This window comes from Neoarius graeffei, chromosome 10 (assembly GCF_027579695.1).
Source record: "Neoarius graeffei isolate fNeoGra1 chromosome 10, fNeoGra1.pri, whole genome shotgun sequence".
Taxonomy (NCBI): Eukaryota; Metazoa; Chordata; class Actinopteri; order Siluriformes; family Ariidae; genus Neoarius; species Neoarius graeffei.
The window spans coordinates 24,090,398-24,199,280 of record NC_083578.1 but is presented as its reverse complement, the minus strand read 5'-3'; the positions used below and the strand labels follow the sequence as shown (position 1 = coordinate 24,199,280).

Below are 108,883 nucleotides of genomic sequence, written 5' to 3'. Positions count from 1 at the left end.
CTGCAATGCCAAAATACATCAATCATCTTTAATTCATTAAAGCCTGTTATATTTTGGATGATGTAACCGACGCCCCCTGCCGGCCGGGCTAGAAACATCCCCGGTGTGAAATATATAACGCAAAGGACTTGTGCGTCCTACTGATCCGCGTTCGCAGATTCGTTTGGTATTTTTCATAAATAAACGGAAATATGTATGGACGACGAAACTGTTCTAAAAATATATATATATATATTTATTTTATTGCGACACGCATGAAACAGTCTCAACACCAAAAAAATTAAACGTCGAAACACAAATATGTAGCGCCATTCACAAATCGGGTAGAGTTGAAAACAAGAAGGAAGTAGTCGGAATTTTATTCAGGTTGTGCGCGGATGACTTGTCATCTTTTCGTTATCTCTGTATAATAAAAAGCGAACGTTATATGATTAGAGAGAAAGAAAGTTTTCTTGCTATTTCGCGAAAGACCGTCGTGTTGTAATGGCGAATGTGCTAACACGCACTATGACTATGGCACCCAGTGTCGCCCCTTTTGTTCGCCATAGTCAGTTCCTGCATTATTCTCTTTACAGTTAAATTACACACGTTGCTTTATACACTTATTATTGTTTTTTTAAAATAAGTCATTTCCAATACACTTGACCAGATTGAGAGATATACAGGAGGGGAAGCGAGCTGAATGTGCGTTTCTTTGTGATTATCCTGGGCCGGAAGTGGCGACTGAGTGGAGCTTGTGTTGTGCTTGTGACAAGCGCCTGGAGTAGTGAGTGTTGTTCCATTCATACCTGCATCTGCTGGGAGAATTATTAGGTTAAAGAGCATATATTTCATGTAAACGTTATGCATGTGCAGTTTAACCTTTATGTACGTGGGATGCACGGGTATCATGTGCAAATAGTCTATTTTGCCGCGAAGGAAAGCAGTTAGCCTGAGTGTTAGCCACTCTGTACAGTAATGCAGTTTGATTAACGGAGCAAAAACCATGTTTCGAGCTGTAGTCTGTTTCCAGAGCACTACTGTGACCAGGTTAGGTAAAGTAGTAAAGCATTTCAGACGCGTGTTAATTCACAACGCAGAGGACGGAAACGTTTGTTTCCTTCAAAGATGCTTTGCAGACACTTGTGCTTCCAGTAGTTTGTGTTAGAGTAGTCACTATACTTACAGGTTATTAGCAGTACTGTTCAATTTCAGCACCGAGTGTACACAAGCCGCAGGGTTCTCAAAACTTGGCTTGCTGTTTGTTGACATGCTGCTCCAATTAGATCAGTACAAACACTGAATCAGAACCAGAACCGAGTTTATTCCCAGGTACGTTCTCACACACTGTAAAAAAAAGAATAGTTGAGAATACTTGAAATTTCAAGGCAACCGTCTGCATTAAGAATTTTATGTTTTGAGCAATTCCAGCGTTATGGACGTGACACTTGAACTCAAAATGGCAACAAATGACCCAGTGCATGTTTTATTGTCTCCCAGTATTTAAACAGATGTTGCATATTTTGAGGCTGTACCATACTGGAGAAGTGATAGAACAAGAACAATTCCCATAGTACATCTAGGGCATGCCAGAAAATGCCAATAAAAGATGCGTTATGGATGTGACAGAAAAAGTATCACTTTTCTTGGGTGACTGTACATTTTTATCAAACTCTGTGAAATTGTAAACCTAATGTCGAAATGGAGAGATCCATTTGATAGAGGGGTCCAAGGTGAATATTAAAAAATCTTTGTTTAAAATATTTTGTATTTCATGCAGAGTTTCGGAAGGAAAAGTCAGCGTTATGGATAGGGATGTCCCGATCAGGTTTTTTTGCCCTCCGATCCGATACCGATCATTTGATTTTGAGTATCTGCCGATACCGAGTCCCGATCCGATACTTCTTATAATCCATAAAAAATAAAGACGAGGAAAGAAACGGATCCAGGATGTTCCTCATTTTTTATTTAACACCTTATTTTAACATCCAACAACTCCGTTAGCAAACAGAGCACTTACGTGAGGCAGTTTGAACAATAAATAACAAATTTAAAAAAATAACCTTAAAATACCTGGCAGGAACGTAAACAAATAAAAAAATAAAAGTGCCACAGTGCCGGTAATTTGCTTTTAAGAACGCATCTCACAGTGGCGTACAGTAATTTCAATTAAGGAAATGAACGTTTTTCTTGATGAAAACAAGCATTTCTACCCTTTCAGGTTTGAGCCCGTTTCTTTTGTCATCCAACGAAAAAAAAAATGTCATGCTTTGCTTTCCGCTTCGAACTGCTTCCGTGTTCAACTTTGCCGGCAACAGGCAGCCAATAACCAATAGCGTCTCCGCTACAAAGTGATGTCATGCCACACGCGTTGATGTTGCTGTGTTGAGACAAGAGGTCTGGTCTCACTCTGTGCCAACGCATAGCTATTGATGTGTTAAAAATGAGAATATATTATAGAGATATATATCCGATCCCTGATCGGGAGGCAATGCCCGATTCCGATCGAGTCTGAAACCATGTGATCGGGCCCGATTTCCGATCACGTGATCGGATCAGGACATCCCTAGTTATGGATGCGACGAAATTCCGTTATGGATGTGACGCGTCTGAAATAGACATGGCATATGTTTAGAAAATCAGCAATTTAACCACCATAACCCTTTGAAAAACTCTCTAAATATCAGCTAAAACTATCAAAGTTCTTAAATAATATTTAGGATGGCTATTGTTTTGCTGTTTTGTGGATTTTAGCATACATTTCTGTGGCTTGTGGCAATAATATAGAATTGTACATGATCAAAGTTGATTTTAGCTTGGGTTTTACATTATAAGAAAGAAAGACTGACAGTGACATATTAGGTTGGTTACAAATTGGTTCAACTTATTCACATCTGTAAAATACAGGCCTAGGTGATATCTCTGGGAGTGGTTTTGATGTATTACATGTTGCTTTATTTTTGCATGGTGAGGTTGACATTTACATGGAATTGCCCTTTTGCCAACGATGTGCCCATGATAATCCAAACTATGATACCACTGTTATCTTTATTAAGAATTCTTAATTAAGTCAATTTTCAATTCCTCATTCTGCCAACATAGGTTTCTCTTTTTGCTGAACAGTGGCATTCACAGTAGTACAAAAAGGCAATTGAGGTTATCACAATTTTTGGGGGGCTTTTTTCACCTTTATTTGGATAGGGCAGCGTAGAGACAGGAAATGAGCGGGAGAGAGAGACGGATCGGGAAATGACCTCGGGTCGGAATCGAACCCGGATTTATGGTATGGCGCCTTATCCACCTGAGCCACGACGCCTCCGAGGTTAATCACAATTTATACAATTTATAAACTATACATGCCTTTTTTCATTGTTCTACACAATAACAAAACTTCAATATTGAAATAAAGTTTTTAAAAAAGTGTGAAGTTTATTGTACATTATTGAAGTTTTGTAATTGCGTAGAACAATGAAAAAAGGCATGTATAGTTTAATGATAAATTGTGATAACCTCAGAGGCGTTGTGGCTCAGGTGGATAAGGCGCCATACCATAAATCCGGGGACCCGGGTTCGATTCCGACCTGAGGTCATTTCCTGATCCCTCCCCGTCTCTCTCTCCCGCTCATTTCCTGTCTCTATGCTGTCCTATCCAAATAAAGGTGAAAAAAGCCCCCCAAAAAATTGTGATAACCTCAATTGCCTTTTTGTACTACTGTGAATGCCACTGTTCAGCAAAAAGAGAAATCTATGTTGGCAGAATGAGGAATTGAAAATTGACTTAATTAAGAATTCTTAATAAAGATAACAGTGTTATCATAGTTTGGATTATCATGGGCACATCGTTGGCAAAACATAAAATTCTTAATGCAGACGGTTGCCTTGAAATTTCAAGTATTCTCAACTATTCTTTTTTTTACAGTGCACACAAGGAATCTGCTTCAGTGATTGAAAAATTCAGCAAAGACAAAATATAGAAGAATCTGAAATATACTACAAATGTGGACAGGTTTAAGGAGTATGTGCAGGACTTGGTGAAGTCCAAGCTGTCACAAGAGACATGAGATCTGAATGTGTGAGAGGAAGAGAACATGTGTAATGGGTTTACAATCAGGGTACAAAGTTTGTCTCACAGGGGTCCAAAATTCAAATTAAAAACAAAACTATCAAATCTGCACTTTCGGAAATTAATACACATATGAACATAGGCATGTGTAATAGTTTGTATTATAACCAGAGGTGTCAAAAGTATTACCATTTATTACTCAAGTAGAAGTATAGATACTATGGTTTAGAAATACTTTTCATGAAGTAAAAGTATCAACTGAAGCTTTTTACTCAAGTAAAAGTAAAAAGTAGTGCTGTCAAGCGATTAAAATATTTAATCGCGATTAATGTCGCGACTGTCATAGTTAACTCGCGATTAATCGCAATTTAATCGCACATTTTTGTCACATGAAAAACCATTGTAATTCTCTTATCAGCATAAAAACGTGAATGGGCTTGCTTTGTATTGCAAAGCATAACACGTCTTGACACAGCCACTGCAAAGTGAAACCTAAGCCGAACACCGGGGCTGGCAAAAGAACCATGAGTGAAGTGATCTACTGCTTGAGTTAGTCTACAACTCTAATCAGAGAGACAGGTTACACAGTGACGGTAGGCTTGACATGCTTGATTATAATATAAAGTACACTATTATATTAACTTTAAGTTGTTCGTTGATAAATATTGCATTGAATCTGATCTTTACTGTTTCAGCTCACTTAACACATTTTGTACTTTTACACTTTCTGCCTGTTGATGCGTCGTGCTGTCCAATCAGAGGCGGCCAAATTTGCATATTACAGGAAGGATTTCTGGGATAGCACTGAGTTTACAGTTCAGAGGGATCTGGCTTCTTTAGACGCTGTCTTCTTAAAACTGAATAAATATTTAAAAAGAGCCAAATTAGCCAGTCTTTTGAACGGCTCTTTTCAAAGAACGGATCACAAAGATGCGGATCCCATCAAAGAGCCATAAATCCCATCTCTACTAGCGCGCCCTGCCCGCGCTGGTTCTTTGGGGAGGAGGGCAGAGGACTCTGGCTGTGCGGGGCGTGGCATTACAGTCTAGCTGCTATCGGTTTTCTAAGCAAAGTCTATGTTCCAAGTTCCTGGCAGTTTCAAAAGCTTCTGAAAAACCTACATCATGTCACAGAGCGTTAATCTCACGATAAAAAAATTATCGCCATTAAAATTGAGTCAAGTTAACGCGTTAATAACGCGACATTTTTGACAGCACTAGTAAAAAGTATACTGATTTCTAAACTACTTTAAAGGAACAGTCCACCATACTTCCATAATGAAATATGTTCTTCTCTGAATTGAGACGAGCTGATCCGTACCTCTCCGAGCTTTGCGCGACCTCCCAGTCAGTCAGACGCGCTGTCACTCCTGTTAGCAATGTAACTAGGCTCAGTATGGCCAATGGTATTTTTTGGGGCTGTAGTTAGATGCGACCAAACTCTTCCACGTTTTTCCTGTTTACATAGGTTTATATGACCAGTGATATGAAACAAGTTCAGTTACACAAATTGAAACGTGGTGATTTTCTATGCTATGGAAAGTCCGCACTATAATGACAGGCGTACTAACACCTTCTGCGCGCTTCGGCAGCGCATTGATACCTTCACTCGGAGTTGTACCATTTTTTTTTAGACAGGGCAGACGGACCAGGGCATTCGCCTGCCTGGCCGTGCCCGACGAGGAGCGCTCTCGGCCGGCTTGGGAGGCAGACGGCAGCCCCTCCTGGAAGTGTGGTTTTACCATGGGCCTCATGCGGAAAAATGACAAAGTCCCAATTTTACCATGGGGCTCGAGTTGTACCATTTTTTTAGACAGGGCGGACGGACCAGGGCATTCGCCTGCCTGGCCGTGCCCGAAGAGGAGTGAAGGTATCAATGCGCTGTCGAAGCGCGCAGAAGGTGTTAGTACGCCTGTCATTATAGTGCGGACTTTCCATAGCATAGAAAATCGCCACGTTTCAATTTGTGTAACTGAACTTTGTTTCATGTCACTGGTCATATAAACCTATGTAAACAGGAAAAACGCGGAAGAGTTTGGTCGCATCTAACTACAGCCCCAAAAAATACCATTGGCCATACTGAGCCTAGCTACATTGCTAACAGGAGTGACAGCGCGTCTGACTGACTGGGAGGTCGCGCAAAGCTCTGAGAGGTACGGAGCAGCTCGTCTCAATTCAGAGAAGAACATATTTCATTATGGAAGTACGGTGGACTGTTCCTTTAAAGTACAAAAGTAAAAGTAATGAAAGAGGAAAAAATGCTATTAAGGACAAAGGCGCAGCCTAGAAGTCCACATACAGTACATTCTCCTGACCCATTAAAATGTGTTTCATGGAGCACAAGTAATAATGACTTGTTGTCTGTAAGTGTTGTAATGGTGTAAAACTTCATACCTCAGAAGTAAGTTATCAATAAATTTTTATTGAAAATGTATATGAGTGATTCCACGCTTATGGGTACTGAAATGGGGACATGAACTTATTCACCTAAAACCATTTCTTTTTTTACCATCAGGTCACAAAACATGTAATCTTTAATGAATGATGTGTTAAAAGATAACTTTAATTTTCTGAGATGTAATAAAAACATATTTATATGCCAAAGTCAAGCCTATGAGTTCCAAAATGATGTCTGTTACATTACTTCTGTTACGATTGTCCGTCTCGCGTCTGTTACAAATTAATTACAATCTAGCTATATACCATGTTAATCTTATTGAAAGAATGTGTATGTTTATTCTACTACACATGTTTATTAATTATATTTGCTAAAACATCACCTTCCTATGTTTCAAAAAGTAATTCTACATTGTTAAAATTGAGAATATATATGTCCACAACACTTCTGTTACGTTCTGACTTTGGCATATAAATATGTTTTTATTACATCTCAGAAAATTAAAGTTGTCTTTTAACATATCATTCATTAAAGATTACATGTTTTGTGACCTGATGGTAAAAAAAAAAGAAATGGTTTTAGGTGAATTTTTAAAAATAAGTTCATGTCCCCATTTCAGTACCCATAAGCGTGGAATCACTCATATATTAAAAAAAAAACATTGTAATGTCCAAAATATTGTATAACGCAATATTTTTGTAGTATGCTGGCAAACATTTTGTGTCCAAAGTTGCATTGCATTCACTGTCTAAACGGCAGTAATAATACAGTATTTGAATGCTATGAATGAATGAATACTACACTAACACTACTGTAAAATTGCATTTTTTTTCTTTTTCATATGGGACGTGCAGTAGAGGCAGCAGGTTCCAGTTAAAATGCAAGAAAAACACTTTCTCATCCCTACTAGTTACTGGCTCACCGAGAGAAGTCAACAGAATGTTTGTGTTCCTGCAATGCAAGGCTGAACACAGGCGAGGAGAGAAAGGGCGGCCACTGGAATGCCGACACACTACAAGCTAATATAACGTTTACTAAGCTAAGACCTGTCACTTTACTCACTAACACCCACCAAGATACCATAACTGCGTTTGTAAACTTAACCTGACTCAGAAAAGAGAATGCCGCATATGGTTCGTGGGGGGGGGGATTCCACTCCTGACAAACGAACGAGAGCCCGCAATTTATTAACGGTGTCGAAGTCAGAGCTCTGATTGCTGTGTGCTTGGAGCGCCCTGAGCAGTGTTGCCAGATACTGCTGACGTTTTCCAGCCCAAAATATGTTCAAAACCCGCCAAAATGCACTTTAAACCCCACAACTGGGCGGGAAACCACCCAATCTGGCAACACTGGCCCTGAGTGGCAGTTTATTAGGTGGACAAAGTAATATAAGTAATATAAAGTAATATAAAGATTGGCGCAATGAAATGCAAGTAACGAGACTATTATAAACGTAACGAAGTAAAAGTAAATGCTTGAAAATGTAACGAGTAGAGATAAAAAGTAGGTTGAAAAATTATTACTCCAGTAAAGTAGAAAGTACCAAAATTTCTACTTAAGTAAAGTAACGAAGTATTTGTAATTCGTTACTTGACACCTCTGATTATAACAAGATTAAGTGTAGCTTTAAGCAGGGCTGGGAGAAACAAATGAAGTGATTCTCGGAGAGGACTTTTTTTTTTTGACAGTTCAGAATCCACTACTTCCATAGTGCTTTTAAATATAAGGCTTTGTGTTAGTTGTCTCTAATATTTATGTCCCAATATCTTGACCACATTTTAGGATGAAAATAATCATTTTAGATATGTTATTTTATATTGAAAAATTAGCTGTCTCGGAGAGGACATTTTTTTGACACAGTTACATACTAATTTGATCAAAATAGTCTGAAGACTTACTGGCATTCAACATTAACACTTAACTATGTTTCCAATGATATGGAACCAAATATGTGTTTTATGGTATAAAGAATGATTTAAGTGCATCCCTTTTGGAGCTACCTGTGGTCAAAAAAGCACTTTTTCTAAATGACACGAGTAATTTTGCTAAATATGACACATATTGCCATACAGTCACCAAAAATAACGTTATCCCCATTTTTTTTTTGCATGGTAAATAGAGCTATCACAGGGCTACAATAAACAACCAAGTTTATTTAGTCAAGCCTTTTGATATTGAAGATAAGTGTTAAATGTGATTTTTAGCTTGCGTACCCTGATTGTAAAACAGCCCTTAAATAAATAACCAAGCTGTATAGCGTGAGCCGGAATGCCCAATAAAGGTTCATAGAATCATCCTTTATGGCCAGAATGTTAGAGATTAGAATGTGAGGTTAGTGTCAGTGGTGGCTCTGACCTGATTGGTGATACCAGTTGCAGTGAGGAAAAGGCTGGGCCTTCTGGCGTGAGGTTTTGGTTTGAGGTTTGGGTCCCACAAAAACTGCACATGAAAAGCTTTCCGGATATACGAACCCGATAAGAGGCCCTTTTGAACTCCGTTCTATCTTTGTCCTGTGTGTGCATTTATGTCTGAATGGTTTTGACTGTTCTACATGTCTGTCGGAGTAACCGTAAGTCGAATTTTGTTTGGTTTTCTTCTCGGAGTTGATCTCCCCGCTTGCTTTAGGTAATAACCTTTCTGTAAAAATGTATTGTTTATAGAAAAGGTAACTTTTTGTAATTGATTATTATTATTTCCGTAGTACCTTGATAGATAACTCAGTATTTGAGTTTAAACCAGAGACCAAAGGAGCTTTTTTGAAATGGATTTAGTTTCCAGGAGAAGTTTGGTCTGACAGTGATGCATCCATCACTGATCATTCTTGGTTGTTTTGGTAAAAGAAGCAGCTTTGAGACCAAAAGGTTACCGGTTCGATTTCCTGAACCAGCAGGAATGGCTGAAGTGCCCTTGAGCAAGGCGCCTAACCCCAACTGCTCCCCAAGCTGCTCTGGGTATGTTGTATGTCGCTCTGGATAAGAGCGTCTGCTAAATGCCATTAATGTAATATAATGTAATGTATCTTGTTAAATTGCTCGGGAAGCCATGGCCTAATGGTTAGAGAAGCAGCTTTGGGCCAAAAGGTTACTTGGTTCAATTCCCTGGACCAGCAGGAATGGCTGAAGTGCCCTTGAGCAAGGCGCCTAACCCCAACTGCTCCCCGAGCTGCTCTGGGTATGTTGTATGTCGCTCTGGATAAGAGCGTCTGCTAAATAGAATAGAATGCCTTTATTGTCACTGCACAAATGTACAACGAAATTTATTTCATCACAGGAGAGCAAAGCCGCTGCATACGTACGCGCCGCCACTCTTGGGCACTTCAGCCCAAGGCCATCCTATGTTAACCTAACTGCATGTCTTTGAACTGTGGGGGAAACCGGAGCACCCGGAGGAAACCCACGCAGACACGGGGAGAACATGCAAACTCCACACAGAAAGGCCTGAACCCAGAACCTACTTGCTGTGAGGCGACAGTGCTAACCACTACACCACCATGCCACCCATAAATGCCATTAATGTAATGTATCTTGTTAAATTGCTCGGGAAGCCATGGCCTAACGGTTAGAGAAGCAGCTTTGGGCCAAAAGGTTACTTGGTTCAGTTCCCTGGACCAGCAGGAATGGCTGAAGTGCCCTTGAGCAAGGCGCCTAACCCCAACTGCTCCCCAAGCTGCTCTGGGTATGTTGTATGTCGCTCTGGATAAGAGCGTCTGCTAAATGCCATTAATGTAATATAATGTAATGTATCTTGTTAAATTGCTCGGGAAGCCATGGCCTAATGGTTAGAGAAGCAGCTTTGGGCCAAAAGGTTACTTGGTTCAATTCCCTGGACCAGCAGGAATGGCTGAAGTGCCCTTGAGCAAGGCGCCTAACCCCAACTGCTCCCCAAGCTGCTCTGGGTATGTTGTATGTCGCTCTGGATAAGAGCATCTCTAAATGCCTGTAATGTAATCTAAAAAAATATTTTTGCCCTCCCCCCCACCTTAAAATGTCACTTTTACCCTTCTAGTTGGTCCCTTGAATTGCTTCCTATGGACATCAGCACACTTGGACATATTTCAGTAATACTGGCTGGCTTTGAGTGGTATATCTATATAATAAGAGGCAAAGTTTTTGTTTGTTTGTTTGTTTGTCTTGAGCTAACATTGCCATTTCTCAACGGATTTTCACCAAATTTGGCAAGTAGGTCCAGGGATGACCCAGAATTTTGCAGATATAAACAAAATTCATGTACGGGCCCCAGGGAGGTCCCTGGGGAGCACAACATCCACCTACCCCCTCCCTCAGTGCCTTTCACATTACATTTATCAACACAAACTCTCGACAGATCTTCACTAAACTTGGCACGTCGGTACAGGAGATGGCCACAATTTGGCAGAACCCAGAAATTCCATATTTGGTCCCCAGGGCGTCCCCAGTGAGCCCCTGGGTGGTGGATGTTTGGATTTTTGTTTGTCTTGGGTTTACATCACCATTTCTCTATGAATCTTCACCAAATTTGACATGGAGGTCTGGGGGCAACCCAGAATTTTGCAAAACCCGAGCAACGCCCGGGTAACCTTGCTAAGTCAGATATATTCCATTCAGCTAGCATGATACTGAACGAGTCAAAGACGAGTTAAATATCATGCTCGCTGAATGGATTATATCTCATATACCATGGGAAAAAAGCCAGCCATTATTATTATTCATACACCTTCTTTTCAGGTGTTCAACGCGTCTTTCTCCTTCAAAATTCTCTCAAAATATTCCGTGTTTAATGAAGCAAACCTGGTGGCCATTTTTGTTTACAAATTGTCACAGTCGCTCACTCGCTAGTGCGGAAGTTTTACGTCTCCGACGTGTGCCGTCATGTTGTCTTGCCAACCATACAATATCATAAACCATATTCAACACTCATTCTCCATTGGGTAGAGTGATGTAATACACGTAGGATAAGCGATATGCTAACAATATTGCATGCTATCAAACCAAATGAATGAAACCCGCTAGAAGGGAACATGTTTTTATTCCATCGAAAAAAAGTGTCCTGTATGTCTAATAATTAAAGATATAGCAGCAGTTGATCAAGCTATTGGTATCAGTCCTTTTCTTCTTTTGACTGCTCCCGTTGGGGGTCCCCACAGCAGATCATTTTCGATCCTTCCCAACTTATGAGCCGCATGTTTGATTTGGCATAGGTTTTTACACCAGGTGCCCTTCCTAACGCAACCTTCCCCAATCTGTCGGGGCTTGGTACCGGCACAAAGTATGCTTTTGCAACCTTGGTGGCTGGGTATTTTTACCTTATCTGCTTTGAACTGTGGGAGGAAACCCACACAGACACGGGGAGAGCATGCAAACTCCACACAGAAAGGCCCCCGTCGGCCATGAGGTTCGAACCCGGAACCTTCTTGCTGTGAGGCAACAGTGCTAACTGTGTTTATTTGGTCATCATTCTTGTAAAAAGAATGCTCCAATACCACATTCTAAAGACAATATTATGTGGACCTGACAATGACACCCAAATGTCCTTGGTGAAAATCCTATTCCAAAGGCATGGCATTATAATGAAGTTGCCCTGGGAGGGTATAAAAGATTTTGTCCACTCTTCCAGGAAGGCTTTCCAGTAGATTTTCGAATGTGGTTGTGGGATTTGTGCTTTTTCAATCAATCGAGCATTAGTGAGGTCAGGCACTGATATCGGGGCAAAGAGGCCTGGGGTGTCGCCTACGTTTCAGTTTATGCCAGAGGTGTTCGGTGGTCAAGGTCAGGGCCCTGTGCAGGTCACTTATCCATCCATCCATCCATCCATCCATCCATCCATCCATCCATCCATCCATCCATCCATCCATTATCCGTAACCGCTTATCCTGTGTAGGGTCACGGCAAGCTGGAGCCTATCCCGGCTGACTACGGGTGAGAGGCGGGGTACACCCTGGACAAGTTGCCAAGTCATCACAGGACTGACACATAGAGACAAACAACCATTCACACCTACAGTCAATTTAGAGCCACCAGTTAGCCTAACCTGCATGTCTTTGAACTGTCGGGGAAACCGGAGCACCCGGAGGAAACCCACGCAGATACGGGGAGAACATGCAAACTCCACACAGAAAGGCCTGAACCCAGAACCTTCTTGCTGTGAGGCGACAGTGCTAACCACTACACCACTGTGCCACCGCAGGTCACTTAAGTGATTCCAAATTAACGTTGGCTGAACATGTCTTGTTTGGGGCTCCTTAGTTTCAGCGAAGGGGCATCATAATATTACATCGTACAAAAACATTCCTGACGATCATATGACTCCAACTTTATGGCAAAAGTTTAGGGTTGTTTTATAATCAGGGTACAAAGTTTGTGTCACAGGGGTCCAAAATTCAAATTGATTCAAACTGGTTCTTGTATCAGTTTTTAAGTGAAGGACAAGTTAAAGAACAGATTTCAGGTAATTTTTTGACGTGTGTATGGTAGTTTTGTGTAATCTGCTATAAGATGGGAGAAACAAATGAAGTGATTCTCGGAGAGGACTTTTTTTTTTTTTTGACAATTCAGAATCCACTACTTCCATAGTGTTTTAAATATAAGGCTGTAAGCTTTGTGTTAGTTGTCTCTAATATTTATGTCCCAATATCTTGACCACATTTTAGGATGAAAATAATCATTTTAGATATGTTATTTTATATTGAAAAATTAGCTGTCTCGGAGAGGACATTTTTTTTTTTTTTTATCAAAATAGTCTGAAAACTTACTGGCGTTCAACATTAAAACTTAAAGGAACAGTCCACCGTATTTCCATAATGAAATATGCTCTTATCTGAATTGAGACGAGCTGCTCCGTACCTATCCGAGCTTTGCGCGACCTCCCAGTCAGTCAGACGCAGTCAGACGCGCTGTCACTCCTGTTAGCAATGTAGCTAGGCTCAGCATGGCCAACGGTATTTTTTGGGGCTGTAGTTAGATGCGACCAAACTCTTCCGCGTTTTTCCTGTTTACATAGGTTTATATGACCAGTGACATGAAACAAGTTCAGTTACACAAATTGAAACGTGGCGATTTTCTATGCTATGGAAAGTCCGCACTATAATGACAGGCGTACTAACACCTTCTGCGCGCTTCGGCAGCGCATTGATATCTGAGCTCCGTATCAATGCGCTGCCGAAGCGCGCAGAAGGTGTTAGTACGCCTGTCATTATAGTGCGGACTTTCCATAGCATAGAAAATCGCCACGTTTCAATTTGTGTAACTGAACTTGTTTCATGTCACTGGTCATATAAACCTATGTAAACAGGAAAAACGCGGAAGAGTTTGGTCGCATCTAACTACAGCCCCAAAAAATACCGTTGACCATACTGAGCCTAGCTACATTGCTAACAGGAGTGACAGCGCGTCTGACTGACTGGGAGGTCGCGCAAAGCTCGGATAGGTACGGAGCAGCTCGTTTCAATTCAGATAAGAGCATATTTCATTATGGAAATACGGTGGACTGTTCCTTTAACTATGTTTCCAATGATATGGAACCAAATATGTGTTTTATGGTATAAAGAATGATTTAAGTGCATCCCTTTTGGAGCTACCTGTAGTCAAAAAAGCACTTTTTCTAAATGACACGAGTAATTTTGCTAAATATGACATATTGCCATACAGTCACCAAAAATAACGTTATCACCATTTTTTTTTTTGCATGGTAAATAGAGCTATCACAGGGCTACAATAAACAACCGAGTTTATTTAGTCAAGCCTTTTGATATTGAAGATAATAAGTGTTAAATGTGATTTTTAGCTTGCGTACCCTGATTGTAAAACAACCCTTTAGGGAATGGCTACATATAGGGGTTGTGGATATGCGTCTATATACTTTTGGCCCTGTTGTGTGTGTGTGTGTGTGTGTGTGTGTGTATGGAGTGAGCCTGGTGTGCGTTTTCTTGTTAAAGAACAGATGGCACAAAATGACAGAAATCTGAGTGTATTTCACAATTAATTAGGGCAATAAAAGCAAAGTAGACTGCAAACTATGCTTTGTGAAAATATCATGAGGAGCTACTTCCTGTAATAAAAAACTAACCTGATTAAATATCCTATCTTTTAAATTAGGGATTGAGGGTGCACATCTGAGCACACCAAGCAATATCAGCGAGCCAAAGATATTTCTCAAGCGTATGTGCCAAGGAAGTGTTTTGTGTAAGAGCGCTTCACTGTTGCAAGCACTGAGACACGTACGTACATCGCTTGCAAGTCAGGGTGCCTTGTGCATGTTTTTAATGACCTCCCTCACTGATGCAGCTTTGAGCACTCTGGTTGGCCTCCCTTGTTTTCCCCCTCTATTAAACACGGTTTAAATGACATACTCAGCATGTGGAGTTCATTGCTAGCAGTATATGGCAGTAAAGAGTGTAAATATAGCTAACGTTTCACGACATTTCTGATAAATACTCGTTTCAGTATCGGCATGATCATCGACGAGTACCAAAAACATTCAGTGTTCATTATTAACATTTTTTTTTACTTTAATGAGAAGAAAACCAGGAGATGATCATCGCCTTCTTCCTTTTCTCTTTCATCTGTGTAGCAGTCTGTTTTTAGTCATTGACGAAGCTTTAATTCTAATGAGAATCAGACTGCTGAGAACACCCTCTTCTTTCGATTTGCCTTTTTTCAGATGTAAGCTGAAATACCGTGCACCAACAGCATGGGGCTGGACTTTGATGTGAAAACGTTCTGCCACAACTTGCGTGCCACCAAGCCACCGTACGAATGCCCGGTCGAGACGTGCCGCAAGGTCTACAAGAGCTACAGCGGGATCGAGTACCACCTGTACCACTATGACCATGACAACCCGCCTTCTGCTCAAGGAACGCCGCAGAAGAAGCGCAAGGGTCGCCCAGCTCGTTCCTCACTCCCCGCCTCAGGAGATGGCTCTGAACTCGGGAACGCCCACACCGCGCCTGGGCAAGGCGGCATGCCGGGTAGCCCAGCAGATAACTCTGACCACTCACATTCTCCTGGGAGAGACACGATGACCTATGCCCAGGCTCAGCGCATGGTGGAGCTGGAGATCCATGGCAAAGTGCACCGCCTCAGCATCTTCGAGGACCTCGATGTGGTGTCTGAGGAGGACAGCGAGGCTGATGATGGAGTAGGCGGGTCCACGACCTGCAATGGTGAGAACGGGGTCAGTGAAGGCGGGACCAATGGAAAGGACAGACCTGACACCCCTGCGGCAGCCAATGGGGGTAAAGGAGCGGGGTCAACACCCAAAGCGGGCAAGCACAAGAGCAAAGAAAAGAAGAAGGATGGCATGCATCATCATGGAAATCCACCAGGGCCAGCTGTCAAGCTACCCGAGGCTGTGTTTCGAGAGCTGGATCAAGACAGGCCTGATGCACCACCAAGACCAACATCTTATTACAGGTAAACTTGTCTGTTCTTTTTCCCCAATGTCACGAAGCTGATGCTGTTCCAGAGAGCCAGTTAATAAATATTGTCTGACAAAGCTGATGCTTATCATTTTTAATAAACGTGCTTATACTGATAAAAGAGCTGAACAGGTCAAATTGTCCAGATATAAGAAAGAGGTAATGAAAATCATGACGCAAAGCAGTAGGCCTGTGATTCTGTAGACTTCCGAATAGAATTCTGGCCGATTCTCGTCGCCACTTGACTGTACTTCACATCAGGTTCCTGAGTGATACAAAATAAAAGCATCTTCCCTGTTGTTTGGAGGTCGCCATTTTGAATCCCGATGATTCAAAAGTTGCCCTTGCTCTGTGGGTGGGAGGGATGGTTATATGCTGCGTTCATGTGCTATGGGAAGATGATATTTTCCAGTTGGGAAGTGGTATTTACCAGTGGTTGTGTTCACATGCTTTTGTTGTTGTTGACAAATTAAAGATGGTGGACCAGATTCAGAATCAGGCCTGTTATTTGGCTAAAACAATTATAGATTGCCTTGTTCATCAGCTGCAGCAGGAATATGAGTTGTCAAAAGGTCAATAATGCTGAATATTTCCTGATCATGACAAGTAGAGATTTTCTTAACACATTGAATGCCACACAGTTTTTGGAAATTTGGCTGTAGCCACAATGAGAGTAGCCAGTATCTAGATCATTGTTGGCGTTCTTTGGACAGCCACAGAATATTTTGTATTAGGCTATAATATACATATTATAATAATCTAATATACATAACATGACTCGTTTAAAAGGTGAGAGTCAGCTTTCCGTAGGTGAAAACCACTTCTTTCTTGGTTCATAAGCTAGTCTTGTACCGCTCGCCGCCATGTTGAAAAGGTTAAAGTTCATCTCATCTCGGCAACTCGTGTATCAAAATTTTCTACGAGTTGCCCAGTGGAAAATACCACAAGAGGGGGCGTTCATGTGTGCTTTCCATGTCGGCGTTTGGTATTTACCATAATTCCCATAGCACATGAACGCACCATTTCATCTCTGGTTGTACTTTTTATTTACTGCCAATCATAGCGTCATCAGCCAGTCGCGGGTGTCTGTGAGCTCACGTTTGCAGAAGAAGGCAAATAGCACTTTCCTTCAAGTGTGCTACACTGGAGGTGCATGTCCTGTGATGCAGCAGTTTGAAAAGTTGGCCGGTTTCAGCACTAGCCCTCACCGTCCCCGTTTGCTCATTGTTGTATGATGAAGAGTAGGCTAGTGGGTGGGAATAGTCAGGTGACCAAATTAGGGGAAAAATGCAAATAAAGAAATGGTGAACTCGTTACTAATTATAGGAAAGCCATGGCCTAATGTTTAGAGAAGCAGCTTTGGGACCAAAAGGTTGCTGGTTTGATTCCCTGGACCAGCAGGAATGGCTGAAGTGCTGTTGTGCAAAGCACCTGACCCCTCTGGGTATCAGGGGCTTAGCCAGGATTGGGAAGGTTGGGAGTGTTTTTCTGAAAGTAGGAAGTGTAACTTGGCCATGACCTGGGGAGGCGGCGATTTTTGAAAATTAAGTGTCAGATCACGGAATCCAGGGACACATGTCGGCCCGGGGGCATTTTGGGTTATTGACAGATTCAGAAAGTACAGTTTCTAAGCTTTCCAATGATGCCTTCCATGTGGAGATCTGACAATATTTGAAGAATGTGTGGCCTTTTGAAAGTGCATACCTCTTAAAACAGGAAAGGGAGAAAATCGCCCTCAAAGTTTTCCATCTCAGCTACTCTGGGTGCAGGGCGGGCACATAATGCTGCTCATTTGCATGACATTAAGGAAAGCCCTACCCCCTACGAGCTAGCACGATGCTACTTTCATGTAAACAAAGATCACCACGTCAATTTTCCTTCCATGCAAAGTATGCCCAACACAATTATGAAGTACAAAAATAAATCCTAAAGTATACTTTAACGTTTTGTGGTTGAAAAATTACTCACACCGTAAGAAAGAAAGATAGCACGATGATGACACAACTAACACAATGCTAGTTTCATGGAACCAAACCACAGCACTCTCTGTTACATGCAAAAATAACCACACAGCCTTAGATTAATAAACTTACCCCATCAGAAAGAGAAACGGCGCCTTGCACACATCAATGCCTCCAATGGAATAATGTAGTCCTAGAACACTTCCTTTTGGTTGTTTTTTTTTTTTTGCTAGAAACGGTCATCTCCGATGTAACTACCGTGCGTCTGTTTGCTTCGAGGTGTTTCAGCTCCTCTGCGCTCTGTTTAGCTTGCTCCATGTTCATTCCATAGTGAAATTACATGCCTGTATGCAGCTTAAAGTGCCATTCCACCATTGGATGTATTCTTTGGCATAAAATACAATATATTTTATGACAACATGACTAGACAGAGAAATCTTTTAGCTTCAAAATGATATATCAAACATAATTTTTTGACAACGACAAGTATATTAATTTTGCGACCAAAGTCACCTACCCTTTTAATTTCCGCGCGGTAGTGAAACGTGATGTCATCGGCAGGTTCCCCTTCTTGTGTACGACGTGGCACAGATTATCAGCAATGGTGGATAGAACGCGATTTCCACTTGTCGATTGCTGTGCCGATATTCACCATCGACCGTCTCCTTTGGGCATCACTTGCTATTTTCCTTCGCTTCTTTTCCGAAGCTGACAATCGCGTTCTATCCGCCATTGCTGATAATCTGTGCCACGTGGTACACAAGAAGGGGAACCTGCTGATGACATCACGTTTCACTACCGCGCGGAAATTAAAAGGGTAGGTGACTTTGGTCGCAAAATTAATATACTTGTCGTTGTCAAAAAATTATGTTTGACATATCATTTTGAAGCTAAAAGATTTCTCTGTCTAGTCATGTTGTCATAAAATATATTGTATTTTATGCCAAAAAAATACATCCAATGGTGGAATGGCACTTTAAGTAGCCACGAGCTCAGCTCGTATCATACAGCTGATTGGCGAAAAAAAAAAAGACTTAAATCATCATGTGAATAGCCCATATGGTAATTTACCCACACCCCCCAGCAGGCTACAGTCCTGACAAAAACGAGACAATTTGCAACAAAAAATGTATGCTTTTCCAACAAAACAATCTATTATCTGAAATACTGATTGCATTCTTCAAGATCTCAACTTGCACATTATGGAAAAAAACGAAAATCACAAATTTCGGAAAAAAATGCTTCTTTTGCGATTATCTCGGATTCGTTTCGGCCGACATGCGTCCCTGGATTCCGTGAGGTGACACAGGTGACTTCTGGAGCTGCAATTGAGGCTTAAAAAGAAATGAAAGAAAGCGTTAATTTTAAGTGTGAATTATATTTTATTAGGCATTTAGGCCACACCAATTTAATTAGTTGGTGCTCGGATTTTTTCAGGAAAAATATGAAGCGAGCGGGTGAAATAAAAATAAAATTAAAAAAATGCTCTGATGGTAAAATTAGCGGTGGAAACAGACCAAACAATACAGGCAAACCAGTAAACAGAATTTCAACACACCTGTCAAAGATTTTACGCTTCTGTTCGCTGAATAGCCTAATGCCGCTTTTCCACTACAAACGCGGCTGAGTCGGGCTGAGCCGTGCTGTGCTGAGTTGAGCTGAGTGGGGCTGTTGGAGTTGCATTTCGACTACAACCGCGCTGAACCGTGCTGGCTGGAAGTGGGTGGGCACGTTGGGTGGAGTTAGCGAAAGTGGGTGGACGTCACGTGATGTCGTTAAGCAGCGCAAACAGTGACATCAGTGAGCTTTTAAGCGGTAGTCTCACGACCCGAATAGTAAACAATAAACCTGGAGGACATGGAGTCGTTAGTGTTGCTGGTCTTGGTGCTGTGGCTTGTTGTCACCGACAACGCCAACAGATACTGGCAAGAGCGTATAGATGAGGCGAGGTGCATAAGGCTTCAGAAATTCTCGTAATTCTTCTTCTTCCGGGTTTACGGTGTTTACAGATCCCAGCGTGCTCGCGGGGCGTGTGGGCATGTGAGGACACTCCTCCTCACCAATCAGTGCACAGGGGAGTGTCTGCTCACGCCCCCAGCCTCACTCGGCTCGCTTCGGCTCGCTTCAGCCCCACTCCAAAACGGTGCGAGTTTTAGGGGCTAGGCAGGGCTGAAGCGAGCCGAGTCGTGCTGTTCTTTGGTAGTCGAAACGCGAGCCGTGTCGGGCTGAAGTGAGCTGAAGCGAGCTGAAGTGAGCTGAAAAAGGGTAGTGGAAAAGGGCCATAACAATCAGAAACACAGGCTTTGCAGGACTCCCCTCCACAGGCATGTTTCTTCCACAAGTCTTTATCGAACGTTGAAGGGGCGATTTGATTGGTTTTTGACGTCACGTGACCTTTTCTGCTGGCGGGAGTTTGATTTCGATTTTTTTTTTCATTTTGCATTTTCTTCAAGCGGCGATTCCGAGAACCAACTAATTGAATTGGTGTGGCCTTAACACAAATTTTATTTACTAGCTTAATAAAATGTTCTAACAAAGTTTAAATTTAGTTTCGTCTTCGTAAACCAGAATTATCAATTACAAATTCCTGCAATAAAAGCAGAAACCTTTTAAATTATAATTTCTAATGCACTTAAGACAAAAAACAAAATACAAATTGTTGCACTCGAGTCCTGTTGACCACAAATGAGATTCAGCCGACTCTGAAGATTAATGTTATGAAACATATATGTGACCCCTCACCGAATCCAGGGACGCATGTCGGCCGAAACGAATCCGAGATAATTGCAAAAGAAGCATTTTTTTTCGAAATTTGTGATTTTCGTTTTTTCCATAATGTGCAAGTTGAGATCTTGAAGAATGCAATCAGTATTTCAGATAATAGATTGTTTTGTTGGAAAAGCATACATTTTTTGTTGCAAATTGTCTCGTTTTTGTCAGGACTGTAGCCTGCTGGGGTGTTACCATATGGGCCATTCACATGATGATTTAAGTCTTTTTTTTTTTCGCGAATCAGCTGTATGATACGAGCTGAGCTCGTGGCTACTTAAGCTGCATACAGGCATGTAATTTCACTATGGAATGAGCAAGCTAAACCGATCGCAGAGGAGCTGAAACACCGCGAAGCAAACAGACACACGGTATTTACATCGGAGATAACCATTTCTAGCAAAAAAAACGCAACCAAAAGGAAGTGCTCTAGGACTACATTCCATCGGAGGCATTGATGTGTGCAAGGCGCCGTTTCTCTTTCTGATGGGGTAAGTTTATTAATCTAAGGCTGTGTGGTTATTTTTGCATGTAACGGAGAGTGTTGTGATTTGGTTCCATGAAACTAGTGTTGTGTTAGTTGTGTCATCATCGTGCTATCTTTCTTTCTTACGGTGTGAGTAATTTTTCAACCACAAAACGTTAAAGTATACTTTAGGATTTATTTTTGTACTTCATAATTGTTTTGGGCATACTTTGCATGGAAGGAAAATTGACGTGGTGATCTTTGTTTACATGAAAGTAGTATCGTGCTAGCTCGTAGGGGGTAGGGCTTTCCTTAATGTCATGCAAATGAGCACCATTATGTGCCCGCCCTGCACCCAGAGTAGCTGAGAAGGAAAACTTTGAGGGCGATTTTCTCCCTTTCCTGTTTTAAGAGGTATACACTTTCAAAAGGCCACACATTCTTCAAATATCGTCAGATCTCCACATGGAAGGCATCATTGGAAAGCTTAGAAACTGTACTTTCTGAATCCGTCAATAACTCAAAATGCCCCCGGGCAGACATGTGTCCCTGGATAACGTTATCTGACACATATACAACTGAAAATAATAGATACCTTTAACAAGTTTTGATTTTACGAAATATACATAATGTAAATGTTCCATCACAAAATGTTAGGAATCATTTTGTTTCTGTTAAGTGCAATAAACAGGCGTTAAAAATAAGTGAAATTAAGTGACCAATGAAAGGAAATTTTCCTGTAGTTACTTGAAATGGAAATACTGTAAACAATCCCAAAAAAATTCAATAATAATGGTAGTTTATGAAAGTACTATTTAAGGTAATGTAAATCTTGTCGACAGAGAAACCAATCGAAACCGAAAGAGTGAAAGCGATCAACATGCTGTTACCATGGGAACAGTCTTGCATGAATGCGGAAGTGGGCTCTCGGCGCGCCGAGTCCGGTGTGACTGAGGAAGAGGACAAGTTTTATGTTTCATCTAATTTTGGTCATTGAAAAACGATAATATTGTTTGGCAGGGGGCCCATAGGAAAGTTTCTGTCAATATGTTTATCATGCTTGTATGATTAAAAAAAAAAAAACTCGTGAAGATATTTATCTAAATACATGACCTACTTATTCTAAACCTGCCGAGCTTCGCTGGCGAAGCTGTCAAAACTCGTAGTATTTTGCTTCCGTTCAAGCCTCGTTTCGAAGTCTGACCAATAAGATCGCTACGTTTTTGGCGGTAAATTTGAGTTTCTTGATTTAACTCCCATATATGGAAAGCACACGCACCGGGCACGCCCTGGGAAACCGCTGACCGTCAGCAAAAATGTCCACAGAAATGCACAAAATTACTTCACAAAACAACAAAATGTTGGTTCGCATGGGTTAGCGCAGTATAAAATTTATAGGCCGTGTTTTTTTGAGAATTGGTCGTGTAAAACACGACTGCACGTCTTGCTAGCTAAGCCTATGCTCGGTATGTTGTATATCGCTCTGGACAAGAGCGTCCGCTAAATGCCTGTAATGTACTTCAACTTTAACAGAAAGTATGCTATCTTGTGGGAGGGATTACTGTATATTACATTAACGGCATTTAGCAGACTCTCTCATCCAGAGCGCATGGATTAAAGTTTTCCGTCGTGTGACGGATTTCCGTCAGCTGAACTCTCCCAAGGCCAAATGTGAGGTCGGTGCTGATCCGAGGAGAATTAAAATGCCGGGTGGTTGGGTAGAGATTGGGTTATAACACTGATGTGTTGCAACACCATCAACTATCAGCAGGGTTTATTTCACTTTTTTGTTTCTGAGCCATGCTTTGTGTCGTTCATTTCCTATGTTTGATCATGTTTAAACGTTCGCTGTCTATGGTGCGGCATTAAAAAAACATGCGCTGTCAAAATTGGCAAAATACATTCCCATGTGCTTGGCGTGCTTGTGTCTGACCATTTCTGTTTTGTATTAAATTAAATCTTGCCAAAATGACTTAGTTCAAACTTGGACATATAGAAATAGAGCATGTTAAAAAAAAAAAAGAAAAAATAAACTCCGGAAAGCCCGCTCCTCTGCTTCAGCCAGACTTGAAGACCCGACGGTGCAATGCTTGCAGACTGTCAGAAGTAATTAGACCTAAATTTATAGCTAACAAATCAGCAGACGCCCCAACAATTATTATTTTCGTTAGGCCAGTGTGTAAGGTATGTTAGAACCGTGCCTTATAGCCTACGTTATATCACAATTTAAAGGACATTTGAGGAGTTGGAGGCTGCGAGCGCAATGATGTTCCGACATGTGCTAAACTTTATTCCCTGAAAATCATACACCAGCGTTCAATGCCCCAAACAGTCAAAATGTCTAGAAGACTACGGTTAAATAATAATCATAGCCTACTAAGTTAAATTATGTCAAAACATCTGTTTCTGGCCTATGAAATGATGGAGGAAAATGAGAACGAACGCGAAGCAGATAGCAGCCAACTTCACGCGATCTTTTAGGTAACTTAACACTCGTGTTGGCCACAATATTTCTCTTAATAAAATCTTGAATTGTTTTTGAAGTCGTATTCAACACAAAGTAAGGTCAAACCCCAATTTTAATTTAAGCGAAGATCCAAACTTTCTTCTATATTGACGTCGAGCATAGAGGAGCATGTCATTCTGCTTTCGGTTTCGGCAGCATGGATGCGCTTTACATGAAAGAAGGCACTGATGTGTCTGCCATCGATAAAGGTGTAAAAAACAAGTGGAGGTGGGCTTGGCTGTACAAAATAGGTGAAAACGGAAAGCCATTTAGTTCATGGTGCAAAAAACTAAACATTCCAGGCGCTTGCATTTGTGTGGTTTGCCACAAAAAAATAATATACGGAAGCAATGGACAGAAAGCGCTGTCGCGCCATCAACTGGAAGCCAGCCACAAGGCCAATGTAAGGGGTCTTCAGCACACCTCTTCTTTACCAAGTCTCACCTCAACGGAGATCAGTCCATCTATGGCTGATCGTGTCTGTGCTTTTATAGCGCAGCATGACCTGCCGTTGACCATATCGCAGCCATTGGTCGATTTGATGCGATCGGTCTCGGAAGACAGGAGCGCCCTCTCTAGGTTGTCACTGTCAAATGCTCATGCCTCATATTGTGCACGCATGGCATTAGCTGCACAATTCAAAAAAGAATTGTCTATGAAGCTGCAAACAAAAATGAATATCTCAAAAACGAACAATGGTGAAGAATCACTCAACAATAAATTGAATATATTAATCCATTAATTAATTAAGTTATCAGTTCTAAGTTAACCATTCTCAGAATTTCATCGAAATCCACCCATAACACACCCCCCCGTAAATTTTCAGTCAAATAAATTTTTTTTGCTTTAATCCATGAGAGCGACGTACAACATACTTGGAGCAGTCAGGGGTTAGGTGCCATGCTCAAGGGCACTTCAGCCATTCCTGCTGATCCAGGAAATCAAACCGGCAACCTTTTGGTCCCAAAGCCACTTCTCTAACCATTACGCCATGGCTTCCCCTGTGGCGGGGATGACCACGGTCGGTGGTAGTGAATAACACAAGAGGAGACCGAATAACACGCAGAGGCTGTAATCTGCATTGGGCAGCTTGGTGGAACAACACCCAATTCCTCACAGCTCCAAGGTTGTTGGCTCAGGTTACTGCTTATGTGGAGGTTTTCATGTTCTCGCTATGTCAGTGTTCGTTTTCTCTGGGTTCCTGCCACCTCCCAAAAATGCCAGTAGGTGGATTGGCTCCATTAAATTGCCCCGAGGTTTGAATGAATGTCAGTATCTGTGTGCATCCAATTCAGTGTCTCATGCCCAGTGCTCCTGGGATAGGTTCCGGTTCCACTGGGATGAATGGTTGTAATCTACATTCAGCATTTTCGTTGAGGTTGAAATTCGATTGTGAAAGAGACAAGGCATGTTTTTTATGTTTGCGAGTTGGCAGCGTCAGCATCAGGACAGAGAAGGGAGTGCCATTATAGATCTGGTCTGATGTGGTGTGGATGACGCATCAGTCAGGTTCCTTAGTGGTAATTCCCACAGACCGAGCCACTTCCCATAGCTCCCACATTTCATAATCTACAGATTAAAGTGCATATCACGGCTAAATAATGTGATGATAATGTTCCATAATGTGAAACGCAACACATTCACCTCAGGACTGTGCACCTTACACACAGCACATACACCTCAAGTCTGTGCACCTCACCTTACCTTGCAATTAGGGATGTTAACCGATGACCGTTTGACCGGTGGTTGACCGAATCAACGTTAACCGGTTAAATTTTTTTTTGGTTGTCGGTGAAAAAAAAAAAATCAATCGTTTTGAAGCTGCCGATTTTGGAGCGGAGAACCTGGAATTCTGTGTTTGTAAACGCTTGGGGCACGCCATGCGGTGTAAGGACGACAGCTGACAAATCAGAAACACCCATTCAGTCATGTCCCGCCCCAGTTGAACACAGCTGCCACCAGTGTTGCCAGATTGGGCGGTTTCCCGCTCATTTGAGCAGTTTTAAGTGGATTTTGGCGGGTTTTGAACATATTTTGGGCTGGAAAACGTCAGCAATATCTGGCAACATTGACTGCCACTCGGCGAGAGAAAAGTGTAGACACAGGCTTTTTAGCTTACAAATTACTATTCTGTTTTTTTTTTTAATTATTATTAGAAGGCACATGGAGTTTAGTCCTGCCTTGGCCAGTGCATTCTGAAAGTATGTTTCGGTCTGTAGCCAACAATGCCATGTTATTGCAGATCATATCTCTCCACACAAACTAAAGGCGCAGATGCCGACTTTTTCACGGCTTTTTCATGGACTGTAACGGCATTTGCTTATGTAGTAATTTTAATACAGAATTTACTCTGATGAAATTATTCAGACACTCCAACGCCCCCCCCCCCCCCCCCCCCCAAAAAAAATCGGATCTGCACGAGCCGTGAAAAAGGCGCGCCGTTTGCATCCCTGTTTAAACTCATAGGTTAACCGACTTTAACCGGCTAATGAGGCTCAGTGGTCGATCAAGATTTTTTTTAGTTTTTGCCATCCCTACTTGCAATATTTCATAATGTGTAATATTTTATCTTATAATGTGACTCTCTCTTGCAATAATTTATAACGTGACTGTCTCTGTGAAATACTTTATATGTGCAATACCTCACTCCATAATGTGTAACACAACACATACACCTCAGACTGTGCACCTTACCCCCCTTACACCTCCCTTTTTTTTCTCCCACCCCTTCCTCTCTCTCTCTCTCTCTCTCTCTCTCTCCACGCTGTTTGCACTGTTATTGGAGATGCTTTAATCTTATTGTACATGTGTATAGTGACAATAAAGGCATTCTATTCTATTCTAAATTCAGGAGCAAGATCAATGTAATTCTCCTGTTTTATATTAAACTTTGGTCAAATATCGGTCACATTTTGTGCAATTTTTTTACCTTGCGCAATACCAGAAAAATTCAGTTGAAATCAAGTCATTTGAGGCGAATTGGTTCGCCTCTGAAAAAACTTGGCATTTGGATTTCCCGGCAAACACTGATTTTCGTGACGTCGCGTGCGGGACGCCTCCCTCTGAATCCTACGTCAGCGCTGGTTTGTTTATGAGAAAACGACCTGGTGGTTTTCTGCAAATTTCTTCAACGTTATTGCGTAATTATTAAAATGGTTAACAGATGTATCGTAGGAGGGTGTAGCAACACCGATCTTGATGGGATTAGTACTCATCGTTTTCCAAAAGACCGGACAATGAGAGAGAAATGGGAGCGCTTGGTCTACACAGGCTGTGCACTGAAACCGTGCAAAGCTTGCGCAGCCTGCTGGCGCTTCTGCAGATAATGTCATGAATTTTGTGGCGAGCCGGACCAAAAGGCTGAACTAAATTCTGCATAATATTAATTGTATTTCTTTATATAAAGCAGTAAATAACATTGCTTTTACAAGCTGGTAAGAGTATGGAAAAAACTAGGTTGCCTTACAAAAAATGTCATTTATTCAATCAAATTTCCCAAAACAATGGTTAACAAAATATGAACGTTTGTACCTTTTTTTTTTTCAGTCACATTCACCCCAAAACACAAAAAAGACATCACAATATTGTCTTTCTACTCCAAGTATCAAGCAAGATACATCATATTATCATAATGATGCCCACATTTGTAGTCTAATCACCTCATTTGGTGTTTTTCAGTTTTTCGGATCTGCTCTCCACAAACTAAGCACACGGCTTTATCTCTGACTTCAGTAAATAAATACTTAGCAGTCCATGTTTTGTTGAAAGCCCTGCATTCGGCATCTACCTTTCTTCTTTTTGCGGACATTTTGGGGGCTAAAGTCTTCTTGTGACCTGCTCGCAACAACGTCGATTCGGTGTAGGTATCAGATCTACAGATCGGCTCGGGCTCCGGCGCCTGCTGGTGACGTCACACTATGTGATTGGCTGGACCGTTTGAAGGATGACGTACAAGTTTGTGGTTGGTCTGCATAAATTACGGAAGTAGTTATCGCGGGATTAGGTTTCGTGGGATTTCATGTCATGTTCATGTCGCGCACATTGCGTTTTTGTTGAACACAACTTCAAAATAAAAGCAATGCACATTCAGTCCATGCATGAGGTAAAATTAGAAAAATACGTTTATTTTGTAATTTCTAATTAACCTTACGCAGGCCGGTCAGAATGAACCAAAGGGCCAGATGCGGCCCGCGGGCCGTAAAATGCCCAGGTCTGGTCTAGCCTAATATGTTTAGGATCAGTGGTTTAAACTTTGATTCATTTAAGCTTTTGCCAGAATCCACTTCAGAACTTCTGATATAAGCACTTCTATACACCGATCAACTGTAACATTAAAACCACTGACTGCTGAAGTGAATAACACTTTGATTATCTCATTGCAATGGCGCCTGTCAAGGGGTGGCATATATTAGGCAGTAAGGGAACAGTCAGTTCTCAAAGTGTTGGAAGCAGGAAAAATGGGCAAACGCAAGGATCTGAGTGACTTTAACAAGGGTCAAATTGCGATGGTTAGACCAGCGTTTCTCAACCACTGGGCCGAAGCACCATCTAGTGGGGCGTGAATTCCCCCCACCACCAAAATTGAAGTTAATTTTTTACTCGTAGTACGGGACAGTGGCTGGGTTGCATCCGACGTCGCATCCTCCTCATTAAGCTACGGTCACGCCACAGCTCACGATGCTTTGCGATGGATTATCGATGAAAATGAGGCATTTTCGTGGCGATATACACGTGAGCTAAAAGTTGTGGTCACACAGCTGGTGAACACTTGACTGTTGCACCTTTGATTCCGGCGCAGATCACAGCTCGTTGTGCGCGCGCTTGGGACCCAGTCGTTATAGGAAACACCTGATACTGATTGGAGCGCAGATCAGCACGCACAGATACGGAAGCTGTTTTCACAGAGGCTTTGCAAAGCATTATCATCATGACTGTCACGTTTGTTCCTAGCCATGTTTATAACGCCGTTTAAATAGTCTGCTTTCTGTTTTGCTTTTGTAAAAAAAAAAAAACACTTGGAAGATGGTTCTGGACACTTGGGCTACGTTCACACTGCAGGCTGAAGTGACTCAAATCCAATCTTTTCGCCCATATGTGACCTGTATCCGATCTTTTATTGACAATATGAACGACACAGATCCGATTTTTTCAAATCCGACCCAGGCCGTTTGGATATGTGGTCCTAATTCCGATTCCTATCCGCTCTTTTCATATGCGACTTCAGTCTGAACCGCCAGGTCGCATTCATCCGACTTACACGTCATCAACAAGCCACAAACGTCACTATTCTGCGCTGAAGTAGGCGGCGGGTCTCTCAAAAAAAGTTACAACAACATGGCGCATAATCACGGGCGCAGATAGAGGGGGGGAGGGGTGGGATTCGTCCCACCCAGATTTAAATTCACCTCGTTCGGTCCCCCCCACTTATAGGGAGGAAAAAATGTCTATGCTGTCTTTCTTTGCATGAGGCAAACCTCACGGAAAAATCAAAAGACTAATTACCATTCGGTTTATTGAGGTGCACAGCAGTGTATACATAGTTGCAACAACTCACATAAAACAAAGACTGATATTCGGTTGGTTGAGCTGCGCAGACTGCACAGGTTGCGAGCTCGAGCTTGGTTGCTATGGTAACCCACAACAAGTTTGACAGGCATATCGGGGTTGGGGTTGGTTTGCTGGCAGCTTTGTCCCCCCCAGTTTTTTGTCCCCCCCCCCCCCCCCCCCAGTTCAAAAAACGTATCCGCGCCCCTGCGCATGACATCAATGCGAGGGACGCTTCGGGCTGTGAAGGTTCTGAATCTTCTCAATGGAAGGACGCAGAGGTTAGGGAGCTGATTTCCATTTGGGGGGATACAGCTATTCAAGCTAGATTGGATGGGTCATACCGCAACCGGGCGGTTTTACTTCCGTAAACACTGGCCATGCTCACTGCGTGTGACGTCGTCGTATCCTGCAATGCGCATGCGGAACACTTTTAGGTCGCTTTTCGTTCATACTGAGGATCACATACAAGTCGCATATATTTGTTAATGTGAACGACCTCACAAAAAAATCGGATTTCACAAAAAAATCGGAATTGAGCATTAAGCCTTGCAGTGTGAACGTAGCGTTACAGTAATGCATTTATGGCTGAGGACTGCAGTCAACTTGCTAACTTTAGGATTGCAGTTGTCATGAACAGTTTATAACTTCAGGAAAACAGATTTCACGTGAAAACTATAATGAATTTCCTGATTACACAGTTATACTTTATGACTCTATAGGACACTGTTATAGAAGCGAGTTAATTATAATCTGCTATCACCCAAATGAGGACGGGTTCCCTTTTGAGTCTGGTTCCTCTCGAGGTTTCTTCCTCATGCCGTCTGAGGGAGTTTTTCCTCACCACCGTCACCACAGGCTTGCTCATTGGGGATAAATTAGGGATACAATTAGTTCATGTTTAAAGTCTTTTAATTCTTTGTAAAGCTACTTTGCGACAATGTCTGTTGTTAAAAGCGCTATAAAAATAAACTTGACTTAAATACTGGACGCCTCCCAAGGGAGGTTTTCTGGGCATGCCTCACCAGGAGGAGACCCCGGGGCAGACCCAGGACACGCTGGAGAGATTACATCTCTCGGCTGGCCTGGGAACGCCTCGGTATTCCCCCGGAAGAGCTGGTGGAGGTGGCCGGGGAGAGGGAAGTTTGGGCCGCTCTGCTTAGGCTGCTACCCCTGCGACCCGGATCCGGATAAGCGGTAGAAGATGGATGGATGGATTGACTTAAATATCTCGCCTGCTAATAAACACTCTTCCTGCACTTAGATCCGTCTACCGCCGTCTATCTTATAGTGTCCTGGTCCCCAGATCTTTAACCCAGCCACATATAAAAAGTTGTACACCTCCATGCTCTTCCAGGTTTTCATCTGTGTGCCCGTGTAGAACAATGTCCGTAGCACCAGGTAGTTTGAGATGTCTGGGAACTCAACGGATGGATAATTTTCCAACTCACTGGAAAAATCCTTCTTTGTTAGCGTGTAAGGATCTAATCCCATTGAGTGGTTTCTATATCCACTTCTTTTGAGTGGACTTCTTGGTTTTAATAACTTGCTTGTTTGCTGAACACAAACATGACAATAAATTCTTGTGTTAATTGACCAGACTTCACTTTTGGATCATTAATCCCTTCTGACTGAGAATGCCCTGCATGCATGGTTTGGCTTCTGGCACATCCATACAGTTTTAAATACAATACCTACAATTAAAAACAGTTTGTTTTTATGGCATTTATTTAATTCCTGGGCTTCCATCTGGAACAGGGAGTGATGTCGCATCCCATTAATACACTTGACAATAGATTATTAGATTCTAATAGAATAGATGAGCCAAAATAATTGGGAATCATTTTAATGGGTCCTGACTCGTTATAAGTATGAATAGGTGGGCCTCGAAGCAGAAAAGGTTGAGAACTCTTGGGTTAGACAACTGGGTTTGAGGAGCTCCAGAACAGCAGGTATTGTGGGGTGATCCTGGTATATAGTGGATAGTACCTACCAAAAGTGGTCCGAGGAAGGACAACTAGTGAACTGGTGATAGGGTCATGGGCACCCAAGGCTTACTGATGTGCATGGGGAGCGAAGGCTAGCATGTTTGGTCCGATCCCACAGAAGAGCTACTGAAGCACAAATTGCGGAAAAAAATAAATTATAGGTAGGTGTCAACACAAAGTGCATTGCAGCCTGTTGCGTGTGGGACTGCGTAGCTTCACACTGCCCATGCTGACCCCTGTCCACCACCAAAAGCGCCTACAATGGGCATGCGAGTATTAGAACTGGACCATGGTGCAATGGAAGAAGGTTGCTTGGTCTGATGAATCGTGTTGGATGGCCAGGTGCTTGCGTGTCGCTTTCTTGGGGAAAAGATGGCACCAGGATACACTATGGGAAGAAGGCAAGCTGGCGGAGGCAGTGTGAGGCACTGGGCAATGTTCTGCTGGGAAACCTTGGGTCGTGGCGTTCATGTGGAAGTTACTTTGACACGTACTGTACCGAACAAACAAGTGAGAACCTTGTAGCTTATAGGACTTAAAGCATATACGCAGAGCCATGGCCTCACTTTCGTGTATAAATGCCTTGAGACCTCAAGAATGGCACAGGAATAGTTTTAAGCGTTAACAATCTAATACAGTAATTTTTACGATTAAAGTGATTTATATAAGTAGCGGTCTGAGTGAACGACCTTGACGTCCGTAACGTCACAGCAGGAAATCTATCGGTCTCATCGCCATTTCCACTATACTAAAACACAGAGCTGACTGCAACTCCGACCCTCCATTTTGAGCTAATTTATCGCCACGCCACGTAGATGTGTTGCTGGTGGGTGCAGCAATAGACCCCTTCGCATGTTTGTAAACAAACCGACCGTTGCCAGGATGCGCGCGCAACCTGGACCCAGAAACAATGGCGCTGCCCATAGACCGGCATTATGAGCTGTCAGATTATGCAAAACAATTGTCGTTATAAGATCGAGAATGCTACATAAATAAGTTAATTCTAACAAGTGGACATCGCCTACCGGATCCGCATTTAATTAAAGAGTGGACGGACGATGTTAGTAAGTTCCCTGGTATACAATGGCCAGATATATACTCATACCTTATTGACAAGACTTCAGTGTACACCCACGAAAAACTTTGTGCCTACAAGTCTTTAGACGCATATGATTGTTATGTGCGGGCATGTACAACTTGATTAACAATGGGACATTCATACACGGAGTGCAGAATTATTAGGTAAGTTGTATTTTTGAGGATTAGTTTTATTATTGAACAACAACTATGTTCTCAATCAAACAAAAAGACTCATAAATATCAAAGCTGAATATGTATGGAAGTTAGAGTGGGGTGTTTTTAGTTTTGGCCATTTTAGGAGAATATGTATGTGTTCAGGTAACTTTCACTGTGCAGAATTATTAGGCAACTTAATAAAAACCAAATATGTAGCCATTTCACTTATTTATTTTCACCAGGTACACTGATATGACAACTCCAGATTTGCAAATAAACATATCTGACATTCAAACACAAAACAAAAACAAAATCAGTGACCAATATAGCCACCCTTCTTCATGAGGACACTCAAAAGCCTTCCATCCATAGATTCAGTCAATTTCTTTATCTGTTCACGACCAACATTGTGTGCAGCAGCAACCACGGCCTCCCAGACGCTGTTCAGAGAGGTGTACTGTTTTCCCTCTTTGTAGACCTCACGTTTTATAATGGACCACAGGTTCTCTATGGGGTTTAGGTCAGGTGAACAAGGGGGCCATGTCATTATTTTTTTTCACCTTTCAGACCTTTACTGGCTAGCCACGCAGTGGAGTATTTGGATGCATGAGATGGAGCGTTATCCTGCATGAAAATCATGTTCTTCTTGAAAGATGCTGACTTTTTCCTATACCACTGCTTGAAGAAGGTTTCTTCCAGGAACTGGCAGTAGGTCTGGGAGTTGAGTTTGAGTCCATCCTCAACTCGAAAAGGTCCAACAAGCTCGTCTTTGATGATACCAGCCCATAGCAGTACTCCACCTCCACCTTGCTGGCGTCCGAGTCGGAGTGGAGCTCTGTGCCCATTACTGATCCAGCCACAGGCCCATCCATCTGGCCCATCAAGAGTCACTCTCATCTCATCAGACCACAGCACCTTAGAAAAATCAGTCTTAAGATATTTCTTGGCCCAGTCTTGACGTTTTATCTTGTGTGCCTTACTCAGTGGTGGTCGTTTTTCAGCCTTCCTTACCTTGGCCATGTCCCTCAGTATTGCACACCTTGTACTCTTTGACACTCCAGGAATGTTGCAACTCTGGAATATGGCAGAACTGGATGCTAATGGCTGCTTGTTAGCTTCACGCTTGATTTTCCGCAGATCATGTGCAGTTATTTTGCGCCTTTTTTTCCCCCACACGCTTCTTTCGACCCTGTTGACTATTTGCAATGAAACGCTTGATTGTTCGGTGATCACGTTTCAACATCTTCAATTTCAAGAGTGCTGCATCCGTCTGCAAGACATCTCACAATTTTATACTTTTCAAAGTCTGTCAGATCTCTATTCTGACCCATTTTGCCAGAGGAAAAGAGGTTGCCTAATAATTATGCACACCTGATATAGGGTGTTGATGTCATTAGACCACACCCCCTCTCATTACACAGATGCACAGCACCTGATATACTTAATTGGTAGTAGGCTTTCAAGCCTAAACAGCTTGGAGTGGGACAACATGCATTAAAAGGATGTTGTGGTCAAAATACTCACTTGCCTAATAATTCTGCACTCAGTGTATTCATTTTGTTTTAATCAAATGATGCCAGTGATGTGATGGCAATGTGGCTTTAGCTACAACAGCAAATCCCAACACTAAACAGCAATTTGCAGGAGGGAATGGCATGAAAGGAATGATAGTGTAAAGAGTGCAGCTAAGAGAAATCAGAGCTGCGTAAAAAGCGAGAGGCAGAGAGCAGAAATGAAACTGAACGGGGCGGGAGCTAGGTTAGAGCACTCAACGCAAGTTGGCATTTAGAGTGAGGGCACACAATTTTACCTTTCCATCCTTGCTTTAAAATTGTGATTTTCGGCATACACAAATAATGACAGCACAAAATCTGGACTGCTTGAGTCAAGCGAGACCTCTCCTACAAACAAAATTGCATGCAAAGCTAAGTTAACATGCTAACAATATTCATTACATTGTGTAACTATGACCCAGCTAATCAGACAAACGTTACCAAAGTATTTTGCTACATCAATAAACGAAGACTAGAAAGAATAAAAAAGAAAGATTTAATAAATAGCCTGATCTTACCTTTTGATGGTGCTTTCATCCCAGTCTACACGTTTGATGGCTTGTAGCCATAGACGTCGGCGATTTTTTATTTTTTTTTGGAATGGGTGAGATCCTGCTGGAATTCTGAACATTTTAACCCCATCACTGCTACGATTCTAACACCCGAAAACACAACAACTAGGCATTTCTGCGTCTTTTTTGGGTCCAGGCTGCGCGCGCAATTTCCGCTTACGTATGAATGACGTTTACTGCGAAGGGGTCTATACGACAGAAGGTGGATTTATGTTGCAGTCATGACCCAAGAATGTTCAAACTGCAAAGATTTGGACGCGTTTTGCGAGAAGTTCACGGGCACATTGGGCGCCTATGAAGTGGTCTCTCCTCTGCTCTGCACATTTTACTGAGGACTCGTACGAGACCTCTGATCTGTTGAGCGTTGGCTATAAGCCCGTATTGAAAGAGGGTGCAGTACCAACAATTAAAGAAAAGGAAAACAAGAAAAGGAAAGTATTTATTTTATTTTTTTAAAGTGAGTTCAGTTGCACCAGTTCTCCCGGAGTGAGCCGAGGGTTGTTGCTAAAACCGGTGACATTCCTTCCCGGGTTTTAGTAATTGCCTGAGCCGAGCAGTAATGGCGGAATACACAGGATGGAGAGAATGAATGGACCAGCTGTCTTATTTCTGCACTGGATATTGCTGCCATCTCACCCTTACGTGGAAGAAGCGAATGAACGGAGAACTGAACGAACAACTGAAAGTCAGATTGTTTCAAAATAATCGTCCACAAGATTGGCCTTCAGGAAACGAGAACACAAACGAGTAAGCGCTGACTCTCATTTGGATAAAAAAAAAACAAACAAACGTTGTTTACCTGCATTTAGATTAATACATGTAACTTGTATTGTGTGTTTAAGTTACCGGTATAAGATTATTTAATTTGCTTCAGAATGTGATCGTCTCAGTTCGTCTGATTATTTAATTAGCCTTTTACGTTTTATCAGTGAAAACGCATGCATGTACATGTATGTTGCATAAGTTATAGCACCCATCCTGTTTTAATCAGAGTCAACCCACAATCAATAAAGTCAAATCAGTCTGAGTTGAGCAAGTCGGTAACGGGATTTCTTACTTTCACCATAAATTTTTATTTATATGACTTTGGTCTATAGCTGTCAAAGGCCTCGGCCTTAAAACCGGTTACTGCAGTGACGTCACGCACTCTGGGCTGGCTGGCTCAGCGGAGCAGCTCGATCGCCAACTTTGCGGTTGATTTTAACTCTCAAAAATATATTTTTTTAAAATTCCCATTTATGCAGCATACAAGAGTCAAGGATGGAGATACTATCCACTCAGAAATGTATTTAAAAATAAAGGTTCTGCGTATCTGCTTTAAGGATCTGCTGCTAATATCTTGGTGCCAGATCCCACAGCATACCTTCAGAAGTGTTGTGGAGTTCATGCCTAGATGTGTCAGGAAATGTTTTGGTGGCACAAGGGTGACCTACACAGTTTTAATGTTATTGCTGATCAGTGTATATATTCTGATATAATGTACACCTGCCAGCCCATCAGAAACATTTTTTTTTTCCACCTTTTGCGCCAATAGTATAATCGTCCTAAATGTCTTGTCGTACCAGGAGATTTAGTTGGTTTTAGCAATACAGCAGCTATTTTATTTAGTTACAATTCCATAGAGCCATCATATTAATGATTGTACTTTAAAAAAAGCTTTGAACCCCTCCTCCTCTTCTCTTTTTTTTTTTTATTATTAGGTTGTGACGTAAATGATCAACTCAAGCTTTAGTGGCTTTTCTCCTTCTCACAGGTACATAGATAAATCAGTGGAGGAGTTAGACGAGGAGGTGGAGTACGACATCGATGAAGAAGACTACATCTGGCTGGACATTATGAATGACAAACGGCGTAGTGACGGAGTGACACCGATCCCTCAGGAGGTGTTTGAATACCTGATGGATCGGTTAGAAAAGGAGTCCTACTTTGAGAGCCACAACAAGGTTTGACAGCCTTTTTGTATTTTTGTCCTGCCATATGTACACACAGGCAGATAAGTAATGGGACTGAAGTTACCAATATATTTAACGTGAGCCAAGGAAATTTAAGTTCAGAAAACACATTTTCAATTAAAAAAAATGTCGTGTGATTCGACATTTAGACCTGAACAGAACACGAGGGGTAAGTTTATAGCGCCGGCTGTTACAGTGGTGCTTGAAAGTTTGTGAACCCTTTAGAATTTTCTATATTTCTGTAAAAATATGACCTAAAACAACATCAGATTTTCACACAAGTCCTAAAAGTAGATAAAGTGAACCCAGTTAAACAAATGAGACAAAAATATTATACTTGGTCATTTATTTATTGAGGAAAATTATCCAATATTACATATCTGTGAGTGGCAAAAGTATGTGAACCTTTGCTTTCAGTATCTGGTGTGACCCCCTTGTGCAGCAATAACTGCAACTAAACGTTTCCGGTAACTGTTGATCAGTCCTGCACACCGGCTTGGAGGAATTTTAGCCCATTCCTCCGTACAGAACAGCTTCAACTCTGGGATGTTGGTGGGTTTCCTCACATGAACTGCTCGCTTCAGGTCCTTCCACAACATTTGGATTGGATTAAGGTCAGGACTTTGACTTGGCCATTCCAAAACATTAACTTTATTCTTCTTTAATCATTCTTTGGTAGAACGACTTGTGTGCTTAGGGTCGTTGTCTTGCTGCATGACCCACCTTCTCTTGAGATTCAGTTCATGGACAGATGTCCTGACATTTTCCTTTAGAATTTGCTGGTATAATTCAGAATTCATTGCTCCATCAATGATGGCAAGCCGTCCTGGCCCAGATGCAGCAAAACAGGCCCAAACCATGATACTACCACCGCCATGTTTCACAGATGGGATAAGGTTCTTATGCTGGAATGCAGTGTTTTCCTTTCTCCAAACTTAACGCTTCTCATTTAAACCAGAAAGTTCTATTTTGGTCTCATCCATCCACAAAACATTTTTCCAATAGCCTTCTGGCTTGTCCATATGATCTTTAGCAAACTGCAGACAAGTAGCAAGTTTTTTGGAGAGCAGTGGCTTTTTCCTTGCAACCCTGCCATGCACACCATTGTTGTTCAGTGTTCTCCTGATGGTGGACTCATGAACATTAACATTAGCCAATGTGATAGAGGCCTTCAGTTGCTTAGAAGTTACCCTGGGGTCCTTTGTGACCTCGCCGACTATTACACGCCTTGCTCTTGGAGTGATCTTTGTTGGTCGACCACTCCTGGGAAGGGTAACAATGGTCTTGAATTTCCTCCATTTGTACACAATCTGTCTGACTGTGGATTGGTGGAGTCCAAACTCTTTAGAGATGGTTTTGTCACCTTTTCCAGCCTGATGAGCATCAACAACGCTTTTTCTGAGGTCCTCAGAAATCTCCTTTGTTCGTGCCATGATACACTTCCACAAACATGTGTTGTGAAGCTCAGACCTTGATAGATCCCTGTTCTTTAAATAAAACAGGGTGCCCACTCACACCTGATTGTCATCCCATTGATTGAAAACACCTGACTCTAATTTCACCTTCAAATTAACTGCTAATCCTAGAGGTTCACATACTTTTGCCACTCACAGATATGTAATAGTGGATCATTTTCCTCAATAAATAAATGACCAAGTATCATATTTTTGTCTCATTTGTTTAACTGGGTTCTCTTTATCTACTTTTAGGACTTGTGTGAAAATCTGATGATGTTTTGGGTCATATTTATGCAGAAATATAGAAAATTCTAAAGGGTTCACAATCTTTCAAGCACCACTGTACATACAGTCCGTTCCGAGCGCAATGGAATGGCAAGGCCAGTCCTTCTCGATTGTTTAAACAATAAATAGTTCTGCTCTCAGTTTGAGTCCTGGGTTTCACCCGTGAGGACTGCTTTTTTGTTGTTGTTAAAAAGGATAAACCAACTTGAACACCGGAGAGCTGCTTATGGGAGAAAAGCAAGCTGAGAAAAGCAGGAAAAGCAGGCAGTCATTGCACAAGCATTGGGCATAGCCAAGATAACAATTTGGAATATCCTGTAAAAGAAAGAAACCACTAGTTTACTAAAAACCAGACATCGAAGGAAAACCGCATCAGTTGATGAGAGACATGTTGTGAGACCTGCAAGCACAAACCCAAAAACAAAAGTCACCAACATCACCAACAACCTCCACAGGGCAGAGGTGAAGGTATCACAGTTTGTTCAAAGAAGACTTCGAGAGCAGAAACCTAGAGGCCAAACCACAAGATGCACACCATTCATCAGCAATAAGAATCAGAAGGCCAGATTGGACTTTTTGTCAAGAAATACAGAGGTGAACCACGAAAGGTTCTGGAACCAAGATTAACCTCTACCAAAAGGGGTGTTCACACGGCAACTTTTACTCTGGTGTAGCACCGGGGCTGCCCCGGTAGAGCGTTCACACGGTACAAAGTTATACTGGTGTAGCCCTAGCCTGGCAAGCCAGACTAAATGTGAATATTTAGTCTGGTCTCGGTCGTAGACATTTCCGAAGGGTGTGGGTAGGAACAACCTGCTGTCTTTCAAACTGTCTCTGTGCGTATAGGCCAACGCTCTGACCAATCAGCGCAACAGTGACTGTGACGTAGTCAGAGCGACAGAAAGCAGTGGGGGCGGCCTTGAAATAAATAATTTTTCAAAATGCGTATTAATTAACAGGTTCTAGATATTAAGAAGTTTGGAGATAATGACCACAAGTTTGGAGTCTGTACCACATACTTAACATACACTTTTTTTTTTCAAGTGTTTTTCAAGGGTTTGCTTAAACTGTTTTTGAGAGTTTTTATTTAGTGGTGTTTGGTGAAATAATTTCCCTTAAATTTAAAATAACGGGAAAATAAGAAACAATCAAAAAGTAATGTTTCAAAGCTGTTTATTAATTCTTCGTACTGCACAAACTAGCCCCATCCTTTTGGCTACGAGCGGAGCCAGCTGGTAGATCAGACTTTTGCCATAGCCGGTCGGCAAAACAGCGAAAACGTCCTTCTTGAAAAGGAATGAGCGGAGAGCCTCTTCCTGCTCATGTTTCAACGAAAACTCCAAGTCTAATTCTTCTAAAACTGATTCCAAAGAGGAGTCAAACGAGCGCTGTTCACTAGCCGTAGCCATCTTTCCTGTTGTGCTTTCTCCAGCGTCGCGCAGCTTTGTCGTCACTCCTGCAAAAGCCCGCCCAAAGAATCCAAACAAAAACCTTGCGTTGTGATTGGCGGGCACGATTTGATGCCCGGGGTGTGTTGTTGATATGGTGCAAGGCTAGATCCACTCGTAGGCAAAAATATTTTTGGCTGCTAGGCGGGTGGGTCTAGTTTACTAGGCTAGTGTAGCCCCTGAAAGCTGCTTAAACCGGTGCAAATCTAACCCTGCTCGGGAGGTGGTTTAAGAAATTTACTCCGGAGTAAATGCTAGTTTGTGGAGCAGCACCGATATAAAGTGGGACGTCTGAACGCTACGGGGTAGACTCGCTACGCGTGAGGAGAGTTGATTACATACGGGCATTGCATAATTTGCATCCTGGTATTTTGCGCTTCCAAAATGGCGAATATCAACAACAGAACTGCGTGTCTTCCAGTGTTGCCAGATTGGGCAGTTTTAAGTGCATTTTGGCGGATTTGAACATATTTTGGGCTGGAAAACGTCAGCAGTATCTGGCAACACTGGTGTCTTCATCCACGTTGTTTTCCCGGCGCTTGGTGATGCCATGACAACCGGGAAAAGGAAGTACATTTTCACGCATGCGCATATTTAATTTCCGCATTATTACTATCGTATAGCACGGTCGCAAAAACTGCCGTGTGAACGCAAGTGGGGCTGCACCGGTGCTAACACGCTTCTCTCTAGTAAGCAGGTTTGTGACGTGTGAACGCTCCACAAAATTTACACCGGTGTAAGATATATCGCAACAAAATACATCAGTGCAGCATCGATGCAAATATGTGCCGTGTGAACACCCCTAAAGAGATGGAAAGGCCAAAGTTTTGAGAGAGATCTAAAACATGGGAGCTCATCAGTCAAGCATGGTGGAAGGAGTGTCATGGCTTGGACTTGCATGGCTACTTCTGGAATGGGCTCACTAATCTTTATTGATTCTGTAACTCAGGATGGAAGTCTATAGAAACGTTTTATCTGCCAGTTTACAGAGAAATGCATCCAGTCTAATTGGGAGGAACCTCTTCATGCAGCAAGCCAATGGGGGTGGAATGGAACGGAATGGAATGTTTTTTCAACTGGCCAAGTCCGTCACCTGACCCTAACCCAACTGAGCATATGTTTCACCTCCTGAAGAGGAGACTGAAAGGAGAAACTCCCCAAAACAAGCAAGAAACTGAAAGAAGCTGTGGTATATGCATCCCAAAAGAAGAATGCAATAGTTGGGTGATCACCAGCTTGGTGCAGTTATTGCAAGCAAGGGATATGCAACCAAATATGAATCAAATATACCATGCACTGAGAGGCTTCGGCTGATATTATGGATTCCCTGAGGTGACCAGTATAGTACTATTTTATGAGGGACGCACCCTTGAAATAAAATAGTACTATGCCAGTCACTGAAGAGAATCCATAATTACTGGTGTCTCTCAGTGCATGATATATTTGATTTATATCCTTCATTAAAAAAAAATTTCAAACTAAAAGCGTCAAGATTGAATCTTGGCATAAACTCACTGGGGGTAGCCATGTTTGTTGTTTACGTCAGATTGACCTTCAACCTGCGCGTACGGTATGCAACGTACAATGCTATCGCCTGCCTCGCCAGGCATGATCGCGATACGCAGATCTACATGCACAGAAATGTTCGCGGAGCCACAGCTGTGCATCGAGTCGGCTATATAGCTTGAAATTGTGACATCAGTTCATGGTATATCCAGGATATACCATGACTGACTCACACCCTATCCTGGGCTTTATTTATTTATTAATTTTTTAAATTTGACATCACGAGATACATTGCTTCATCAATGGTGGAACTATTTTATGTCACATGACGTATCCTTGGCCAATCCCTGCACGGGAATTTTTTGATGAGGGATATACTTAAGTTCTTCCACGAAATTGAGTCATACGTGAGCGGCTATAAGGCATGTACGATGAGATTGAGTGGAATAACTGTTTTATTCTATCCACGTTAACTGGATTTTGAGAAACTGAGCATTTTCCTGTTTTATTTTTTGCAAATTTGATAAAAGCTTTATACAAAACAAACCGTCGAAATGACTAGCAGTTTGTGAAAAATGCTATAAAAATAATTCTTGAAAAATTAACAAAAAGATACGTTCTGGGGGGAGGGGGGGTCGTCTTCTTTAGGGTTTTTTGGCAGTTGGCGAACCAACTTATAGATGCATTACCGCCACCGACTGGGCTGGAGTGTGGAACAGGAGCTATTGGGGGGGGGGGACTATATTCTTTTAGCTGTTTGTTTCTTTTAAATACTTGATGATCATTTTTGGGGTTTTGTTTTCGAGTAGAGTTTTTATTTCGTCCTCGGTTGGTTCAGCAACATGTTCTGCCATTTTGTTTTTCTCTCCTCATGGTATATGAGCTGATAGCCTAGTAGTAGAGTAGCCAATGGGAGCGCACCATTACTCCTATCCAGTGAATGTGGATAGAATAATAAGTGATATTTACTTGAAGGCTGTCTGTTCCTATAAATTTGCTCACCTAAAAATTGGGTGCCGTGTTCCAAGTTGTTTAACACCTCTAGATGTAAATATCAAGAAATGAAAAATGAGATTCTGCGATGACCGGAATGACAGATCATTCTTTAATAAGTAGAGCTGTTACTGTTGGCAATTTCACATGGTATAAGAGGGATAATCATGCACTATTATTGGAAAATGATCAAATTTGGGGTTGTAATGGGATCACACCGCCATATTTACTTATAACAACGTGCCCCGTTGTGTTTTATTCCTTACATACGTAGTGTAAGTGAAATTTCTTAGTCTTTAAGCCTCGCTCGCTCTCTCTCTCTCTCTCTCTCTCTCTCTCTCTGGATCAGGGCGAGCCGAATGCATTGATTGATGAGGATGCCGTGTGCTGCATTTGCAATGATGGCGAGTGCCAGAACAGCAACGTTATCCTGTTCTGCGACATGTGTAACCTGGCCGTGCACCAGGAGTGCTACGGAGTGCCTTATATCCCAGAAGGTCAGTGGCTTTGCCGTCGCTGCCTGCAGTCGCCCTCCCGTGCCGTCGACTGTGCTCTGTGCCCGAACAAGGGCGGAGCCTTCAAGCAGACCGATGATGCTCGCTGGGCGCACGTTGTGTGTGCATTGTGGATACCCGAGGTGAGTGCGTGGTTTGTGTGCATCCCTCAGGCTCATGTGTTTAGCCAAATGGAATAGCGATGCACTTTTGATCATGAAAATACCTTCAAATACTGGGCGGAGATATTTTTGCCGTATCGCCCGCCACTAGTTTGTAACGCTGTCAAAATACATGCAGCAGTGCACAGCTTGTTGGTGTGCAAAATGATCGAGTGTGAGGAAGCTGGCAGCGAAGATGTATGATGAATCCAGTGCATTATACACACATGCGCATACTTCCTGTCTTGCATGAAGATGCTGTGCAGTGATGCGTGTTTTTAATCATTTGTGTGTGAACTCTCCAGAGCTTTGATTCTAGGATGATGATGATGATGATGACCATATCTCTGGCTTATTTCATTTATTCTAATCCAGTTTGCTTACATGTATGGCCTGTTTTTGTTGAGATATTTTGCATGCCAATCCAGCACAACAAAAAGCTAGGTGTTTTACAATATACAGTATTTTTTGCAGTTCCAGTAGGCATAATATCTTGTTGTAGTGACACTTTTTTAGCAAATTTGAGCCTTTTTTTTTTTTTTAACCCTTTTCCCATCCGTCCATTCTTGCTTTTCTGTAGGTGTGCTTTGCCAACACGGTCTTCCTGGAGCCGATCGACAGCATCGAGCACATCCCGGCGGCACGTTGGAAGCTGACGTGCTACATATGTAAGCAGCGTGGAGCTGGCGCATGTATCCAGTGTCACAAGGCCAACTGTTATACAGCGTTCCATGTGACGTGTGCGCAGCAAGCCGGACTCTACATGAAGATGGAGCCTGTGCGCGAGACTGGTGCCAACGGCACCTCGTTCAGCGTGCGCAAGACGGCTTACTGTGACGTTCACACACCACCTGGCACAGCCCGTCCTCTGGGGGGTGGAACCGGGAGTGGCTCTTCTCTCAGCGAAGCAGAGGATGAAGATGAGGAGGATGGCGGTGGAGTCGGAGAAGAGCGAGCCAAAAGGGCAAAGGCCAAATCAAGGCGGAAGCTAAAAAGGGCAAGGAAGATCCTAGCAGAGAAGAGGGCGGCTGCACCCGTGGTGTCTGTGCCATGCATACCACCACACAGGTGTGATTTCAGTAAAAAATAAAATACACATGCAATCTTGTGCTTCTAAAACTGCATTCCAGTTTGCTTTTTCTTAAAGATTTAGTATCATTATCAGTCATGCTACCTATGCATTTATATCAGTGTTGTAGTCGAGTCACTAAACCTCGAGTCCGAGAACAAGACTCCATCCGCACCATTTGACGGTGGCTGTTGCTGCCTTTATGTGAAAGCGTCTCTGCTACCGTGTTGGACTACCGTCGCTGCTCAACTGCCCCGTTTTAGTTCCTAGGCTACAGATAAAAAGCTTGCTCATCGCTCAGCAAGCCCCGCCCACTATCAACAGGGCAAATAACATGAGAGAGGGTTAACACTAGCTAGTTCATCGCTCAGCAAGCAAACCCCGCTATCGACAGAGCAATGAACATAGCGTGGCACTTCCTTCTCTGGGTGGAGTCTCGCCAAATGACGATTGAAGTTCGAGGTCGTCCCCGTCGTCTCCTCGATAGTTCTTCTACATACGGAACACACAGCAGTGCCTTTTTTCCCCAGTGCACGAGACGTCTGTACAAGCAAAGCGGACAATCTTAGGGGCTTCTCTCCAGGCATTTTAGCGCCATTAACGTTAGTTTGTTCCTGAACAGGTGAATGTGCATCCTCTTGCACGAAATTAGTATAAAAATGAATGTACATATAAATATGCCAAATTATTATGGCATGTTACAAAAAATAAAGGACAAATCCGAGTCCTCGTCTCTAATTTACGAGTCCAGCACTACGTTCAGACTGCAACCTGAAACGACCCATATCCGATTTGTTGTGAAATCCGATTTTTTTGTTAGGCCGTTCACATTACCAATTATATGAGACTTGTATGCGATCTCCAATATGAACGGAAAACGACCCAAAAGTGTCCCGTATGCGCAAATTGACACGTAATAAGCACATCTACGTAATACATAAACAAAAAAAAGCGCACTCTTCATGTTTAATGATTTCTTTTTGTTTGTTTGTTTAATTATCTGGTTAAAGTGTGAGGTCTCGTGTGTGTTTTTGTTTCTGAACTGAAATGAAAACGTGTAGCCTGGTAACGAGGGTTGACTCCTAAATGTCTCTCTAATTTCTATATAAGTGCACTACATGTTACTAGGAAGTAATGGATTTTTAAACTCTATATAGTGCACTCGAGCTTCAGTAGGCAGTCATTTGGGATACGGCCGCTGTATTACCAAACTCTTAATTCAGGCTTAATAATTTGCACATATTTATTTCGTCAGATTAATAAACTTTTTCTACATTTTTATAAATATTTATTTAGATTGTTTATAGCCAGCTGAATTCTGCAACTTCTCTCAGCGCTGGTTCAAGGTGCAGAAACACCAGTGCAGTTTGCTATGGAGATGAGGCGAGACCTGGCGATGTGGTTTTTGTGGCGGCGGCGGAACTCACACAGTAATCTGATTAATGTGGGCAGCAGACTAATGAGACCGAAGGTGTCAAATTACTGGAAATTTCCAGAACAATCTTATAATCTTGTAATACAGGATGGTTTAACATCCAGGTCCCTACCAAATCCACCATTAGCTTGATCAATTCTATAAAAGTCTATTTGAATTCTGAAAACTGTACAAATGTTGTTGTTTTCCAGCAAAGAGGCGGGATTAGCCAATGCAGAATAGTGACGTTTGTCTCTTGTTGATGACGTGTAGGTCGCATGAATGCGACCTGTCCGGTCAGACTGCAATCGCATGTGAAAATAACGGATATGCATCGGAATTAGGACCACATATCCAAGCGGCCTGGGTCGCATGTGAAAAAAAAAAAAAATTGGATCTGTGTCGTTCAGATTGTCAATAACAAATCGGATACAGGTCGCATCTCATCTCATTATCTCTAGCCGCTTTATCCTTCTACAGGGTCGCAGGCAAGCTGGAGCCTATCCCAGCTGACTACGGGCGAAAGGCGGGGTACACCCTGGACAAGTCGCCAGGTCATCACAGGGCTGACACATAGACACAGACAACCATTCACACTCACATTCACACCTACGCTCAATTTAGAGTCACCAGTTAACCTAACCTGCATGTCTTTGGACTGTGGGGGAAACCGGAGCACCCGGAGGAAACCCACGCGGACACGGGGAGAACATGCAAACTCCACACAGAAAGGCCCTCGCCGGCCCCGGGGCTCGAACCCAGGACCTTCTTGCTGTGAGGCGACAGCGCTAACCACTACACCACCGTGCCGCCCCTACAGGTCGCATATGGGCAAAAAAATCGGATATGGGTCGTTTCAGGGTGCAGTCTGAACGTAGTCAAAGTCATCAGTGCTCAAGTTCAAGTCCTTAAAATTAGGGCAGGAGTCGGACTCGAGTACTACAAGCCTGGTTTATATCATATAAATCACAGGAGGGAATATGTTTTGCTTTTTGACACAAAAAAGTACTTCATAATCAAATTTTCATGTTTAAGAATCATTTTCATTTTTTCTTACTGATGGTTGCCTCAGTTCTAAATGTCTTATGACATTTCAAAACCTGGCAGGGAAACTGTTACCTTTAACTTGTCTTCATACAGGATTTTTTTTTTTTTTGGTAAATTTAAACCCACACACAGAGTTAAACCAAATCTCAAATATCTTCCGATTCATTAGGAACACTGCATATAGTATAATATAAAATGTCACAAAAAAGACACTCTAGTGAGTGTCTGTTGGAAATTATTAACCTCTTCCATGTAGGAAGCGTTTTTTGTCTTCATAACTTACCGATTACAGTTTTTCCAGAGTCCCCCTTTTTTTGGTTCATCTGCACTTTTCTTTTTCTTCTCCTCATCTCCCATTCTCTCCCTCTTTCCATCTCTGTAGGCTGAGCAAGATCACGGCCAACCTGACAGTACCCAGGAAGAGTCAGTTCATGCAGAGGCTGCATGCCTATTGGACCCTAAAGAGACAGAGTCGCAACGGCGTCCCTCTGCTGCGTCGCCTTCAGACACACCTCCAGTCCCAACGCAATGTCGAGCCTGTTTCTTCTATAACCACGGTCTGTGTGCACACTTGTACAAGCATTAAACCCTTTGTACTCTGATCATAGTCAATAGAGAAACACAAGTGCTTGTCACATTTTTGCATGTCTTTTCATCCCAATGACCTGCTGTATTTCCAAACTACATGTTCATTCCCTTGTTATTTTCAGATCAGACTACCGCAATTGCTCCATTTCCCTCTACTGGTTTCCTGTAGCTGCCTGAATCTTGTTTACTTTCAGTAATGTCTTTTGAACTGTTCTTTTTCTGTGGCAGAATGTACCGGTACAGCATACATTTTTAATTCATTCATCTCATCTCATTATCTCTAGCCGCTTTATCCTGTTCTACGGGCGAAAGGTGGGGTACACCCTGGACAAGTCGCCAGGTCATCACAGGGCTGACGCATAGACACAGACAACCATTCACACTCTCATTCACACCTACGGTCAATTTAGAGTCACCAGTTAACCTAACCTGCATGCCTTTGGACTGTGGGGGAAACCGGAGCACCCGGAGGAAACCCACGCGGACACGGGGAGAACATGCAAACTCCGCACAGAAAGGCCCTCGCCGGCCCCGGGGCTCGAACCCGGACCTTCTTGCTGTGAGGCGACAGTGCTAACCACTACACCACCGTGCCGCCACATTTTTAATTTAAAAAAAAAAGCACTAGAATTTGGTGCACAAGTTTTAATTTTCTTTGGGTTTTCTGAAATCAACACAGGGTCAGCAATATACATACAGCACACCTAATATTTGGGTAAAATGTCTCTTCGCAAGGTTCACCTTGATCAAACATTTTTGTTTACCATGAACAAGCTTCTGGCAGAATTCTGGTTGGATATTTCACGACTTTTCATGGTAGAATTGGTAGAGTTGAGTTAAATTTGTTTTTTTTTTCTTGGTATGGACTCGACTTATAAGCACGGTCCATATATTTTCAATAGGGTTGAAGTTAGGACTTGTTTTAAGCTTAATGTTAGCCTGCTTTATCCTCCACAACCAGCTCTGATGCGTGTTTGGGTTCATTGTCCTGTTGTAAGTCCCAAGGCGTGTTCAAGTTTCTGATGGTTTATGCTGAAGAATTCTGAGGTAGTCCTCCTTCATTATTCCATCCACTTTGTGCAATGAACCAGTTCCACTGGCAGCAAAACAGCCCCAGAGCATGATGATCCTACCACCACCATCAGCTGGTACAGTGTCCCTCTGTACATGGTGGTCATTGTGGCCAAACAACTCAATCTTTGTCTCATCTGACCATACAGCTTTCCTCCAGCAGGCTTTATCTTTGTCCGTGTGGTCAGCTTCAAACTTTAGTTAAGCTTAAAGGTGTCAATTTTGGAGCAGGGGGTTATTTCATGGATAGCAGCCTCTGAGTCCATGGTGATCTGAACTGTAGACAGTGATCCATCAGCTTCCAGTTCATGGCAGGGCTGTGCAATGGTGGTTCCCAGGTTGTTTGTGACCATCCAAACAAATTTCCTTTCAGCTGAGGGTGACAGTTTGGGTTTTCTTGAAGCAAAGTGGCTTGGCAAAGTGACTACACTTCACAATAACTTGCATACAATTGTTTGAACTGATCTTGGAATTTGCAGTTGTTTAGAAATGGCTCCAAGAGACATTCCGGAGTTGTGTACATCTGCGATCCTCTTTCTCAGATCTGCACTGAGCTCCTTGGACTTGCCCATTTTACTGTGTGTTGGTCAAGCCAATGAGTGCTGTAAACAAACCCTTTTTCTGAAGACACAGAGAAGCTACCAGCTGTAGTCAGTCATGATCACTAACAGGAAGTTAAGAGACCTCAGCCTTGGCAAGATAAGAGACATTTTGGAAGTTTCAGCACCTCTGAATTAATAATCTAAGTGAGCGGATGTAAATTTTTGACCCTGTGTTGATTTCAGAAAACCCAAAGAAAATTAAAACTTGTGCACCAAATTCTAGTCTTTTTTTTTAATTAAAGATGTATGCTGTACAATCATTCTGCCACAGAAAAAGAACAGTTCAAAGAAATTACTGAAAGCCCAAATATTGCCATGACATTCATATCCAAGATGACATTCATGTCACTGTATGTAAACTTCTGACCACAGCTGTATGTTGTGTTGAAACCCATGTGCGGTGCAGAAAGATGGTGAGGAGAAGCATACAGCGCTGAAAGAACAGCTGAAAGCATGGCAGAGACTCAGGCATGACCTGGAGAGAGCCAGACTTCTGGTAGAGCTCATCCGCAAGAGAGAGAAACTCAAAAGGGAGGCGGTGAGACAGTTTCTGAAACTCTGCAGCTGGCTTTTATGATTCTGCATTTTTGAATGTTTAAAAAAAAACACAGTTTTGTACTTTTGTAGCTTAAGGTTCAGCAGTTAGCCTTAGAGATGCAGCTGACGCCATTCTTGGCGTTGTTGAGGAGTACACTGGAACAGCTGCAAGAGCGAGACACCAGCAATTTCTTCACTGAGCCTGTGCCACTGAATGAGGTACACACATACATAAATGTTACTCGTGAGCTCCACTTGATCATTCACTTGATTAATCTAAAAAAAAAAAAAAAATCTTTATTTCCCTGAGGGAACCCTCCCAAAGGGATCAATCAAGTTTTATCTAATCTAATCATTTTCACTGTTACTTCTTTAAGAATAGATGTAAAGAGTTTTATTAATAACCTCCATAAGGCCACATGTCCTGCCAGTAAGGAGTGTATATGTTGCAGTCAAAAAATTTCAACCTAGGTGATTTTTTTTTTTTAAACCTGGATTAAAATTTTTAATCTAGTTCATAAGTTCCAACCTAGATAAAAAAAAAATTTGGATCATCTAAGATTCTTAAAAGGGATTTTCCATCACTTCTTTTGTCTCTCTTTCTTCCATCCACTTCCTCTCTGTCTACACTTACCAAGTATTTCCTTTTGTCTGTCTGTCTATATATATATATATATATATATATATATATATATATATATATATATATAAAATGTAAATCTCATTATCTGTAGCCGCTTTATCCTGTTCTACAGGGTCGCAGGCAAGCTGGAGCCTATCCCAGCTGACTACGGGCAAAAGGCGGGGTACACCCTGGACAAGTCGCCAGGTCATCACAGGGCCGACACAGACAACCATTCACACCTACGGTCAATTTAGAGTCACCAGTTAACCTAACCTGCATGCCTTTGGACTGTGGGGGAAACCGGAGCACCCGGAGGAAACCCACACAGACACGGGGAGAACATGCAAACTCCGCACAGAAAGGCCCTTGCCGGCCATGGGGCTCGAACCCGGACCTTCTTGCTGTGAGGCGACAGCGCTAACCACTACACCACTGTGCTGCCATATATATATATATATATATATATATATATATATATATATAAAAAAGAAAAGTGTGTGTATATGTGTGTGTGTGTGTATATATATATATATATATATATATATATATATATATATATATATATATATATATAAAAATACACACACACACATACACTTTTATACATATATGTATGTGTGTATGTTCTGATTCTTAACCACTAGACCAGCGACAATTGCGGTTGAAGGAGTGATGCACGTTTTGAATGTATTAAGCCAGTATCTCACTGGGTTGCGACAAATTGCGAACGTCATTCACGAGAGAGTTTGAAAAGTGTCTTGAAACATTCACGGGGCTTCTCAATTTCCTCACATGAGTCGCAAAGTGTCGCTCCTTCGTCGCTGAAATTTTGAACATATTCAAAAAATTAGTGCGACAAAGTTTCTCTCAAAATAGCCGCAAATGCGTTACTGGTGTCACAAAGCCGTCACAAACCCTTCTCAAGTCAGTTTCCGTGAGACAGGAAGTGCAAGTTTAGCCAGTATCTCACTGGGCTGCGACTATTTGGAGACGCAACAGTTGTGATAAAATATGCAAATATCAATTCAGTGTGATTCCAAGTGAAAATTGTCGCATATTTTATCGCAATTGTTGTGTCTCCAACTAGTCGCAGGCCAATGAGATACTAGCTTTAATGAGACCAGTCTTATTACGTCATCAAGTAGTTTAAAATACAAAGTCTTCCCAAATCCTAACCCTAGATAAAGTAAGTCTCTCTAATGCAAGTAGCAAATTATGAACTTGAGGAAGACCTGGCCCAATGGTTAGAGAAGCAGCTTTGGAACCAAAAGGTTGCCAGTTCAATTCCCTGGACCGGCAGGAGTGCTTGAAGTGCCCTTGAGCAAGGCACCGAACCCCCAGCTGATCCCCAGGCTGCTCTGGGTATGTTGTACGTCACTCTGGATAAGAGCATCTGCTAAATGCCTGTAATGTAATGAACTGGGTTAAAAATTTTACTGACTTTGTTTGGAAGTAGAGTATAAATAATTTTATTTCAATAATCAAACGCTGGTGCCTCAAATATTCCAATAACCATATTTACCATATATTTAAAAAGTCTTTCAATTGATAGAAAGAATGTGGTCTTATGGGGGGGGTGATCTAGTCTTCCTGCAGCTTACTAAATTCAAGGCCTTAATGCACACACGAGTGATCATTGACCAGGAATTTTTTAGAACAAGGATTCTCTCTCAACAAGTCCATTTAAAAATATGCTAGCATTTTACTCTCAGGATATAATTTAATAGCTTCTAAAAGCAAAAAGTTGTACCCAGTTGCAGGGCTCGACGTGAATGATAGTCCGACTGTCCGGGACAACCAAATGTTTGGTCCAGACAAGTCAAATCCGTATCTGCCTGTCCGACGGGATAAGAGGAACATTTGTTGAAAATAACCTTTTGGTAGTAATTATTCAAGAGATACATCAATAAACTTCCAACAAAACTAGTTCATTCCCCTCAGCCATGTTATTGTTTACGAAATTCCGGGGAAACCGAGTACAGCAGGTGCGTGTGTAAAAAAAAAAAAAAATAATAATAATTAATTAAAATAAAATAAAACCATGTCGTAATATCTAATTATAGATTATTAGACTTTGAATTCATTAAGAGAGGAGAAATGGCGATCAAATACCTCAATAAAATAAATATCTGTGACAAATCTTCATTTCGTTCACACATTCATTTTATTTTATTTTTTTATTAGCTGACACGACCATAGGCTATTGCCATCACACAGCGTTCGTCCATCCATCCACAATTCACAAAAATTGCTACTTCTCCCTGAGACTTCAATGGATTTTGATTCTGATTGTTTTGTTTGGAAGACCTAATCAATCCGCACGAAAGTTACTCCCTGGTTTTGTGATTTTTCATTAACAGGTTGCTAATCAGGCCGGTTAATGAACTTTGAGGAAAATTGCTACTCCTCCCTGAGTTTTGAATGGATTTTGATTCGGATTTTGTTTGGAAGAGCTAATTGTTTTCAAGAAGAACAACTTGGCTAATTATAAGAGAGTCTGATTTCTCGTGGTTCAGCCGTGTGCGCTACTGCGTCGCTGACGCTCTGGTCTTTTGTATGATTAACCATCACAAATGTCGTAAAATATTTCACGGGAATTTTACGACAGCACCGAGCTCACTTGCGGTTTGTTTCATTCACAACCTGATTGTCACCCTGATCACGTCCAACTTGTTTTCTTTCGGTTTCATTTCTTTAAATTAATTTATACTTCAGGTTTTACTGGATTAATCAAGATGTAATTTGATTTCCTCAAGAAGATTTGAATTTGGCTGAGTCTAACTCTTAAAACTGCAGATCAGGTAATGGGTTAGAACAACAGCAGCACATGCACCATAATGGGGCACTGGATAGGTTTTGTTTATCGTTACAGTTAAAGTTTTATTGAAAAATTATTAATCATTAAAGTATAATGATCATAAGTCTACCTGGTTTTTGACAAACTTTTTTTAATCACTTTCCTTTCATTGAACCAGTAAATACATGGTGGTAATAAGGTCATGGTCAGGACAAGTGGATTCAGAAGTTAACGTCGAGCCCTGAGATACCATGATGGAGCAAAACTGATCATGTTTTTTGTTATTTAAGTTATTTGTAATATTCCACCTTTTATTTGTGCATACTGTGTTTGATACGTAAATTCGCATGTACAGTATGCATGTGTGTGTATCTCAGGTCCCCGACTACCTGGATCACATTGAGCGGCCCATGGATTTCCAGACCATGTGGACGAGTCTGGAGTCTCATCTCTATCTTAGCTTTGATACATTTGAGGCCGACTTCCTGCTCATCGTCAACAACTGCCTCAAATACAATGCCAAGGACACCGTGTTCTACCGAGCAGCGCTGAGGCTGCGGGAAGCAGGCAATGGCATCCTGCGACAGGCTCGGAGACAGGCCGAGCGAATCGGTTACGACTTTGACACGGGCATGCACCTGCCCCGAGAGCCTAGCCCTGAATCCCCACGTGAGAAAGAGAGGGAGAGGGAACGAGAAAGGCAGCAAGAGAAGGAAAGAGAGAGAGAACAGGATCGAGAAAGTGAGAGGTCCCCTTCTGTTAATGAAGATGGTAAGTTGGCCTTGTTGTGATATGTGGAAACGTACTTTTTTTTTTTTAAAAAAAAGATCCTGACTGATTATCTAGCATTTCTTCTATCGCTCTGTGTTGTAGACCTGCGCCGATTGCCACTGGAAGAGCAGTTACGGGTCTTGCAGGCACGTTTTGATGATGTCAGTTCAGGGAAGCACAGCATCGGTCGCTCACGTCGTGCCAAAGCTCTGAAGAAGGAGATGACGGTCATTAAGCGCAAGCTAGCACATCAGCGGGATGGTGGGTCAAGTGGGGGCAACCGAGAATCAGGAGCATCTGGAGAGCGTGGCTCTAACCTTGCACACCATGCTTCAGGAGCTACGTGTCATGACGAAGGAGGGGAGAGCAGTAGCCAGGAGATCGGCGGAAAAGGTGGTAACAAATGCTCGCACAGGATAGCCGTGCGCAGCTTTATAGGCATTTGACCAGTATCTTTCTCGACTATGTAATTTTTGACATGCATTTGTTAAATCTGTGAACAAAAATGATTCACAAATTTTGGGAAATGCATTTAAAAGTTATATTCTCTGTCTCCCTTGTTTGTTTGTTTGTTTGTTTGTTTGTTTGTTTGTTTGTTTGTTTGTTTTACTCTATCGGACTAGATATCACCGCTACTGCCTCGACACTGGCGTCTGAAGTGGGCCGCCGAACCTCGATCCTCTTTTCCAAAAAGAACCCAAAGGCCACAGGACCGCCAAAGCGTCCGGGCCGCCCCCCTAAAAGACGTGACGCGTTACACAACTCTGGAGCAATGAGCTCCAGTCCCATAGGACCTCCACAGCTCCCTCTGATGACCACGTCACGGCAGCGCAAGAGACCGCGAAGCCCTCGCTCCAGTTCCAGCTCAGAGAGTGAAAGTGACAATGACCACGTGGGCCTCGGTATGCATGCACATAAAAAGCTAACACTGTCTTTGTTACTGTGTCTGTGCTCAACCCCAGTCATAACCATTTTTAAGTTTCTGAAATGAAAAAAGGAAAAAAATAATTTTCCTGTTTTTCCTTAAAAAAAAAATCAGTTTTTTTTCTAAAACTTGGGAGACATTGTAATACTAACAAGCGTTGCCAAGCAAAACAAACCTCGCCTGGTAGCACTTATGATGAATATATCGCGAAAAAATGATTTCGACTTTTTTGGTGACCTTGACCTTGTGTGTGTGTGAACATACTTGGCCAATAAACATGGTTCCGATTCTGTCGTCGCCTGCGACAGCGTGTGCCTTATGGAATCAATTTTGTGCCAAAATGTTCATACAATACTTTTGGAATATCAAACAAAAACGACAAATCAAAATACAAAAAAAGAACAAAAAGTCAATTTTTTTAGACTGGCAAACAAATTATTCATGTAATCGTGCAAAATATCAGTCTATTACTCTTCAGAAACCTTTTATTTTTGTTCCGCGTCTTTCTCAGTTTTGTTTGACGTAATTTATTTTGGTTGCGATTCCAGCTTTCTCATTTGCGCTCCCTGACTTTTTGCTTGCAGTTTTGGCACAAACTTCGTGTGGGTGGGCTGTCCAGGAATGCATTCCCATTGGCTAACTTGTGTTTGACTGACAGCTACGCTCAGCCATTCCCCCGGAGGCTGTTGCGGCCATTTCCTACTCGGATTCTGGCGGACTGTTTGACGAGTGACCGATCCATTGACGGTAAACAAGGATCGAGTGGACTTCAGTGGCGACTATGATATTGAATTTACACTTTGTTGAATTAATTCAATATCATAGTCGCCACTGAAGTCCACTCGATCCTTGTTTACCGTCAATGGATCGGTCACTCGTCAAACAGTCCGCCAGAATCCGAGTAGGGAATGGCTGAGCGTAGCTGTCAGTCAAACACAAGTTAGCCAATGGGAATGCATTCCTGGACAGCCCACCCACACGTGAAGTTTATGCCAAAACTGCAAGCAAAAAGTCAGGGAGCGCAAACGAGAAAGCTGGAATCGCAACCAAAATAAATTACGTCAAACAAAACTGAGAAAGACGCGGAACAAAAATAAAAGGTTTCTGAAGAGTAATAGACTGATATTTTGCACGATTACACGAATAATTTGTTTGCCAGTCTAAAAAAATTGACTTTTTTTTTTCTTTTTTTGTATTTTGATTTGTCGTTTTTGTTTGATATTTCAAAAGTATTGTATGAACATTTTGGCACAAAATTGATTCCATAGTGCCTTGGTTCAGAGGTTTCAGTTTCGAAAACTGTAAGAGTAGAATAATATAAAGTGCAGAGAGTGGAAGCTCAGTAGAACGCACTTTCCCTCTGTAATAAGCATAAACATGTCTGAAAGCGGATTTCTCTAGTCCGTTTATTTATGATTTATATTTATAGTAATCAACAGAGCAGGGAAGTTTTTAATCAACGGGGTTTAAAAGTGGGCGTGGCCAAAACCCCTTCCTTTGCCTGTGTAAACGAGCCAAGAAACCATCCAGTGACAGCAGTGTATGCAAATGAGGCAGGTAGTGAGCCAATCAGTGTGTTTGTGGGTGGAGTCTTTCCAAGGCAGCACTCCTGCAGTCTGAGCTTAGAGCCCCCCTCTTTTAGGTCACTGTGACATTGACTTTGGCTGGATGACCTCCAAAATTTTGAAGGTTCTATTTGAGACCAGTGCCCGTCTATCCTGAAAGTTTCATGAAGATTGGTCTAGCCATTTTCCCGTAACCTCGTTTACAAAAAAAACAAAGAAACCTGACCAAAAACAATACCTCGCCCCCTGGTGGACCCCAGAGTAATAAATATTCATGTCCGATTAAAGCAGCATGCATACAGGTTCTTTAGGATTTAAATTAAAAAGAAATGCCCATATGTTTCTATACAGCTGTTTAAGGGTGAAGGAGATGACTGTTCCCATTAGGTTCAGCTTTAATGGTGTATACACAGTCCATCCATCCATCGTAACCACTCATCCAGGGTCGCGGGCAAGCAGGAGCCTATTCCAGCTGGCTGTGGGCAAAAGGCGGGGTACACCCTGGACAAGTTGCCAGGTCATCGCAGGGCTGAGACAGAGACACGCAACCATTCACACTCACATTCACACCTACGGTCAATTTAGAGTCACCAGTTAACCTAACCTGCATGTCTTTGGACTGTGGGGGAAACCGGAGCACCCGGAGGAAACCCACGCAGACAACACACACTGTCGCCTCACAGCAAGAAGGTTCTGGGTTCAAGCCCAGTGGCTGACAGGGGCCTATCTGTGTGGACTTTGCATGGATTAAAGTTTTCCGTCCCTACGACGGATTTCTGTCAACTGGGAGTGCTAAAGGTCAATAATGAGAGTGATGCAGATCCGAGATAAAAAAAAAGGGGGGGTAGGCCCATAGATCTGACACCGATGTGATTTAGAACTTCACCAAGCTGCTGTGATTGCCTGTTGTTGAACCCTTTCTTGTGCTATGTTTGAGTATATGTAAAGGAATAAGTTGTTGCGCTAGATAGGCATAAATAAATAAATACAGCCTACGCTACTGTCTAGTCCCGGGGAGGCTGGGTGTAGGCAGCGAGCCGCGGTGCTCAGCTTGAGTTTCGTTTCTATCGGCGGCTCCAGCCCGACTTTGCACGCTCGTAACTCGGCCAGGGGAGGTCCCAGCCTCTCCAAACTTGGCAGCCAGCGACCTCTGCCCTCTCCCCAACGAACCAGCGCTGCCAGGGCGGGCCAGCCCCGCGCCTCGGGACGCGATTCATCCCGAGGCGAGCCGCGGCGCTCCGCATCAGTTTCCTTTTAACAGCGGCTCCACTGATGAAACAATTTGGCTGTCCTACTACTAGGCAACTGCTTGCCTACTACTAATACTAGGCCTATTGTAGTAGTAGTAGTAATAATAATAATAATAATATTTGCCTATTGAAAGGCGATCAGGTGAAAAATCTAAACAGCCCTGTTGGAGCCGCAGCAAGATCTATGCTATTAAGCCTTTTGTAGGTTAAACAGGCTTCGGCAGACAATGTTCTGGAAAGGCTGTGTTTTTCTTTGGTTTGATTAGCCTACGATTTAATCTTTAAACATTATGGTTTCAGCAGTTCGCTTAAACATTGGAGGCTGCAGAGTCGGGCTGCAAGATTTCCTGACACTTATTTAAGATGCCAAACTTCATAGTAAGGAGAAAATAATTCCACAGTATTTAGTGCCTCGTCAGTCTCAAAAATTAATAGTGAAGGACCAACGCGAATTAAGTCCCAAAAAAACATCTCGTAGGCCTATATTTTACATTTTCAAAAAAGTCCGGAATTGGATGTCAGTCAGTGGAGTGTAATGAAGTGTCTCATTCACTAAGCACAAAAGGTCAGAAAACAGTGGAGAAAACAGCTATTGCTTAAATAGGCTACTAATGTTTTACATTAGTAATTTAATGTATGTGACAAATAAATTCATTGATTAAATAGATAAAGAAGCGAATACTCCGAAGCTCAAAATTCAGGAAAGTGGCTCCGGTGTCGCAAGTGCACAAGAACAGTTATTTGAAAGTTAACCTAATGAATTTGTGCATGCGTGTGCGATTTCATGAAGAACCGGGACAATTGGCATTCGGTGAAAGATTCACACCTATGACTCATTATATTCGCGCGCGCTCTCTCGCCCACTGTTGCTTCGTTTTCCCGATTTACACGAGTGTCTGAAGATGGAGTTTTCAGAAATCTCCACTCTGCCCAGAGTTTGCAAAAGTAGCTGTTTTCAGTGACTGAAACCTCCGTATAGGTGTGAATGAGAGGTGCAACCGAATAAATAAATATGCGTCTTTTTTATCCGGCTACATGTAGGCTATCACTGCGCAAAGCCTCTAATGTTGAAATGGTAGTAATATTTGTTAAAATAATAGTAGGTTAATTTCCACATTAACTGGTAAAATGGCCCAAGGGATGTGATGGGGGGGATGGCCTTATAAGGGGGATGATTTGAGATTTTTATTTCAGAAGGGGGATGCCTCCCCCCACATCCCCCCTCAACTCGAGTACTGCGTATAAGGCCATATTTCACCGGACATAGGCCCTTCGATTTCCATCACTAGAGCGCGTCAAATTACTTTTGGTTTTGCCAGCATGGAAGCGCTTCTTTTAAATGAAGCCACAGATGTGTCAGACATCGACAAAACGGTAAAGAATAAGTGGAGATGGGCTTGGCGAAATGAAATGGGCGATAATGGCAAGCTCCTGCTGCTGTGCCAAGGAAAAAGAAACAAAAACAGGCATCAGGTATTGCCAAACTAGATGCCTTTGGCTTCACTGCGAAGAAGCAGAAAAAGTGAACTTTCACTTTACTTTTCTTGTTTCCTGGCTTTATTTCAACAGATTTTCCTATTTTTCTTTCTGTTCCACTCTTTTGAAAGCATTGTTCAAGTTCGACTGCACTTGCACTTTTCTCTTAACCACTGCTGTGCATTACTAAAGTATTGTTGAAATAAATTTGCACTTTGCGCTGAAAACTTGATGTTTCATCATGAATAGCCAGTAATGACAATGGTCAAGTCTTGCCTTAGCTTTAGTCATTGTTAAAATTATGTAAATGTACTATAAGTAGGGGCCTAGGGGATAATGGACAACACGGCGTTTTTAAAATTTGACGCATCGCTGACGTGGTAGGGGCCAACGACATGGAGCTTTTTTTTTTTTTTCAGTCAGATATTTTTTTTTGCTTTAATCCATGAGTTTGCATGTTCTCCCCGTGTCTGCGTGGGTTTCCTCCGGGTGTTCCGGTTTTCCCCACAGTCCAAAGACGTGCATTTAGGTTAAGTGGCGACTCTAAATTGCCCCTAGGTGTGAATATCTGAGTACGAGTAGTATGGCGGCTGCCAGCGGCCCGTTTGTATACCTTCGACTCGGCCATGGTGAGCTGTGTCCTTCATAATAAAGCTGTAAGAAAGGATGATCCACGTGCTATTGAACTCACGGAAATCAGTATCAGTATTTTTGAAAACCTTCCCTGTGTCCCAAATCGCTCCCTACTCACTATATAGTAAGGACGCCATTTTGTAGTGCTCTCTGAATCCTTAGTGAGGATCATTTACACCCTATATAGTGCACTCAAAGTATCCCACAATGCATCACGAAAAGTAGTGTACAACGATGGTCACTAACCAAAGCAATATACCCCATCATGCATTGCGGTCGCGCTGAAAGGAATCAAATTAAAAGTCTCAAATTTGATTTAATAAAAGGCAGCAGCAAAGAAGAAAGTATTCAGCCTTGATTTAAAAAAAAACTGAAAGATGCAGGTATTGATTGATTGATTGATTAATGTGGGAAATACGCTCAGTATAATATGGATTTATCACAAATACACATGCATGCATTTATTTTTTTGAAAACCCACCAGCTGCCTGATCTAGCACGTTTTAATTGTGCGACAGTAATGACGTAAATACCAGCGTGACGGGACTAGTGTCCGAAAGTGTTTCTTCATTTTCCCACTGAGCTCATTATACAGTATAGTCCTCTATATAGTTATTCCCTATGTAGGGAGTAGTGAACGAGTGAGCGATTTCAGACACAGAGCTTGTCTTCTCAACAAAATTACGGAATTGTAAAATACAAGATGGAAAGGTGTGAAGCTTTTATTTAGATTTGGCCAGAATAATGAATCTTACTACCAGTACAGTACTGCATTGGTCTTTGATTACTATATCAAGATTTAATTTATGCCAATGATCACCTGATGATCACATTATCCCTTAAGCCAGTATCTCACTGGGCTGCGACAAATTGCGAACGTCATTCACGAGAGAGTTTCAAAAGTGCCTTGAAACATTCGCGGGGCTTCTCAGTTTCCTCGCATGAGTCGGAAAGTGTCGCTCCTTCGTCGCTGAAATTTTGAACATGTTCAAAAAATTAGTGTGACAGTTTCTCTCAAAATAGCCGTAAATGCGTTGCAAAGCCATCGCGAACCCTTCTCAAGTCAGTTTCCATGAGGCTTCCTCTACTTCCCTACCTGCCGAGGGAAAGCCGGGCTGCGACAGCCTGCGACTAGTCTGAGACACAACAATTGCGGTACAATATGCGAATATCAATTCCATGTGATTCCAAGTGAAAATTGCCGCTAATTTGCATATTTTATCGCAATTGTGTCTCCAACTAGTCGCGGGCTGTCGCAGCCCAGTGAGATACTTGATTCATATATTCATTATACAACCCCAATTCCAAAAAAGTTGGGACAAAGTACAAATTGTAAATAAAAACGGAATGCAATGATGTGGAAGTTTCAAAATTCCATATTTTATTCAGAATAGAACATAGATGACATATCAAATGTTTAAACTGAGAAAATGTATCATTTAAAGAGAAAAATTAGGTGATTTTAAATTTCATGACAGCAACACATCTCAAAAAAGTTGGGACAAGGCCATGTTTGCCACTGTGAGACATCCCCTTTTCTCTTTACAACAGTCTGTAAACGTCTGGGGACTGAGGAGACAAGTTGCTCAAGTTTAGGGATAGGAATGTTAACCCATTCTTGTCTAATGTAGGATTCTAGTTGCTCAACTGTCTTAGGTCTTTTTTGTCGTATCTTCCGTTTTATGATGCGCCAAATGTTTTCTATGGGTGAAAGATCTGGACTGCAGGCTGGCCAGTTCAGTACCCGGACCCTTCTTCTACGCAGCCATGATGCTGTAATTGATGCAGTATGTGGTTTGGCATTGTCATGTTGGAAAATGCAAGGTCTTCCCTGAAAGAGACGTCGTCTGGATGGGAGCATATGTTGCTCTAGAACCTGGATACACCTTTCAGCATTGATGGTGTCTTTCCAGATGTGTAAGCTGCCCATGCCACACGCACTAATGCAACCCCATACCATCAGAGATGCAGCTTCTGAACTGAGCGCTGATAACAACTTGGGTCGTCCTTCTCCTCTTTAGTCCAAATGACATGGCGTCCCTGATTTCCATAAAGAACTTCAAATTTTGATTCGTCTGACCGCAGAACAGTTTTCCACTTTGCCACAGTCCATTTTAAATGAGCCTTGGCCCAGAGAAGACGTCTGCACTTCTGGATCATGTTTAGATGCGGCTTCTTCTTTGAACTATAGAGTTTTAGCTGGCAACGGCGGATGGCACGGTGAATTGTGTTCACAGATAATGTTCTCTGGAAATATTCCTGAGCCCATTTTGTGATTTCCAATACAGAAGCATGCCTGTATGTGATGCAGTGCCGTCTAAGGGCCCGAAGATCACGGACACCCAGTATGGTTTTCCGGCCTTGACCCTTACGCACAGAGATTCTTCCAGATTCTCTGAATCTTTTGATGATATTATGCACTGTAGATGATGATTTGTTCAAACTCCTTGCAATTTTACACTGTCGAACTCCTTTCTGATATTGCTCCACTATTTGTCGGTGCAGAATTAGGGGGATTGGTGATCCTCTTCCCATCTTTACTTCTGAGAGCCGCTGCCACTCCAAGATGCTCTTTTTATACCCAGTCATGTTAATGACCTATTGCCAATTGACCTAATGAGTTGCAATTTGGTCCTCCAGCTGTTCCTTTTTTGTACCTTTTAACTTTTCCAGCCTCTTATTGCCCCTGTCCCAACTTTTTTGAGATGTGTTGCTGTCATGAAATTTCAAATGAGCCAATATTTGGCATGAAATTTCAAAATGTTTCACTTTCGACATTTGATATGTTGTCTATGTTCTATTGTGAATACAATATCAGTTTTTGAGATTTGTAAATTATTGCATTCTGTTTTTATTTTCAATTTGTACTTTGTCCCAGCTTTTTTGGAATCGGGGTTGTATTTATTTTTTTAGCCACTTTATTCTAGTCAGGATTGCAGTGCCTATCCAGGGAACACTGGGTATGAGACAGGAATATTCCCTGGTTGTATTCAGTACCCAGTTCATCGCAGGGCACCATGCACACATTCACATACTCGCTCATTCAGATTTGGGGGCAATTTAGCAAAGCATGAAGGTCTCCGTTCATGTTTTTGAGAGGGAAAAGGAAATCGGAGAACCCAGAGGAAAGCTACGCAGACGTAGTTTTGTGTAATCTCCGTATGTTTGGTTTGACAAGTTTATCTTCACGCTGTGTCTCAGGTTTGCCTAGCAATGGTTTCGATGGAGGTAGTAAACCTGTGACTGAGAGTTTCCTGGTATATAGGAATGAGCCACGGTATCCCCGCTCCAGCTCTGATTCAGAGTCTACAACCAGCAGCAGCAGCAGTGCTGCCTCGGACAGAACAAGGTACACACAATACTACAGCTAGTGTGTATATCATCTATAACCTAGTGGTGGTTTGACAGTTGATCCGGTGTGCTGGTTGTAATCCTTCTTCAGGTATGGATTTTATTTATGCCGTTATACCGGTATTAAACACTTCTACATGAGCAAACGATGCATTCTGCAGTGTATTGGCTAGTCAGGTGGTGAAGTGTTGTCGAGCCAAATAGATTGTCAAAGTACCGTATATTCATATTGATGGGAAAAGTTAATAAGCTTAGTCTCTACTAATGGATATATGGCCGATTCTGAGACTTCTCTCCATCTCTCTCTCTCTCTCTCTCTCTCTCTCTCTCTCTCTCTCTCTTTCTGTCTCCCAACATCAGCACCACTCCTTCAAAGCAGGGCCGTGGGAAGACTTCATTCTCACGCTCGACATTTCAGGAGGATAGCAGCGAGGAAACCTCTGGAACGGAGAACGACTCCTATTCAGTAGGAGGGACCAGAGGAGTTTCACACTGTAAGTATAGCTACACACCCATCCACGCCGATGGACACACAATAGGGTGGTTCACAATATGATGGTATAAGTAAAAGTTTTCTAAATTTTGCCAGATCGCATTTTGCCTTGTTCCTATTGACATTGTAAACATCTGTACCAAAAATTGAACCAATAGGATGCCAGTAAAGGGTGGCACACTTTTTCACAATTTTTAATGTTCTACATAAGAATGCGTAACTTTAGCAGAAACAGAAACTTGAACATTACAAAAATGAACAATGCAGAATGCTCAACAAGTGTGCTCAATAATAATCTCTCCCAATCTCCCTGTACTTATGCTACATATATTAGAACATTAGAACAGTTCAAACACTACAGTGGGGCAAAAAAGTATTTAGTCAGCCACCAATTGTGCAAGTTCTCCCACTTAAAAAGATGAGAGAGGCCTGTAATTTTCATCATAGGTACACTTCAACTATGAGAGACAGAATGGGGGAAAGAGTCCAAGAAATCACACTGTAGGATTTTTAATGAATTAATTGGTAAATTCCTCAGTAAAATAAGTATTTGGTCACCTACGAACAAGCAATATTTCTGGCTCTCACAGACCTGTAACTTCTTCTTTAAGAGGCTCCTCTGTCCTCCACTCATTACCTGTATTAATGGCACCTGTTTGAACTCGTTATCAGTATAAAAGACACCTGTCCACAACCTCAAACAGTCACACTCCAAACTCCACTATGGCCAAGACCAAAGAGCTGTCAAAGGACACCAGAAACAAAATTGTAGACCTGCACCAGGCTGGGAAGACTGAATCTGCAATAGGTAAGCAGCTTGGTGTGAAGAAATCAACTGTGAGAGCAATTATTAGAAAATGGAAGACATACAAGACCACTGATACTCTCCCTCGATCTGGGGCTCCACGCAAGATCTCACCCCGTGGGGTCAAAATGATCACAAGAACAGTGAGCAAAAATCCCAGAACCACACGGGGGGACCTAGTGAATGACCTGCAGAGAGCTGGGACCAAAGTAACAAAGGCTACCATCAGTAACACACTACGCCGCCAGGGACTCAAATCCTGCAGTGCCAGACGTGTCCCTCTGCTTAAGCCAGTACATGTCCAGGCCCGTCTGAAGTTTGCTAGAGAGCATTTGGATGATCCAGAAGAGGATTGGGAGAATGTCATATGGTCAGATGAAACCAAAATAGAACTTTTTGGTAAAAACTCAACTTGTTGTGTTTGGAGGAGAAAGAATGCTGAATTGCATCCAAAGAACACCATACCTACTGTGAAGCATGGGGGTGGAAACATCATGCTTTGGGGCTGTTTTTCTGCAAAGGGACCAGGACAACTGATGCGTGTAAAGGAAAGAATGAATGGGGCCATGTATCGTGAGATTTTGAGTGAAAACCTCCTTCCATCAGCAAGGGCATTGAAGATGAAACGTGGCTGGGTCTTTCAGCATGACAATGATCCCAAACACACCGCCCGGGCAACGAAGGAGTGGCTTCGTAAGAAGCATTTCAAGGTCCTGGAGTGGCCTAGCCAGTCTCCAGATTTCAACCCCATAGAAAATCTTTGGAGGGAGTTGAAAGTCCGTGTTGCCCAGCGACAGCCCCAAAACATCACTACTCTAGAGGAGATCTGCATGGAGGAATGGGCCAAAATACCAGCAACAGTGTGTGAAAACCTTGTCAAGACTTACAGAAAATGTTTGACCTCTGTCATTGCCAATAAAGGGTATATAACAAAGTATTGAGATGAACTTTTTTTATTGACTAAATACTTATTTCCACCATAATTTGCAAAAAAATTCTTTAAAAATCAGACAATGTGATTTTCTGGATTTTTTTATTTTTTTTTTATTTTGTCTCTCATAGTTGAGGTATACCTATGATGAAAATTACAGGCCTCTCTCATCTTTTTAAGTGGGAGAACTTGCACAATTGGTGACTGACTAAATACTTTTTTGCCCCACTGTATATTCCATGTATGATGACCTTGTTCTCTTTGATACTTTGTCTCCGTGTCCTTGCACAATGCGGAGCAAAAACTGCTTTTGGTCTTCATTTCGCACAGATTGTTGACAGCGTTTAATAAGGGCAATGCCTCTCTCTGCACTGTCATTGATGACCTTCAAGGCATGAACTTTTTGTCGCAGATTCTCATCTGTGAGAATGGACCTCACATCATCAGGGTTACTTGTGCTGTTAATTTGGCCTTCAGTGAGAACTTCAAAGAAGTGGATTGAGCGGTGAGTGACGAGGCTAGAGATGGTAGTTGTACTGTTCTTGCGGAAGAAAGACTTGGCATCAAGTCTTTTGAGCATCTTCCCAGGGCGTTTCAAGATTTCTCAGCATTGCCTCCTTTTCTTCAGCATCAATGCGAGCATCAAAAAATGCTAGGGCGACGAGATCTTCTGACAGATACCACAAATGTCGTGCAATGCTCTTCAGTGCGGCATCTGCAACGCTTTTATCCGGATATAGATGCAAACTATGGATCAAGTCCAAATCATTCTTTGGAGCATGGGTTGCAAGGGAAGCCTCATGCCAATACGTTATGTAGATGAAACAGACGAAGTTGGTAACTTTCCTCACTGATTGTTTCTGCTTCAATGTCAGACTTGTCTGGGCCTTGAAAATAGAAAAAAACCGTTAACAATTTCAAAATTGTGAAAAAGTGTGCCACCCCTAAATGTGCAGAAATTGACGCCATTTTTGGTACAGATGCTTAGAATATCAATTGGAACAAGGCAAAAAGCGATCTGGCAAAATTTGGTGACAGTCAGTTTTATGAACCACCCTAACACACAACTATGCCCATTAATGTGCGTTTGCATTTACAGTGGTACGAAGCCGAAGTAGGTCAAGTTGCTGGATGGGCTCAACGGACTACACCACCCTAGATGCCCTCGATCTCGTATGGGCAAAGTGTCGAGGATATCCGTCTTATCCAGCTCTGGTGAGTCTCACACACAAGCCCACAGACTCAGTGGCTCGCATAAGCTTAACATACACACGTTTGTCTTACTATCCTTCTGAGGACCTTCCACTGACTATTATTATTAATGCAAAGAATTAATAATATTTCTATATCGAAATCTAATCCAAACCTTAATCTCAGTACCCAGAAGTACGGTGTCTTGCAAAAGTATTCATCCCCCTTGGTGTTTGTCCTGTTTTGTCGCATTACAAGCTGGAATTAAAATGGATTTTTGGAGGGTGAGCACCATTTGATTTACACAACATGCCTACCCCTTTAAAGGTGAAAATTGTTGTTTTATTGTGACACAAACAATAAGATGAAAAAAAACCCAGAAATCTGGAGTGTGCATAAGTATTCACCCCCTTTCATATGAAACCCCTAAATAAGAGCTGGTCCAACCAATTCACTTCATAAGTCGCAGTTAGTTGATTTGGATCCACCTGTGTGCAATCAAAGTGTCACATGATCCGTCACATGATGTCTGCACCATTAAATCCATTATAGCAAAATGGAAAGAATATGGCACCACTACAAACCTGACAAGAGAAGGCCGCCCACCAAAACTCACAGACCAAGCAAGGAGGGCATTAATCAGAGATGCAACAAAGACACCAAAGATAACACTGAAGGAGCTGCAAAGATCCACAGCGGAGATGGGAGTATCTGTCCATAGGACCACTTTAAGCCGTACACTCCACAGAGCAGGGCTTTATGGAAGAGTGGCCAGAAAAAAACTCATTGCTTAAGAAAACACGTTTGGAGTTTGCCCAACAGCATGTGGCAGACTCCCCAAACACATGGAAGAAGATTTTCTGGTCAGATGAGACTAAAATTGATCTTTTTGGCCATCATGGGAAATGGCATGCGTGGCGCAAACCCAACACCCTGAGAACACCATTCCTACAGTGAAGCATGGTGGTGGCAGCATCATGCTGTGGGGATATTTTTCATCTGCAGGGACAGGAAAGCTGGTCAGGACTGAAGGAAAGCTGGATGGCACTAAATACAGGGCAATTCTGGAGGAAAACCTGTTTGAGTTGGCCAGAGGTTTGAGACTGGCACAAGGGTTCACATTACAGCAGGACAATGACCCTAAACATACTGATAAAACTACACTGGAGCAGTTTAGAGGGAAACATTTAAATGTCTTGGAATGGCCTAATCAAAGCCCAGACCTCAATCCAGTTGAGAATCTGTGGCACAACTTGAAGATTGCTGTACACCAACGCAACCTGGGTGCGATTTGCTGGGGGGGATGGGGGGGATCATCCCCCCCCTCTGGTTTTTATCTCTGCTGAAAAAAAAATCCTCGGGGACAACCCCGTCAATAAAACAAACCAAAAAAAAAAGTTGACATGACAGGCATGTTGTGACACAGTTTTCTATGGTCTACATTGCACTCACTTTCAAAATGACCCGAAGTGGCAGCTTTGATGTTCACGAACGTCTAGGGTTGCCAACTGTCCCGTATTGGGCGGGACATCCCGTTTTTTGGGTAATTTTAATTTGTCCCGTCAGGGACAGATCCTGCCCCTCACTCCAGTGCTGTGGTGTAAATCACGTAATTGCCGTGAGAAGCGCTATTACCACGAGTCGCGGTCATCTGCGATTTAAAACCATTCACTGTTGCCATATCCTGAATTTTTAAGCTATACTGACAAAATAGGCATCAAATTAAACTAGAGCAGATGGTGCAGCCAGTGGATACAGCCTACCTGTTCGATAAGGATAGCAGATAGCTTAAAAAAAACCCTTCCGAAACAGGATAGACCTCAGCCTATAGTAGGGGAGCTTTTCTGCCTCACTCCTGCCTTTGTGATGTCTTTCTCTCTTCTTCTTCTGCTATGAAGCATTGCAGAAGGTTCTTAGGGTTTTCAAATGGACAATTAAGCAAATATCAGGGTTTTACAGCTACAGCAAATCATTTTTCAGTTTATGACATTGCCTTCATAAATATGGCCTGATGAATTATTTGGCCAAAGTTTAAAATAGAAAAATGAGACAATAATATTAGAATTGTTTGTTATTTTGCATTAAGTTACTTAAAAATATCCATTAATTGGTCTATTAATTTTTAAAAGCTCTATTTTAGAAATGAATTTGTAGTGGCCTACATTTGAAACACTCACCTAAAGGCGATTCGGTACTGTAACTATTTTGGGGCGCTGGGGTGCGTGTACAGGGCCTGTACCGGTACTTGTCCGCACCCTGAACAAAGTGTCCCTCATTTGGATATGAGAAAGTTGGCAACCCTACGAACATCCCCAGCAAATAGATACATTGTAGATAATCAGAGTGTGAACGTGGATTTAGCGCCATGAATCACATCCTTACTGATGAGCGCAACAGAATGAATGGATCCACACTGACAGCCTTCTTTTCCTCGCTGTCAGTGGGCCAGACGTGCGTTCCTTCCCTGCTGAGAAATTCGCAGAAATGTGGATTAAAGAAGGGCGAAACGCGGCGGATAGCGCATCGACAGGAAAGCAGAAAAGGCCACATGAACTGCGCCATCAGAGCAAACTGTTCATTTAGTATTCATGTATTTCAGTGATTTTCGAGTCACTGTCCATTTAATCCGGAGGGAGAGAAACATCACAGCAACGCGACAAGCAATGCGAACTTTGTTGTGTGTTAGTGTTCGTGTATTTAGTCAGAGAGATAGGAAGATGAATTTACTATCTCTGGTTTAGTGTTCATTTTCATTTAGTGTTATTCATTTGATATCATTGGATGTTATTGAGCTGTTAGCCTATTGTTACCTTAATTTTGTGACGTTTCATGATTAAAAAAAAAAAACATCCCCCCCTTCTGGTTTTTTGAACGCAACCCATCTAACTTGAAAGAGTTGGAGCAGTTTTGCCTTGAGGAATGAGTAAATATCCCAGTGGCTAGATGTGCTCAGCTAATAGAGACAGCCCAAGAGACTTGCAGCTGTAACTGCAGCAAAAGGTGGCTCTACAAAGTATTGAGTTTGGGGGGTGAATACCTATGCACACTCCAGATTTCTTTTTTTTTTTTCATCTTGATTATTGTTTGTGTCACAATAAAACAACAATTTTCACCTTTAAAGTGGTAGGTCTGTTGTGTAAATCAGATGGCACTAACAATCCATATTAATTCCAGCTTGTAATGCGACAAAACAGGACAAACACCAAGGGGGATGAATACTTTTGCAAGACACTGTGTATATAAAAGCTGCAATATTTGTTTACAACAGTATTTGTCTTGTTGTAAATACCAGGAAATGAGGGGACTTTATATAAATAAACAAGTCACATGTGAGTAGGATATTTACATGTCTTCAGGCATGCGATTTTAAAGCCACCTCTAAACCACCGAGTGTCGCTGTAACTGCAATTTTGGACACGGGTTACAGATTTTCACGGACTTAACAGTTACACCACTTCAAACAGACAGACCATCTCCAGTAGACTAGTATGCATCAAATAGATGACAGCTGAGTTGTGGGGAAAATACTTTATTCTAATCTAAAGTTTTTGAGCTGCTCTGAGTCACCCTGATACTTCTGTAACGGTAAGTCAGAATCAGTGCTGTGGCAGGAAACTTGTACACACGTCTGACGAATTTGTGCTGGCACATAGTTACAAAACAACTGTGTCGAAGAGCACGAAAGAAGTCCAATCACAAGATGAATTACACTTGGAATGATTCATATTTAAGATGCAGCAAAAGACTGATAAACATAACACCACGTCTGTCAATCTCCTCTAACTCTCAGATTATTGATCCCAAAATGCCGAGAGAGGGCATGTTCCATAGAGGTGTGCCGATCCCTGTACCCCCTCTGGAGGTGCTCAAGCTGGGGGAACAGATGACCCAGGAAGCACGGGAGCATCTATTCCTAGTGCTGTTCTTTGATAACAAGAGGACTTGGTGAGTCAAATCATAATCACATTTTAAAACCATGTGTGTATGTGGTCTTTCATAATTGCTCACTTGAGCAAGCAATACAACATAAACATGCACTATAAACAGACAACTACAGTCCCTCCAGGAAGTATTCACCACCCAGTGATTTATTTCTCGTTTTACTGTATTGCAGCATACAGTTTAGTTATATTAAAATGGGATATTTTTCTGTTCCTTTTGAAGTGACTCTAAAGCAGTAAAATTATCTAAATTATTTGGATGTCCTCAGAATTATTTAAAAAAAAAAAAAGACTAAACGCTTCTTAAAGCCTGTGTCACACTGTCTTGTAAGCGGCGTATGGGTCAAACGTCAAGAAATGAGGCATATTTTGTCCAAAATTAAAGTCCTGTGGTGTATCTGGGGTTTGTATGGGGTTCAAGGGATGTAAAGTTGTGGCATAACCGTTTCGTTGCTTTCCTGGGCGTGGCATTTCGTTCTTAAATGTGACGTTGCGTACCTGCGGTGTATCAGCAATGCTTTGTACACTGTAGTAAAAAAAAAAAAAAAGACATGTCTAGGGTATTTACATGAAACATCAGGGTATTTAAATAATACTTTAGTGTCTTCTAGAAAGACATGGGTGTCTATGGAGGATGCAAGAAAACACGCGTGTCTATTATAAAGACACCGGCGTCTATCTGTAGACACGACATGTCTTCTAAGTGTTACATTTAGGGGTATTTAAACTAGGGCTGTGCGATGTCCCCTTAATTGGCATCGACGATGTTTACAGTGCAAACATCGTGATGGACGATGATATCGTGGGCGGGGGGGGGGGAGATTTTAATACCACATTATTAAATATATTATTATTATTATTATTATTAAAAGTATTAGATACTCATCCGAGGCTTTGGCACGTAAAGGAAAAAAAAGCGCTAGGTGATGTGGAATATTTGGCCTTGACAACGGATATGTGGTCCAGCTGCAACATGATGCCCTATATGTCAGCTACCGTACATTATGTGGACCGAGAGTGGGCAATGCAGTCCAAATGCCTGCAGACGAGTTTCATGCCAGAGACACATTCAGCGGACAATTTAGAAGACGCATTGCGCGAGACACTTGCCGAATGGAAAATAGAGGAGAAAAAGATCGCCTGCATAACAACGGGGCGAATATTGTTACAGCCATCAGGCAATTGAAATGGCCGTGGTTAAGTTGTTTTGGGCACAATTTGAACCTGGCCATAACCAACTCGCTTGCGCAACAGAGGGCCAGTACAGACCGAGCGTTTGGAGTTTGCCGAGCAGTCAACACTGCGTTTGCGCGCAGCTGGCTTCGGAGAAATGAGCTGCATAAAGCGCAGGTGGAAATGAACCTCCCCGAGCACTCACTGATCACGGCAAGATATTAATCAGCTCTAACAATGAAAGACTAGTATTCAAATTATGAGAAGAAACTACACTTAAGCTATTACTCATTGTTTATTTACACCATATCAATTGAAGATGCGTTTCGGCCTTTAGTGCGCACATGAACGCGCTAATTTTTCCAATTTATTAGTGTTTGAATTATTGCACCAGCTTTTAAAATCATGATTTAATATTGTTTTTTTTTTTTTACTGTCTTTACATTTATCAGAATCACCTTCATTCTTCCCTTTGGTTTGACATTATGGCTTAGAGTGGACCATTTTGAGTCTGAAAGTAGGCCTATTTACCAGATTAAAGTTATTTGACTTCTGCCGAAGTCTGCACTTCACTGCCGTTTGATAAGGTGCAATATTTCCCGACTGAAGTCGTTAATAGTGGCTATTTGTTTGAACAACATGACAAATTTTACATTAAAAGTATAGTGTAGGCTAAAAAATGAAGTCGAAATTTATTATTAGTAGCATACTGTATTTGTGTAACCACGTTATGTTCACTAGCACATCCCTGCACCATAGCCTACGTGAACAAGCGGTAATAGGATATTACTTTATAATGATTTATATAATTTTATATATATATATATATATATATATATATATATATATATATGTGTGTGTGTGTGTGTGTGTTATAATATATTTATATATTAAACAAAACTAACTAACTAAACTAACAAAAAACTAACTTTTTAGGTTAAATAGGCCCAGATGTTACCGTATATGCATGTTTATGACAGGAGGGGGCGTGGTATCACGATGGTGGCTCTCCATCGTGATGGATGACCACCATCGTCGATGGACGATGGCATCGTCTATCGGCACAGCCCTAATTTAAACAAGACATGTCAAAGCCCTTTTTTATTCACGGCGCACTCGTCAGTTGTGAAATCTAATGGCGAGTAAAGATCGCCCCAGACTCACCTTTCTCGGCGAGTGTGTTCAAAACAATAGGTTCCTACCTAGTATTTGTGTAAAATCCAAGAAATATTCAACAAAAACTCCTTCCTCACACAGGACTCTCGGGCGCGCTCCAGGCTGCGCGTTCACCTTATTACAGGGATGAGAATTTTCCGCCGATCGGCGGATTTCCGACTTTTTCAGACCAAAATGATCGTTTTTGAGATCGATGTAAATCCGTTGAGAAATTTTCGGGGGGGGGGATGATTAACGATCTGTGGTCACCTTATAACGCAGACATCCCAAGTCTCCCAGAACTTCCGGGAGTCTCCTGCATATTGATAGAAGCGAGCAAGAGCGTGCGCGCGCAACATTAAGGTCTGCATCACGCATCTTAGAATGTGCGCGCGCGAGGGAGACTGTGTGCAGTGTTGCCAGATATTGCTGACGTTTTCCATCCCAAAATATGTTCAAAACCCGCCAAAATGCACTTAAAACCACCCAATGTGGCAACACTGCCTGTGTGCCTGTTCATGTAGCGCATGCCAGACAAAGAGCATCCTGATTGGGTTACTCAGCAAAATAAGCCAATCAGCTTTCAGTGTGGGCGGGCTTTTATCCCTTTTCTCGAGGACCAAAGCTTTCAGTTGAGTCAGTGCAGCCTACAGAACCGGCATAGCAGAGAGAGAGCGCGCGCCCCAAAAAACGAAAGTACAAAACCCACTTCAGCTCAGATTACACAAAAGAATCTCCCTGTCTAATAAGGGTAGAAAATAATGACAGTTTCGCGCGATGTACTGTTTGCAGCAGTGATTTCAGCATTGCCTATGGTGGCTTAAATGATTGTAAAGGACATGTTGAGGTGAGGAGTGTCATTTCATGTGCATTATATTATTTAGGTCTACAACAGGCTGTCATGAAAAGACCAAACTTATTGAAGATTTCCGTAAAGTAACAATGTATGAATATACATCATATATATCAAATACACGTCATATATAAGTGTGTATCTTTTTATAAATGAGGTTAGCTTGTCTAATGTAGCATGTTGGGGAGAATCATAGTATCATATCTATATTTCTGATAAAATTTTAGGTATGATACCGTGTATAACTCTCCTACTTATTGCTCATTTCATGGGGGGGAATTGCTGGCATGTGCCGCGCGGGAGCGTCTGCCCACATTTTTTTAGGCCGAGATGAACTTATAGTTTTTGATTTAAAAATTTTTTTCCAATTTGTAATGCCCATTGTACATGCCTGTTCTTTAACTCAAAATCACCATCTCGATCTTCAAATTGACCGTATGGTATATGCATTACATTACACAACATTCTGTCCAGATAAAACCTAATTAGTACACACAGCAGTTGAAAGGGAAGTGATAAGTGATGTTGAATGTTGCCTGCTTAATATGCAAGAGCTCCTGCTACCATGACAACATCAGAAGAAAGCTTCAGAGAATTATATGACAGAACTTTTTTCTGGTTTGCACTTCATTGTAAAGGATTAGAGTATTCAAAGACATGAATAGCTAAAATGCATAAATATAATACTGTAGAGCTCGTTTATATTAAAAGGTGCATTGATTTTTTTGAAATCATCAAATGTGAATTGATTAAAAACAAGTCTCTTGTACCATATTAATCATTTTCACCTGGTAGTCCACCAAGAAGGGGAATTTTTTCCAAATACATTGCAACTTTTTGCTGATAAAATTAATGGTTTTGGGGTAAAAAAAAATAAATAAAAAATAGCCAAAAATCATTAGCCCCTGGAACCCCTGGGCCCCGCCCCCCTGGGCCATGGGCCCCGCCCCCCTGGGCCATGGGCCCCGCCCCCCTGGGCCATGGGCCCCGCCCCCCTGGGCCATGGGCCCCGCCCCCCTGGGCCATGGGCCCCGCCCCCCTGGGCCATGGGCCCCGCCCCCCTGGGCCATGGGCCCCGCCCCCCTGGGCCATGGGCCCCGCCCCCCTGGGCCATGGGCCCCGCCCTGGTTTTTTCAGACTTTTTAAATATTTTTCATTCTCATCCCTGCTTATTAAGACTGGCTATATGATGAATTAAATGGCTTCACTAGACTCAAAGTTCGGAGAGCAGCCCGTCATGGTAAAGGTCGCTCATTTGCTTTACAAAATTTAAAGAAGACCTGTCTAAGCCCTTTTCATTTACACTGCACACTACAGTTACGTCGCACGTCAACTAAAGCGTTCGCACGGCGTAATAGGTGTTCGAGCAACGTTCCCGCTGCGTAGCTTTCGTTTTTACACCGTATGTGTGACATATCAAAGCTGCCACGTATGTGCGACAGATTTTTAAGTGCGGACTTAAAAATACGGCGTACAAAGGAGATCGTGTTACGCGTCCTAGAGTATTAGCTACCACTGCAAAAAATGATTTCTTGTTGAGAGAAAATATCTTTAATATGGGTGAATTTATCTATTATTTCTTATTAGAAGTTTACTAGAACTCAAATATAAGATTATTTAGCTTACTTTGAGACGCTTTTACTAATTTCAAGCCTTAAATTTTCTTTCTTTCAAGCAGATAATTTTGCTCATTTTAAGCATTCAATTCTAGAAAGAAGCAAAATTATCTGCCAATAGAATAAGAAAATTTAAGGCTTGAAATTAGTAAAAGCGTCTCAAAGTAAGCTAAATAATCTTATATTTGAGTTCTAGTAAACTTCTAATAAGAAATAATAGATAAATTCACCCATATTAAAGATATTTTCGCTCAACAAGAAATCATTTTTTGCAGTGTAAGCTGGCGATGCGGTGACGTTCCTTTCTTACTGCCACGCATCCTGATACGCTGTACATACGCAAGGCTGAAATGCCAATGTGTGACACAGGTATAAAAGTCTTTACCCCTAATATTTTCTCTATGAGCTTTGCGCGTTAGATGGAGCACTTTGGTGTACAGAAATTTTCATGCAAAAGATTTTCAATGAGATTTAAGACTGGGTTTGGACATTTATATCAATGGTATTTCGCAGACACTCTTATCCAGAGTAATGTATGAGATACCCGGAGCAGTTGGGGGTTAGGTGCCTTGCTCAAGGACACTTCAGCCATTCTTGCTGGTCCAGGGAATCGAACTGGCGATGAACTTTTTGTCTCAGAGCTGCTTCTCTAACCATTAGGCCATGACTTCTTTCACAACACAAAGTCCTTTTTGCACTGCAAAAAATAAAAATCTTAGGAAGTTTATTTGTCTATTTTCAAGTCAAAACATCTAGCCACCCTTATTATAAGACATAATTGCCCAACAAGCAAAACCTCATTTAGCTAGAAAGGCTAGTTTTTAGACAGTCCATCTTGAAAATCTTGTATAGACAAAATGTCTTGAAAAAGTCTTATTTGGAGCACCTTTGAAAATAAAACAAGTTTTTTTTAAAACAAGTAAGTACATTTTGGACATTTGTCAAATGCGGTTCATCTTGTTTCAAGAAAAAAAAACAAAGTATGCTTGTTTTGGGAATAAATGAACTTTACTGAAATCTTTGAATCTTAGTTTACTGCGACTGTTTTCTCAGTCATTCAGATTGAGCTCCTTCTAGATGCTGTACATACTCTAGACCAGACAAGTGCCTTCAAAAAATTTGAGTAAGTGGAGGGCGTTTTAGTGAGGTCTTTTTGGAATGCTGTGAGTTAAGTTCAGTGGGGTTTTTTTTGTTTGTTTGTTTTTTTTTTGTGCCTGATCTTGTAAACCCCTCGTACACTGCACTGTTGCTTTGGCGTTGTGTAAGCACTGTAAGTCAAAATGTGTAGACTTTTTTTATTTATTTATTTATTTATTTATTTTTTTGGTGCCTGAGGTCCTGGGGAAGTGGAATCTTAAGAGATGTTTGAATGTTGAAATGGGAAAAAAAATAAACTTGTTGCAATGCTACACGTGTCGTCAACTTGATTCAAGATAGTCTCTGGTCTCATATCTAGAGTATTTTACTAATTACAGGTCACAAAAGGAGAATCTTTTAAGCTAGCAATGCTTAGTTGTAGAATTTAACAATCCTAATATTAGTTTATTTATCTTAAATTCAGTTTTTACTGCTAAGACTTTGTCATGAATTTAAGTGAAATACCCTTAAAATGAAATAAATAAAAATGACTTGAATGGCTAAATGTAAGAAGTACGATCTTGTTATAAGAACTATTTTGATTATTTTGAGTTAATCAGATCTCGCATAATAAGTTCCCCAATCTTATTTTGGAATTATTTCATCTAAAAACAGGTTAGATTTTTCATCTTACTTTAAGAAATCTTACCAAGTCAAATTTGACTAGTTCCGTTGGCAGATTTTTTTCGCCTGATTCAAGCAAATATGCTTTGTTTTAATCTTTTATTTCTTATTTTTGAAAGGCCATTTTTTCCAGTGTGTGTGTTTGGTTGATTCCGTTCATATTTCCCTTGATGGAAATGAGCTTTGCAGTTCCAGCCCGAGGGCATAGAAGATTCAAAAGCTTATTGTCATATGCACAGTAAAACAGGCAGTTACACTGTACTCTACATTCCTTCCAATAACCCAATAATACCATAGAGATCGTGTTATAAAATGGTTGGAAATTGCACCATAGTGTGGGGTGTCGCCGTCTCCGGTGCTCCCACCACCGTCTTTTATGTTTTGGAATGGTGTTGCCTGGGTGTGGGTCTGTTCCAAACTCTTGGCGTGCCATTACGTTAGTCTTTTTCAGAAATGGCTTCCTTCTGGCCACTCTCTAATAGACGCCAGATCTTTTGAAGATGATATTTATATCTGCATAGGTTCTCCTATTTCAGCCAGTGAGCTCTGTAACCCCTTCATTGTTGTAGCCTGGCTTTGTGCACACTTCTCTGACAATTGCTTTTCAATTTTTCATTTAAGCCAGGGGCGTGTCCACTCTTGTCCACAAAGGGCTGGTCTGGATGCCCCCCCCCAATCAAACAGGAGCTACACCTGATTCTACTACAACCCCGATTCCAAAAAAGTTGGGACAAAGTACAAATTGTAAATAAAAACGGAATGCAATAATTTACAAATCTCAAAAACTGATACTGTATTCACAATAGAACATTGACAACATATCAAATGTCGAAAGTGAGACATTTTGAAATTTCATGCCAAATACTGGCTCATTTGAAATTTCATGACAGCAACACATCTCAAAAAAGTTGGGACGGGGGCAATAAGAGGCTGGAAAAGTTAAAGGTACAAAAAAAGAACAGCTGGAGGACCAAATTGCAACTCATTAGGTCAACTGGCAATAGGTCATTAACATGACTGGGTATAAAAAGAGCATCTTGGAGTGGCAGCGGCTCTCAGAAGTAAAGATGGGAAGAGGATCACCAATCCCCCTAATTCTGCACCGACAAATAGTGGAGCAATATCAGAAAGGAGTTCGACAGTGTAAAATTGCAGAGTTTGAATATATCATCAAAAGATTCAGAGAATTTGGAAGAATCTCTGTGCGTAAGGGTCAAGGCCGGAAAACCATACTGGGTGCCCGTGGTCTTCGGGCCCTTAGATGGCACTGCATCACATACAGGCATGCTTCTGTATTGGAAATCACAAAATGGGCTCAGGAATACTTCCAGAGAACATTATCTGTGAACACAATTCACCGTGCCATCCGCCGTTGCCAGCTAAAACTCTATAGTTCAAAGAAGAAGCCGTATCTAAACACGATCCAGAAGCGCAAATGTCTTCTCTGGGCCAAGGCTCATTTAAAATGGACTGTGGCAAAGTGGAAAACTGTTCTGTGGTCAGACGAATCAAAATGTGAAGCTCTTTATGGAAATCAGGGACGCCGTGTCATTCGGACTAAAGAGAAGAAGGATGACCCAAGTTGTTATCAGCGCTCAGTTCAGAAGCCTGCATCTCTGATGGTATGGGGTTGCATTAGTCCGTGTGGCATGGGCAGCTTACACATCTGGAAAGACACCATCAATGCTGAAAGGTATATCCAGGTTCTAGAGCAACATATGCTCCCATCCAGACGACGTCTCTTTCAGGGAAGACCTTGCATTTTCCAACATGACAATGCCAAACCACATACTGCATCAATTACAGCATCATGGCTGCATAGAAGAAGGGTCCGGGTACTGAACTGGCCAGCCTGCAGTCCAGATCTTTCACCCATAGAAAACATTTGGCGCATCATAAAACGGAAGATACGACAAAAAAGACCTAAGACAGTTGAGCAACTAGAATCCTACATTAGACAAGAATGGGTTAACATTCCTATCCCTAAACTTGAGCAACTTGTCTCCTCAGTCCCCAGACGTTTACAGACTGTTGTAAAGAGAAAAGGGGATGTCTCACAGTGGTAAACATGGCCTTGTCCCAACTTTTTTGAGATGTGTTGTTGTCATGAAATTTAAAATCACCTAATTTGTCTCTTTAAATGATACATTTTCTCAGTTTAAACATTTGATATGTCATCTATGTTCTATTCTGAATAAAATATGGAATTTTGAAACTTCCACATCATTGCATTCCATTTTTATTTACAATTTGTACTTTGTCCCAACTTTTTTGGAATCGGGGTTGTAGTTTAATTAGTTAATCGTTAGTTTGATGAGTTGAATAGTTCTGGATAAGATTGGACAATCCTGACTCAAGCAGGGTTTTTTTTTTTTTAAATAATTCAAAGGACATCTTAAATAATTTTTCAGTTTATTTCTGCAGAAAGTCACTTCAGAAGGGGCAGAGAGAAAAAAAAATCCCATTTTATTTTACCAGTGCCACAGAAGAAAAATCAGTGTTGTGGTTCTCCGCGTTGACTGTTATAGACGGTTGTTCCTGGCCTCATTCTCTCTCTCTCTCTCTCTCTCTCTCTCTCTCTCTCTATCTCTACATTACAAAGACAAAAGTGCTTGTTGTGCTTTGTGGTTTCTCAGTAAAAGTCCTCAGCCGTGAAGATTTCCTTACACTCTGCTTTACCTCTGACTGTCATTTAAACCCCTACCACAAATGTTAAATAAACAACATCTTGCAAAGAGCTTCACCAGAGCAATGATTCTATCTTCATTGCAAACAAACTGAATTTGAGAAGAAAATTCCTGAATGCTCGTGAAATCATCTTGCTGCATGGACAGCTAATTTTACTTGACGATCTAGAACTAGTTTTAATAATCTCAGAGTTGGTGTCTTTTCTTCTACACTGCAAAAATGATATCTTGACAAGTTAGAATATCTTGAATATAGTTGAACCGATCTAGCATTTCCTACTAGAAGAATACGAGACACCACCTCTGAGATTATTAAAACTAGTTCTAGATTGTAACCAACTTTATTCCAAGATGCCTCGTCAACGCTTGTATTTTTATTAGTCTTAAATTATACGGCACGTCAGTCATACTGTTCCTGTGGAAGATATTATAGATACAGCTGTGTTTTAGAACACCAAAAACATTAATGTTTTAGTGCATTAATATTAACCTGGGATTTGAATTACAGCCAACACAACAGCAGTCAGAGCTCCTGTTCCAGAAAATGTATCTGACCAATCAGAATCAAGAATACAGCAGCGCTGTGGTATGATGCCATATACAGTGGTGCTTGAAAGTTTGTGAACCCTTGAGAATTTTCTATATTTCTGCATAAATATGACCTAAAATATCATCAGATTTTCACACAAGTCCTAAAAGTAGATAAAGAGAACCCAGTTAAACAAATGAGAAAAAAATATTATACTTGGTCATTTACTTATTGAGGAAAATGATCCAATATTACATATCTGTGAGTGGCAAAAGTATGTGAACCTTTGCTTTCAGTATCTGGTGTGACCCCCTTGTGCAGCAATAACTGCAACTAAACGTTTGCGGTAACTGTTGATCAGTCCTGTACACCGGCTTGGAGGAATTTTAGCCCATTCATCTGTACAGAACAATTTCAACTCTGGGATGTTGGTGGGTTTCCTCACATGAACTGCTCGCTTCAGGTCCTTCCACAACATTTCGATTGGATTAAGGTCAGGACTTTGACTTGGCCATTCCAAAACATTAACTTCATTCTTCTTTAACCATTCTTTGGTAGAATGACTTGTGTGATTAGGGTCGTTGTCTTGCTGCATGACCCACCTTCTCTTGAGATTCAGTTCATGGACAGATGTGCTGACATTTTCCTTTAGAATTCGCTGGTATAATTCAGAATTCATTGTTCCATCAACGATGGAAAGCTATCCTGGCCCAGATGCAGCAAAACAGACCCAAACCATGATACTACCACCACCATGTTTCACAGATGGGATAAGGTTCTTGTGGTGGAATGCAGAGTTTTCCTTTCTCCAAACATAACTGTGACAGTTTGTATGGGTGGGTGGAGCACAGAAGGACGGCAGGCCAGAACTGAGTTCACAAAGCTCTTTTTATTTTCACTTTTCAATGCAAGAACTAACTCTCCCAGCCATGCATGCACGCACGCACACAAAGTCGTCTGGTTGGGGAGAGCCCCCCCCTCTGCTCTCCCTCTCTCTCCTTAAATAGGGCGCGGTCACTGGGGAAGACACACAAACACATTAATTGACATCAGGTGCAGTGATTCTGCCACTTACCTTCCCTGACTCCGCCCTCCGGTCACAGACCGATGCTTGACCACGCCCCCACTGCCACATACTCCCACCGCCCGACTCAGGCCGGGCGGCTGTCCGGCCTGCAGCCGACTCCCCCCCCATCCCCCCCCCCCCCCCCGACGGGAGATCCGCGGCCTGTGGATCACCTTGAAGTTAAAGGGTTGGAGTGCCAGATACCAACGGGTGATCCGCGTGTTGGCATCCTTCATGCGGTGGAGCCACTGGAGGGGCACGTGGTCCGAACAGAGGGTGAAAGGGCGTCCCAGCAGGTAGTAACGGAGGGCGAGGACCGCCCACTTGATCGCCAGGCACTCTTTCTCAATGGTGCTGTAGCGCCCCTCACGCACCGACAGCTTCTGACTGATATACAGTACTGGGCAATCCTCCACCTCCTGGGACAAAACAGCCCACAGCCCTCTGTCCAACGCATCCGTTGATAACATAAAGGGGAGAGAAAAGTCATGGGAGTGTAAAAGTGGCCCCCCACACAGTGCAGCCTTTACCTCAGAAAAAGCCTGCTGGCATTGCTCCGTCCACTGGACCAGATCTGGTGCCCCCTTTTTAGTCAGATCAGTCAGCGGGCTGGTGACGTCCGAATAATTAGGTATAAACCTACGATAATAGCCAGCCAGCCCCAGGAACTGTCTCACCCCCTTTTTGGTCTTGGGCCTCGGGCAGGCCGCAATTGCTGCTGTCTTGTTAATTTGGGGATGCACCTGCCCGTTGCCCAGGTGGAAGCCCAGATACCGTACTTCCACCCGCCCAATCGCACACTTCTATGGGTTGGCTGTGAGACCCGCTCACCTCAGTGACCTAAGGACGGCCCTCAGATGTTCGAGGTGCCTCGGCCAGACATTACTATAGATAATAATGTCGTCGAGGTAGGCGGTCGCATAGGTGGCGTGGGGGCGGAGGACCCTATCCATCAGCCGCTGAAACATAGCGGGCGCCCCAAACAGCCCAAAAGGAAGTGTGACAAATTGGTGTAAGCCGAACAGTGTGGAAAAGGCCGTTTTTTCCCGGGATAATGGAGTCAAGGAGATCTGCCAATAACCCTTTGTTAAATCCAGTGTCAAGTAAAAGCGAGCCGTGCCTAGTCGATCGAGCAACTCATCAATACTAGGCATTGGGTACGCGTCGAATTTAGACACCGCGTTGACTTTTCTATAGTCTACACAGAACCGGACCGACCCGTCGGCCTTGGGTACCAAGACCACCAGGCTGTTCCAGTCACTGTGGGACTCCTCGACAATGCCCATTTCGAGCATGGCCTCGAGTTCTTCCCGAACCACTTTTTTCTTGTGTTCGGGTAGCCTATAAGGGCAGCTACGCACTACCACCCCCGGGGGCGTCTCAATGTGGTGCTCTATGAGGTTGGTGCAGCCAGGCAGGGGCGAGAACACGTCCGAAAACTCGGTCTGCAACTGGGCAACCTCCGCGAGTTGGGTCGGGGAGAGGTGGTCTCCACAGGGGACCGGAGAGGTACGTGATGCCAATGTTCCCTTTTGAACCTCCAGCCCCAGCTCCGCCTTCTCTGGAACCACCGACACCAACGCCACGGGGACCTCCTCGTTCCAGAGTTTGAGCAGATTGAGGTGGTAAATCTGTAGCGCCCCACCCCTGTCCGTTCGCCTCACCTCATAGTCAACGTCCCCGACTCACTGTGTGACCTCAAAGGGTCCTTGCCACTTGGCAACTAATTTGGAGCTTGATGTGGGCAACAGTACGAGTACTTTATCTCCCGGTGCGAACTCTCTAAGGCGCGTACCCTTGTCATACAGGCGGGTTTGTCGTTCTTGGGCCTTCCGCAAATTCTCCTGGGTTAGGTGGGTGAGTATGTGGAGTTTTGCGCGCAGGTCAATAACGTATTGGATTTAATTTTTACTTGGTGAAGGTCCCTCCTCCCAATTTTCCCGCAGCACATCTAGGATGCCGCGCGGCTTACGCCCATATAACAATTCAAACGAGGAGAACCCCGTGGAGGCTTGGGGGACCTCTCACACTGAAAACAACAAGGGTTCGAGCCATTTATCCCAATTACGTGCGTCCTCGCTTACGAATTTCTTAATTATATTTTTGAGGGTGCGATTGAATTGTTCGACTAAACCGTCCGTTTGTGGGTGATGCATGCTGGTGCGGATCAGCTTAATACCTAATAACCCATAAAGTTCGTTCAGTGTTCGTGACATAAACGAGGTGCCTTGATCAGTCAGAATCTCTTTTGGGATTCCAACTCGGGAGATGACACGGAAGAGTGCCTCCGCAATACTGCATGCTGAGATATTGCGAAGAGGCACTGCTTCCGGGTATCGCGTTGCATAGTCCACTAGAACTAATATAAAGCGGTACCCTCGTGTTGACCGATCTAATGGCCCGACGAGATCCATCCCAATTCTTTCGAACGGGGTCTTGATTAATAGTAGAGGGCGCAAAGGCACTTTTGTAATGGCCGCTGGATTTACTAACTGGCATTCCCGGCACGCCGTACACCACCTACGGACATCGCCACGAATCCCTGGCCAATAGAACCGGGCCATTATTCGGGCTAGTGTTTTATCCTGCCCTAAGTGTCCAGCCATGGGATTAAGGTGAGCCGCCTGGAATACCAATTCCCGGCGGCTCTTCGGAATCAAAAGCTGTGTGACTCGCTCCTTAGTCTGAGTGTCCTGCGTCACTTGGTATAATCTATCCTTCATAATCACAAAGTAGGGGAAGGATGGGGTGGCATTTGGCTGGAGCGTTTGACCATCGATTACTCTCACTTGGTCAAACGCATGCCACAGAGTCTCGTCTCGCGACTGCTCTAACGGGAAATCCGCGAGGGATTCCCCAATAGAGAGAGGAGGAGCCGGCGGCTCCTCACTCTGACGCGGAGATGACGTAGATGGCTCTGTGACAGCTGCTCCCGCCAACGCGACACCGGGACCTACCCCTATTAAACTATGGCAGGACCCACTCTTCACTAGATGACTCATTAATTCCCCAAATCCCGGCCAATCCGTCCCCAAAATTATCGAGTGGGTGAGGCGAGGATTAACCGCCGCCTTTTCTATAAATTTTTCCCCTCGAAAAAAATGTGGACCGACACTAAAGGGTAGTCATGAACATCCCCGTGCGCACACAACACCTTCACCAATTGTGCTCCCCCCAATGCCTCGTCTTGCACCAGGTTTTGGTGAATCAAGGTCTGATTACAACCAGAATCCACCAACGCCTGATATGTATCCCCTTGGATACTCACCGGTATGCGATACACTCCGGCCCGGTCGAGGGCGGCTCTTGGCGCGTCGGGGATCCAAACCACCGCGCCCACCTCCATTACCGAACACTGCTGTTGGAGGTGGCCCGGCTCCCCGCAGCGCCAGCAAACCAGCCCGGGCTTCCTCTCTGCACTAGTGCTCTGGGGCTCACTCACCTGAGGGGGGGGAAGAGACAGACAGAGAAGGGAGAAACAGGAGGGCACCGCGGGTGCGGCGGGCCGGCTGGGGGGGCGCCAGCCCCCTCCTCCGCAGTGGGGGAATGGGGCGAGGAGGAGACACAGGAGGAGGGGGAGAGAGAGAGGAGAGAAGAGGTTGTCCACTGTCCTGCCGTCGGGACAGCCGCCAAATGGTCCTCCGCCAGCTCGATTGCCTGATCCAGCGACGCCGGGCGGTGGCACGGACCCACTCTGCGGTTCCTGCTGGTAAATGCGTGATGAACTGCTCCAGTACCACCTGGTCGATGATCCTCTCGATGTCGCGGTTATCGGCCCTCAACCACTGCCAGCAGGCGTCCCGGAGTTGCTGGCCAAACACGAACGGCCGGCCGACTTCCTCCAAGCGCAAAGCGCGGAAGCGCTGACGTGGTTGCTCGGGGGTGTGCCCCACATGCTGGAGGACGGCCCGGCGAAGGTCCGCGTAGGCCAGCCGGTGGTCGGCGGGGAGCTGTAGCGCGGCCAGCTGCGCCTCTCCCGTTAGCAGGGGGAGGAGGCGCGCCGTTCCATCGGCCACCCTGAGGTCTCTGCCACCTGCTCAAAGAGTGTGAGGAAGGCCTCGGGGTCGTCCTGCGGGCCCATCTTCGTTAGGGTGAGGGGGGACGGGCCTGCGGCGGTGGAGTTGGTGGACCCCGCCGACGCGAGGAGGTGCCAGAACGCCCGACGATCTTCCTGTTGCGCCAGCACCAGGGCCTCGAACCGTTGTTCTTGCTCCTTTCGGAGGGCGAGCAACGCCTGGTGCTGGGTCTGTTGGGCCGTGGTGAGGGCATGGATCAGGTCTGCGAAGGGGGAGGACTCCATGGGGCTGTTTTCTTCTGTGCTTGTCCCGGGTTTCAGCACCACTGTGACAGTTTGTATGGGTGGGTGGAGCACAGAAGGACGGCAGGCCAGAACTGAGTTCACAAAGCTCTTTTTATTTTCACTTTTCAGTGCAAAAACTAACTCTTCCAGCCACGCACGCACACAAGTCGTCTGGTTGGGGAGAGAGCCCCCTCTGCTCTCGCTCGCTCTCCTTAAATAGGGCGCAGTCACTGGGGAAGACACACAAACACATTAATTAACATCAGGTGCAGTAATTCTGCCACTTACCTTCCCTGACTCCGCCCTCCGGTCACAGACTGATGCTTGACCACGCCCCCGCTGCCACAATAATGCTTCTCATTTAAACCAAAAGGTTCTATTTTGGTCTCATCCATCCACAAAACATTTTTCCAAAAGCCTTCTGGCTTGTGCACATGATCTTTAGCAAACTGCAGACGAGCAGCAGTGTTCTTTTCGGAGAGCAGTGGCTTTCTCCTTGCAATCCTGCCATGCACACCATTGTTGTTCAGTGGACTCATGAACATTAACATTAGCCAGTGTGAGAGAGGCCTTCAGTTGCTTAGAATTTACTCTGGGGTCCTTTGTGACCTCGCCGACTATTACACGCCTTGCTCTTGGAGTGATCTTTGTTGGTCGACCAGTCCTGGGGAGGGTAACAACGGTCTTGAATTTCCTCCATTTGTACACAATCTGTCTGACTGTGGATTGGTGGAGTCCAAACTCTTTAGAGATGGTTTTGTAACCTTTTCCAGCCTGATGAGCATCAACAACGCTTTTTCTGAGCTCCTCAGAAATCTCCTTTGTTCGTGCCATGATAGACTTCCACAAACATGTGTTGTGAAGATCAGACTTTGATAAATCCCTGTTCTTTAAATAAACAGGGTGCCCACTCACACCTGATTGTCATCCCTTTGGTTGAAAACACCTGACTCTAATTTCACCTTCAGATTAACTGCTAATCCTAGAGGTTCACATACTTTTGCCACTCACAGATATGTAATATTGGGTCATTTTCCTCAATAAATAAATTACCAAGTATAATATTTTTGTCTCATTTGTTTAACTGGGTTCTCTTTCTCTACTTTCAGGACTTGTGTGAAAATCTGATGATGTTTTAGGTCATATTTATGCCGAAATGCAGAAAATTCTAAAGGGTTCACAAACTTTCAAACACCACTGTAACAAATGTACCATGTGCATCTGTTTTACACATTTGGTATCAATCCAGTTCAGCTCTAATACTCTCAATTCAGTAAACAATTATGGAATGGTAAAACGGTTGGTTTTTGTTTTTTCTCCTTTCATAAGGTGTGGTATTTTAAAATGTCAAGCTAACAAGTTTGCACTTCAGCTGACTGCAAGCCAGAAGGGAAATGCTGATCAAGTTCTGGAACTTGAAGTCGTAGGCAACTTTTCTGCACCCTTTCGACTCTGATTAGCAGTTCAGTATATTTCACCACTTGTATAACTGATGATTCAGTATAGCTAAAGAAATGTCCATATAAATTAATTTTTTTTGTGATTAGGTGCTTGATTGGATTTCCTTATACGGTATTTAAAGCTGCTGCAAAAGACTCTGTGCTCTTGATTACGAGGTCTTGCATAACGTTTGAAGTGCATTTTAAGTAATAGTTATATGAAAAACAATGACTTCCCCCACCTTACAGAGTCATGCGTGTGTGTGAGAGACATTCCTTGGGTTTCCACAAAGTAAATCAGCAACTTGTGTAGCTTCAGGCACTCAGGAACTGTTTCTCTCTCTCTCACCCCCTTTATTTTTCCACTTTAAATTGTAGTTTCTTGATGGTGTTTCCAGTAAGCTTAATGCAGTCAGTTCCAAATGACTGATTTTTTTTTTTTTAATCATCCGTCGCATTTTACTATTTATGACTAAGATTTACATAAATGTGACGCCAAAGGAACATAATCTCTAAATTCTGAGAATTTACTTTCCTTGAAGTAGTCTTCATGACTCCTGTCAGGGACCAAACAGCAAGGCAAGAGGACACATGAGTTTTTGGTTCAAAAGGCAGGGTTTTCTTGACCCCAAAACGTTAAAGTTTACAAAAACCAAAATGAATAATAACTAGGCCTATACTAGAGACCTCTGCAGGTTTGAGCTCAGCCTTTGTCCGATTTAGGACATAGAAGCTACGGTGCACAGGCCTCAACGTTAACTTTTGACACCTTAAATGGCCTCAAACCCCCCCCCCGAATTTCCTTTTGCCCTAAAATTTTGCGGTATTTCAGCAAGTTTTCAAGTACACGGTTCAAGGCAATACCAATATGTTTTCTATGGGTATAATTGAGTTATTTAGACAAAAGTACATGTTTTTTTATTATTATTATTTTTAAAAACATTTATTTCTGCAACAGAAGAACAAGACAAGCCCTGAAAACATGAAACATAAATCAGTATCATCTATGTAAGACTTCCGTACGGTACTAGTACGTAATACGTCTTTTTTTTATAGAGTTTAGGACACACAACACACTTTGTTTTGCCAATAGCAATGACTAGCAGTATTGCAACGATGAATTCTAAAACTAAAACCATTATAAAACAGGAGTCTGTACTGCAGTACTGTCTTATCATTCAGTTTGCCTTTGCATTTAGGAGGAAATTAAACAACCCGTCCTCCTCATCTTGCACGATGGGCCAATGATAAATGGGGTAAGATAGATTTATCTATAGGATAATTCACTATATAAATGATATACAGTTACTGTAGAGGGTGTGGTTTACTATTTGAGACCAAAAAAAAGCTTGGCTTTCCATTCATTGAATGTACTTACCACTAGCTTTTATTATTACAGGGTGATTATAGTTATTCTATGACTGTAGCTACAACTGGAATGTGCTGATTCTGTTAGCGTTTGTAGTTATTGTACCATCCACTATTAAGTAAAATTAAAGTAAAATCTTACAACATTGTTTGAAAGTCTAGAGCAAGATATTTTGTTAGTATTTTACAAATAGCACTTCAGATATTGTTTTAACAATAATAAGCATCAATCTATAAATGATACAGTGCAGATAGCTGTGTAACTAGACATCCTTGGGGTTGTTGAGACATGGATGGGTGGGGATACCATCCAGCCCACAGTTCAGGTCGGAGTCCTTTGAGAGTAAATGCTTTGGCTTTTGCAACATTCTGTTCCTAAAAGTTGATGTCGGGGGGGGGGGGGGGGAGTCTTTACACAAAGAAGGTTTTCTAGCTGTAGTTTTCTTCAGACAACAGCAACAGACACCGGACATCTTCACTTGGCTTCAGTATGTGAACAAAATTCGCTTGCCCCTCAGGCATCGGGTAGCGACAGTTGCGAAGGTAAATGTGACGTCAGTGCAAGGGGTCTATATGTGGACATCCTGAAGTCAACTCAGGAAAACATAGAGGGCACCAGTGACCACTCGTAGTGATGAAAAGCACAAATGCGCACGTGCACCTGAAGCAAGCCAATCTGAATCGCTGTTACAAGTCGGGAAGAAAAAAATAAAACGGCAATCATAGGGGAGGCAAGGATGCTGGTTAATACGTCTTGTTTTTTGTAACGTACTCGCTCGAAAATCATTTTTGTGCTTAAAGAAGCCAACCGTAGGTGTGCCTGAACGGGCCTAACTCGCTAAAGTATTTCTTCATGAACGTCTTGGTCGGGCAAATCGGGCATTCGGGCAATGCCTGGCGTTGAGGCTTGGTACATAAATAGAAAAGGGAGCCCACTCAGAAATACATCGATGACAGGATTTGAACCGATGTTGCAAAATTTGCTCCTTTCCTGGACACCGATCTAGACCGCTCAGCCATGGATGGTTACATCTCAAGTTGAGGTTATGTAACATGACACTTACATAGTCAGTACACAGTGGCACCACACCACAACTGTGGAATCACTACCTGAGGCTGGCACGCCAATTGGATTCTTAAACACGATCAAACTCGGTTAAACGTACACATACAGACCAGGTGCCTCTACAGGCTTCAGCCAAAAGGCTGAGCCAAAAAAAGTTCAAAAAATATAACTTGAGACACAGACATCTGACATGACGTTAACTGAACAAAACTGATCTTGCACAATGAGACAAAAGGGAACATGTATAGTGGCTTGGCCAAACCAAATAAAACAAAAAGGGGTAAACAAAAATAAGCACTGACTCCAAACAGATACAAAGCAAAACTAAATAAAGCCAAAATCTCCCTCGGGCACATGGTATGGCCTCATGAGCAGGCTCCAAGATTTAGGTCTCCTCAACCATGCCTTTTTGCCCAAACAGGAAGGGACCACCCCCCAAAACTGAAGATAACTCAAAGAAAGCTCAAACAAAGAAACGCATGATTAGTGACAAACGAATATAGCTTTCAAGCCCTTGTTCTACACGTAGCCGAATACTGTGCCCCTGCCTGGAGCAGAAGTCCACACGTGAACAAGGTAGATACTACCGTCAACAACGCCCTCCGGATAGTAACTGGTTGTCTGAAACCCACCCGTGTCCCACCTGCCAGTCCTTGCTGGAATCGCCCCGGCCAGTCTCCGACAGGATGCAGCTACCCTCACCCTGGCAAGAAAAGCCCGGAAGTATGACTGGCACATCCTGCACAAAGCCACAATAACACCGGCTCCATCAGGCAGGCTCAAGTCTCGCCATCCATCCAACAAGGCAGCACAAGAGATGCTACAGTCTATCCCTGAGGACTTGTCCAGAGATGCCTGGCTGGCAGCATCCTGGAAACAGACGTGGGAGACGGTTGGGCCCTCCCGCATCCAACGATACATCAGGGACCCAGGAGGCGGTGTAAAAGGAGAAGACCTGCCACGCCGCCTGTGGACCTTGCTGAACCGTCTACGAACTGGGGTCGACCGCTTCAAGTCATCTTCGAAGAAGTGGGGCCTATCAGACAGTGCAGCATGCGAGTGTGGTGAACCCGAACAGACTGCCGAGCACATAATCACCGGCTAATGCCCCCTATACAGCCCACCCTCAGAAGCTGGCTTCTTCGACTTGGGACCAGAGACGAGGGCGTGGCTGCATGACACTGAGTTGGCCATCTGATGATATATGAAAGAGAGAGAATAGCTTTCACAACCCTACAGTGTTAAAATGTGTACACTCCATATCAAACAATGTAAGGTTAAAGCAACTAAACTGTAAATCAAACAAACCATGTCGTCAGTTATTTGAGTATGATCGTATAGATGATTGTAAAGCAGTGTTTCTCAAGTTGAAGTTAATTTTTTACTCGTAGTAGGGTACAATTGCTGGGTTGCATCCGACATCTCATCCTACTCATGAAACTACGGTCACACTACAGCTTGCGATGCTTTGCTGTGGCTTATCGATGAAAATGAGGCATTTTGGTGGCGATATACACGTGAGCTAAAAGTTGTGGTCACACAGCAAGTGAACACTTGCCTTCGCGCATTTGAGCCTGGTACAGCTCGAGCGGCCGCACTCACTCACGGAGCATGTTGTGCACGCTCTTGGGACCCGGTCTTTATGGGAAACACCTGATAGTGATTCGAGCGCAATCAGCACGCACATATAAGGGCGCTGTTTTCACAGAGGTTTTGCGAAGTATCATCATTATCACTGTCACGTTTGTATCTAGCCATGTTTATAACACTGTTTAAATACTCTGCTTTATGATTCTGCTTTCTGTTTTTCTTTTGTAAATATCCCGCCTGCTAATAAACACTCTTCCTGCATTTAAATCCGTCTACTGCCGTCTATCTTGTAGTGTCCTGATCCCCAGATCTTTAACCCAGCCACATATAAAATGTTGTACTCCTCCATGCTCTTCCAGGTTTTTATCTGTTTGTCCGTGTAGAGCGATGTCTGCAGCACCAGGTAGTTTGAGATCTCGGGGAACTCAACGGATGGATAATTTTCCAAATCGAATGAATGAATGACTTTATTTAAATACAAGTTGATCAGCAGAGCTGGTGGGGTTGTGCATGTACAGATACAAATAAGTACAAATACAAAAGATTAAAAATAAACACCGTCTTAACTTAAAATCTGTTGATTTATATGTTAATTATCTTCACATTAAGTTAATTAATAGTATGCATAACTATTGTCTTTTGTATTTAGTTCCGGCTACAATAGGATCAATTTATTCTACTAATGTCAAATTTAGTGAGTAAATTTTTCCTTCATAGGAAAAATCCTTCTTTGTTAGCGTGTAAGGATCTAATCCCATTGAGTGGTTTCTATATCCACTTCTTTTGAGTGGACTTCTTGGTTTTAATATTGCTTGTTTGCTGAACACAAACATGGCAATAAGTTCTTGTGTTAATTCACCAGACTCCACTTTTGGATCATTAATCCCTTTTGACTCAGAACGCCCTGCATGCATGGTTTGGCTTCTGGCACATCCATACAGTTTTAAATACAATACCTACAATTAAAAACAGTTTGTTTTTATGGCATTTATTTAATTCCTGGGCTCCCGTCTGGAATAGGGAGTGATGTCGCATCCCATTAATACACTTTTACAGTAGATTATTAGATTCTAATTGAATAAAGGAGCCAAAATCATTGGGGATCTTTTGTAACGGGCCCCGACTCATTACAAGTATGACTAGGTGGGGTTTAAAGTAGAAAAGGTAGAATGTGGGATGATCTTACCCTGTGTAGCTGTGGCCATCACACTACCTTTGTACTTCCACGTGTTTGAAACCAGGAGTTTTACTATCATACTGCAGTACCTTGGTTAACTGTAACCAGCATCAGACCTATGTAGCAATTTACTGTATTTTCATCATTTATCGATTTCAAAATTCTTATTTTTGTCTAACAGAATACTGATTACAGGGCGTGATTACTCACAGCTCTATGCAGTTTCAGGCACCGAACCCTGAGCACTGGTGTACTCTTCCGAAATTTGAACTAATACCTTAATAACTGGGGATGTCCATCAATAAATGCGAACAAATCCAAATTATACCTGATGGATCATACCCAGAGATACGGTATATGGAAGTTTATATAGTCCTTTCAACTGTTGTTTGCATGACGAATTTGTTGCACGAGCAAATGATTTGTTCATTTTCTTTGGATTGCTTTTTGATGAATTGGGAAGCCTTTTTGCTGTCGTCGCCTGTTCAAGTTTTGTAAGACTTTTTTTTTTTTTACTACTTCACATCCTGTGTTAAAGAACAAAGAGCAGTATATAGGGCAGAGGAAATAAGCATGAGACAAAGTGCTGAAAAGTATAAAATGAAATGGAGCAGTGTGGTTTGAAAATGAGCCTAGACTGTCAAAAGCCATATGCAAGTGTTAAGAAATGGTGTTTGTGTGTTTAACTGTTTGATTTTGTGCGTGTGTGCAGGCAGTGGCTGCCGCGCTCAAAGCTTGTACCTCTGGGTGTGGATCAGGAACTGGATAAAGAGAAGATGCTGGAAGGCAGGAAGTCCAACATCAGGAAGTCGGTGCAGGTGGCGTATCATCGCGCCATGCAGCACCGCAACAAAGTGCAGGGTGATCCCAGCAGCGACACGAGCGATAGTGACTGAAACACAGACACTTAAGCATACACACACAATGGTGAGAAATCAGGCATGAACTCCTGAATGATTTACGATTTACACGAACGTGACGTGCATCACTGATGCATACACAGATGGTATGTGTACCTAGGTTTACGTTGATGGGTGTCCTAGATACACATACACATATACACACACACACAAAAAAAAAAAAAGACACACACAACACAATAATCCATCTCTCTGGTGCTAAATAACTTCGGGCATGGTGTTCGGTGTGTATTGTGTATTGTCAAGTCTCTAGTCTGTTTGTGTTTAAATATATAAACTGGTAGATTTCATAGAGCCTCTTTTCCATGCCAGAAAAAAAAAAAGTGAACAGAAACGCACCCGTACACCTCACCTCACACTACACTGTATAGTCTAAATTAGCGAACATGTCTAGACATAGACAGTTTAATCATGGAAGTACAAGTTACCGAGATCATGAGTCTCACAAGTCTCCAGTGTGTGTGTTTGTATCAGCGTGTACCAACACAACCTACAAACAGCACGTTTTATTTTATGGTGCACACTGTGAAAGAAGCTAATCAGGAGTTCACAACAAAAGCGAATTCAAGTGAAACCAACCAATGCAGATGAATATGCGATATATGTGGGAACTACGTCTGTGAATCCAAATGAGACCGAGAGAGAAAGAAGGAAAGTGTGTTCATGCATGTACAAACCCGTGTGAACGTCTTGTAGATTGCAAGCAAGAAATACCGTCTGCATTGCATGTGTGTGTGTGTGGGGGGGGATGGTGAGTGTGAGACAAAGTATGAGCGAATGATTGTGGATAAAAATGAGATGTAAGTAAATGCACAGTGTGCTGTCCTCACTTTAAAACAGAAGACGCAACTAATTCCAGACTGAAGAATTATCGTTTATTTATTTAATCACACAATCAATCCCCATCCTTATGGGCACTCGTACCCACTACAACACAAATACACTTACACGTCTTGTGTCACGGTGTACCTGTCGTTGTCGTCGTTGTTGTTGTTCATTCTGTTTTGTACTTTTCTTGTGCTGGGTATTGTGTATTGAAAAGGACTCAATGGTGTGCTCTCTTTTCTGGTTACATGCCAATCCTGTCACTGTAGAACTTTTATATATTAAAAGAAAACTTAAAATAGAATTTAATTAAAAAATTGAGTTTTTTACGACTGTCTCTAAAGATTTATTTTTTCCTTTTGGGCTTGGTAATGGGTGAAAAATGAAAAGGGAGTGTCTGGTGAGGTGTGTGTGGCCTTTTTTAATGTGGAAGTGTGTTTGTTTGGTTGACAGAATGTTGTGAATGTTATTCATGTTACAGTAACGTCAATTCACTGGAATACCTTCAAGAAACGATGTATTGTGCAATCTTTTGTTTCACAGAACAAGACGTAACTTCTCAAAAGTATTCTTTGTGATCCTCTTAACTGATGATGAAAACTGTTCAGTTTAAGGCTTGCTCACCCTCTCTCCCAGTCAATTAGAGTATCTTTTGTGATGTGGTTTTGTGAAAGTCTTCCTTTTAGAATACAGTCTGGCAAAACAGCCTATGTAGGATTCTATTAATGATAATGTTCTGTGTAAGAATAAGTTAATTAATAGCCACTTGCATGATTTTATGCTAGGAATATGCAGGTATTCGGGTATATACTCGAGGGCTAGCTATATAGAATATACACTGATGGAGCACTTTACTAATACTGGGTACATCCTCCTTTTGCTCTCAGAACAGTCTTAGTTCTTCATGGCATGAATTCTGCAAGATATTAGAAACATTCGTTTGAGATTGTTGAGAGCCCGATTCCATAAAGTTGGAACGCTGTGCAAAACATAAATAAAAACAGAATGTGAAGATTTGCAAATCATGGAAATCCTATATTTCATTGAAAATAGTATAAAGACAGTGTGTCAAATGTTGAAACTGAGAAATTTTATTTTATTATAATTTTTTAAAAAATATATGCTCATTTTGAATTTGATGTCAGCAACACGTTTCAAAGAAGTTGGTTCAGAGGCAACAAAAGACTGAAAAAGTTGCATAATGCTAAAAAAAAACTAATCTGGTTAATTGGCAACAGGTCAGTAACATGATTGGGTATAAAAAGAGCATCCCAGAGAGGCGGAGTCTCTCAGAAGTAAAGATGGGGAGGGGTTCACCGCTCTGTGAAAGACTGCGTGGGCAAACAGTGCAGCAATTTAAGAAGAACGTTCCTCAATGTAAAATTACAAAGAATTTGGGCATCACATCATCTCTGATACATAATAATCTGATTAAAAGAATCTGGAGAAATCTCTGTATGCAAGAGACAAGGCTGAAAACTGACACTGGATGCCTGTGATCTTCAGGCCCTCAGGCAACACTGCATTAAAAGCAGACATGTGTCTGTAGTGGAAATCACTGTATGGGCTCAGGAACACTTCAGAAAACCATCGTCTGTGAAAACAGTTCAGTAATGCATCCACAAATGCAAGTTAAAACCAGATATAAACAATATCCAGAAACACCATCACCTTCTCTGGGCCCGAGCTCTTTTACGATGGACTGAACCGAAGTGGAAAACTGTCCCGAGGTCTGACAAATCAAAAGTAGAAATTCTTTTTAGAAATCATAGACACCACGTCCTCCAGGCTAAAGAGGAGAGGGACCATCCGGCTTGTTATCAGTGAACAGTTCAAAAGCCAGCACCTGTGATGGTATGAGGGTGCATTAGTGCACATGACATGGGTAGCTTGGACATCTGGGAAGGCATCGTTCATGCTGAATGATATAAACACATTTCAGAGCAATATGCTGCCATCCAGACAAAATCTTTTTCAGGGAAGGCCTTCCTTCTTTCAGCAAGACAATGCCAAACTGCTTTCTGCACATGTTAAAAATGCATGGCTAGGTTTGCAAAGTGGTGGAAAGTTTCCGGAAATTTTGAAGGGCCCGGGAATATTGGGAATTTTCGGGAATTTTCCATTTTGGCATTTATTAAGTTTTAAACATTTCATCACCCAGAAAAACAAACTAAAACCCATGTTAAGCCTTTCTTTCAATTATGTACTGTTTTGTGCTAACATATTGCTAAAGGCCAATTAATAAAAGGCTTTTAGTTTTTCAATATTAGTATGATATTCAGAGTTTTCAGTGGAAAAATTATTTTCAATCTCAATTAGGGATTTTTCTTCAAATAAAGCATCTTGCCACGCTTACATTTTGTGGGAAATTCCAAGATGCTAAATATAATAACATTTAATATAATAACAGTACCCTTTGGTAAGAATTGACTGGAAATCTAACTCATTGCATAACAAGTAGTGATTTCTAAAAATCTTGCAAAAACTCAATTTTGACCATTTTTATTACACAATTTTACAAAACTTGAAGACTTGTCTACGGATTTAATCACAAAGGTATCACATAAAATAACAAGGAATATTAAAAAAATTTAAAATGTCTAATTACTAGTAGTCTTGAAATAAGTTTTGCTGCTTGTAAAATATATTAGTGCCACTTTTTTCTTTGAATCTGGAGCAAGGCTGTTTAATGTCATGGTTTTTAATAGCATTGTAGACCCTAATCATTACTTCTAATCTGATAACTTGCAAGCAAATTACTTGACAGGATATGGTTTACAAACCCAGTTGCAAAATGAAAAAGGAATTCAAGTTGAAGTATAATTAGTAAACAAAGTTACAGGAAGCAGTCTTCAAAATCATAAGTAGAGTTAAAGTTGCTTTTGAAGATAAGTTCTCACAAAGTCTAAGGTTATTGCTTAATTTACTATACATGTACCAGGGAAAACCCGTATTGTTTTTGTAAAACATTTGGTGGTTATTAATTTTCTCAGTTGTTTAATTAGTTACATGCTTGTTTTTGCTTGTATGTTCTTCTGAACAGAACAGAGACCCAGAGAAATATCCTAATCTGAATAAAAGGACCTTATTTTTTTTGTATCAAATTTAAGTAAAGTTAGTTTTGAAAATTCCTGAAAGTTCCCCAAAATTCCCATAAATTCCTGTTAATTCCCAAAATTTCCATGGAAATTTTCCACTCTCTGAAAATTCCCGGGAATTTTGCAACCCTATGCATGGCTCTGTAGTAAAAGAGTCCGGGTGCTAAACTGGCCTGCCTGCAGTTCAGGCCTGCCTGCAGTTCAGACCCGTCTCCCATTTAAAACATTTGGCACATTATGAAGCGCAAAATACAACAAAGGAGACCCTGAACTGTTGAGCAACTGAAACTGTATATCAGGTAAGAATGGGACAACATTTCTCTTTCAAAACTACAGCAGTTGGTCTCCTCAGTTCCCAAACATTTACAGAGTGTTGTTAAAAGTAGAGGTGATGCAACACAGCAGTAAACATGTTGCTGACATCAAATTCAAAATGAGCATATATTTTTCAAACAATAATAAAATTTTTCGGTTTCTACATTTGGGCGGCACGGTGGTGTAGTGGTTAGCGCTGTCGCCTCACAGCAAGAAGGTCCGGGTTTGAGCCCCTTTCTGTGCGGAGTTTGCATGTTCTCCCCGTGTCCGTGTGGGTTTCCTCCGGGTGCTCCGGTTTCCCCCACAGTCCAAAGACATGCAGGTTAGGTTAACTGGTGACTCTAAATTGACCGTAGGTGTGAATGTGAGTGTGAATGGTTGTCTGTGTCTATGTGTCAGCCCTGTGATGACCTGGCGACTTGTCCAGGGTGTACCCCACCTTTCGCCCGTAGTCAGCTGGGATAGGCTCCAGCTTGCCTGCGACCCTGTAGAACAGGATACAGCGGCTAGAGATAATGAGATGAGATGAGAGTTTCAACATTTGATTTGTCTTTGTAATACTTTTGGTGAAATATAGGGTTTCCATAATTTGCATTGTTTTTATTTAGAGTTTACACAGCACCCCAACTTTTTTGGAATTGGGGTTGTATACAGAGTGGTTATCAGAATTGCTGTAACCTTTCTGTCAGCTTAATTCAGCCTGACTGTTCTTCATTGACCTTTCTTCTCGACAAGGCTTTTCTGTCCACAGAAGTGCTGTTCACTGGATGTTTTTTTTTTTTTTTCTTTTTTGCACCATTCCGAGTAACCTCTAGAGGTGTATGTGTGTATAACATCCGAGGAGATCATAGCCTCTCTGGCACCAACAATCATGCCACAATCAAAATCACTCCAATCACATTTTCTCCCCATTCCGATGGTTGATGTGAACATTACCTGAAGCTGCTGGTCCGTATCTGCGTGATTTTATGCAGTGCATTGCTGCCACACGATTGGCTGATTAGAAAATTGCATGAATGAGTAGGTGTTTATAATAAAGTGCTCGGTGCGTGTATTTTTATGACTTTTAACGTGACCTCAAGGGCTTGTAAATGTTTATATATTTAAATAAATTACATAGATTGTATATAATCAGAATTACAGTATTCTGCTGTGTAGACTGAACAACAACAGGTGAAGACAGCAGTATATTGTCTGACTCACAATTACTGTGTATTGAATGCTGCAGCACAAACTTGTGTAGCAGGTTCTCCATCAGCCCTGACCCTGATGACACTACCTCCATCCATCATTCAGCCAGGGGAGAAATGAGCTTTCATAAGGACTGAACAAGATGTACTCGTGTTGCAATAACATGGTCACATGACCTGCTTTCAGCCTTAACTACTTCAGAGGAAGAGCAGAATTCCATGGCTAGTGGATTTTTTGATTTGGTCCAGTTTTTCATTTCAGATATATATATGGTATTTACCAGCTGGGAGGTCCGTATCGTGAAGGTCAGTATTCAAGGCTGAGGTCACGGTATTTCACCATATGGTCCGACCTTAAGCTAGTAAATAATATATTTATTTTCTTCTTTACCAAATTCTAACAGAAAACGAGAGCACCCGAAAGGGAAAACCGAGCCGAGCCGCCATTTTGAATCCTCATTCACAGCTGTAATGCAAATGGCTTCCTCCTCGGTATACAAGTGCACTTCCATGTCAGGAAAAAAAACTACATTTTGCCACCTATGTAGTCCCCTATTTATACAAATAGGAGTCATTCAGGATTCAGCCATGTTTTTGCTCGGCGTTAGCAAGTTAGAGGTTTTTAGCTTTCTCCTGAAATGTTTTCTTTTATTTCTTCTTCCTCAGGGTAGTAAAACTCGCTTTCACTGTGAACACTGTCGTTATCGCTATCCATGATGTAAAATTAATGCTATTTTCCTGAGAAATGCTGGCAAAAATTTATAAGATTTTTGATAATCTTATAAATAAATCTTATTTTAAAAAAAAAAGATAAGTTTTGACAAAAAATGCTACTATGTTTGTTGGTGTGAACGAGCGAGTCGGCAGAGGTCCGTAACTGGGGTCCGTATCGTAGGATACGGTCCTGCTCGCCAGCCAATCAGAGCGCAGGATTTGATGAAAACCGCACCGCGAAAAAAACAAATGGTATTATTCTATCCACATTCACTGAATATGAGCAATTGCACACTCTGATTGGCTACTACTAGGCTATCAGCTCATATACTGTGAGTAGAGAAAAACAAAATGGCGGAGCGTGTTGCTGAACCAACCGAGGACGAAATACAAACTCTACTTGACAACAAGACCCCAAAAAATACAAAAACAAGCAACAAAATATGGAAAAAAAGTACTTGACTGTAAGAACGTATCTTTTTTTCCCCCCAAGAATTATTATTATTATAGTATTTTTCACAAATTGCTACTGTCATTTCACCAGTTTGTTTACATTCTAAGCGGAAATGATTTTGTCGGACGTTTTGTATGAAATTTTTATTGATCGAATTTGTAAAAAATAAAAACGCTGTTTCTCAGAATCCAGTGAATGTGGGTAGAAGAAAACAGTTATTCCACTCAATCTCATCGTACATGGCTGATAGCCAACTCAGCTATCAGCTCGTGTATGACTTGATTTCGTGGAATAACTGAGATATCAGCTTGTACTGGCTAGTTAGCATGATATAGTGCTGGTTGGCGAATTAGGTAGATATAAATAACTCAGCTGGCGACATAATACCTAATTTGTTTGTAGAGAATCATTTTTAAACATTAAATGCTGCCAATTTGGTACAAAACTGCATTTTCATTACTACATCTTGAGATCTCTTCTTAGCACAGATTTTTTTTTTTCCTTGCTTAAACCAAAGCCTTTAAAAGTCCTTTCTTGCAAACCAGTTTTGTGCCTTTTCACTATTTTTGTGGCCCCATTTTAAAAATACTGTATGCCATTTTTCACCAGGTTACTGCTGACATAAAGTGATAAAGATTATGCTTGCCTCATGAACACCTGCCAACTCAACAATGTTCAAATTTATTGCACTTGAAGTAAAAAAAAAAAATGACAATCACATAAGAGGAAAGGGCAAGTTGAGAAACTGGCGTAAAAGGAATATTCAGGAAAGCAGCCTTTGGGTCGTATTAATGTGCTTTACTGACAACATATGAATAATACTACACAAGACGTATCTATATAATATATTTGAGGTATCATGGCCATCCTGGATGCTTGAACCAGTTTGGTTATTCTCCTCTCACGTCTTCTCTCTTAAACAAGGTATTTCTGCCAACAAAACTGCTGCTCGGGGCGGCACGGTGGTGTAGTGGTTAGCGCTGTCGCCTCACAGCAAGAAGGTCCTGGGTTCGAACCCCGGGTCCGGCGAGGGCCTTTCTGTGTGGAGTTTGCATGTTCTCCCCGTGTCCGCGTGGGTTTCCTCCGGGTGCTCCGGTTTCCCCCACAGTCCAAAGACATGCAGGTTAGGTTAACTGGTGGCTCTAAATTGACCGTAGGTGTGAGTGCGAATGGTTGTCTATGTGTCAGCCCTGTGATGACCTGGCGACTTGTCCAGGGTGTACCCCGCCTTTCGCCCGTAGTCAGCTGGGATAGGCTCCAGCTTGCCTGCGACCCTGTAGAAGGATAAAGCGGCTAGAGATAATGAGATGAGAAAACTGCTGCTCACTTGATGTTTTTGTTTTTCAAGCCATGTCATCGTTATCAGATCAGCAGTTTCTCTCTCACTCACTCAAACCAACCTGTATGGAACTAACAACCATGATGCTCTCAAAATCGCCGAGAACGCATTTTTCCATTTTTTGATGTTTGATATGAACATTAACTGACTGCGTAGGCAGACAGCTGTTCCAGTGAATCTAGTGAATCAGTGAATCTTTTATCGGCATAAAACGACTGTTGTTTTTATTCACAACCATACAAAGGGATGACCATTAAATGACAGTTGACCAAATAGTGTTTGGGTCTCAGTACAGCAATGACATGTTCTCTGTTCCAAAAAGGTTTAAACAATTAGCCCTTTCTATTTGGGGTAGGACTGTGTGACTGTCTTATATAATTATAATGGCTTTCTTATTGCAGTATGTCTTATATGCACTAATGGGGGGGGAGAAAAAAAAACCTCCAGCTATATTTCTTAAAATGTCATACACATTTTTATAGCTTCTGCAAAAAGTTATTTCTTCCTTTCCCCCCCTTATCTGTATCTATTATATATGTCTTTATTGTCATTGTCACAAGTACAACGAAATTTAAAGTGCTCTCCAGTCAGTGCCTCATTCATTGAGTCTCTAAAATATAATTTTAGTTCAAAAGAATAAATAGAGAACATGTAACAGTATTAGCAGCATACATGAACACACAAACACACCCAGTCATTGCAAAAAAAAGACAGTACAGACACACTGTTGTCGTATGAACATGCATCTACAGACATGCATACTTCCTGTCATTACGAACACACCCAGTCATAAAAAAAAAAGACAGTACGGACAGACAGTAACCATATGAACATTCATCTGCAGACATGCATACTTTTGTCATTACATCGGTCTGTTTCACAGTCAGGTTTTGTATTGCACATTATTTAGCAGCATTGAGGGTTATTATTACATACATGTTATTACACCGAGCATGCACACACACATCACAGCTATGCAATCTTGCACACAAGATTGCCCAACCCAGGCTCCGTTTACTCTGTCTGCACTGAAAGACCATAGCCAATATACATACATATCCATGTTTTCTTTAAAGTGCATATCACGGGTAAATTCAGGAGCAAGATCAATGTAATTCTCCTATTTTATATTAAACTTTGGTCAAATATCTGTAACATTCTGCATTCTCTGCAATTTTTTTACCTTGCGCAATACCAGAAAAATTCAGTTGAAATCGAGCCATTTGAGGCGAATTGGTTCGCCTCTGGAAAAAACTTGGCATTTGAATTTCCCGGCAAACATTGATTTTCGTGACGTCGCGTGCGGGACACCTCCTTCTGAATCCTACGTCAGTGCTGGTTTGTTTATGAGAAAACGACCTGGTGGTTTTCTGCAAATTTCTTCACCGTTATCATGTAATTATTAAAATGGTTAACAGATGTATCGTAGGAGGGTGTAGCAACACCAATCTTGATGGGATTAGTACTCATCGTTTCCCAAAAGACCGGACAATGAGAGAGAAATGGGAGCGCTTGGTCTACACAGGCTGTGCACTGAAACCGTGCAAAGCTCGCGCAGCCTGCTGGCGCTTCTGCAGATAATGTCACGATTCTGGCTCCAGACTCCCTTGGGATTTTTCCAGACGCATTTTATTTTATTTTTTTTTTTCTGCTGTAGACAGATGGCTTTGTGCAAAATTACCCTTCTGGATGAGTGTGTAAAGCAGGGGTCATCAAACTCCGGCCCACGGGCCGACTGCGGCCCGCCACCCCCCTTTGGCCGGCCCCCCAGCCCCTCTGTCCCCCACCACTTGAACCGGCCCTGTGAGGCAATCCCCAAAAGTGGTCATGGCTTATTTTTTTAAATTGCTTTTTGGCAAAAAAAAAAAAAAAACATGTCTGCATCTTGTATTTTGTTGATTTTATCAATTAAAATTGATATTTAATTATAAAATGAACTATTCATATTTTCCGAATTTTCATCATATGCTCGCGATCAAGCAGTGACAGGCAGCGCATGCACAGAGAACTGTCAGTGTTCAGGACAGTAAAATGGCTAGCAGTAAGCGAAAAGCTCACAGAGAGTGCAGAGTTTTTAAAGAACAGTGGACCACCGATTATTTTTTCATTCAGTATAAGGACCGTGCAGTTTGTCTTGTATGTAAAGAAAGTGTGTCAGTTTTCAAAGAATATAATCTGCGTCGTCACTACGAAACCCGCCACAAAGAGTATGCTAGTTTGCAAGGGCAAACAAGAGAAGACAGGATTCGGAGGATGAAATGCGGACTGGCTGCACAACAGAATGTATTCCTTCACCAAACCCAGATCAACCAGGCTGCTGTCCGAGCTAGCTATAAGGTAGCTCACCTACTAGCTACCCATGGAAAGCCGTTTACTGATGGGGACTTTGTTAAAGTATGCATGCTTGCTGTGGCCGAGGAGGTGTGTCCCGACAAGAAGGATGCGCTCAACGCGGCGAGTCTCTCCGCACCTACTATGACCAGGCGAACCGAAGATTTGGGGGACAACGTGTATGACCAGCTGAATGAGAAAGCGTCGGAATTCGAGTTTTTTGCTTTGGCCATGGATGAGAGCAATGACGTGCAGGACACAGCACAACTGCTGTGATCTATTGGTCTATTGCTCATATTATTATAATTTCACTGTTTTTTTTAATGTATTTATTTTATTGGCCTATTTATTTGACCTTTATTAAGTGCTGCACACAATTATTAATATTATTAATAATATCAACAGGCCTACCTACAATTTATAATTTTCCACTCACCTTTGCCAGTGTCACTCACCTCAACTAGGCAGATGTTTCTTACCTTGACAGCTTTGATGTTATTTTTATTAGAAAATAAATAAATGGAATATCTGTGGTATTTCAAATTAAAACAAAGTGTGAAGACTCGATTACTACTTTTGCAAACCACTAGTAAAGATAAACAAATATGTGCCAGGAATCAAGTGTTGATATACTGTAGTAGTGTGGATGGCTGTGCCAGGCTAGTAATCTCTACTACACAATGAGGCCTGCTGGTGGTCATATTTGTCTGGGTCATACAATTCTATGTTATATAGCTGACCCGACCCTGGCCCCCATCACAGTCAGGAACGTGGCCCCCAGAGAAAAAAGTTTGGTGACCCCTGGTGTAAAGGGACATTCTTTCATATAAAAAAAACCCTGGAATTGGTCCAGAATATGCCCTTTTAAGGACACAATCTGATGTAGATATTTAGACAAAGAAGAAATGAAGAATACTCTTTGTGGGATCTGTATCTGATGAATGTTATTTATGGGTCATTATGAGATCAAGAATCTAGCCAAATATTTGCTCAAAATGTTGCATAAATTAAGTAGAATCAAAGTAGAGCTTATGAGAAGTAAACTGGTGGCATTCCGCAGGGTTTTTTTTGCCCTGGAGATGGATTTCAATTCGTGGTGTAGGTTATCATGTCCAAAACAATTGAATGGTGAATGCTGAGGAACATATTCAGATCGTATGATTTCTAAACACCTCTTACGTGACTCCCCTATTTACACTCCAGACCTCAGAAGGCTCTGCACCACATTATCTCTGTACAATAGTTCAGAAATGTCTTTAGAGTAACTGATGTGTGTATAAGATCAGGCGATGTTCAACTACAGTCCTCCCTGGAAATCTTGGAATGGCAAGGTCAATTTATTTGGTTTTGCTATACACTCAAGGCATTTGGGTTTGAGAATTTCAGCTTCCATTTCCTGATATTTACATCCAGACGTGTTAAACAACTTTAGTACACAGCCCATTTTGCTTCAACCCACCCATCCATTTTTCAAGTGATCAGAAATATTTGTGCATGTAACTTGATGCCCATGTGTGCACTGTTATATTGATTGTTTAAAAAAATAATAGTTCTGAATATCTGCTCTAGGTTTGAACCCCCGGGCGGCACGGTGGTGTAGTGGTTAGCACTGTCGCCTCACAGCAAGAAGGTCCAGGTTCGAGCCCCGTGGCACTGACTTTCTGTGCGGAGTTTGCATGTTCTCCCCGTGTCCGCGTGGGTTTCCTCCGGGTGCTCCGGTTTCCCCCACAGTCCAAAGACATGCAGGTTAGGTTAACTGATGACTCTAAATTGACCGTAGGTGTGAATGTGAGTGTGAATGGTTGTCTGTGTCTATGTGTCAGCCCTGTGATGACCTGGCGACTTGTCCAGGGTGTACCCCGCCTTTCGCCCGTAGTCAGCTGGGATAGGCTCCAGCTTGCCTGCGACCCTGTAAAACAGGATAAAGCGGCTAGAGATGATATGAGAGGTTTGAACCCTTGGTTTTGCCTATGAAGGCTGCATTTGTTGTTAAAAAAATAAAAAGGATAAACCAGCACAAAGATGATGTCCTATGGGAGAAATACAATCCATGTTGAAGCTAAGAAAAGAGGGGAAATTGATCAGATACACTGTAGACACATACTTCTCATTAATTGGTGGAAATGATCACTGTTGGTTCTTTAACAACAAAATGCTTCAGTTCGACTTTATCCAATAATTCTACATAATAATAATCTCTCAAATGTAAATCAACAGAAATGGTAATTGTAATTTGTGGTTTCACAGAATGTACAGTGCTATACAGTTGTGGTCAGAAGTTTACATACAGTGACATGATTGTCATCTTGGATATGAATGTCATGGCAATATTTGGGCTTTCAGTAATTTCTTTGCACTGTTCTTTTTCTGTGGCAGAATGTACAGCATACATCTTTAATTTAAAAAAAACACTAGAATTTGGTGCACAAGCTTTAATTTTCTTTGGGTTTTCTGAAATCAACACAGGGTCAAAAATATACATACAGCACACCTAATATTTGGGTAAAATGTCTCTTCACAAGGTTCACCTTGATCAAACATTTTTGTTTACCATGAACAAGCTTCTGGCAGAATTCTGGTTGGATATTTCACAGCTCTTCATAGTAGAGTTCAATTAAATTTGTTGTTTTTTTTCTTGGTATGGACTCAACTTATAAGCACGGTCCATATATTTTCAATAGGGTTGAAGTCAGGACTTGTTTTAAGCTTAATGTTAGCCTGCTTTATCCTCCACAACCAGCTCTGATGCGTGTTTGGGTTCACTGTCCTGTTGTAAGTCCCAAGTCGTGTTCACGTTTCTGATGGTTTACGCTGAAGAATTCTGAGGTAGTCTTCCTCCTTCATTATTCCATCCACTTTGTGCAATGAACCAGTTCCACTGGCAGCAAAACAGCCCCAGAGCATGATGATCCTACCACCACCATCAGCTGGTACAGTGTCCCTCTGTACATGGTGGTCATTCTGGCCAAACAACTCAATCTTTGTCTCATCTGACCATACAGCTTTCCTCCAGAAGGCTTTTTCTTTGTCCGTGTGGTCAGCTTAAACTTTAGTTAAGCTTGAAGGTGTCAATTTTGGAGCAGAGGGTTATTTCTTGGATAGCAGCCTCTTAGTCCATGGTGATCTAAACTGTAGACAGTGATCCATCAGCTTCCAGTTCATGGCAGGGCTGTGCCATGGTGGTTCCCAGGTTGTTTCTGACCATCCAAACCAATTTCCTTTCAGCTGAGGGTGACAGTTTGGGTTTTTCTTGAAGCAAAGTGGCTTGGCAAGGTGACTACACCTCACAATAACTTGGATACAATTGTTTGAACTGATCTTGGAATTAGCAGTTGTTTAGAAATGGCTCCAAGAGACATTCCAGAGTTGTGTATATCTGCGATCCTCTTTCTCAGATCTGCACTGAGCTCCTTGGACATTCCCATTTTACTGTGTGTTGGTCAATCCAGTGAGTGCTGTAAACAAACCCTTTTTATGAAGGCACAGAGAAGCTACCAGCTGTAGTCAATCATGTTCACCAACAGGAAGTTAAGAGACCTCAGCCCTGGCAAGACAAGAGACATTTTGGAAGTTTCAGCACCTCTGAATTAATAATCTAAGTGAGCGGATGTAAATTTTTGACCCTGTATGTATAATTTTGAACCTGTGTTGATTTGAGAAAACCCAAAGAAAATTAAAACTTGTGCACCAAATTCTAGTTTTTTTTTTAAATTAAAGATGTATGCTGTACATTCTTCCACAGAAAAAGAACAGTTCAAAGAAATTACTGAAAGCCAAAATATTGCCATGACATTCATATCCAAGATGGCATTCATGTCACTGTATGTAAACTTCTGACTACAACTGTAACTTGGTTATTGAGCACTGATGATAGTATCTTGTGGTTTAATGAAAACAACATTTTTAACAGCAATCACGATTTTGTGGCAGGATGAAGCCACTGATTCCACCACTGAGCGCTTTCTTTGATGCCAAGATACCAAGGACTATCATTCATTATAAAGTGAAATTGAACCAATTTGCAACATGTTTCAAATTTTTATAGCATGATTATTTATGGGAGCACTTTACTAGAATCATTTACTGGCAAAGTTCAACAACAGTCCCCTTCAGAATTATTGGCACCCACCAATAAAGCCCAAATTGTTTTAGCCCCAGAGCATGATGAGCCTACATCCTATATGATCCTATATATTATATTTTTATATAATACAGTCCTGATAATGGAAATCAAGAAATGGAAAGATCACTTTTTGAACTTACTAGGACAACCACCTGTGATAACACCTAAGCCAACAAGAACTGTGATCCAACAAACACTACCCATCAACACAAATAACTTCAGCATGGAAGAAGTAAAGAGATGTGCGAAAGCCTTTAAAAACAATAAGACATCTGGATTGGACAACATTCCTATCGAAGTCTGGAAGTCAAATGCCCTAAACACGCAACTTCTTAAAATTTGCAACAAGACATTAAATGGTGACAGACCGGAAATTTGGGTAAAGACTGGGATTATGCCATTACCAAAAAAAGGTGACCTTGGAAACACAGGAAATTATCGTGGAATATCTCTGATGGTTACTCCTGCCAAGATTTACAATGTGATGCTTCTGGACAGAATCAGACCACATCTGGATCCACTGCTGCGAATAAACCAAAATGGTTTTCACTCTGGAAGGTCAACCTTATTGCAAATTCTAACCCTGATGAGATTAATTGAAGGAATAAAGGCAAAACAGCGACCAGCAGTGCTTACTTTTGTTGACTTTAGTAAGGTATTTGACTCCATACACAGAAAAATTGATGGAAATATTGACAGCCTATGGAGTGCCCACTAAAATGGTGGAAGGAATTAACATCCTCGACAAAGGATGTTGGACCTTCCCCCGTTGGGTAGGTCAGACCACAACCTCATTTATCTTCAGCCACTGTATAAGCCTCTAGTTCAGAGGCTTCCCGTTGCCACACGCACCTTCAGGAAGTGGACACCAGAGGCAGAAGAGGCCTTGAGGGACTGCTTTGAGTCCACAGACTGGAGTGTGCTATTGGATGCTGTGGATATAGAAGAAGCCTCACATTGTATAACGGGCTACCTGAACTTCTGCATGGACATAGTTCTTCCCATTAAATCTGTGTGCTGTTTTCCTAATAACAAGTCCTGGGTGACAAGCGACATCAAAAACCTCCTCAATAATAAGAAGAAAGCTTTTAAGAATGGTGATGTGACAGAACTGAAGGGTGTGCAGAAGGAGCTGAAAGAATATCTGAAAGCAGCTAAGGAGTCCTATAAGAATAAGGTTGAGAGCAAACTACAGGAGAACAACATGAAAGAGGTTTGGTGGGGAGTGCGCAACATTACGGGCTGTGGGGGTAAGAGCAGTAAGGCTGAAGGTGATATGGTTAAAGCCAACCAGCTGAACCATTTTTTTTAATCGGTTCCAAAGCTCTGCTGCTGCTGTCCCTGCCACCTCCAACTCATCCCCTCCTCTTGTATCTAAAGACTCCCCCCCCCCCCCCACCTCTGCTTTTAAACTCTGCACCTCCCCTCCCCGCACGCTCTACTTTTAGCACTGAGCAAGTCAGTAGAGAACTCAGAAGGCTCAAGTCTAGGGCTGCGGGCCCCAGACGGAGTCTGCTCTAGACTGCTCAGAAGCTGTGCAGTCGAATTGGGGGAACCACTTCAGTACCTCTTCAATTTTAGCCTGCAACAGGGTAAGGTACCCTTACTATAGAAAATGTCATGCCTGGTTCCAGTTCCCAAAAAGGCTCACCCTAAAGAACTTAATGATTACAGGCCTGTTGCCCTTACATCAGACTTGATGAAGACATTTGAATGGCTGCTGCTCCACCTTTTAAGACCCCAGGTTCGCCATGTGCTGGACTCGCTACAGTTCACTTACCAGGTGAATGTTGGAGTGGAGGATGCTGTTCTGTATCTGCTACATAGAGTCTACTCTCACTTGGACAAAGTAGGCTGTGCTGTGAGAATCATGTTTTTTGATTTCTCCAGCGCCTTCAATACCATCCAGCCCCTCTTGTTGAGGGATAAATTGCTGCAGATGGGACTGGACACTTGCCTGGTGTCTTGGATCACAGATTACCTCACCGAAC

At 42.2% G+C, this 108,883-nt stretch overlaps 1 protein-coding gene across 3 annotated transcripts; it reads left to right on the top strand.

The window, feature by feature from the left end:
* Positions 1 to 413: 413 nt before the first annotated feature.
* brpf1 (bromodomain and PHD finger containing, 1) lies at positions 414 to 93,657 on the top strand. Of its 3 annotated transcripts, XM_060931592.1 has the most exons (17): positions 414 to 766; positions 7,294 to 7,413; positions 15,074 to 15,825; positions 36,179 to 36,368; positions 42,416 to 42,703; positions 43,302 to 43,789; positions 46,634 to 46,808; positions 48,919 to 49,050; positions 49,140 to 49,268; positions 52,849 to 53,242; positions 53,345 to 53,635; positions 53,866 to 54,144; positions 62,293 to 62,440; positions 62,803 to 62,936; positions 65,771 to 65,886; positions 69,653 to 69,807; positions 92,296 to 93,657. In XM_060931592.1, exons 3-17 carry the CDS (start codon positions 15,104 to 15,106, stop codon positions 92,477 to 92,479), a joined length of 3,825 nt encoding a protein of 1,274 aa, XP_060787575.1. In that variant the 5' UTR covers positions 414 to 766; positions 7,294 to 7,413; positions 15,074 to 15,103; the 3' UTR covers positions 92,480 to 93,657. The 3 variants fall into 3 exon arrangements, with proteins under 3 accessions (XP_060787575.1, XP_060787572.1, XP_060787574.1); XM_060931589.1 differs by lacking the exon at positions 7,294 to 7,413; XM_060931591.1 differs by lacking the exon at positions 7,294 to 7,413 and having other exon boundaries at positions 414 to 813.
* Positions 93,658 to 108,883: the final 15,226 nt, after the last annotated feature.

Coding starts and splice junctions, on each gene's coding strand:
- brpf1 (XM_060931589.1), top strand. CDS start 15,104: ATGGGGCTGGACTTTGATGTGAAAACGTTCTGCCACAACTTGCGTGCC. Junction 42,704..43,301: donor GTGCATTGTGGATACCCGAG/GTGAGTGCGTGG, acceptor GCTTTTCTGTAG/GTGTGCTTTGCCAACACGGT. Junction 62,937..65,770: donor GACCAGAGGAGTTTCACACT/GTAAGTATAGCT, acceptor TTGCATTTACAG/TGGTACGAAGCCGAAGTAGG.